The sequence below is a fragment of the Struthio camelus genome, chromosome 2 (assembly GCF_040807025.1).
Source record: "Struthio camelus isolate bStrCam1 chromosome 2, bStrCam1.hap1, whole genome shotgun sequence".
In the NCBI taxonomy this organism is placed as follows: Eukaryota; Metazoa; Chordata; class Aves; order Struthioniformes; family Struthionidae; genus Struthio; species Struthio camelus.
The window spans coordinates 29,758,455-29,902,633 of NC_090943.1; the positions used below are offsets into that span (position 1 = coordinate 29,758,455).

At 38.2% G+C, this 144,179-nt stretch overlaps 2 protein-coding genes and 2 long non-coding RNA genes across 13 annotated transcripts in view; 3 read left to right on the forward strand and 1 right to left on the reverse strand.

Annotated features, from left to right (window-relative positions):
• Window positions 1-7,954: 7,954 nt before the first annotated feature.
• On the reverse strand, window positions 7,955-90,960 carry COL28A1 (collagen type XXVIII alpha 1 chain). 3 transcript variants are annotated; one of them, XM_068934927.1, is made up of 36 exons: window positions 90,885-90,903; window positions 89,678-89,826; window positions 88,525-89,084; window positions 86,465-86,485; window positions 85,780-85,836; window positions 84,478-84,531; window positions 83,925-83,966; window positions 83,182-83,208; window positions 82,037-82,081; window positions 79,178-79,222; window positions 75,761-75,814; window positions 63,919-63,987; window positions 62,421-62,489; window positions 60,840-60,908; window positions 59,962-60,030; window positions 57,508-57,576; window positions 56,245-56,313; window positions 54,892-54,960; window positions 53,734-53,805; window positions 52,034-52,102; window positions 51,377-51,448; window positions 50,665-50,733; window positions 47,898-47,966; window positions 39,720-39,788; window positions 37,423-37,491; window positions 28,995-29,063; window positions 25,237-25,305; window positions 19,674-19,742; window positions 16,940-17,020; window positions 16,814-16,849; window positions 16,593-16,629; window positions 15,741-16,295; window positions 14,325-14,512; window positions 11,978-12,194; window positions 9,830-10,012; window positions 7,955-8,858 (listed from the first exon to the last, which is right to left on the reverse strand). In XM_068934927.1, the coding sequence occupies exons 2-35, from the start codon at window positions 89,796-89,798 to the stop codon at window positions 9,834-9,836; spliced, it is 3,498 nt and encodes a 1,165-aa protein (XP_068791028.1). In that variant the 5' UTR covers window positions 89,799-89,826; window positions 90,885-90,903; the 3' UTR covers window positions 7,955-8,858; window positions 9,830-9,833. The 3 variants fall into 3 exon arrangements, with proteins under 3 accessions (XP_068791028.1, XP_068791029.1, XP_068791027.1); XM_068934926.1 differs by having other exon boundaries at window positions 7,956-8,858; window positions 90,736-90,960; XM_068934928.1 differs by lacking the exon at window positions 89,678-89,826 and having other exon boundaries at window positions 90,736-90,960.
• Window positions 19,749-65,312, forward strand: LOC138066309 (uncharacterized). Its single transcript, XR_011139620.1, has 6 exons — window positions 19,749-20,727; window positions 29,373-29,468; window positions 30,212-30,347; window positions 34,931-35,102; window positions 58,619-58,692; window positions 65,179-65,312. It is a non-coding gene; the product is annotated as an uncharacterized lncRNA (long non-coding RNA).
• A 32,832-nt stretch (window positions 90,961-123,792) lies between the features above and the next one.
• Window positions 123,793-134,455, forward strand: LOC138066310 (uncharacterized). 4 transcript variants are annotated; one of them, XR_011139622.1, is made up of 4 exons: window positions 123,793-128,307; window positions 129,370-131,466; window positions 132,123-132,245; window positions 133,366-134,451. It is a non-coding gene; the product is annotated as an uncharacterized lncRNA (long non-coding RNA). The 4 variants fall into 4 exon arrangements; XR_011139623.1 differs by having other exon boundaries at window positions 132,123-132,172; XR_011139621.1 differs by having other exon boundaries at window positions 132,123-134,455.
• A 7,168-nt stretch (window positions 134,456-141,623) lies between these two features.
• Window positions 141,624-144,179, forward strand: part of MIOS (meiosis regulator for oocyte development) — a 14,811-nt gene continuing 12,255 nt past the window's right edge. The window contains exons 1-3 of one of the 5 annotated variants that reach the window (XM_068934932.1): window positions 141,747-141,873; window positions 142,248-142,351; window positions 142,884-144,179. The exon at window positions 142,884-144,179 is cut by the window's right edge and continues 60 nt beyond it. In XM_068934932.1, the coding sequence (XP_068791033.1) occupies window positions 142,943-144,179 (1,237 nt within the window). In that variant the 5' untranslated portion in view covers window positions 141,747-141,873; window positions 142,248-142,351; window positions 142,884-142,942. Of the gene's footprint in view, window positions 141,989-142,247; window positions 142,352-142,883 lie in introns of all 5 variants that reach the window. The other 4 variants (XM_068934931.1, XM_068934929.1, XM_068934930.1 and 1 more) reach the window with 4 other exon arrangements.

Below are 144,179 nucleotides of genomic sequence, written 5' to 3' on the forward strand. Positions count from 1 at the left end.
TAAACAAACCCAACACACTACTGAGTACATCAAAAAGGTCAAAAAAGCTTGGTAGCTGACTAATAAATTCTCAAAGAGTCTGCTTAAGTAGTTTTAATTGGTACAGTTTAACCTATCTATTTTGGAATATTCAGTAAGTACTGTGACTTTTCGTTGACTATAGTATATGTTATATATGTAACAAAAATATTTCAGTTTCCAAGTACAAAATTCCTTTCAATCTTAATTACAGAGTGCAGTTCTGCCACCAGCACTGTCATAGTCAGTTTTTTGGGGGAATCTGTGCCTCAAATAGTTTGTGATCTATACAGTTATACAGCACACAGTCTACTGAAATCTCAGTCATAGTTCTCTGAAGGTCATTGCATGAAAATGCTAATTTTCAAAACTAGGTTTTATTTGTGAATCTTATTATATGTGAATTAGTTAACTGGAAAATGCAGCCTTTGTGGTCAACAAACATATTTCACATATTAATTTACAGCGTAGTTAAAAACCAATAGGAACTATCCTTTGAGGAAACATGACACGCTAGGGAGTTGCCCTGAATGAAATAAGTAGCTGAAATTGCCAGTTTTCAAAAGAATTACTGCTATTAGCTCTCTATGGGAAATTGCCACTAAATGTCCCCAGTCTCCCTCGCGCACCCTGCTCTCCACCCCTGTCATTGTGTAGTCAGCGCCGGGCCAGCACGCGGCTAGCAGACTGCAAAATCCTTAAAGCGCTGCTCCGGATGACCGCTTTCCCATGCTGGCCCTCCTTCCTCTGCACACCCTTCTTCCCTATGGGCTGTTCTGGGACACATCCCGGGCCTAGGCTCTGAGCCTTGCTGGGTCTTTGGAATTATTGGTCTTCGTTATTTACTGTTCTGGCAGGTTTAAGCCTCCTGTAAGTTTTAACCTGTTCGCCTAGTCAGGCCTTCTGAGCTGGAGGAGCACCAACACAAATACTCCCAATAAGTCGTTCCCTGGCAGCACCTGTTTCTGAAATACATGGGATGTGTCCTGAAAGTGGCTAGTTCAGAAAGTCTCCTCCATAAGGCAGCAATATCTCAGATGTATATATTATTTATATAATACCGATTGTGAGCCCTAAAATACAAAGTTATTTCAAACTAATAAGTTATTGACTCCACATTTCCAGTATTCTTAAATATGTTATCACTTTTGTTTTAAAAAATTATTCTTGTCACTGTTAAAAGTCACAGGGAGCTGAAGCCCCTGAACGGAAATATCCTCTAGCCATAGACTCTGCATGAACAGTGGCATGTCTCCACTGCACATCCCAGATTTACAGAGGGTTGTGATGGGATCTCTCTGTTGGGGCCTAGAGCGCACCAGCAGGCTCTGCAACCTCTTCTCTCCACACCCAGGGTTTGGCTCCCTGTGCCCAAGGCCAGCGTGAGGTGCTGCAGCCCTGAGCACTTGGATCAGGGCCTGGGCAAAGAGCTGTGGGAGGAAGAGCTGGGAGAAGGTTCGCTCAGGCAAGGACCAAGGTCCTGAGATGATGCTGCAGGGATGCCCCTGCCTGCCCCAGTACTTCAATGACCCCCCAATCAGCCACCTTGACTTCCCACCTCAGACCTGCCTCATCATTACGGATTTGTCTGGTGATCACTGGGCTCTGGCAGACCCTGGTTACCATCCCAGACCTGCTCTGCTCTTTTTGTTCAGGCACTGTGGGACTGTGCCCCTCGTCAGTGAGATCTCTGCCCACGCCTGCGTGTCGTGTCATCACCCCCAGCTCCTGGCTCACCTCCCTCGCAGAGCAAGGCCTTGCTGCTCCCTGGTGCTCATTTACTTTGGCTTTTAGTACTTTGGGCAGAGGCTGCCAGGGGTACTAACTGGGTTAATGAGGTTACTATTAAGCCATGATAGCAGTGGTATGGTTTCCATAAGGAAGTGGGCTAGAATCTACCAAACTGCTGCATAAAAAGCAGCTCTTCAGGCAATCTGCGCCCCTGTGGTGCCTGCTTACCTGGATTTCAACCAGCAAAACAGAGGAGAGAAGGTTATATTGTTATTGATAGGATTACAGTCAGTTCCCCAAACCTTTTAGTTTTAGCACTGTATTGTCTGAAGTCAAAAATCAGCACCCTGTCCTACATCCAAATCCGCCTGCTACGGCTGAGATTGGCAGGAATTACAGCAACGAAGCGCTACTAGAAAGCTCGTGCCAGTTTATGGCCTGTCCAACAATTGTTTGCAGCCCTGCCCTACAAAGGCAGCCCACGAGGAGGGCTGGCGCTGACCTGGTTTACGAAACTACAGCCCCTGGAGCTCCAGCTCTCGGCACTGAGGCACCTATATGTAAGTGTTCTTCATTTCGTCTGCGAGCCTGATCCCAAGAGCAGTAAGATTAATGGAAGAGTGACTTTTCCTTCACTTCACTGAGCTTTGGTTGAGGGATTAGTTGCGTTTGCAGCAATTTTAAAGCTAACCTGAAACAATTTCTGGGAAGGGGGCATTACTTACTTACTCTTTCAGCTTTGTGGTTGCCAGATTTATTCTTATCAAAACTCTTTTCTTCAGTTATTTTTACAACAAGAAATGGCTATGTTTATGTCCCTGGGTCCAATATGCCAGATGTTGGAGAGAGCCTTTTTGCTATGCCAATAAAATGCAAAAATCTCCTTTCTCCTTCCCTGTCCACACATGACAAGGCTACAGCTGCTGAAAACAGAGGGATAGAGCCAGGAGCACCTGAGGACAGTCACAGTGTTCTTCCTTCCATTTTAGAAATTTTTCTTCATCAGGTCTTATGTGGAGCTGGAAAAGCAAAATAGAAAATCTTTGTGGATCACATTTTTTTTTCTGTTTTGCCTTATCCAGTTGGCTGAATTTCTGCATACTCCTAGCTAGAAAAATGAGCCAAACTAAAGTAGAATTTGGCTAGAAATCTGAGTTTCACATATCCTAGAAAGTTAGAGCTGATTCTGTTCCTACTAAAACAAGCGATAGTATTCCTGGAAGCACAGACACCTACGTTTAAGGCCGTCTCAGACAATAATCTACTAAGTACTACTAAGCAAGTATACTTTATATTTCTCCAGGGCTCTTTCTGATTAATCCCAGACTCACCTCTTTCGGGGCATCTTGCATTCCTCTGTTTGAACTTCATGAAAAAGATATTATAATTTATAAATCATAACAATGCATTCTAATTGTATATGTAGTTTTGGAATGATTATCCCACACTCTAGAACACAGAATGATTCTGAACAAATAAATACATTAAAATATCTTCCATTTAATATTGATTTATGCATCCCATAATCTCATTTTCTTTGACTTTATTAAAAAAGAAATCAAAGCTGCCTGCCCTTGCACATGAAATGCTCACCTGTTCTCTTGGTGCTTCTTTCTCCTTTGTCTGATTTGCATATAAAAAGCAGATCTGAACATTAATTGAACCAGATAATCTGGTGATTTTTCAGTGTCTTCTATGCTTTTTCAAGAATTTTGAGTGTTGTAGGTCCTTGTTTCCTGATGGAAACATTTAGCAAATATTCACCTCTAGTGACTGATCCTTGCGTAAGCCGCAAAGAACAGAGGTTTCCAATGCTTTGCTAATTACTCCGTTTATAATTTGCCATCAAAGTACCTCAAGCAAAGACAAATATGGATCTGATCATTTTACCGCTTGTCTTTATTTTTGGCCTCTTCTTCTGGAAATGGCTACACACAATGTCTGAAAAAGCATCCCGGGATGGCAAACGGCAGCATTTCCCCTGGATGTTTCTAGAGCGTGCTGAAATATGACCATTTGACTGTCTAGAAAGGGTCGACTTGACCAGAATGTCCTCACATATCTCTCCTTGTCCAAGCTGGTGAAAGAAGCAGAAACCGGGAAAGCCTGTAGGCTCATGTTTATTTGTGAAGCAGGGTTTGTAAGACCGCTTCCTAATCACCAAGAAGACAGAAAAGCCCTGTTATGTTAAGATGGACACAGTTCATCTGTAATGGGAAAGCACACCCACTGCTAGACAGTCCACAGGGCTAGCTGCTTTTTCCAGGAGAGGTTTCTGGAGAGTCAGATCCTCTTTTTTTTTTTTTTGTTAGCTGATGCTTTTGTGGAAAGAACCAAGTTCACATTTTCTATTTGTTTTTCTTTTTTAATTCAAGCACTGACCACAGTACAGTGTGCTAAACCTAGTGCTTTACAGAATACTGTGGAAAAGGTCAATGTCGGGGGGGCATAAGTGAAAAATTATAGTTCGGCTATAACTGTGATGTTTCTGCTGGTCTTTGAAAAGGCCAGTTACATTTCCTGTGCAAGCTGAGAAAAGTCAAAATGGTCTTAGCATATGTTCTGTAAATAGAGCTGGGTGTACATTAGCTACGTTTCTGTGTGAAGCTGTATTTTAATTTCAAATTGGACTTCAGTTTTTATGTAAGTAAAATGTCCTAGGAGAATTGTACTGATCTGCCTGCAGCTGTCAATTAACCTTTCAACACAATAGCCTAAAATGAATGCAATGGCAGCATTGTGTAGCTACCAGGTGTAATATCTGAGGTTTCTGCTTACATTGGACTCTGATTTCAAAACTGTGATCTGCTGAGTTTTTAAATTTTGATTCAGCTGTAGCAGCAGCTGAGGAAGCTCTGCAATTAGGAAAGTAAAAAGCAGGAGTAAGGAAACGGAAATGATGGTTATAAAAGAGGTTTGATAAAAAGCTGCAGGAAGAATAAGAGTAGATAATTGGGGTGTCAAAGATCTCAGTGCTGGCCCTACAGGATCTCACGTGTCAGGAGCTCTTCGAAAAGGTGCTGTACTTGCAGCCAGAAACAGCGGGGGGAAGCTGCATACCTACCGCATGAAGATTTTGGCTCTTCCACTGGGCGAGGGTTATTTGTTTTGTTAAAAAAAAAAAGATTTTTTTTTTTTTTAATTCAACAAGTTACCCATGAGGACTTGCTTTGAATTATGTGCTGGGAGCTGGATGCCTTCAGAAGTTTTGAGAAGAGTGTGTTTGCACAGGTGGCACCAACAGAGCCAGGAAGAAAGGACAAAAATGAGGAGGAAAGGTGCTGGAATCCTGTGGTAAACCTGTTTTGTTCCTTAAACCTTACTTTTAAAAAATGGATGCTGGTCACAGCCATGCTTATCAGTGAATCAGCGCTATCACATTTTTTTCTAAGGAACTTCTTTGAGAGTTATTTCCAACAGAGGAATATAATAATCAGTTGTTAGGAGGATGTTTGTAGTCCAGGAAATGTCACATATTTTTCCATACGTTTAGAGTAGCACAGAGGAAATTTGAAGATGTAGAAGAAACTAAGGAGTGCGGGCAGCAGGACAGTCAAGGAAAAGACAGCATCCTAAAACACTTGGAATTGGCCCTAGAGACAGGCAGTGACTGAGGCAAGAGAGAAACTCATTTTGTTAGGTGTTTGCAAGAGAATTAGCAACGTTTCTCAAAGTGAAAAGCTGCTGTTGTACTATTAGTAGCTACAGGTACTATTTTCCTGTGAATAAACTTTCTTTTCTGAGTGTAAATCTAGAGCTGTTAGAAGCAAAGATGTCTCAAATAGAATTGCCTTGTAATGATTGGTTTTACAGAAGGAAAAACTTCTGTTATTCGCACCTTCATTTCCAACTTTTATGATTTGTAGTGTTTGGTTTAGTTCTGCAGAAGATTTAAAGATTTCATTATTAAAATATTCTCACTATTAAAATTCACCTGCAACGTAAATAAAGGGTTTGTTTGTTTGCCAGTGGAAAAGGTAATGCTTTTAATTAGTAATGGTGTTTCAATATTTTATACAATTTAAAAGAACACAGCAGTAGGTATTTGGCACAAGGTGCCCCCTCCTGGTGTATTAGCTTAAGGCACTCTCGACGGGTGAAGAGTTGTAGGAAACAAGGCTGCAGTCAATGCTGATACAGCTTTAGAGGAGATTCGTCCTTTTGGAATGGGCTGACATGACTTTCCATGTTTGAATAAATAACAGAGCATGCATTCAGAGATTGTAGTCTGAGGCTTCACTGAAAAACCTGAACAGCAAAGGATGCTTATTTCACGATAATCTGACTTAAACAGCATGTAAATTAAAATGAAACAAAACAAAAAAACTTTAGAGGCTTAATTTCTGCTTTTTTGCTATAATATGTTCTAGTCAACTCTGCACTAAAGTAGAGAAGAAAGCAGTGTTTTTATGGATCACACTAGTTTAATTGCTCTAAGAAAACTCCTTCTATTCATGTTAGCAGAGAGCAACTCTGATTTTAACGTTGTTATATAACAAATGGTGTCACTATTTGTACTTACCAAAGCTGGACAAATTTACCAAAAGTTTGCACTTTCACTAGGTTTAAGTGATATTTAGAAGACATTTTTGCACCCCTCCAGCTTACATCGTCACATTTTCAAATTCAATCATATGCCACGTTTTTCTTAGACAAGACAATGGTTACTGGTTGGGTTTGTATTGTGGCTGGAGATATGCAGCTGACTATAACAGCTATTCCCACCCTGAAGAAGCTGACCTTCTTCTTGTTCTTTCTCCATTAAAAATTCATAGCTTCACAGGCTATGGGGCTGAAGGGATCTTGGGATTCCAGGCAGAAACATTGCCACAGTGGGTTTCCAGGAGCAGTTATACCTAAAATATTCCTAGCAGGTATGAAATGAAGGGTGGGGGACTGTGGAAACCACCACCATCCGAGAATTTATGGCTATCCATAAGTAATCTACAGTAGAGCTTAACTCTGCACATTTTTTTTCTCTTTTAACTGAATACCTCATTCCTCTTTTTTTTTTCTTTTCTGCAGCATTTCTATCTGACTTGAATAACTTGCTTGCTATCCCATATCAGTGCAATGAGTTATTCCCACTGAAGCATAGGATGTTACATGTACCCCCTTACTGAGTGCAGGCTACTTGGGAGGGGTTATCCTGGGGTGGAGGGGGTTTGGTGGATTTTTTTTTCTTCAGAAAATTTGTTTGCATGTGAGGGTCATATTTAATGCTAATCTTCTCCTAAAAAATGCTTGTTCTGCCTCTTATTTTAGTATTTTCTACATTGCCTCTCTCATCTAACTGAAATGAATTCTAAATACTGGATTTTAGACATATACCAGAAAAAAAGTCGCTCAATGCATCTTTTGAGTTTGATATGTTAATATTATATTTTAGTATGATTTAAGTTTTGAGTTTAATTTTTCCAGCCAATCTGAAAATATTGGTGTGGTCTATATGTCTTACTCTGTTTTTTCAAAGCCTGTGTTATTCTTCTCTTGCTGAAGTTATTTGTTTTGGACATCTGTTCACTATTAAATGTCTCCAATGCATAGAAATTCTTGTTATGATGGCATTAGCTTTATTATTGAGAAGTAATTTGATTCTTTCTGTGATCTTTTCATTCCACTAGTAGGTAGCTTGTTTGCCTGTAACCTTTTAGCTGACTTGCTGATTATGGCCAGTTTTGTATCTGGCTGATCTTACTTACCACAAGAGTCCATCTATATCATTGTGCCATGTTTTGAAGCCATTTGTCCTTCATATCCAAAAAACCACAGCAGACTGAGGGCCTTATTAAAAGTTTTGTCAAATTGCTTTTTTTTTTTCAAAATAAGAACAATAGCTGATTTCAACACCTTGACTTTTGTTCTGTACCACAGAGTCCGTTCACTTTCAGCATACCGCAGAATACCTAGCACAAGATATTGTCTTTGTGTTTCACTGTTCCATGTCAACCAGATATTAATTGTACTGCCAGTTTTTCCGGAGAGGTCACCATATTAATTCTGAGCATAATAAGAGCTGGGTGGTTGTTTTTTTTTCTAATTTGGAACTCAGTGGAAAGGCCAGGTTTTTGGAAGAAGTTGAGCCCTTCATTCCTTTAAAAACTGTACTTCAAGCACTTCTCCCCATGGCATTAGGTTTGCGTGGTATATGCTGGCTTTTGGTTACACAGGGAATAAAAACTGTGCAAGCAGTTGTTTTGAACTCCTTTAAATATATCAAAAATTGTCCAGTGTGTCTGTATAGATACTAGTTTGTTCTTTGCAAGGAAATAACAATGCAGGAGTCTTTATCGAGTGTTGTTTTCCATTTTAATCAGATGCTCATCATTTTCAGTTTTAACAATGCGATCATATGGGGTTATGGCTAAAAGTAAAAAGGATATAAGTAAACATCTTTCAGTGCTTTTCCCTTTTTTAATTTAATAGCATATATTAGAGTCAAATAACATTTTTATTCATTTAATACAGAGGCCCTGAGAAATCAAAATGTACTGACTAGCCTAAAGGACTTGAAGAATCCTATAGATTTTAATGTAATTCTGAACAGAAGTCCTGCCCTCATAACTGAAAAGGTGATATTGGTGCTAATCCAAATGTGCTTTCATGGGAAAAAAACCCTCTAATTACTTATAGCTGTGGCATTTACATTCCAAAGAGGCACTCTAATTAATGAAAATCTTAATGTATGTCTCAAAATGCTGTAATAAGAGTACTAATTTCAGAAACCACTTACTCTTGTTTAAAACTGGAGCATATTTTTTTCTTCCAAGAGAATAAGAGACCTCTGTCATTACATGCTGAGTGTCAACACTTTTGACATTTGAGTCCTAAAAATAGAGTCTGATCGTTGCCACATGTGGTACCAACTTATTATAAACATGGAGGGAAAAGGTATGTTCTCATGTGTGTGTATGTGTGATAGTTATTGCTATGTTGTTTAGATAACATGCTATACAGGAATCTAGTTAATGTGAATACCGTAGCGGGGAAGGTAGAGTGATGTGATGGTAGCATATCCATGTTAACATATCATTTTGGATTCTTCTCAATCATTCCTTCCTCAATACATGCAAACGTCCAGCTTTAAAAACTCCAAATAGCAGTCATTTCTAGAAGAAATAGTGAATTGATTAATTTTCTTGAAAAGTTAAGAAAAATACATGCTGCAGGTCAATGATTTTTTTATAGTGAAAGATCAAATATAATATTTTAATATATTTATTGGGGAGGAGCTCTATGGCTTTTGGAAAGGATGTTACAAATTACTGATAAGTAAGCTTTGAAGTCCATTCACTAAGCATGCAGACCTAAGATGGTTAATACAGACTGCCTGGGTTTCCAAAACATAAGGTCCCTCACCGAAGAATCTTAAAGAAAGTTACATTGGATTGAGAAGAACAGTCTTCTAATTTATAAATAAGTAGTGGAAAGAAGAAAACAAAGGAAAGGGAATAAAAGTGGAGAGAAGTCACTGTGTGCTATGGTCTGTGCTGCTCCATTTAATCATAATAATCTAGATAGGAGGGTAAAAAAGTGAGGTGACAAAGTTTGTGATAATACTCTGTCACTCTGAAATAGTAAAGAAAAGAGGTGACTGCTAGAAATTGCAGAAGGACCTTGTGATACTGACTGAATAAACAGTGAGTGGCAGAGGAAAAATGAGTTTTGATAAATGTGAAATACATGAGAAATATAGGGGAAAATGATCCTAAATTCACATATAAAATGATGAATTCTCAGCTTATCCCATACATGAAGTCTTGGAATTATGATCTACAAAAATATTACCTCCATCCTCATTAACGGTCAAAAAATCAAAAATAGTGTTAAAAACTAGGGAAGGGAATAGAGAACAAATCAGAGAACTTCATTATGTCACTGTATAAATCCATGACCCAAGAGTACCAGTACACTTCTGGTCCCACCATCTCAAAAAGTTTCAGAGAAAGGCATCAAAGTTGACCAAAGGGAGAGAGTATGGCATGATATGTATGTCTAGTATGTGATATGTTGAAATAGACTAAAAATTTTCAGTCTAGAAAAGAGGTGATTGAAGGTCGATCTGATGGAGATAACTTACTTGTTCATATATCAATGCAGGTTTCTCGACACTCTTCTTCCGTTTCAAATCTATTGTTGGTGCCATTACAACCTCCGTACCAGAACTGGGCACAAGAATTGCCATTCTTGTCATAATACCATTTCACCACATAGTCTCGGCAATCCCCTGGTTTCATAGGTTCCAAACACTTTGGATCTGAATCTGTATATGAATAAAAGTTAGCTTGGAATTTGGGGATAAGATACATTTTTCTATAAGTGCCTTCTTCAATAAGGACACCCACTTATTTTCTTGTAGGGCCTGGGAGGATATATGCAGCTTTCAATTTGTTGCCAAACCTCCATTTATAGTAATGCGTTCTGTGAACAGGTCTAACCAAACATAGGCTCAGTTTCAAATGAGACTGCCTAAATCCTGATGCTAGAACCAAACTGTTAATTAAATACCTAAACCCACAATTGGTACACAAGTGGTGTCATCTAAGTTTGAAACTCCGGCTCTCACCACATGCAGCCAGATGCAACCAGATGACAAAAGATGTGTTTCATATGTGTAACTATACTGCGGGAGGGAGCGGGGTTTGTTGTTTGGTTGGTTTCAGTGCAGACTTCCTGCTTTAGAAGCCAGTTCTTTCAATACTTGGTTTCTCTTCACTAGCTAGATTTTCTTTATCAGAGTTGTGACGGGAGTTTCTGTCCTCGCCAACTTTAAGAGATTGCCTGCTGGATTGAACAGGTCTGTTTTGCTTATGGGGAAAGTACAGGTTCTTTGAGAAACATTGCCCTGCTCCTGTCTTTACTTCTGCTGTGTCAGCAAAAGGAGCTTCAACTTGGCTGCTTTGACTCGACCATCTCTCCATTGCCCATACACCAGTTCTGAGCACTGCAATCTGCTCGTCTAGTCCAGATGTCTGCTCTCTGAGAGGGGCCTCTGTGACTTCCTATCGCTGCATGGGGTTTCTGAAGGAAAACACTGTCCCTCCAGTCCTTTTTAGAAAGCCAAAGAAATAATCTTCAGGGAGGAAGATGACCTGACGAAGAAAAAAAATACTGCAAAGCTAATGATGAAAGCAGGAGCCAGTTAGGAAAAAAACAAAAAACAAAAAAAAGGAAAAAGAAGGCTTTACAATTGAAAGTTCTGCCACAAAGAGAGGCTTGGAGTCCCCCAACCCCCCCCCAGGTATGCTGCCCAAGGCCTGTTCTTCACGAGGGGCCAGGCATAAAGCTGTCTTTTTCTGTCAGCTGCCAACTGAGAAAGAATTCTGAAGAGTACACGAAGTGGAGAGGTAGAAGACAGTAAATGTAATGAATGTGCAACGTCCTATACATGTTCTGACGCTCAGGTGTCAGGTAGCTTCTGGAAGTCATTTTATGAAGTGTTGTTTAGTATTGCTGCAAGGACCTATATAATATTTTTATAGAACTTGTAATAGGTAATTTCAGCTATTTGTATAGCTTTTTATGATTTTCCTCAACTAACTGATCATGTAGATCACTTTTTTTAGTCCCATTCCCCCCTCTCCCTGCCTTATCAGCCACAGATGTCACACACACAGTTCTTAATTAATCTACTGATCAAGAAAATATTTTGCCCTACAGTTTGAAACCAATAGCCTTTACTTGAGGTGAAGAGCAGATTTATGGAGGTGATGAGGACCTGCAGCTCCCATGAAAACCTTAACACTACTAATTTTATAATCTTGGGGTTTTATGCTATTTCTAGAGTACAATGATGTAGGATCTAAAATCTGAAAGCAGAAACAGGAGAGAGAAAGTTTACTGAGCGGATTATTTACTACCTTGGCTACGCCACTCATTTTTGACAAACCATATCTGCTGCATCTCCAAACCCCAGTCCTCCATGATAGACCCAATAGCAGATGTATAGCCAGATGCTAAATTATTTCTTTTCTATTCTAAAAGACTCAAACATGGGTCTGCAAGCATGAAAGATTATCTCATTAATCTCTTTGGCCTCTTTATTTCTCTGCCTAAAATATTTTAAGTATCTTTTTGTTCAAAGCACTGTGAAAAGCAATCAGCATTCAGGAAGTCTTTGAAAAGGAAAAGAGTGTGGACAAATCTATGTATTTCACCATCCCCAGAATAGGAGCATTACTGCCCACCCACCTACCCCAGTATTCTGAGGGCAGTATTTATTCCTTACCTTTTTGAGTTGTTACTACTCGTGCTTGCAACACTGTTAGCTGGTGATCTTCAGCTGCAGTTACGTTGAACAGAGGATTGACTACTGGACTCTGAGGTCTGATTTCAGCAGTGTTGTAAAGCGGAGGAATTCTTGACTCTCTATGAGCAGAGTTGGTCACGGTATGATCCTGAGCATATGACAATGGCTTGGTATATTGGGTCCTCGGTGGATTAAGCTAAAGAAAGGAGTCAAAATCATATAACTGAAAATGTATTTGGGCTCAGATCTTAAGAAAAAAAATTGCAGGATTCGATGTAGGAAACTAATGGTATTTTTCTCAGGCATTTAGCAATACTGGCAGGTGCATTCAAACCTCCTTCTAGCAAAGTATCAGCCTGTAGCCCTTCCTCCTCACTCTGTCTGGCCCTTTATCCTCTGTTCCCCAGCTCAGCTAAGCGAAGGAGCCTTAGTGGCGAGGGAATGGAGCAGAAGCAGCCCCTGCTTTCAGTTCTTGCTTCAGTCACTCAGTAGGTGACCATGATTTTACAACTGATTTTTTTCTGACACTGAGAGCTAACTGAGCAGGCAAAATAATGCCTTCCAGTTAGTTACTAAGCCAAATGAAATCCATTTAAGCAAAATTTCAGGTGCCACTTAGTCTGTAACATAAGTAAAACAAAACATGTAGGGAACTTTGGAGTGAGTGCTTACTAACATCTATTACACTCACTAGGAATGATCAGGCATTTTAAGTCTGCCAAGAAATGGAAAATGGCAGGCAGGAGGAACAGTTATGTTATTCATAGAAAAAACATACAGGCATTATGCTCCTCCAAAGATTGTTTTAGATGTGGAATCCCTTGAGTATGTCTCAAGAGCAAAAATTTCCAAAACTTGTGCTATAGGAACCATATCCTAAGACTGAGAACTTCTCATCCTTACCCGCATCAGGCCACATGACAAATCACCTTCTTTCCTTTTTATAGCTGTCTAATATCCAGTTGCTAATTACTAAAATTTTAAAGATTACCTTGATCAGAATATTAAGAAGCCAATATACCTCTTCAAATTAAATTATATAAATATTTATCTCTCTAGTGTTTTAGTATATTCAAGAAGATTTGCAAGAATTTAGTATAAATACAGTATAAACAAGTGCATTAATCCTTATTATCTATTGAAAGCAGGAAGGAATTTGATACTATGTTCTACATCTTCCCCTTTACAGGCCACTACTAGCACACCGAGTCAGCTTAGGAAAACTCCTAGTCATTGGGACTCTGAAACTGTTAAGTCTAGCTGAAATGTATATGTGCAGACTGTTCATTCAATCCTTTGCTCGTTACATTTCTTCTCTGGTCTACTAAATGGCTGTGCTTATTTCAAATAGTAATTCAACAGCTCTGAAGATTTAATTATTACCATAGCCAACTGTAAAAGTATGTTATTACTAAAGCCAAGTGTATGTGCACCTGATCACTTAGAATTCAAAACAACTCATAAAAAATACTATATTTGTGATCCTTTTCATAGGACTTGTAAATGTCAGGATCTATAAATCCAGGCTTATATTTATTTTTCATCGAATATTTCAGTAGTTTATTGAACGGGTTATGGGGACAAGCAATATCTCAATTTTTATCGTCAGCTGTTTTGAGGCAAAGCAGTAAAAACACCCTAGAAAGTTAGCTCTAATATACCGTTAGGGTGACAAATCTAATAAGGTGACGCTGTGATATTAAGGTAGTGACTGAAAAATACCAAAGACCTAAGAAGAGAGTTAATACACCTACAGAAAATATTTATCTGTTGCATTAAAACCCCACCTGCCCTGTCTGTTTGCACAGCAGCACCACGTTGCAGGGCAGAACTCCCCTGCAGGACAGGAAGAACAAAGAGCGACCGGAATGAGGACTCTAGAAGCACAGCCCAAGCTGAACACTGCTGAAGGCTTTAAGCACCTAGAGACTATATGAACACGACAAGAAACGTTGCACTAGCAATGAGCTTGCACACAAATAAATGCCTTCTCACTGTGTATCTGACTGCAAGGAGAAATATCTGCAAGGTTTCCCACTCACTGTCAAGATGAATATGAGTCAGAACCATGAAAAACGTGACGACTGCTGGCATTTATTGCAACTAAGACACAGTATTACCCTCTTTTTATTGTAGAATCCTGTTCCAAACAAGTAATTAAGTTCCACTCTTACTTTAAAAGCTTTGTTCAGATCTGTTTTGTTCTATCCAAAGAACACATTATTTACATATTAAATGACTGGCAAATAGTGCAAAAAAAACCTTACAAATTTAAATAGAGACCTATCTTTTAAAAATATTTGATAACTACTACTTCTTTACTTACTGAGTAAGTGATTCCTTCTGTAGGGGGCACATAAGTCTCTGAAATAGTAATTGTAGGTAATTGACCATCAGTAACTTCACCAGATATTTCAAATCCAGGACTTGGAGATGGAGATAAAACATCAACTTTTCTGGTGTGGAGTTCAGACTCATTCTCACAGATTTTTGTGATGAGTTTATTTTCAAGAGCTAAAAAGATTAACACAAATATGAAATTTGCTAAGGGTAATAAAGGTCACACCGATTCTCCACGTTTTGTACAGTATGAAACACAAATCTTCTTTTATAATGATTTTTGAAACCATATATTCTAAAGCTGTATCAAAATTGAAGTAAAAAGCAATAAAGCAATGTACTCTCAGAATTAAATTTACATTTAAGGTGCTCTTGTTCACTTAAGAAACAGATAAAATAATATTTTCAATACCAAGGCCTTTTTTAAGCGGAAGTCGTAGATCAGTGGGCTGGAAAAAAAAAGCCAGTGAATGAATGAAGGTGTGTATGTGTAAGAAAGAGAATGAGAAACTAGTCTACCCATTCTGTTTATTCTCACAAGAAATTCAGTGAATGGGAAGACTTTTATGTTAAATGCTGGAGCTGGAGTCCAAGCCCTAAATTTAATCCTAGCTTGGACCAGTCCCCTAGTCTGGATTCTGTTCACGCTGTCAGAAACTTAAATCCAGGCTTAGCTCCATCCACAGGCTCAGCATAGTGAAATGAGTTTATGCTCAGAATAGAAGTACTTTAGAGGGTTATTCTGTAATTAGTCTAGACCGATCAATTTTTCCTCTTGGGTCATTACAGGCTTTCCCTGGATTTTGTCTGATTCCAGCTGTGGCCACAGGATTTTTCAAGCCATAGTTTGAAATGCATAATTTATTAGCAGCCCCCATTCCCTTGTGCATCTTTCTCTGTCACCTTTTCCCCTAGAACCCAGATAAAAGCGTAGATTTCTGTATGGCTTTTGGAAGAAAACAAAAAACTGGTAGTATGAGATCATGAAGGAGTGCAAGACTGACAAATCGCAAAGAGAGCACAATAGGCATATGTAAGAAAGAGGGAGCGAGAGAGAGAGATGCTGCGCCAAGGGGGAAAGAAATCTACACCTCTCTCATATGAAACTGTGACCCAGCACAAAAGCACAGTGAAGGAAAGCTGATATAAACTCTCAGTAGAGGATGAGTGCCCCAAAGAAGGCCTTGGTTCTGAAAACTGCCGTTTATTGTGGTTCTTTGTTTCTGTGTGAGACAAAAAAACCCGGCAAAGGCCAAGAGAAACTGAAGAAAGAGCTGCATCCAAAAGAGAGACAAAAGTTGATATTCAGCAGGCCTCTACTGACTGCCTCGTCTTGCTATGGGAAAGGCCAAACTCTGTGTTATATACTTACTTGAAAGTTTTCTGTTGCAGTTTCTCTTACCTGAAAGAGTCATGAAGTCATCTATCTGGTAAACATGTTCTGCGTCAGGGTCAGTTGCAATGAGCTGCATTTCTTTCAGAAAATCATCATAGTGAAGATCAGCCCTCTGAACAATCCCAATTACAAATATCTCAATGTTGGAGGCATGGGCCTTCCTTACTACAGTATCCAGTTGTACTTTGTCCCGAGTGTCTGCTTGTCCATCTGTTATTACAACAGCCACTTTTCTTACTGCCGGACGTGCTGCCTCAAATAACTTAACGGCTTCTTCGATAGCAGAAGCTGTGAAGGTGCCTTCTCCTAGGTAAGGCATCTTATCAACCGCAGATTTTAGGTGTTCTTTGGTTGTGTATTGCTTCAGAGACGATACTAACTCAACTTTATGGCTGAAGTTGATGATGCCAATACGTGTTGTAGCGTGGTTGGCTGATACTTTGTCAATGATTGCTTTCATAAAAGTTTTTACGATATTGAAGTTATCTGGACCAACGCTTTCTGAACTGTCAATGACAAATAGTAGTTCCAGTGGTGTTACTATACATCTGACACCACAACCTAGAAGAATAACCATTTCAGATGTTTTATGAGAACCATCTTCCAATTAACTGAAATAACAGATTTACAGTCAGTTAGGCTCACTTAACGTATTAATATGATATATAATTACTGCTACTGATAAACGGAAAGGAAGCTGGATCAAACTGCTTCCAGTATAGCTCTGGCAAAACAGTGATCATTCTTCAGGTAAATGGTATCCTTTCACACTAACATGCAGAGGAAAAATTCATTCATGAAATATAAATTCAGTGTGTTTCATTAAAACTATTTTTTTTTTCATGCTGGAATGCTTACCACATATTTCATTGATGAGTCTGATAATTTCTTCTCTCTGAAACAGAATATTAATTAATTTGGTGCGTGTTCTAGTTTTAAGAATGCTGGAATTTATTTATTTATTTAGCTGCAAAAATGTAGGCAATGTCCCATAATCAACCTTGTGTAATGTGCCATAACATTTAAATATTTTTCCAAATTAAAAGTACGCTTTCAAATTAACTCATGTATATACTTACCGAAAGACCAGGTTCACCTTTTCTTCCCCAAATTCCCTGAAAGCGTGTAGAGTGAAACAATTAACATAATACTCATTTGTCTAGTTTCTATTGTGTAAAATTAAATAATATAAAAATGTATTTTACTTTTGGTCCTGGAGGTCCTGGGTCTCCAATCTCTCCTTTGGCACCTTTGTTCCCTGGATCACCTTTATCTCCATAATCTCCCTAATTTAAAATAGCGGTATTAAAATTAATCATCCAGTCTAGTTTTGTTGGAAATCAGAGCTGTAGTTTTGGTTCGGTTCATTTTTAAGAATAATGTTCTGATTTTTTTTTGTGGTTGGTTTATCTTGTAGGTACTATGAGTAGAACATCTGAAAGCAGGATCTGAGAGAAAGCAACACTCAGAATACAAATGTTTTAAATAAATTTCTGTGAAAAATGACCTTGATTCAAGTGTGTAGAGTATAGACATCTTTATGCAGATGTCCAAATCTATATAATGGTTTTCACTTCTTTGATTTTCTTGAATGCTGGAGCCATGTTTCTACTGGACCTATGTTAGTGCAAATCTATGAAGAGACTTAACTGCCTCAAATCAGTCAATGTAAAAAAACACCCTCCAGCTTTGAACAGAATCTACCATGAAAAACCGGGAGCTTGCAAACAAAAGAGGAAAAGGAATACTTGGTCTGTTATCTTAGTTTGAAAATGCCTATTCTCACATTTAAAAGCAAATTCTGCATTTTTTTCCTCAAGTAACTAGATCTTTTGATTTCAAAAGAGAAAGGATTCAACATTATTGCATTTCAAGAGGCAGTTTTCAGATGAGGCAGATGTGAAATATATTATCAAAACATTCAGGATCTAAATTCGATATTTCTTCAAGGAGATTGTGCAGAACAGGTTTTTTATTTCTCTCAGGAAATTACTCACCAGCTTACATTTCACCTGAAATTCTAGACCTTAGAAATTTAATTAAAGTACTATGAATTTTGCTTTTATCCCTTGTTACTACCCAGCCAATGGAACCACATAGGTATCTCCTTTGTTAAAACATTTGCTATAGTAATTGCTATCAATTTTAAGGAAATCTGGGTCTGATCTTACTCAAACTTGTATAAACCTCAAAATTGTGTATAGCTACTGCACAGTGTTACAGAAATCACTAAGTAAGCCCTTGGAAGGCACTTTCTGCTGTACTTTCACCAGATCACAATATCCAGTGAAGAATATTACTTTCTATTACCCTTCTGTGAACTGAATGCAACCTCATCAAAGTTAATGTCAGCATAACAAATTTGATCTGTTGTCTGTGGTGGTGTTGCTACTTTCTTACGCATAACTATGTTAAAAAATGATCTATCTGGTATTTGGCATTGCTTGAAATTCCCGCCGAAAGAAACCACTCCTTGTCCTGTGTGACAGGTCTGCTAAATCAACGACATACAGAAAAATTGTAAGTATTTGAAGAGACTGATACCAGGTCATAGGTCATGAAGACTAGCCAAGATACAAGATGAATATGAAGAGTAGCGAATATATCATACTATTGTTTGGGTATATAGCATTCTGCATCGGAGAGAAACTAGAATTAAGGGACAGAAATTCAAATCTGTATCAGAGAGTGGATTGTCACTGTTTCATAAAAGCTAAGCTGAAGCAGGCTAAATAATACAAAAACTGAGTCAATGTAGGCTGCAGTACTGTGAAAATCATTAGGACAGGCAGTAGCTGATGGGGGCTCTGAGTTTCCCTCTGGGGGGACTGCCTCTGCTGACTATGGGGGCCACTGACCTCCTGCTTACGCAAGTAAATGCTAAAGTTAGGGGGCCTGATTATCTCTGCTCTGCTGTGAGGATTGCCATGTTTTTTTTCTCAGGATTGCCAAGCAGAGCCTTCACAATAAGTTTACTGCTCCTGAACTGTTGCACTTATTGCAGAGGGACAGCCCAGCTGGCCCAGGCCATGAGCCAGAGCAGTTGTGCTGCATCCACCATTCGCCCTGGGGCTGGTGCCTCCTGGGCTCACCGTGCTCCCTGGTATCTGTGCCTGCCAGCTGTGGTGACACAGCTGGTCTGTGCATCCACACTGCCAGGGACTGGAGGGCACCATCAGCCTGTGGCAGCGTCTGATGCCCAGGGCTGGGGCTGCCCCAGCTGCCCCCAGCTGCCCTGCTGCCTTGCAGGGTGGCCAGGCCCAGCCACCACAGTGACCCCCCCCACCCCTATCAGCCCCGGGGAGCCCTCAACCTGTGTGGTGCCCTGATACCCACTGACCATTTGCCCTGGCTTCCTTTGGCTAGATTGCTCCCACCAGATGCTGCACACTTGAAAAATCACTGACAAATAACCAAAGTACTTAAATTCTATCTGCACAGGGTTTGTTAGATGGAAGTAGATATACGCAGGATATGTTGTAGGAAATTGTCACAATTTTCATATCAACCTGTTTAGTATGTAATAAGTCCAAGTTTGGGCTCCAATGATTGTAAAAAAACCTGAGTCTAATAAAACAAAGCCTGTATAAGATATTAATTGAAGAGCAAAATTTTATTTGTTAAAGCCTGACAAATAATGGAAGGACTTTTTGTGGTACCTGAAAAAGGCTCAAAATAATTGAATGCATGATTTATTTATATTATTTTCCTGCTAAGAGTTATGACTTCATTCTAGATCTCAGTTCAGAGCCTGATCCAGAGTAACAATTGGGATTTTTATTGACTGCGAAGCTGACAAAAAGTAGTAAAGACTTACCTTGCTATCTGTACAAGGCATGGTCTTTGCCTTCTGTTTATCTGCAAAGACCTGTCACACCAAATAAGCAATGAAGGAAGAAAAAAAATTATGTCTTTCCTTATTGCAAATCTAGGATTTACCTTTGGTCCAGGAAAGCCAATGCCTATTGAACCCTTTGGCCCAGGAAAACCTTGATTTCCTTTTTCTCCCTGAACAGAATATGAAAAGTAAGTTTAACTGAAAATCAAAATAAGATCTATGCTCTTTACCACTATGCTGCTCACATTATAACATTCTCCATGATAAAGACAGACAGATATTAGTATTATACAATGAAACATATAATTTTCAAAATGGAAATGGTCTGAAGCTGGGGAAATAAGTAACGGGGAATGATTCAGAACATACATGAAGCTTTTGTAAAGTATATCACAAAGAAATTATTCTAGATTAATGAAATGAAATGTCATTTCACTGACACAAATGAAAGTGAAAAATAACTTCACTGAGGTTCAAGCAGCTATCCACCCAGTCTACAAGTGGAAAAAAGAGGTTACAATCTAATATGTTGGTTTTCTAGAAATACACATCCAGAAATCCCTGCAAAGTTGACTTAGGTTTTTCTGATCTTAACTAAGTGAATAAGAAGAAATCTGTGTTCACAATGTGGAGAGTAGAACACCCTCCTGCTAACACCTTAAAGGACAGTATCAGTTCAGTTGCAAAGTACAAATCCGCTTGTAATCATTGCATTTATATAGATTTGAAAAAAACTATCATGCTAGCACGGTGAACATACAACATGGTATAAAATGCAGCTGTTATTTAGATTTAGAAAAATGCATATTTCAAGCTATAACTTTTCGTTGTCTGTAGTGTTCCAAAATGTACAAAAATCTGCCATAGCATACGGGTTCCAGAAATCTTCCTGTTTTTTTTTTTAATATGGTAACATAAATATTTTTTTCAGATCAAATGTTAAATATATTTTAAGCACATCTAGAGGGAATGATGTTCCCTGGTACATAAATGCTTACTAAAATTCACATTTTTTGCAGCATAACAGCACTGCTCTGCAGAAACACCGAAAACAGCTCTAGAGAAGGTGAACAAGAGATCGAGAGTAGCTATTGCCTGTACCGAATCTAGCCCATGACATGCTAGCTGAGGCATATCTGCACAACGCAGTACAAGGTAAACAAATATTTAATCTCTGTAATGCTGCCATGAAATAGTTCAGAAATACTGAACCATGGTTGGACTCTTCCACATTTTCATTCCCCGTCCTGCTTAAGTTCCTAAAAATATTTCTGTTTTGCCCTGAGATGAAAGGTCAAAAATCTTCAGGTTCTCCCAAAGTACTGAAATCGCTCTAGATTTCATTTCAGAAATATTGAGGAGCCTCCTGCCTAGGTCCATGTGCCTAAGAACCTACTAGGTCTTTTCTTTTTTTTTCCCATTAATAGAGGGCTAGTGTCTAATTTTTCTATAGCTACACAGGACAAAAGTAATAAGTTCTTATATTCAGAGATCACACTACTTGATTTGTCTTTTATTTTTCCACTACCTCTTCCTATCTGAATCAAAGTTAGTTATAGTATTCAGTCAAGAGCTTTCAAGCTGTCTCACTAAAGCATCTCCTACTAATTCTTGGGTAGCTACTTACAGCTAGACCTGAATAAATTACACTGCTCATAATGGGCAGAGAAATGTAAAACTATGTTTCCAAATTTATCAAGAATCCAGGCTTTACCAAAGGTGAACCGGTTTGGGTGGACTGATCACTGTTCACTCTCTGCTGTGCAAGGTAGGGGCTCATGGATTTCTGCAGGCAGAGGAAGACCTGCAATGTGCACAGCCAAGTTAGATACTTTTCCTTCCATATAATCAAGGCTCCCGATTTCCAGTGAGTTGGGAATTGAGCAGGAGTCAGATAGTGAGATGCAGCTTCTTTGAAGAGGCAGGATACTAGGAATCATGGTCAGTGGGTGGTTACCCATGTGCAGATTTCAGGTTACACTGAGATCCTGCTGAAATGGGAGCTCCTGGTTGCACAGGTTACGGCACTGCAGTCTTGCCCCGTGCTAGGCAGGGGTGCCCGCTATGCTCTGCAGGCCACATCTCCTCTGGAGCGCTGCCTTTCTGCCCTGCCCTGTGGGAGCCTGCCAGGTCCACCAGTCCCCAGGTCTGGGGGAGCCAAAATGCACTGCTTCTCACTAGGAAGAGATATGACTGACCAGCTAAGCAGCACCCTCTTGCTCTGCGAGCAGATCTCGCCCACCCCACGCCCAGTTTCTTACAGCTGCAAAAATTCTGCCACTATGTAGACTCTGGATACTGGAAAATAAATCATGCTGCAGTAAATTACATAGCTGGTTCACTAGAAAAATTAGGAATTTCCTAAAAATAGGAAATATCACTAATGCAACGGGATGTACAAGGGAATTTAGTTGACACTGTTGTAGGAACATAGCGTACTATTTTATCTAATCTACTTTAACTCATGTTTTAACAGGATTGTGCCTTCTGGTTCCTTCATGTAGGTTATTAATGCATACTACTATTAAACACAGTGTGACAGTCTGTTTCCATACCTGCTTTCCAGCACAGGAGCTGACTCTCCTTTCTGCCTAGAAATATCACACAACTTCCTGATTAATCCCCTAACAAAGCTGCAGACCACATATAGGTGAATCAGAATTAAGATATGCTTTGTTTTCCCGTGATCCTCCACTAATATTACATGTCACACCAAACAAAACTATCGATTTATTGCTGTCATTTGTTAATGCATGATTGACAGTGTTAAGATGGTGTTTAGGCAATGAAGACTGAATGAGACCTATTGTTCTAAAATAACAATCACACCTATACAGCTGTCATTTCTCAAAGGCACACATGTGAGTTTTATCCTTTAAAATGTCAACTATAGAACCAAATCCTCCTTCCTCTATTTGTGCAACCAGTCATCAGCACGGATAGGATTTATTATAGAAGTAATAATCTAATGTTTAGTAAAAATTGAGTGCTTTATTAATTTTGAAATATTTACTGCTTTGCCAGTTCAATCCACATACATAATTCATGTCAAATTTGATCATCAGCCTTATCTTAAAAAAACCAAAATGGTCTGTGTGTAAAAATGCATGCACTTGGATCCTTGACCCTAATATCTAGCAGGCTAGATTACTGATCAACATGCTGTCTTATGTAAAACTGTCTTTCTCTGAATCGAATGCAGATCTGAGAATGTCTAGACAGTGGTTTTGAGAGGAAACCAAAAATAAAACAGAAGAGCTGTGAATGTTTCTATCAACATAATGTTACTGGAAACCCATTTCACTTTCTACGTATCATTCTTACCATATGCAGACAGAGCATTATGTGTATAAAAAAAAAAAAGTGGATTGATATTGATAGTTCAAATCCAGGAGTATAGTGGCTTTAAGATGATGAAGAGTGGCCAAAAAGAAAGCAGCTTGGCATTATTGTGAAGAGAGAAAGACAAGAGAGACATGCTCAAGCAAGCATCAGTCTATAAAGGAAACAGGTACTAAAGAAGCAAGGCAGTTGCCAAAGACATTAAGGAAGAAATGGCTGTTAATAATTATATAATAGTTAAGAAAACCAATAAGCACTTGTTAAGGGACGAAAATTTTAAGGAAAAGACTGTACCGGCACAATTCATAGACCACTCCAGAAACAACACCAGCTCAGTTTGATCCACCACATCATTACAGTTACGGCTTCAAACCCAAAGACAGAGATATTTCATGTCCAAAGCACGTTATTTTCTTATACCCTTACACTCTACATTCTTCCATTAGAAACGTGTTCATTGACAGTGTGCTTCAGTGGATCATGCTCTTCAGCTGAAAATCTTCCATGACAAAACTTTCAGTTCCCTACACTTCTAAAACATGGTTTGAATATTGCTCATAGCAGCACCAAAGTAACATCTAAAACTGTGTGTACATGTATGTCTGTATATATGCACTGAGAATGTTTTAACTAACCTTTATCTTTCTTCAGGAACAGAAAAAATAATATACATATTTTTTTCCTGTATAAGATTCATTCAATTACCAAAACATTTCTGCTCAGAATGGCAGCTGACCTTTTACGACTAACCTAACTGTTTCATTAACTAAGATATATTCCAAATATTAGACTGTGGAAACAGTTACAGCAGAAATGCTTATTAAAGTGACACAGAAAATAGTTTTCTTATCCTCTGAAGCATATAGAGATGGCAGATTTTTTTGTATTTATGTTCTACTAGAATAGAGCAAAGAGCCCTCAAAGATTCTGCAAACAAGATAAGCAGAGAAAGGAGATTAAGAAGTTCCCTATGCCCTCACATCAGAATACCCAATAGCCATGTGGTTACTGATTACAGCATAGAATAAAGCTGCAAGCTGATCAAAATCAAAGGTCTAAACAGTCAGAAGACTGTGATCACATACAGGTTTATGAACAAAAAGCTAAGAAAGCCTTGAGATAAATCAGCATCCATTAAAGAGAGCTAAAAAAAACCTTAAAACAAACAGTATACAGTACAGTATATTTTTATGCTATAAAAGACCTCATGGCGAAGAAGGGAAGGGCTCTCTGCAGTACAAAAAGCGAAATGATTGAACATGAACATAAAAACAGGTAGACTGCTACAGGACTCGGAAGCTGGAATTAGAACAAGTATTGAACAAAAAGAAGTCAGGAGGAGTTAGTGATTCCCTAGTAAGGCTCATATTAAATAACTCCACCCTGAACCAGAGGAATGTTCTCCCATGGCACATTTTGCTGACAATGAACATTTTTGGTTTCAGCAAATCACTGTTTTCCAATAAAAATGCATTTTGTCAACGAATTCCCTGTTGGCTTTAGTGTCTACAGCTAACTGCAGTATAGACGTGTCTTTCCTAACTCGGTTAAATGAGTGCTTCTCTTACAGATTTGCTGGTGGTTTGATCTAGAATCAGAGGGCTGAGCACAATCCTCCTGATTCAGGGAAGTATTCAATTGTATGTTCAACTTTAAGCATTGATTTAAGAGAGAGAGGAGAAACGTGGGTTGTTCTCCACTTGATCCTCCAATTTTAATAATTTTCACGCACATATTCATGATAAGGCATTTTATTAACTTTGAATGCTCAGCATATGTTACTATGTTTGTGTTTCTCCTTATATAAGGGAGAAGTTATGGTTATGACTAGAACTAGTTGAGTGAAAACCTGACAAAAGTATGTGGGAGATTGGTAATTTATATTTCCATAGTTATGTGTAGTTTGACTTATTTTGGCAAAACATGATAGATCTCTGTTATTCTGTTTTTATGTGAGTGCCCAGAGCAAAACCTGGATGTTTTCTTAGGACAAAGTGCTTTAAATCTAAGTAAAACAGTATAATGTGGCAGAGAATATACTTTTTTCTGGTTAAATATATTCGTAAAAGCAAAAATAATTCTCATTGATTTAGGAGAGCAATCAGGTGCCACCAATCCTGAAAAGTCAACAGTTAAAGTAAATATTACATACTTTATCAATAAGAAGCTCAAATTTACACTAAGTGTTTGTAAGATTTAACTGACTTAGTTGCAAACAGAATTTACATGGAAATTATGCAGGCAGGAAAAGAGACAATGACTCTCTGTAAGAGCCAATTTTGAGAAGAAAGTGTGGAGAGGTATCACATTAAACCTGATTACCTTGCTTCCTTGTATGCTGTCCCCTGGGGGGCCAGGTGGACCTGGCAAGCCTTTCCGTCCCATAATACCCTATAGCAGTCAATGGGGCAAATACAGAAGAGTTAGCAGGTAAACTTTATCCCTGGTATTCTCAAATTCACTGCAAGCAAAAATTAGAGTAAGCCTTTTCAAAGACTGGTTCTGCTCCTTCTTTTGTTTATCGTTTCACACTGCGCACCATTGTAATTATTCACGGCAAACTCCCAGGAAAGTAAAGCAGCAATTAAGTAAAAAAATAATCACAGAATCGTTTAGGTTGGAAGGGACCTCTGGAGATCATCCAGTCCAACCTCCCTGCTCAAGCAGGGTCACCTAGAGCATATTGCCCAGGATCACATCCAGACGGGTTTTGAATATCTCCAGGGAAGGAGACTCTACCACCTCTCTGGGCAACCTGGTCCAATGCTCTGTCACCCTCACAGTGAAGAAGTTTTTTCTCAGGTTCAGATGGAACTTCCTGTGGCTCAGTTTCTGCCCGTTGCCTCTTGTCCTGTTGCTGGGCACCACGGAGAAGAGGCTGGCCTCATCCTCTTGACACTCCCCCTTCAGATACTTGTACACGTTGATGAGATCCCCTCTCAATCTTCTCTTCTCCAGGCTGAACAGGCCCAGCTCTTGCAGTCTTTCTTCATAGGAGAGATGCTCCAGCCCTCCAATCATCTTGGTAGCCCTCCGCTGGGCTCTCTCCAGGAGATCCATGTCTCTCTTGTCCTGGGGAGCCCAGAACTGGACACAGGACTCCAGGTGAGGCCTCAGCAGGGCTGAGGAGAGGGGCAGGATCACCTCCCTCGACCTGCTGGCAGCACTCTGCCTAATGCACCCCAGGATCCCATTGGCCTTCTTGGCCACAAGGGCACACTGCTGGCTCATGTTTAACTTGTTGTCCACCAGCACTCCCAGGTCCTTCTCTGCAGAGCTACTTTCCAGCAGGTCAACCCCCAGCCTGTACTGGTGCCTGGGATTCTTCCTGCCTAGGTGCAGGACCTCGCCTTTGTTGAACTTCACGAGGTTCCTCTCCGCCCAGCTCTCCAGCCTCTCCAGGTCCCTCTGAATGGCAGCACAGTCTTCTGGTGTGTTAGCCTCTCCCCCCAGTTTAGTATCATCAGCAAACTTGCTGAGGGTACAGTCTGTCCCTTCCTCCAGGTCATTGATGAATACATTGAACAAGACTGGACCCAGGACTGACCCCTGGGGGACACCGCTAGCCACAGGCCTCCAACTTGACTCTGTGCCATTCACCACAACCCTCTATATAATAATGAAAGAATAAATTATGCCCAAGAAACAGTGTGATATTTTGCACTGTTTTGCCTGGGTAGAATAAACAGAAGCTGTTTTTATACAACAGCTTTGTGCGGTCATTCCACGCAGGGGCAACCAACAGCAGAGGGGCAAAGGCCACAACAATAAAACCCAATGCCAGTAAAGCTGCCAGACATGTTAGCTCCGACGCACCACGTATATCTTCAAAGCCACTGTAGTGCAACAGTCTCTGGGAGCACTGGTCATTCAGGAAAGCAGAAGCGGGAGAGGGGGAGAGAACAGTCAAAGAAGCACCTGCTGCTATGTGGAGCTACAGTAAAAGCCAGGTAAAACCTACGTGCTTTGGAGAGAGACTAATCTCACCTTTCTCCCCTGGCAGAATGACAAAAGGGGGAAAGAAGGCTGGAGGGTCACAGAGACAGCTCATAGAGGAGAAAAGCCCTGGAGAGCTCTGATGTGCTTTGACCAGTGCCAGCCTGGGCACGTCCAGGCAGCACATGGGTGTCACGGGGCAGAGACTCTGCTATGAGCTCACATGTCTGTGCAGGTTGACATGGGCTGTATGAAATAATTCACTCAAGTCTAGGAAGCAGCCTTGCTGTTGCAGAGCCCTGTGTGCACAACAGCTCACCAGGGCTGATTAACCTGAGCACAGCATGAATGATACTGTTGAATTGCCCCAGGCCCAGGGATGGCTCACGCAGAGCACGTTTGGATGTCTCCACATCTTCATACTGTGTACATTAAACATCTAAGAATCTGCTGTGCTGAAATATGCATGAAAGCATGCAGCTTTCAACTAGCTAAAACAAAGTGTTGATTTAAGATCAACGATACCACTGGATTATCTTCAACTATCTTACTCTTTGCTCCTTTTCTCCTCTTGGAATCATATGGCTAATTTTATCGGCCAATTCCTCCCTCCTTTCCAATTACAAAGTTATTTCTGTTTAGCTTGAAGGATGCTGTTTGTTTTTTTTTTTTTAAATTTAAGAAATTAATTTTATCTTCATTAAATTTTTTTTCATCAGATATTAACAGTTCATTGGAAGTCTGATTTTATTATCAAGTGTCTTGAAACCTCTTTGATTGCACTTTTGCAATTTACTAAATGAGAATATTTCTAGTGGAGAAACTGAAACATTTTGCTTTGATAAATGCAAAATGATATATGTGTTTTCCAGATTTGACCCAACTTCATAAAAGTATCTGTAGATTTCAGATTGGATTTTGATTACTATCTGAAAATAAAAAATCACCTTACTTCAATACAGTAAATGGAATTCATTCAGTGGTATGCAAATTATCTACATTTTGCATATGCTGAGCATTTAGCCAGAAGTATACAAAAACTTAAGCATCATTAAATTGAAATATCTAGGTGTGGATGTTTAACTTAAAGATGCTAGTGATCTTTGAAAAGTATCACTTCCATGTGTGACAAAAGATTTGCCACAAACCTTGACAGACCCTCCTGTGGAAAAAGACTTAGTATAAATATTTTTAAGCAAGATTCATTCAAAACATAGTGTGTGTTGTACTAAATAGATTACCTAAGAACTAGATGCTGCAAGCAGGTCCCTACCTCTGAAAACCAAGTACTATTATTTCCCCCATTAAAAGTATTCTTTACATTCTGCAAGGCTTCAGAGAAATGGTGTATTTCGTCACTTTTATATATTTTTGTCACACTTTTTGGGTGTATCCATTCAGATACCAGTTTATTCAAAATGTCAGTGGAGACTTCTGTTAACCTCTGCTAAGGAAACTATAGAAAAAGTTACAAAGATATATAATTATTTTTAACTTAGCAACATAGAGATTTATACACAAAAGTCTAATGTTTCTCTCCGTTGCCTTTGTAAAAATAATTCCCAGATAAATAATTCCCAGATCTACAACAAAGAAATGCAAGTATGAATTGAATTATTTTTCTTGCCTTTTTTTTTCTTTTCAGTTATAAATCATTTTAGTGGAGGGAGGAAAAAATTGTCCACATGTCGCATGACTGCTTATAGAATTGAACTTTCATTTTGACTCTCCTTTTCTAATGGCTTTACTAATGCAATTAATTGGATTTGATGTCACTAAGCAAAAATAGCATTTATAAAATTCATATTTAACATGTCTTCCTTCACAAAATAATCTCTTGGAAACTGCATGAACAGAAGGAATGCATCATTTAACCAAGTTAGTAGCCATTGTCCCATTCAATTTCCAGCTGTAATCCCATAAAGATTAGCTGCAACTGAGATTTTCATCCAGTCAGTACTCCTTCCTAATCCAGTTGTTAGACGCGTAAGGTCACTGCCCATGGTTTTATACCTGTTTCCTCCTGCAATTGCACCAAGGTAAATCAAGTAGTTGAAGAAGATATTGTGGTATCAGAGAGATCCCGCAGTCCGGCAGCCAGCATCACAAAAGAGAAGAAAGTTTCAAAAGAGCATTGTACCAACCTTGGGACCAACCATTCCACTTCCCCTAGGCCCCGGGGGTCCTGGATAGCCTTTCACGCCACGATCTCCCTGGAAATAGTCACACTACTGTCAGTAATTTGATCACCTCTTAAGTGTTACATCTGCTTAACATATTACATTATACATTCCTGGAAAAATCCAGGATGAAGCAATCAATCAGTCAAACTATTGAGCTTAAAAAGCAAACAAATGTTACATGGATAAAAAATGTTCTACAGTTGCAGTAGAAATAAAAAAACCCAAATGTATACATCCACATTACTTAAGCTCTAGATAAGGAACACTGTATTCCTAATAAAAGGTCCATGTGATCAAAATCACCACTAAAGTTATTGTTATAATTTGCAACTTTATCAGCCACAGAAGAAAAAGGAAAGAAAAGCCATTTGGAAACCAGGCCATTCTTCTAACACGTTCTGCAGGGTCTTACCAGGATGGACTGGAAGCTTACTGGTAAGGCACAGCAGTAGCCAGGCCCTTGTATCCATAGCGTACTTGTTCTGAAACTACAGACATTTAATTTCCCAAACTGACGAACTACTGTGTTTATGAAGAGTTAATTTTAATAGCATGGATATGGGAGAAAAGAGGAGTCCTCCTTTTGTTTTCCTAAAAACCTTTAATGGTTGTAGAATTTATAAACATTTTTAGTTTGATTTCTTAAGAAAATGAGGGTTGATACCATGCCTGTGTTTCTGCAGGTCTGTGTTAGTCCTTCTGCCCATCCTCCCAGTATTTCAGCCAAATTCATCAGAAAGGTAGAGGCCTTGAGGATATTCATTTACCACAGTTGTGGTGACAATTTGAGGCTTGGTAAAGGAGAGAAATCCAATTTATGTTTTCAGAGAGAAGAAAGCAGAGAAGGCTCATCCCTTAACCACCAGGCAGTTACAAGTCAGCAGGCGGCTAGCCAGGGCGAAACGTGGGTAATGCTGAACCACGCGCTGCCCCTTGGGCTGCAAACAAGCCAAACACAAGCAGATAGAGGGAAGGCACAGGGACATCAGAAGCAGCTTTGTTTTCCAAAATGCAAAACTGTACAAATGAAGGAATAAGTGCACGTTCAGCACATTATCACTAGAAAACTCTCATCAGTTTGAAAAGAAAAACAGTGACTAGTAATGGGATCAGTTGTAGAAGCAGAAAATTCTGAATCATGTTTAGTAAGAAAGATTGTTGAATCTATGTCTATACAGGCACATACAAGCGAAAGAAAGAAATGTGCTGATAAAGTACTAATCATCCAGCATATTAACAACAGAGCCAAGAAGAGACTGTATTTCCTGACAAAACAAAAATTTTCATTGACAAAACCCAGTGAGCCGTTAAGATGTAAGTACACTTATTTCTACTTGCTTTTGTACTCAGGAAAGCTCAGAAAATGGATGTGCCTGCAGAGGGAGCATTCTAGCTGTAAGAGAGGTGCAAGTATGAACTACACAGGCCACAGACGACACTTGCCCATTTGTGGTGGGTTGAAAGAAAGAGCGTATCAAACTGATTGAGTAGGAAGCAAACAAAAGTGCAGAATCTTTTACTGACTTCCCTTACTTTCCAAGAGGAATTGTGCAATTTTCACATTATAATCTAGCTTATAATGTGTTTTTACGTAAAATGCCCAAGATCCAACCTTTACTGAGAGATCACTTTAGGCTAGATTTTCTGTATATGGCTATGATACTGTCTTTCTAAGCCAGTGATATCTGTGCTTTATGTATCTCTCTCTCTATATATATGTATATCTATATATATGCATATCATGGCCTAGACTATGCTCAAATTTGACCGATTTGGAGATATGGGAACTCTGAATTCAAATGCTGAGGCTTAGATTAAGCTTTATAATGCTCTTTCCTTCTTGATGCAAATTTTGGCTTCTGTTTCTATTTCTTATTCCCCTTTCTCCCAAAGCACTGGAGACTGGCCAGCTTGAATCAAGACACAGGAACGATACACGAATGCTCTTAGCTTTAAATTTGTGTGTCAAGGCCACAATCGGTGGGTTAAGCTAATTGTCAGATTCAGTCAGGAGGGAATTTCTCCTTCGGATTTGATCAGGAGGGGCTAGAAGCAGGGGGGAGTTTGTTTGTTTGGTTTGGTTTCCTTTTGTTTTGGAAAAGGGAACTAAGGAGAAGGCTAATTTTCTTCTCAAGTATCAGAAATCATCTTCTTCCTGTGATGGCTTGGGACTTTTATATCACACATTCCCTGCTAATGCAAATACCCACAATACTGGCAATGCCTTAAACTTTCTGCTGAAGAGCTAAACACTTAAAAATTACTGTTGATTGTAGCACTTAAGTCTGGTATACGGTGCTCAAAAGTGTCTGATGGCCCCTTTGCAGTGGAATCAAAGGTAGATATTCTTGTTCTTTCAAAAACTGCCTAGTTTCTCAGTTCATCCCTCAAAACATCTTCTTACCATTAGCTTGAGATTGTCACATTACTAGCAAATATCGAGAGCTCAAACAGCCATAGCCATCCTCCTATTTAGTACCATCTACTACCAAAGAAAAAATTACTGGCTCTCAATGTCCCTGAACACCATAATACAGCCTTATGCTCTTTGTAGGAAAACTCTTCCAGAGTAGATGTTGCACAGAGCAGGTAAAGATTTCCCTGCCCCAGACTCCCTCTGAAAGCTGCCAGAGGTGCCAGAGGCCCCTCTGAGGTGGATATAGAGATAAGGTTTTGTAGCACACACTTTTTTTAGGACATTCCTGGCAGGTGTGGATGATGAAGCAGCCTGTAAGCAGCTGTGATGAAAGCCGAATGGGAAATTATTGAACAGGTGAACAATTACTTATGGTCTAGTATCAAATATACCTGCAACCTGCACTTAGACCAGCCTTGAACAAAAAGAGCACAAGGGTGGCTTGAAGTTGTCTCTGTCTTTCTCCCGTGGACAACACATTCTTATGCTGGGTCATTCCAGGTGAAGCATTGAATTTTAAGCTCACATGCTTAGCTAATATCATACATCCCATTAAAAAGCTCTTTTGTAGAGCTCTGTTACAATTCTCAAAGTTTTCGTATTTCTTGGCTTGGAGGAAAAAGACTTCCCTTGTGCTTTGTGAGTTGCAAACTGGAATAGTTCTTCTTTCTAAAGTGTGACACTAAGCTATCCATCAGGGAATTTGTTTCAAGAAGGATTTAGTACTTTTCTTTGATAAGCTATAATTCATTTCCTGTATTGTGCTTGCAGATAACCTTGTCACCACCAGCAAAATAGTGAGCTAGAAAAACCATCACTGAAATGAAAACTGAAATAAGAAATAAAGAGCTGAGCCAAGACAGCGTAAAGCTTGGGACTCCAATGTCTATTCCTCACCATCTTAAGAAAATTAATCATTCCTTATCATATAAAAAAAATTCATTAAATGACCTAATGCTCCCCTAAAAATAAACCTCAGCTTCCAAACATATCTATCTCATTTACTCTCAAGCTTGTATATTTGATACTGAAACATACGGTAGACATAGCAGTACTCTCTTTAGTGAGAGCTAGTGGCTAGCAAAGGTATTTGTAAGAACAGGTAAGAAAAGAGACACTGCATCTCTACGTTCCTCAATTTAGTTCAAAGACACAGGATCCAAGCTGCAGAAGATATTTGTCCTGCAGCTGGATCCAGCTCAAACGTCCATGCTTGAGGAACAATGCTAGGGGGTTTAATACTCCCTGTTATCCAGTCGGTGAAAATGAAGCTTGCTTTATTTCTAGTGCTGTGCTCTTGAGGACGTGAATGTCTGCAATCCACCTCCTAGTTGGCAATTGTGCTTTTTTTTATTGTAGTCTAACATTCTGTTTCCATATTTTAATGCTACAGAAAACAGGATGCCACCAGGATTGAATGCATCCCACATGTTCCTATTTTGTTTTCATGTGAATTTGACCTCTGACACATAAAATTCCTGTCTTGTAGTGTGCACATATGTGAGCCATTTCTCAAAGTGGAGAGAACAGAGCTCTGATTCAGCTGAGTGGAACATTCTTATATAATGATACTCAAAGGAATTTAAAATTGACTAGTGTGTAAATTTATGAGTCTCTTTTATCAAACAAATGTTCTTTTTTAATATGCAAAATTGTTGCTGTTCTTTTTATACTCACTTTTTATGTGGAAGGGACAAGAGATAGCTAGTGGACTTATATTTTATTTAAAAAACAGGTGACTGTCCAATCTATGAACTAAGCTATGGGGGAAATCTTAAAATTCAGATGAATCTTTTCCCCCTGTGGTACCTTTCCTCCTAGGAAGCTATGTGGAGAGTGAGGATTCAAAACTTGGCATAAACAAACAGGACAAGAAAATTGCAGGGAGGAGGAAGAGCTGTTTGTGTTTTCAATTTTTTGTACTGTGTGCCCTCCACTATGTCTAGTCTGGATGCATGGAACTAAATCTCAGATGTGACTCTCTGTGCACTGCACACTTTGGTGCAACACTCCCAAATTGCAACAGCTACCACTGTTCACCTTTCATAGAATCAATATGCATTTTTCCCCCAAAATATTTAACTCTGGTTGGATTAACACACCAGTCTAGTTGCATCATGAAAAATAAACTTATTTTTTTCTAAAATAAAAATACATACTCATTTTATCAGCAGTTTTTAGTTCTGTTTTTTTTTTTTTTAATTTTCTGACAGATACTGTTAGGTAAGCAGTTCTCTGAGAGGCCAGATCTGATGTTCAATATTACACTGCAACACAATCAAACCTGTAGATCTGCACAAGTCTTTTCATACAAAATTTGACATAAGCATGATTTGGCCTAATTATATTATTTGTAAAGACAGCTACTTCTATAGTGTTCTCTGCACCAGAACTCTCTTTAGAGCAATATGCCACTTCTCCATATCCCATAGATATGGTGCGCTCTGAATCTGTTCCACAACTGGCATTAATGATTGGAAACCTCCACTTGATAAGCAGCCTCTAAGGCTATTAGCAAATAGTGCTACAGGTCCAACAGGAGTAAGTCTGCAGTTAGTGCAGATAGACCTAATGTTCACACTGTATGCAGTGTTAGATGTGTGGGAATGTACTTTGTCCCCGTTCTAATCTACTCCACCTCCACTTTGGTGGTAAAAGTGCATTAAGTGTACTCCCAGATTACACCTAGTTTAGCTTCATTTGAAGGAAATCCAGGTTGTGGGTTCTGAGACCTGTCAGACTTCTCCTCACTTCTGAAACCAAAGCACTGTAAATAGGGACAACTAGGAGAGTCCCGTAAACTGCACGTGCGATTCAGACTCAATTCAGACATGTGCAACTCATGCAGATCTCCCAAGCAGACTTTGGGTTTGCAACTGCATCTGTCTGAACCAGACTGCCTGCATATGCGGGACTATTGTTCATAAGGCTATGTAACACTTGGCTCCCAGCACCACAAGAAGCCTTCTTCTATTCACCTGAAAAGACAATTTCCTTTTCAGTCATATTTTTTCAACAATGTGATTTTTAGAATCAATCTAATCCTGACAATTTTTGTGACAATATAGCTGATTCTATGAAAATGTGGAAGATACTTTTAATTTACATGACAACACTAATCTGACCTGAAGTTCTCAGAAAATACATGATAATAATGATGCCAATTTATCAGCTCACCTTTGCCTAATCTTTTACTGGCTTCTTTAAAGGTAGGAGCTTTTGAGGATAAGAGTTTCTGTTATTAGATCTTCCATTGTACTATCTCCTATCATAAGTAAATCTGATAAAACAGTAAAAGTTTCCTGTCTTAGTTACAGTTAACTAGTTCATTTTTGTTCAGTCAAATCCTGGTTGAAGTGACATGCCTTATTGCCAAATTTATTATTAATCAGTAATGCTCAATTAACAGAATCACAGATCATAGTCTGTGTTTAACCACAAAGAAGATACTACCAATAAACCTCCTTTACTAATATCACAGACATGCTTCAGCCCACAGACCTGGAAGGATGGTAATGCTTCACATGCTCTTCATTGATGGAGAAGAGACTGACAAGTAAATGTCTCTGGGATATGATGTCTTTATAAAGCAATATACCAAAGTGGCTTCAACTGGCAATGATTTGCATCATGCAGAGGTGAAAGTGAAAATTGTAAGTATTGTAATAGCTAATAGATGATTTAATTAAATATATATGTCATTATGCCATGAGATAGAGTAGTTTAAGAATAACTGTGATAAGAAGACCAGATGGCTCCCCTTTTCTACTACCGAAATTAGTTAGATGAGGCTCCAAAGGAGTCAGAAGAAATGGCAGTTACAGAGAAGTAGAGAAATATTTTTAAAGTTCTTGGAAATGGATTCCTATTAGAAAACCACAAACTTTTATCTAAATTTTAATATTAGCTTAGAGGCAAAACTCCTGGAAAAAAGATAAAACTGATAAAGGAATTAGAAATACAACCTTGAAACACTTTCAAATTTTCTTAATAAAATAAAAAATAACTAAAGTTTTCTAAAGTTCTAATCAATATGTGACTTAAAAAGTCACACTGTAACTACTACAGTACATAAATCATTAAAAAACTTGGAGAAAAGAGACTTAAGACTAAAATCATATAAGAAATTGGTTTAAAATATCCCACAGACTGGTTTCATTTAATGATTTCCTCATTAGGTATGTGAAATAGGAAGCAGAGAGCCTGTTGCAAGAGAAAGCAAAATAAATATCACCCAAACACATTTTTTCCAAACAGAAAGAACTCTCAGCTCAGGTTCCTGGGACATGAGAATTCCCATTTAAAATAAACAAACAAAAAGAAGGTCTTAAAAATATATCCAAACAAAACAAAACAAAACTGAAAGCCATTCATCCCTAGAATAACCAATAGCTTGGCAATAGATATCTGAGAAACCTGGTTTTGTGCTCCTATTCTGAATTACAATTTATCAATACAAGACATTTCACACAAAGTAATGGAAGGACTGGCATGTGACTCAGTTATTGAAGAACTAAAAGTAATTTCATTGATGCCATTCAATACAGACTTACAGAGAATAGATATTGCTAAATTAATTAGATTTTTAATACAAGATTATATGTTTATGAAATAAAGGTATTAGCCTTCATTTAATACAGTCTTAGAAGGCATTTCTTTTGGTACTACAGAAGACTACTTCATTAAAACCCTAGAATACTGCACAAAATTATTGAGGCAGGTATTAAAAAAATAAAAATATAGCTAACTGGTCTCAAAATATAGTAATAAACAGCAAATAATCTGTAACTACATCTAATTTTAGTGGGATTTTGAAGGGAACTTTTTTTACCATGTATTATTTACCATTTTTCTCAATAGCCAGGAAAAAGCATGAAATTATCTCAGATGACATTTAAAGGACATTAAGAATGGTTCAATTGTTCATCTGGAAAGAAGTAAACGATCTGACTTTCAATACAGTAAATGTTATGACTACAAAATGTCTAGGGACATCTTGCTTTATGTCTGTATGTATAATTTAACATACACAGAGCAGTGTTTCCAAGAAAAGAAATATGAAGTCATGTCAGGTCATCAGATAAGATGATCTCTCACTCTGGTGCCACGGCTGAAAGAATACAGACCCCAGAAACTTAAATTAGAATGTCAATAGGCATATACAGGTTTTATTACTTTTGCATAAAGACTGATACTGGAATATCTCATCCCTTTCTACTGTTCAAGGAGGGAACTGATAAAATGACAGGGTTTTAGAGAAGATCCATGAAAATTATTGAGGGGAGGGGAAAAAAAATCTCTATAACAAGACAAATTGCTCAGTCTAAGTAGCTACTTGAATAAAAAATGGTGGAGCAAATTTTTAAGTCAGCAGATAGAAGATACAATAAGATCAAATATAAAGAAATTAGAGTTAAATAAATCCAAAATGAGAATAAAAGATTCTTTTTTAACTGAAAGGAAACCACTAGAATAGTTGCAGTGAAGTTTCTCATAACTGTCATTTTTTAAAACAAGGTTTATGGCTATGTTTCTGAAAAGTATCATATAAAAATCAATTTAAGGACATCCTAGTGCCTGGCTTATATAAGAGATCAAAAAGCAGATCTCAGGTCCCTTTTGCTCTTAACATCATGACTCCATGTAGTTGCTGGGACAGGCAACTTTTCAGGTGCATAATACTCTGCTGGCATTGGATTCTGACTTCTACATGAAAACTCCAGCACCTAGAAACATCTTAGGTCTTTTGGTCTATAGCAAATCTTTACATTTGCATGAAATCTGGGGATAAAGCAAGAACTGGTTTGCATCTAACATGGCAGAAAAGTTTATTGCAGGCTTTTGTTCTGACTGTCATGGAAAGCAGGAGATGAGATTGCAGCATTTTGTCATATATATGGCATCCTAATCTAATTCATTTGGTTTTGGAGATGCTTGTCTACCATGTCTACTGTACTGCCATTGTACTAGTACCTTTGGTCCAGGGTCTCCCACACCTCTTGGGCCTGCTGGTCCTGGAGGCCCTGTTGGTCCTGGAGGTCCCTGGTACATCAGATGAATAAAAAAGCACGTTAGTAGTTGGCCTAAAGCAGTAGTACCTCTGTTCTTCCACAAAAAAGAGAGTTACAGAACTAGTCAGGAATCCCTCCATTTCAAGTGTATTTTGTCAAAATTCTTGATATGACAGATGTGTACTGAGCAGTGTTCATCCTCAGTCACAGGTGGAAACCTGAAAGACTACCAAACTGTAGAAGAAAAATCCAGCTCTTGATTTAATAACATTAGAACTGTTCTTAACTCAGATAAAGCAGTCAGAAAGCAGGCATTGCTTCATGATTCATGCATTGCAGCCATTACACGTTGTCTCTGGTATCCCAGATGTCACCCGTCCAAATTTGGGGGTCACGTCAGAACCAACACATTTTGGTATATTTGTGTTCAACAGTTTGTTCTGTTGAACTCCCGAGTCAGTCCCTCAGGACCAACTCAACTGCCCTTCATACTGCTTAGAAGCATCCTTACCTTCATACAAACCAGCCTGCTTCAAAGCATGCTTTTTATTGGTCAGGTAATTCTTGAACTTACTGAAATAGAATTGTCGCCTATATCTTGTTTTTGTACATTCCTCCATCCAGTCCTCGCACTTTAGTTCAATTGACTCTGTAGTTCTGAGAAACCTTACCCAATTTCTCCAGCACCTTGCCCTAACCAGTTTCTCTAAAAGTTTAATTTTGTTAGATCATTCATTTTTCTTCTCAGAACCTAGTTCCTACTTACTATTCTTAAGAGGAACGGTCAGGTGCTTTCCCACTCCTAGAAGGGAACTGTTTGCACAGCTACTACCATAAAAGCCAGGGAAGCCAGTGTCAGGAAGTTCTAGCAACTCTCTTTACAAGACATGGGACAGAAGTAGGTGCTGCATTGTTGTAAAGGAAGTATTCTGTTTTTCCCTTAACCATTAGAGGCCAAGCAAGCATGTATGGAGTGGAATGGAGAATATCATGAGCAGCCCTGAGAAAATGAAAATTGGATAAGAAGCAGCTTTTTAAAGAATGAATATATTGATACAAACTCATCTACAAGTAATCAATGCTCAGTTATAGCAATGATCACATGTTCTGCCTGATATAGTCCTTCTGGGCTTCCCTCAGCACTTGGTCCTCCTCATGGTCAGGAACACACTGGTCAGTTATCACTGGCTGTGTTACCTGGGCAGCATCTGCTGTCCCCACCCTCTAGTCAGGTGTTTTTCCTGTCTGTCACGGACACTGTGGAGGACACAGCAGGAAATAAAAATCTTGAGAAAGAACCAGATGTCTGTGCTGGGCCTGAGTGGTACTCTCCACCTATCTTCAGCTGACCAGAATGTACCTCTGCAGTCATCCTATAGGAGATAACTGAATTCAGAGGCTGCAGATAAGATTTAGGCTAATGTTGCCTCTATTACCCTTACCATGAAGCCCCTGGAGCAGGTAGCTGAACAAAGGAGGTCTCACCATTTCATTTCCCTCTCAGTTGGGTTGTTATTCCACAATACATCGGAAGAGGAAGATGGCTGGTTATGTGACACATTCTAGAATACATGGTTGTACTAGCTGTCGTTCAGGATCAGAATATGAATTGATGCTAATATCTAAGTTGTCAGACATGTTTGAGTGGATGACTGAGATTTAGGCTGAGTGCTGATAAACCCTTTTAATGGAATTTGCCAGCTGGAGTGCTCAGGCTTTTATTAGCTCAGGAGCTAACCATTATAAAAAAAAAGAGGGACAAGTCTCCAAAAAAGAGGATGTGACCCCCAGGACAAAAAGCAGCTGAGAAACCAGGAAGTGAAGGCTCCAGATTTGGCGAAGCAGATTTATTAGAGATCTCGAAGAGAGAACGGCAAAAAAGAAGTAGGGGGAGGAAGATTCAAAGAAGCAGTGATTAGATTAAACACATGAGCAAGGAGACCATGAAGATGCTGATGGAAGTACAAGGTATCCCTTCTGTAATGCTGAAATGGAAGCAGTCCAATTTATGTCCAGTTTTCATTGCCTGTAGAGCTAACACTGTCATTAGGACAGAAAAGGGCTTCAAAATTTATATGAGATACTTAAGTTAGCTAAAGGAGGAAAGAGAAGCTTAAATGCACTTAGTTATCTCAAAGTAACAATGACCACTAAAAAAATAAATATTAAGTTATCACATAGCGATTCATTTGTTGTGGGACTCAAAGCAGAGGATCTAACTACCAGCAAGGAAAAGTATAGAATTAAAATTATACTTACAGCTTCACCTTTGTGGCCATCTCCTTTTGCTCCACGTGGTCCAGGTAGTCCAGGCAGCCCCTGATTACCCTAAATAGAAAATAATCAGTCAGGCATTGTGCCAATAACTGAATCATCTGCTATTACTATTATGTTGCCAGCTCTTACAATTTGTTTGCAAAGCTCAGAAATGTTTAAGATTTTGTAATGCAGTTTTAGTTGCTAAAATCAAGATTTCAGAAGAATATGAGGTCTTATGAAGCAATGACTAATTTCTAGATTTGTAGCTGCAGGGAGAAATTTTCAGAACATTGACAACTTTAGTCAATTAATAGTTCCTATTGAAGGATTTTTTAAAAGTTATTTTAGTTTAAAGTTATTTAGTTTAAAGTTTAATTTAGTTATTTAATTTCAATTTATTCTAGTTGAACTTTTTTTAAAGTTACTTTATGAATTTGAGGAACAACAGTTCTGATTTTTGAACAGTGAATTTAGCAATACTGACATGATATGCCAGCCTTAAGTTATCTTGAATTACGTTGCACATTTTGCATTTTAGAGAAATCACACTGGTTCTTTCATACAGCAAAGCAAAATAGCATTCTACACAGGAGAGAAAGAAAAGAAAGAATTATAAAATATTATAAGAAACACAAAATTTCTCTTAGTTTAGGCTAATATGCTTTGTATCAGGAAGTACCATTACTGCTTATGTTGACTCTTCCACTGACTCCTACTAAGAATTCTGCACATTTGAAAAAACTCAATGTTTCCTTTCTTTACAAAAAGGAAAGCAAATATCAATCTTCTCTTCCCTGACTTCATTCCCAATTTTCCTAACATTTAATGAGCAAATTAACAGAGTTTGCAATAAACTGTTCCTTGCAAAAACAAGCAAGTAAGTTCCCTCTGTGACAGTACTGCCAATCAGAAATCCTTATTGATACTTGTAGGTCACACATCCACCCCACTCCTAAGCACGATACGTGTACAGCCATACAGGGAGCAGTGCCTGCTCTTCTCTCAGTCCTAGAGTGCCAGGAAATGTAAATGGGCTCTAAAAGAAAGTGTTGGAGGGTCAGTTGTTAATGTACATACAGATAACACATCTTGAAAAATGCATGGAAATAGCACTCCTTTCTCCTACCTATTCCTGCAAAAATAAGTATCTAGAAAAAAGAAATTACAACTGATTGGACAATGGAGGACTACTGTTTCACAAGTACATTGTGCCTGGAAGCTTCATCAACAGCATAATGCTTCAAGAAACTATGAATGGAGCCCTAATAGCAGCTCCAGTCTCAGGGACTGATCTGTCTGAGTCCAGTGTCCATGACTGGAAAACAAACTAACAAATTCTATAATTAGATATCCAATAAAATCAGTGTCCAAAGACATCCAAATGTCTTTAAACCTCTCTAGCATAGACACATGCAAACAGCTCTTCCTAAACAATTTAGCCCTGTCAAATAAAAATAAAACAGTTGCTTTGACTTTCCTCAAGGTATACAAAGCAGGTTAACTCAGGAGGGACATGAATGAAGAGCAACAAAGGAAAGTCAATATTCTGGTTAAGATGAAACTCTGAAACCATTTTCAAAAGGAATTTGGGATAGGGATGCATGCTTTATACTTAAAGAAAACTACATGGTAGTTCAATCATAACAGTATGAATCTCTCCTATTCTCCCGTCCAGATTTAACCAGCAAGTACACTTCTAGTCCATAAATAGCTTTGCAATAGAAGGCCAATTTTACCTTTTCTTCATACTACATAGTTCTAAAATTTTGGATAAAGTGATAACTGTTTTTTAAAAAATATTTAGTAGCATTTTTTTTAACTATACAGGAAATCATGAATTCATCTCTATTTTTACCTCAAATTTTAGTGCAGTAAAGAACTGCCAAACAGATGTTTTCAGTCTTAGCAGATGACTGTAAACACCAAATACATGTTAACACATCCTCTTCTACAAGAATTGGCTGGTTTTGTCATTAGTAATGCAGTTATAAATCCACTCAAGATTATGTTCCAAATCTGCAATAAATCATAGTTCTCTAGCCCAGATTATTTAGTTTCAATTTGTTTACAGTTGCATCCAAAGCATAAAAGAGATGGTTTGGGAATGCTTCTATGATTACTGCCTCCCATGGTTTTGTGGGGTCTAGGTAACACAACCAGAATGACTCACTGCAAGTCAACAAGGTAAGTGCCATTGTTGTCACTGATGGTATGCTGAATTCACTCCTCTATACTGCCATCCTTTCCAGGGCAGATTTTTAAAAGTGATTTCCTGAAGCTGTAATAGGGGGGGGACAGTTTCTTCTCCACTCTTGAAAAAATAAAATAAAAGAACATATATATAAGTCTCATGTCCATGGTTTTCACTTGCTCTAGACATCCGCATGCGTAAATAAGCGGGAAAAGTTTCAAAACACTTGGACATGGGATTTTGCATATCCAGCAAGAAGAACTGGACACATTCACTGTTGAGAAAAAACTTAACATAACTGGCGTAATCAAAACCTGAATTGTTATGTATGTAACGGGACAACTAGGTCATGTTTATTGCTTCTTTTTATAGGACGTGAAGTAACATTCCAGATTATAGACAACATAAGTCATTATAGACTTGCTGAAAAATCTAAACCATAAGCTATTGAATGCATGTGGATCAACGTGCTATCCAGCACCATCACAAAAGCGTACTGGTAGAACTCTGTTAATTCAGGGATAAAACATAGTTGGTATTCCTAAGACATTATTACACAAAAGGTTTTCCGTCGAATAGCTTTATCTTGAGCTGTATTATGTTAGGTATGCACAAACTGGTTAGTCTCTGCATTTGGGTCCATGAGCTATATTCTCAAAGTGATACAGTGGAATTATAATGCCCACATTTGTATAAATTTGAAACATTTTATGTGCATATAAGGTACATGTAGAAAAAAGAGGTTTGTTGAGAAGTTCCATGGTCCCCACCTGGGAAGGTGATCATAAGAACATCATCTGTCCCCAAATACTCAAAGAAGCTTTTCTAAATTATTCCCTAGTCGCAAGTGGCAGAAGGCTTGTGGAAAGTTTCAGTCCAGATTATGACTCATAGAAGTACAATATGATATTATAAAATGCATTTCAGGGGAAAAGGTTAAAGCTTTGAATTAAAAGGAAATATATACATTTTTTACAGTGGAGGACATGGGCTCTGTTCTAGGGACTGGACTGTTCAGAGTGTTCAGAAATAATATAGAAAGGTAAATAGTGGGTGGTAACATTTTCTTTTTAATTAATTTGAATAACATGGCATCATTAGAAAAGCAGTTTCAAGCAGTTGAGAAAAAGCCTGAAGTACTGGGTAACTGGCAGACAAAATTCAATGCTGATAACTAATGCAGAATGCATGGAGCAAAAGCAGTCATAACTTTATGTACCTAATAGAGATCTTGAACTACTATTATTATTTCAGAATAGGAGAGGGTTAGAACAGTTCTATGATAAGGGCACCTCACTGTTCAGTAGTGATCAAAAAAGTAAACTGGGAATTGCTATAAAAGTATAGTAAACAAAACAGAAAATGTCACTACACCACTGTATAAATCCATAAGCATGTGCAGTGGATCATATGAGCAGAAAGCAACACGTTACACTTAACTGTGATAAATCCATTCTTAATTTTTCTTTGTAACAGGATTGATGTTAATCAAGTAGTTTTAATAGTCATAGCTAATGCACCTTAATGAATGCTACCTGTAAGATAGTGGGAACTGTTCGCCATAATATAATAGCCACTTATTAAGGCAATCATCCCATAGACTGTGTTTGAGACCAAACTAATGTTCTCTCATTTTACCTCATTAATCAGTCAATAACAACTTTGGGAGGGGAACTTTGCAGTATCATATCAAAACCTTTCATCCTTTAACTTGTAAACTAATATAGAATCAGAGAATGGTTGAGGTTGGAAGGGACCTCTGGAGATCATCCAGTCCAACCCCCTTGCTCCAGCAGAGTCCCCTAGAGCACATTGCCCAGGATCACATCCCGACGGGTTTTGAATATCTCCAGGGAAGGAGACTCCACTACCTCTCTGGGCAACCTGTTCCACTTCTCTGTCACTCTCAAAGTAAAGAAGTTTTTCCTCATATTCAGACGGAACTTCCTGTGTTTCAGTTTGTGCCTGTTGTCCTGTCACTGGGCACCACAGAGGAAGAGTCTGGCCCCATCCTCTGGACACCCTCCCTTCAGATACTTGTACACATTGATGAGATCCCCTCTCAGTCTTCTCTTCTCCAGGCTGAACAGGCCCCGCTCTCTCAGCCTTTCCTCATATGAGGGATGCTCCAGTCCCTTCATCATCTTTGTAGCCCTTTGCTGGACTCACTCCAGGAGATCCATGTCTCTCTTGTATACTGGAAAGCGCAGAACTGGACACAGGACTCCAGGTGAGGCCTCACCAGGGCTGAGGAGAGGGGCAGGATCACCTGCCTCGACCTGCTGGCAGCACTCTGCCTAATGCACCCCAGGATCCCATTGGCCTTCTTGGCCACAAGGGCACATGGCTGCCTCATGGTTAACTTGTTGTCCACCAGCACTCCCAGGTCCTTCTCGGCAGAGCTGCTTTCCAGCAGGTCAACCCCCAGCCTGTACTGGTGCCTGGGATTATTCCTGCCTAGGGGCAGGACCCTGCACCTGCCTTTGTTAAGCTTCATGAGGTTCCTCTCCGCCCAGCTCTCCAGCCTGCCCAGGTCCCTCTGAATGGCAGCACAGGCCTCTGGGGTATCAGCCACTCCTCCCAGCTTTGTATCATCAGCAGACTTGCTGAGGAGGCACTCTGTGCCTTCCTCCAGGTCATTGATGAATAAGTTGAACAAGACTGGACCAGTACTGACCCCTGGGGGACACCGCTAGCTACAGGCCTCCAACTAGACTCTGTGCCACTGACCACAACCCTCTGAGCTCGGCCATCCAGCCAGTTCTCAATCCACCTCACTGTCTCATCCAGCCCTCACTTCCTGGGCTTGCCTAGGAGGATGTGATGGGAGACAGTGTCAAAAGCCTTGCTGAATTTCAAGGTAGACAACATCCACTGCTCTGCCCTCATCTACCCAGCCAGTCATTCCATCACAGAAGGCTATCCGATTGGTCAAGCAGGATTTCCCTTTGGTGAATCCGTGCTGACTACTCCTGATCACCTTCTTGTCCTCCACATGCTTAGTGATGACCTCCAGGAGGAGCTGTTCCATCAGCTTTCCAGGGATTGGGGGTGAGGCTGACAGGCCTGTAGTTCCCTGGCTCCTCCTTCTTGCCCTTTTGGAAGACTGGGGTGACATTGGCTTTCTTCCAGTCCTCGGGCACCTCTCCTGTTCTCCATGTTCTTTCCAAGATGATGGAGAGTGGCCTAGCAATGACGTCCACCAGCTCCCTCAGCACTCGTGGGTGCATCCCGTCAGGGCCTATGGATTTGTGGGTGTCGGCTTTGCCTAAATGATCTCTAACCCGATCCTCCTCCACCAAGGGAAAGTCTTCCTTTCTGCAGACTTTCTCCCTGGTCTCCAGGATCTGGGTTTCCTGAGGGCCGGCCTTAGCAGTGAAGACTGAGGCAAAGAAAGCGTTCAGCAACTCTGCCTTCTCTGCGTCCTCTGTCACCAGAGCCCTGGCCCCATTCAGCAACGGGCCCACGTTTTCCCTAGTCTTCCTTTGGTTATTGATATGTTTGAAGAAGCCCTTCTGGCTGTCCTTGACATCCCTTGCCAGATTTAATTCCAAACGGGCCTTGGCCTTTGTCGTCGCATCCCTGTATACTCTGACAACATCCCTATATTCCTCCCAAGTGGTCTGTCCCCTTTTCCACATTCTGTACACTTCCTTCTTCTGCTGGAGTTTTACCAGGAGCTCCTTGCTCATCCAGGCAGGTCTCCTGCCTGCTTTGTTTGACTTCTTACTCATAGAGATGCACTGATCTTGAGCTTGGAAGAAGTGATGCTTGAATATTAACCAGCTCTCCTGGATCCCTCTTCATTCTAGGACCAGAACCCATGGGATTCTTCCAAGAAGGTCCCTGAAGAGGCCAAAGTTAGCTCTCCTCAAGTCCAGGGTTGCAATCCTACTCATTGCCCTGCTCCCTCCTTGCAGGATCCTGAACTCCACCATCTCATGGTCACTGCAGCCAAGGCTGCCCCCAACCTTCACATCTCCAACCAGACCTTCCTTAGCACAGCTCTCCTCACTGGCTCCTCCATCACCTGTGCCAAAAAGTTATCATCAATCAATGCTCTGCAGAAACCTCCTGGATTGCTTGTGCCTTGCTGTGTTGTTCCTCCAGCAGATATCAGGGTGGTTGGAGTCCCCCCTGAGAACCAGGGCCTGTGATCGTGAGGCTACTTCCAGCTGTCTGTAGAAGGCTTCATGTACTTCCTCTTCCTGATCAGGTGGCCTGTAGCAAACACCCACAACAGTGTCACCCATGTTAGCCTGCCCTTTAATCCTTACCCATAAGCTCTCACCTTGCTCTTCATCCACCCCTAGGCAGAACTCCATACAGTCCAGTTGCTCTCTCACATTAAGAGCAACTTCACCACCTTGCCTTCCTGGCCTGTCTTTCCTGAAAAGCACATAGCCATCCATGGCAGCATTCCAGTCATGCGAGCTATCCCACCATGTCTCTGTAACTGCAATGAGATCATAGCCCTGTGACTGCACCCAGATCTCTAATTCTTCCTGTTTATTCCCCATGCTGTGTGCATTGGTGTATAGGCATTTCAGAGAGGTAGTTGAGCATGCAGGTTTTCCAGGAGGGGTGCAAGAGGATCCTCCATGGTCATGTCCTGTGCGCACTTCCCTGGCTGCATGCTATTTCTGGAGGCATCCTGACTTGATCCGCATTTTGTTGACTACCCTCTCTCTGTAACTCTCCCCTTCCCTCATCTTTCCTAGTTTAAAGCCCTCCTTACCAGGCTGGCCAACGTGTTGGCAAAGACATGCATGCCCCACTGAGTGAGGTGGATCCCATCTCCCCCCATCAGTTGTCGATCTTCAGATAGGGTGCTATGGCTGTAGAAATCAAAACCCTGTTGCCAACACCAGGGTTACAGCCAGTTGTTAACTTGGAAAATCCGTCTACTTCTCCTCCCATCCTTCCCCCTCACTTGTAGAATTGAGGAGAAAATGACCTGGGCTCCCAGACCTTTTGCTACTACATATATATATATGGAATATATCTAGAATATAGATATAGAATATAGATCCAGATATAAAATAGAATACATTTATAACATAGATAGAGAATACATCTAGAATATAGATTGTTTTCCTCCAGCTGATCTTCTTTAAAACGGGACGGCCCTTGATCTCATGTTATTTTTCAAGCAGCCTTATGTCAACTCAGTGCACTACAGAGGAGAATGTCTTACTACTCTACCTCTAATCATGAGCACTTTTCTTGTGTTGCTCTTCTACTTCCTGTACATGAGCCAATTCTGTTGAAAAAATTGATAGCTTCCTCAAAACAGTTCTCCTTCCCCTTTGAACAGTCTGGTCACCTTTTCAAAGACTGCAGTCTCTTTACTGCCGAATCCTCAGTTTTATCTCTGGTCTTTCACTTGTGTGTGTTGATCTTGCAAGTTAACTACTAAATGGTTGCACAGTGAGCACAAAAATCTTGCTACAGGTTATTGTACTCCATCCTCAGTACTGAAGTTGAAGTTAGAAACTTAAAACTTATAACCAAGTAAATCCTATTCTGTAACCTAAATGCAAATAAGTACTTCCAAAGATATATCTTTTAAAGTCATTATTTTGTGTCTTACCTATTTTTTTGAATGGCCAGGATTGGTAAGACCAAAACACAACAGTCAAATTACTAATACCTTTCAGTTTATGCTCGCTAAAGAGGATATGTGTCAAATACCGTATGAAATAATGAAAAGTAGAGATGAATTTGAAGAGCTACCTTCCTAATGAAGAGAACTTCCTGAGGGAAGTTTCAGAAGAGCATTTCACTAGTTATTTAATCCATTTTATGTTTCTTATTTGAAAATATCAGAAGTATATTTTAAAAATTGGCTTAATGATGGAAAAGTTGAAGAACTAGTTGATTACTTGTCTGAAGAAGTCATCCAAGTGGTTTCTACAGTCTAGCAAGAGCTTTACATGTGTCTCGTTTTTCTCTATGTTTCATCTTTTGTCTCAAAGAATTCCTACCATTGGTCCCATTATTGAATTTCCAGGAAGTCCATCATCTCCTGGTGGCCCCTGGGGTCCTGGCTCCCCCTATCCAAAAAGAAATCAATCCAAAAACATTTTGGTTATTTTCATTTTTAACTACAGTTTTACAGAAACAGTAGCCAACTCTTTCTCACAATGACATGACAATTTCTGAGCTAGAGACTATGTCACTGATATTTGCAGAAGTTTTTGCTACCTTAATTCTAGCCTCTCTTATACTTTTGCTTCTCCTCAAGAGTGTAAAAAGAGTTTATCCTGCATTTAGGAATAACTTGACAGCTTTAGTTTTCAACTGGAGGTTGAGCATTACAATTCAGTTTCAGTGGCCAGATTCACCCATGGCTTCTGCCTGCTTTCTTGAGCATAACCGAGCACAAACTGGTACAAGGCTGGCATAACCTTGTTTCTGCCAGAGCACCTCGAGGTGCTCGAGGTGCACCGAGCAAAGATGATACAGTGACAAGTGCTGCCACAGACAGAGAAAGCCTACAAATGTAATAGCTCCACTCTTCGAAGTTGCAAACTCCATATACCTGCTTTTATGAAGACCCTGGAAGAAACTTCAGTTTTTTTCAAATATTATCTGTTACAACTGCTGGGGATCTTAGCAGCACCTTTCCTGGAAAACAATCAGGCTTAGATTTCATTTTAGCTCATGTTATCCTTTCACAGAGCAAAATTCGGCTCCTTCTGGTGTTTAAACTAAGGCAAGAGATATTTTGCTTTACATTAAGGATCCTACAAAGAAGCTTTCATGTTTTGGTGGAACCTGATAAGATGGAAAGTCCATATTTCAGGGAACATTCACTAGGGAATGAAAATCAAACATTCTGTCAAAAGCAGCTGTAACCACGAGAGAGCAATAGGAGAAAAAAAACAGCCATCTAAAGTTACTGTCTTTATATTATTAATAGCTTAATGGTTGTCAAGGGAAATAAAACTGTGGTCCCCAAGCGTGGGTGTAGTTTAAAATAAATTAGTTTCCAACGGATACGACCACAGATGGCCAAGAGTTTGACATCTAGCAATCGCCCACTGCTACATCAAATATTTAGAGATGCACTAGAAAGACCTCGGACGCTGACAATTCCCAGGTTTGAACAACATGCTGATTCCTTGCATTCGAAATTTATAACGTCTGGCTTCACTACTGCATATACCAGGATGTTCCAAGAACATAATCACTAGTGTTGTACTGCCCAGAGTCGAGAGAGAAAATGAACCTCTCTGTAGCCTCTTACATTATTGAGTGGTAGTTTAAAAATGTAGAGATTCTTGCTTGTTTTTGGAGACAAACAATTGTATATTTTCTAAAAATCAACCTGCATTTCATAATTACCCACATAACTTCTTCTGTTGCATCAGCCATTCATATAAAAGGCCTGATCTAAAATTTAGTAAAGAATCTGGAAAAACTCCTACAGGCTTCAGTAGGAACAGGCTTCAGTAGATTTTGTATCATGGCCAAGCTACTACGAAAGTGATATGAATTGTAATGAACTGAATAAAATCAAAGTGAAAAAGGCAATGAATTCAAAGCTCTTTTTTTTCCAGCAAGAATTTGCAGTGGACAATCTTGACTGACTTTCTTACCTATCCAAAAAGTCACAGCATCCAAAAAATTAGCATCATATCAAGAAGTGAGATCAGTGTTCTGAAGCCTGCCTTCATATCTGCCATGAAATCTGGTACATCATAATGGTTTTAAACCAATAAAAGAGATATGCCACAGAATGCCACACGCTTCTCTTTTCTTTCTTCTTTGTGATTGCATTTTTACTGCACGTGTGCCCCAAGCTTCCTCCCTTCTCTTCTTCATTTCTCCATACATAAACAAGTCCACACCACTTCCTAGCTCCCTGTGATGTCCTGTCATCAGGCTATGGAGCACACTGTATATACCATGCCTACACGTGCATATGTGTGGGTATGTGTGTTCTTCTTAAGGAAGAAGAAAAATGGGGATGAAATGACTTGAGAGTGATAGGATGTGAATTAGGGATTTCTAAACCCTGAAAACTTATCATCAAAACTTAACAGTGTCAATTAATGTTCAAGTTACCTGCTATATTGTAAAAGCAGTAACTATTTTCTTCTTAAAATAAAATGAGGTGGTGGTGAATTTTCAAAAGTTTCTAAAACTTTCAGAGTTAGTTTTACTGTTCCTGAATCTGCTTGTTTTACTCAGAATGACAAGTCCAACTCATTCCAGTTAGATTTTCTCCATAAATGTAACGAGGAGGATTTAGCAGTTATCTGGTATCTGACATTTCATTTATAGTAGTATCTACAGGACAGTTGGTCACCTGAAAGTGATACACAAACAGCTTTCGCCAAAAAAATCCTGTAGTTATCCTGTAGTTGAACAGTCAGGAAACTTCTAGTCTTCCCAAAAAAAGTAAAAAAAAAAAAAAAAAAAGTAAGTGAATTTGAAAATAGAAGACTTCAAAGTGATTAGTTTCAAAGGAGGAGTGAAAACATAATAAAAATACAATGTATAAGGATACTTTTTTCTCTAAATAAATGGTTTCAAGAGGTAATAACAGGCACTAAGGCCAGCACTATGTTCAACAGCTCTTTTTGGTACTTTCCAAACCTACTTACTTCTAAAAGTCAGCCACCTTTGTTTCAACCAAAAGAAAAAATTTTAACTCCTTTCATTTACATTCTTTTAACTTTGACAGAAATGTGCATTGCGAATTTTCCATCTCTGATCTCCAGGAAGCACATATCAGATAATCACCTTTGGTCCAGCAGGCCCCTGAACAGATGATCCAGTGACACCAGGTGGCCCTCTTTCTCCAGGTTCACCCTGTTACAAAATGGTATCATCTAGAATTAAGGATACAGTTACATTTCCAGCACAAATAGCATTAAGTATTCTCAAAACTTTAATAATATAAAATAGCTAAACTACTTCAGGGAAAAATGGACAGCGTTTTGGAAAACAAAATGTATATATTGCTGTGTGGAAGCTGTTCCAAGTTCCAAGCTGTAAATAACTATTAGTTGAACTACATTTTTGACTTTTCAACTTTAATTCTTTTGGTGTAGTGCTTACAAGCCAACTGAATAACCTGAACACTTGTATGATTTGAATTTCCATTCCATTAAGGGTGATACTTATTACACGCAAAATGCCACACAAACGAAAGGTAAAGTTTCAAAGCCAAAATTTGCAAAATGGCATGGTTAAAGTCACCTGGACAACATTAATTTAGTTTTTTAGTGCTCAAACGCAATGATAAAGTCTGTAATTATATTTTGTTTGCCTATCCTTTTTCTCCTCAAGTGCGTGTATCACTCAGGGCAAAGGACGGAAATATTTCTGCTTTTCCTTTTTTTCTGTATAAGTCTCCAAGCATCACACACTGGATGAATTTGTACGTTACAGAAATCCCATAGATCCGGTATCGAATACAAAGGGAAGAGCTACCCTGAAAGAACAAGCTTACTTTTGGTCCTGCTGGGCCTTGTGCTCCTGTATTACCAATCAGTCCTTGGGATCCTTTTTCTCCTGGGTCACCCTGATCAAAACAAAGCTTTTGTTTAAGTCACAACAAGTTCCATTCAGACCTGCGAGATACACAAATAAGCAAAAAAGCCAGCTACAGTGAAGCCCATAACTGGATAGGTATTCAGATATTTCACTCCAACTGAAATCTTGCTCAGTTTTAGAATTTGAACCTAATGTCATAAATTTTACCAGATGAGACAGAAAAGCATCTGTCTCTCTACTAGTATGTCCTTCCAGGCTTTTAATTTCATATCTAGGCATGTAAATAATGACTTAATTTCACTTTGTTCCTTCTTCTCTCCCTATCAGCATCCTGAGGTAATCTGATTCCTAACTTTATGAAAAATTTTATATTACATTTTTAGAAAATCTTAATTATCTAATTAACTTTTGTCTCAATGTTTGTAGTGTATTTTTGCTGTACTTGTTCAGGCTAAGGAATGCATTGTTCTATCTCAAGTCCTTTTAAATCATCAGTTAAAATACAATTGCTTCTTTGAGGTATAATGAATGAAAAGATAGGCCAAAAACTGACCTCATAAAACAGGCCCATCTAAGTTTGTAGTATTTCTCGAGTGCACATGTTAAGCCATACCTTTTGGCCTACATCTCCTTTGCCAGGGGGTCCTTCTGGGCCTCTTGGACCTTGATCTCCCTTTTCTCCCTAACAGAGATTAGATGGTTAATGAATTTTCATTTAATTATTTTTATTAAATCAGTTAATAAATTAACTTCTGAGCAGCAAAGCTTGCATCAATACTTCTCCCAAAAATATCATTAAACAATCTGTTCAGGATTTTTTTTCTGCAAAAACGAAAACACTGAGAATGAAAAAAGATATCACCATTTTCTATCTTCGTAACCTCTCGATCACCACTCTCCTCCTGCATTCATATTCCTTATTTCTACAAACATTTGTAGTAGTGCCAATTGCACTTGCATTAATCTTTTGTGGGAAGAACTCCATGCGTATGAGTTCCTCGTATAAGACCTCCACTCATATGAGGAAGAGAAATGGTTATAAAGTTATCACAACAGATCTTATGTCGATCAATTCTGAGACAAAGGATTTTTAAGATGCAGCAACTTTATGCAACTCAGCAGCCAAAAACCAATCCAGGCTGCAAATGTCTGCACAGATATAACTTCAAATAGTGCACACATTATATTATATTTAGGAAAATTATCTAACAAATATTTATGAATAAGATCAATGAGATTAGTACATCAAAATGCCTGTATATAATTCAGAAACTGAAAAACAGATCATAATTAATTTTAAAAGTTCCTTTCTGATTCAAGCTGATGATGAACATGATATTATACAGCCTGCTTTTGTTAGGCACCAATCTGAATCCCATTTCTGTGAGCCAGCTTCCCACCTGCAAATAACTATTACCATATCTCTGTGCCCACTATTCAATACAGGCATCAGGCAGTTCTTTGCACTGCCTTGAATACCCGAGATAGCTGCTCAGTACTAACATTTTCACTTTTAATGAATTATGCCAAAAAGGTGACAGCACCAAGTTGATCTTCAGAATGATGGTAACATGTGAGGGGAAAAACCACCATTCTCAAATACACAGTAGCAAATTTTGGAGGGCTCCTGCTTCTTAGCAGCTCTTCAAGAATCAGCCAAAGAACTAAGCCTCGCTTACTAAGCGGCTCATTCTTTGTGGAAAAACATAGATTTGAAAGCCTCCTCCTAATTCATTCTGCAATGACTATTTGGGGCACTTTGCTTTGCTCTCCTCTAAACTTCGTTCCACCATTTTGAAACTATGATTCTTTTTCCCCATGATGGAAGAGTTTCTCTTCAAATCTCTGAATTTCCTTTAGAAATGACCAGCACAGGTTTTAGCTACCTATAACAGTTTCTGTACCAGGCTGACAGACTTCAGCCCAAGCTCACAATCCAGCTAGTGTCCCTTAGATCATGCTAATTTGAGCATGACCTCTTAGCATCAGAGAAGATTTGAGCAGACTGTGAGGAGCAGACTAAGGACAAAAGCTGTCTGTTGTCCAAGATCATGAAATCCAGAGGCAGTCAATAGCCTGTAAAAGACAGGGGAGCTGGAACAGTTGCTGATTAAGACAGGAGCCTCTAAACTTAGTTAAATTTATTGGAAACTTCCTCTCGATTAGCATACCCCCTCTTCTTGACAAAACTATAAGCATGTGCCCTCCCCCAGGATAAACACCTTGGTATTTACACATCTGCAAAGTAATGCAAACCAAATTTGGTCTTCTTTCATCTACAACTTTTACATGCAGTTAATTATATTGCCTTACCTTTTTCCCTGCCTTCCCAGGGTCTCCCTGCACCCCTTTCTCTCCTGGGAGTCCTGATAGGCCTATATCTCCCTTAGAGAAGAATAGATAATTATATCTGCATACCTCAATAAGTTCTTCTGTTCTGTACAATGGCTTAGAATTTTAATTAATGTCTTTTTTTGCTCAAATAAAGGTTGTTATTCCCAGTGAGTTAAATATGCTATAAAGTTAGTAACTTTTCCTAATCAAACAATCTAAAACATATATTTTACATTTCTTTCTTGGTTTTGTATTAAATAAATTTACATTTATTTGGCAAGTAAAAACACATGATAAAATGCTGTTTGTTATTCTATATGCAAGAATAATATGACAAGAATATCGTTTACTTGCAAAGTCAAACATCTGGGTCTTAAGGAACTATCAACCTAAACTGCCTGTCCAACCTAATCAACTATCTTGTGCATTTACATCATAGTCATTGGTTTAGCTGACCATATATCTTCTATCTTATTTATTGCATGAATTAGATGACACTAGCAGAGTGGTTTTTAATAAAGGAAGTTGTTGACTGCAGGGCTACTATGTCACTTGCTGCATAAACTGGTCTGGGCATTACTTTTAAGATACACCTTGCCACAAAGAGATGAAATCGTCTATAGCAACTAATCTTGCTAAGTACTTCTTACGTGATCCTGGGAAAAAGCACTTAAAACAAAATGGCCATGTCATTTTATCTTGTTTTTTGGAAATCCTACTTGAAACGCCAAGGACCTAGTATACAGCCCTCAAAAGCGCAGCTAAAGTCAATTAAAACTGTAAGTGACCACCAGCTCTTCTAATACAGGGATAGTACGGCCACCACTGTCACATAGACTGCGTTTTTTCCAATCTGTGCAGAGGAACGGATGTAGCAGCAGCCTTTCTATCTTGTCTTTGAAATATGTCATTAGCTTAGAAAAGACAGGCGCAAACTCTGTTCCAGTTACAGCTGCTATAATGATTTCAGGAGAGAGGGCGAGAGCCCTAGCACAGCAGTTTGTGTTTAAAGGATTATCTTTCACTGAAATTGCTTATTTTGATCATAGTCAATTTATACCAAAAAAATCTTCTATTTAGTTTGTCAGCAACTTGGGAAAGAATTAGAAGCAGTAGCAGTTAAAAAAATAGGCTCACCTTAAATCCTCGTACTCCAATTCCTGGAAGTCCTGGTTCTCCTTTTTGTCCAGGCTCACCTGGTTGACCCTGGTAACAAAAAAATTCTTTTGTTTGGCAAAGGAACATAATCTAGCTTCATTCATTACTTGTACAATTTCACTAGTTGGTTTAGAGATGGTCAGATTTTTCAACTGAGTGGTTTTCCACTGGAAAAGTCTATTCTTTCAAAATCTCAGTAACTTGTAGGACTTCATCTACTTTATTTAACTTCGCAGTGGGGAAAAGGTCTATGTGAATCATTCAAATTTTCTCATTTTTATTCTAACTCTCTCACTTAAATACATTTTATATTTTTTATTCTATACCAATATATTTAAGACTCTTTTGTCACTGAAAGAAAAGTGAGTCCAAATAAAGAAAAATTTTAACTTCTTTTTAATAGGAAACTTTGCTATTGTAATTCTTCCTTCTAGTACTTCTAAAACAGTTAAGGAAATAGTAGTTCCATTTTTAAATTTTGCTTTTTAAAATACTGTTTCATGGTAGGGAAAACTTCCTCATATAGAATATTTTTCTCAACTTCTTATTTTTCCCTGCCTTAGTATTAAAGATTGTTTCTGCAGCTGCTCCTTACATGCCAAAGTCCAGAAGAAAATGATTGTATTTCTCCATGGTTTTATTAGAGTAACCACTGTGTTCTTTCTGTAAATCAAGATGATTACATAGCATGCTTCTGCTTTACACGTTACCTGTTCATGCCACTTGCTCTCCTGAACATATGGTCAATTCCCTTTTTTCCCCCTCATGCATTTCTCACCTGACCTTGTTCTGCGAGAGACTTAGGCTTTGACAGCAGTGATTGCTTGCCCTGTTTTCTTGTTCTATTCCTACTTTCCCTCCTACTATGCCGCAGTATTACCTACTGAATATACTTAAGTTCTTCCTTCTCTCCTACTCTTTCTAGCAGACTTTGATTCTCTTTCGTATTCACCATGGAAGACTGGACAACAGACAGGGGCAAGGAGTAAGACCAGCCTAATGGGGCTAGGCATAATTTTCCAAACTGTCACTGGTTTATGGCTGAGTTGCTTGGTAAAATGCTATACCTAAATACAACGTATATATGGCACTAAAATCATTTGATATGAACATGTCTGAAAGATATTTTGTTTGTAAATTTGTGTTTATTCAGAACCTAAAATTCACATTCACAGAGCTTATGGGCTTGAGGCTAAGCAGAAGCCATATGCTGCTTTTGAGGAACACCTTGATGGCATTGGAGTTTTCCCCTCAAAGATCAAAGCTGAATTGCTATCTCCAATGAACAGTCATTTTTTGCCATTTTTTTAAAAATCAGATCTGAACCATTACCTTTGGACCTGGCAGACCAAAACCTTTAGATCCTTTTGCCCCAGGGTTTCCTTGTGGACCCTGTATACCCTAAAAAATAAAATAAAGGAGTTAATGCAACATATGCCTCCACGCTTGAAGTTCATCATAAGTCCATCTTTCAGTTAATAATTATTTCATCCTGTCTTCAAAAGTAGACCATTTCCTTGCCTGTCCTCAGGTCCAATTCTAAGATCCATATTTTATTTTTCTTTTGTCACAGTCCTGTGGATTCTCTGACTTATCCAAGTGCAATGACTACAACTAATATGTGGGGGGAAAGTAAATGGGAGAGGTCTCAGTATCTGCATCTGAGCCCTGATTCACGAGGATAGTATGGTATAAGCATGAACTCTTATCTTCTATCCTAAAAAAAAAAAAAAACCTTTGGATGCTTCAGTTGTTCTATATCCAACAACTTCAGGCTGTGTTCAAGCTTCAAAAGGGTTTGAAATTCAATAGTGGTGGACACTTATGCTTTGTAATAGGTCATCACCCATTTGGTGCCTCTGATTGATTCCTGTGCAAATTATTGTGCAGATTAGACCAAATTTCTATTTTCTTGATTCTAATATCATTCAAATCAGTTGGGTTCATTTATATCAGCAAGTTTTGGCTAAAGGCTAGTTTGATACTTTTTAAAATGAAAACCGCTGTGAGACTTTTAATGTCTCCACATCAGAATTAGAGCTCTAATCAAATTAAAAAACAATAAATGCATGCAAATGTTCATTAGATCTCCAAAGGATAGGCCCTGATCCTTTTTCATTCGAAGTCAGTGGGAAAATTATTTTTCTTTAGGAGAGCAGTAGGCCCAGGCACCGATCCTTCTCATCCATTAGGGCTGCAGAAATAGATGAACAGGATTAGAATTAAGACTGGTCCTCATAAATAGGAGATGCAGTCTGCAGTCTATCTGATGAAATTCGTCATATGTTGCTGCTATTTCCAGTAAAAAAAGAAAACATTTAATTCTGAGATGTAATAACTGGAATTAACTTATATAAGACAAATTATCCTCATCTATCTGAAGACAGGGAGACATCAGGGTCAGTACTGTGTCCAGTCTTGGTGGGGTGCTTTATGAAAGAGGTAGATAAAACACAGCGCAGATTTTACACTACAGCTTGGCAGTTTATAGGCTTCCTATAACTTAAGGATGGAACAGATAAATGTCTGACTCAGCTCATACCAGCCAACTTTGTCATATCTGCAGCCGAATGTCTGTCCCTGACTCAAACTTACCTGGCTTCCTGGATTGCCTATTCCAGGTGGTCCTGCTGGGCCCTGTGGTCCCACTTGGCCTTGTTCACCCTATATTAAACATTTTGTAAGTAAGTACTCAAGAGAGCTAAACTGCAATAATCCATATTAGCTGATTAACACATTTAATTTAAACGAAGCACAGAACGATAGTCCCCAAGCTGTATTATCTTGAAGTCTGCTGCTTCAATTTGATTTAAATGAGTTTTGAATAACTAAAAGTCTACCTACAGCAGTTGATATAATAAGAAAATAACACACCTTTCTATAAACTATATCTCATTTATAACTTTAGACTATCACAACTATAACATTATTAATAAAAGGATTTGCAGATTGTCTTTACAGACTGACATTTAATGTAAAGATTTTCTTGTACTGAAGTATACACAATATCTTGCACAACACTCAGAAGAAAAACTTACAAGCATAAGTTGTAAGCTGGATAATATTTTTGAAAAAAATCTTTGCCAGCCCTCACAAATGCTGATTTAGTTACAGTTTATTGTAAATAACATTCATCAAGACAATATAAAAGATCTATATGAAAATTTGCTGGAAAGATGAGTTTAAATTATTCTGAGACATGAAATATGCATTTATTATATATATTTATGTCTTTATGCATGCATGTATGTAAATATTTATATCTAGAGATATACAGATACATATATATATATACACACCCTCACTTTAACTAGAAGAATCTATTCAACAAAACTATCTATTAGAATAAAAATAGCAGCAATATACAGCATTATAAAATCCAAGCCTAAGGAAGTATTATGGATAAGTAATGTGAAATATGTCTCTCAGAAAGAACACCAAGCAACTATGATACCAATCTCTACTCAGGCTGTCTGAACAAGCAAATTAGCTCTTAACCTCTGTCTACTATGTGCTACTTCTGAAATTAAGGAAGGGAATTAAGATCCTAAAGCAGGACTCGGACAAAATTTCAGCCACCCATATCCAAGACTGTGATACCAAAAACTTCTGCTTGGCTATGCTCCAAGCATGGCATCAATTTTTAGCCTACTTTTCAAGGAAATAAAGCTTATAACATTGTACTTTCTGTTCATCTGTCTTTTAGTCACTCCTAAAAACTTCTGAAATTATCTGCCACTGTCAAGGAGAAGAGCTGGAAAGAAGAAGACTTCGAAGATGGTAGGTTCCTACAAGTGTCATGAAAATGGTCAACTGCATATAGAAGGGAAGCCAAGCATACTGAAGAGTGAGGAAGACTAGGTATCTTATGTGTGTTTGTACAGGGAAAGGAAATCAGAGGTACCGTAGAGCACTTGGGGAGGGAATGGAGGTATTATGGTGGGGAGATCATAAGGGTATTGAAAGGGTCAGAGATCCACGAAGGTGTCAGGGATGTATGACACCAGTCCCGAGGTAACAAAACTCTATTGGTTCCACTTATCCCAGAAATGCTTATTTTCTGTAAAGTTCCCAAACACTTACTGTCCTGATTCTGACTGATTTTTTTCTACACACACCTGGGAATAAGATAGCTCATTCCTGTGCAGATAAAACATCTTCCTGTATCTAGGGTCTTGAGCAAGATTGTCTGATAGGTGCTCACTGACCATGCTTCTCACAGATAGACCAAACCACAGCACCTAGCTTGCTCTGAAGAGACTTATCTTAGAGACTATTTAGTTGGAGAGTAAGATGAATAAGTTCAAATCAAACTTGCCCCAACTAGGATGAATGCCCTGCTGACCAAGCTGTTGGCTACTTTGACTAGGAGTGCTGTCCTATCCTCCTGCTGAAGCTGTGAGCCATGCAGTGAGGAATAGGATTTGTGAGACAGGAGGACAGGAAAACAGTGGGGAGTAGGACAAGGGCTACATCACTAAACCGTGAGAAGAAAGATCTGGACCACTGCCTCTGCCTTTCTGCCTTATGGGACATTTCAGCATTTTTCACCAGCTACTCTTTGGGGATGTATAAGATATAGGTTGGAATCTCAAGCAACAGGAATCAAAATTGTTATGGATTACACTTTTGGGGATTGGATGCCAAAAATCTAAGAAATTTCAGAAGCTAGATTGTTCACTTGCCAGCCCCAGATCCATTAGGCTAGATGAGACAAATGGGGTTACAAGATTTCAATTTTTTTTTTCTATTTAATTAAAATATGATACATTTAGAAATAATATTTATGGAATAAATTTAGAGGGGAAAAAAAGTCCATTTATTCCCTCATTCTCCCAGCTTCATACAATACAATCCTTGGTGCTCTCAGTTAATACTAGAAGGCTCAGATATTTGGATAGATGAGTGCAGACTGTGAAGCTACCTGGAATGGTGTAGAGTAGTTCCTCACAATTCCAGATAGACTATATTAGCATATTGTGATATTCTGTGAATAATTCATCATTAATTTTACTATAAATACGTTCAGAAAAACGCTCTGTGCCTCACCTTATCACCTTTGATTGGTTGCCCTGGCAGCCCAGGTGGACCAGCAACACCTTCAGAGCCTTTTTCACCCTAGAAACATGTGGCAGTTGTATAACTGTATTTAGGAGTTTATAAAGGAAAACATTCCAGACAAAATGGTCACCACGATGATGAGGAAAAGATATTCCTTCACAAACAAACAAAATAATCAATGGAATTATTATTATTAGAGAATAATACAATTCATAAGATACTACATCTGCATTTATTGTGTTATTGAACTAATTTATTTCAGAGGACTTTGAAGAAGAGAAAGGAGAAAATGAAATAGTAAGAAGTAGGAAGGTACACTTTGAAAATGCGATAATGTGTTCATTATGAAAGCAGACGGAGCAGCTCAGAACCTTCTGGTGCAAGGGCATGGCTAACATCTTTTCTACAAAAGGAAGAAAAATATTCTTTGATTAGTAGTTCAAGGCTCTAGAAAATATTGAAACCACTAGAAAATATTGAAACCACTAAATAAGAGGGTTAGGTTTTGAAAGGAAGCCCAGTTGTGATTTAACCACAAATCTTTGCTTATCTGTGTTTATTACAAAAAGAATCATATATTAACCTAGTAATTGCCCTTGAGCATGGAGCAGTCCATAGAGACTCATACAACCCATGCTTTAGCTTCACAAAATGGCATTGTGAAGATAGAATGAAAACAGTTATTGCATGCTTTCTTCCAGTACAGAATATAAATAGCTAAATAGTTTTCCAGAAGTGAACTTATCTCATTATTGAATCCATGAGTTGACATCTTCTACTGGTGAAATGATCAGTCCTCTTAAATAACTTAGATACAATTGCAAATTTGTCCCACCAAAAAAAAAAAGTAATTATTGTAAAACTACCTTCTGGCCTTGAATGCCCTCTCCTGGTAGCCCTTTCTCACCTGGCGGACCATCAGGGCCAGGTGGTCCCTATAAGAAAATAAAAACATCTTCAGACTACATCAGCAATTACATTTCTTACTGACATCTTGCCTAAATTGCTAGCATAGCTCCTTGCATCCCTCACACTACTGATAACTGCAGTAAACAACACTTCTACAACAGCTGGCTAAGTCTAGGCAATTAAAACAAAATGCACCAACGCTTAATTGGAGGATTCAGATTAGAATAAGCTAATGCTGAAATAGTGAGAATAATATAATTAATGCCTAAAGATTGTATCCTTAAAAACCAAATAAGACTTTGAATTAATTTAAATACATACATTTACTATTCTGAATTTTATTGCCTATAATTTCATATACCTAAAATTATTAAAATAATTAATTTGGACATACTTTCTCATTAAAAAGGGAGTTGTAAAATAACATGTAACATTTCAGTATGGGAGAAACAGTGAAATATTTTTAAACGGCTAAACGTGCAAAATTAGAGAATGCCAATTTGGCTTTAATAAATACTGAAATAATTATTTCTATTTGCAAAGCCTTCTGTTCTTCCAGAGAATTCAACCGTCTTTCATTATACAAAGTTCTAGAAGAGCTTTTAAGGATGATCTTGATTAAATGTAAAGTTTCTACATTTTTTTGTGAGAAAAAACACTCTTTTGGAATCAGAAGGTGATTTAAAAATCTTTTTTAGAATGAAATGTGGATCCTGTAATTGTTTTACACCAATCCACATGTGTGGATCCTTAATTAATAATCTCTTTGTGATTTTTAATGAAATACACAAGAAAAATATGTATTTTAAACTATGTCTAGCAGGAAGAAAAAGCAGCCAGTGAGGACAAACTCAATGATGAAAAGAGACAGCCCTTTGCTATAAATTAAAAACGCTGCTTCCAAGAAAGCTATCAGAAGGAGAGAACTGTTTCTGAAAGCTACAAAAATGCTTGTTAAAGGTAACTTATTGTAATTCAAAATTTAAAGATACAATTAAGAGCATAAAGCATGTTGGCGAATTTTGATTTTTGCTTCTGAGGCGATTAAATTTACTTGCAGGTGTTGAGGAATAGCCCACCCCTTAGATTTTCATCTTCTTAAAATTTGATTTTAGACAATTTTTAAGAGGCTGTCCTTAAATCAAAAAAGGACCTATTAACAAACAACTTCATATCTTCCAGTCTTTCAAACTGGATACTGTAGTCTTGCTCACATGGACCAAGGAATCTCCCTCTCCCTGTCCCCCCACCCCCCAAAACCAAAACCAAACTAAAACAACAACAAAAACCAAAACCAAATTAAAACAACAACAACAAAGGCCACTTGTTTAGAAATGGCTCTGTTCCCCTACTCTGGTAAGCGACATGCAACTAGTACTGCTATCCTGGGCTGGCACATCCAAACACATTGCTGCTGCTCCAGACTAGGTACGGAGCTGTTTATGGAATCAGTAGCCAATATAGCTGCTGCCAAAAAATTAAGGTCACTAAGACCTATTTTATTATTTCCGCTTCCAATACATATACAACTGACTTACTGGTAATCCTGGCTCACCAATTCCCGGGGGTCCTGGGAATCCAATTTTTCCTTCTTGGCCTTGAGCCCCCTTGTGAAAAAGAATATTAGAAATCTCAGTCCTAATTCAACTTGATGCTTTTGAAAAATATAACATTTATATGTAGATGAGTTAATCATGTTGCCAGATAACTCTGAAATCAAACATGTAGCACCTCTTGAGATGTAAAGTAAACAGAAATGATAACTTGCTTCCAAAGTAACTTGCAATTAACGCTTGCAGCAGTAGACTGCATTGCAACCTTCATGTAAAAGGGTGTTATCTCTTTGCTTTGGGGCAGCTGCTTAGAGCACAGGCCCTGGGAGCTGACAAGGAGGAGGGAAGTCAAGCTAAATTTGGTTGCAGTACAAATGAACCAGTACAATGAAGCGTGGATGCTCAGTTATGATGGATCCTTCCCTTAGCTTCAATCTAGGTACTCAAGTTGTATCAAGCCTGCTTCAGTAGAACTTTTAATTGCAGAGCAACCCCAGGCACTACATGGTTTCTGTATCTCCTACTTACAAGGTGTTACAACCTTCAGCATTACTCCAGTGTATGAAGGACTATGTGCTTTAAGGGTAAGACTATTAAGTGGTTTCATCTCTCCTCAGAGTAGTACAGAAACAGTACTGAGGAGTGAAATTCCTCCTCCATAAACTATTTTCCCTCCTAGGATGATCCAATGGAGCCCCTTTTACTGTTTCTGAGCTATATAATCCCTGGCTACATTCCAGGGTCTGCCTCTACTGCACAGAAAACCTGCACGAATCCAGTGAACGTAGATATTAGGGTAGTAAAAGTAAAAAAGTGAAATTATTTCAGACACTGGCACTGGACTAAAAAAAAAAAAAAAAGGAAGATATGTGGCATAAAGGAACTCTAAAAACTTAGTAGCCAGGCTGATTTGGGTGAGATCTGCTTCTGCTTAATTTAGAGGTCTTGTTTGAGTCTAAGCTGAGTATAACAAAGCTCTCCTACACTGAGTAGTCATGTTTCCTATATAGATGCCTTTGAAGGCCCCCAAAGGAAGATTTGGCTGGCCAACATAGGCAGCTATGATTTCTCTGAGTTAGTAAGACTGCGTTCCACCTTGCAGTCTGTTTCCCAGTGAAGAAATATAAAGCAAATCTGTCACTTGATTGTATACCATAGTGACTGATATATATTGCTATGCCTTTAAGTATGTTTACACACTAGTGCCAGCATTTGCTAGTGCTTGAAACTCATGTCACACATTTTACCCTCATTTAAATGGCATTATTTCTGACTTCTACTGTTTCAGTGGCTTCATAATCAAAACTTGGAGTTGCTAGAAAGGCAGCTCTGTTTTCTCCGTCCTAGGCAAATATATAAACCTGTCAATATTATTCATTTTACATTTAGATTATAAGAGTTTGATGAAACAACCAGCAAGAATTTTCACCAAAAAAAGACTGCACAGAGTTAGCATTTTAACCAATATATTACTGAGAGTTACCTTGGGACCTGGATGTCCAATGCCAGGGAGTCCTGGAGGACCATAGGGACCTATAGGACCCTGCTCTCCCTAAAGTAAAAAACCATGGTAAGAAACAATTAAGCGCAAATGGAACATTAATCAAAATCCCCCAGGGCATCTGTCCACGGCCTCATTTAGGACTATAGAAACATGCATTTACAGTCAAAATAAAAGTTCTGACTTAAGGTTAAATGTTTAGATTAGTAGCTGGGTCAATACCTTTACCACACAAGCGGCTGGGACAAGTAATAATGTTATAAAGCTATTACAGGCATCAGGAAAGATCAAAATGTGTTTGTTCCTTGCCAATCCTTTATTCTGACTTTATCTGATAATTTGATATGTGCTTCTCTGTCTCTCTCTCTCACTCTCTTTCCAGAAATGAGGGCCCTTTGGAAATTTAGTAGTATTTATGGTTTAGACATTGACCTAAAGATTTTTCCGATAGCGACAACTGCATATCACGACTATCTTTGACTTCAGCTCCTAATTCTCTTGTGCCTTTAGCATTTTTCTAACAAAGCCACTGTAGGTTCTAGAGACAATGAGCACCAAATCCTCCAAAGCAATTGACATTTAGAAGCATAAGCAGGAGTCAGGCAAATAAAACCCTCTAAAGATGTGAATTTTATTGCCTGGAGAACCTGTCATAGATCCCTACTATGAATATACGTTTGGATATGTTGGATGACTCATTCCAAAATCACAGACTCAGAATATCATGAAGGTCTAATTTAACCTAAGTAATTTTCACATTAAAACTTTGTGTAGCTAATATGGTAGTGATTTCCAGTCAGTTACAACTTTAAGGTCTTACGAACTCTGCAGATCAGAATAGATTCAATGAGCCATATAGCAATAATCACAAGTACGTACTCTGCAGCCATGCACTTCACACAGCACATGACCACTGGAGTGAAGGATTTTGCTCTGTTTATAAAGTCCAGTATGACTACCGTGGTATCCTCCACTTGCATTTGCTCTAGAACCCTGATACAGAAAAGTGTTTTAAGTATAGTACCATTGGGCCTACTTGTGTGCTTAAATACATACTAAGTGTGTACAGGAATATAAGTAGTCACGTGTACTAACAGTTTCTTCAAAGCTTTAGAGTCAGCTGGAAACTGGATGCTTTAAGTACTATAATGAGCGAAGAAAATATGCAATATCTGAAAAAGCTCAATCATCTCCTCACCTTAACAATAACATTCTTCAAACGTATTTTCACATTATTTCTAGAAAGTTCTGACAACAAAGATCTGCAAATCAGAGACTACTTTGAATTCCTTACAAAAAGCACTGTTCGGGAAATTCATTTTTCAAATAAATCAGAAATTAGCGGAAAAAGATCTTCATAAACAGCTTTTCTACAAGGAATAAGTAAGTGCACTAGCATTAAGTCATAAATGACATATTAGATAACATCTTTGGGAGCTTAGCTAACCCTTAGCTAAAAGGTTAGTGTAAATAACACATTCTCCTTGAGAATCTCTGGGCAAAAAATAAATAATGAAACAAATGTGGTTTAACTTGTGCTTCCAAGATGCAATTCGGGGCCTACTGGTGTCATGATTAAAGATAAGTTTCAACAATGGGAGCAGTTTACTACCAATGTAAGAGAGAAAATCTGTATTTAATGTTTACTGAAGCTGTAAAATGAGAGGATGGGGAAAGAGTAAAGGCAGCTTATTATGTCAGCAGGCAATACCTGCCTTATTAAAGGCAGGTATTATGTCAGCACATAATAAAAGAGCTGAATTCACCATTAAAAGCAGTTTGGTATGTCTCATCATAGACTAACTCTTGAGCTGAGGCAGTCAGAGGCTGCAGCAAAGGTCTCTATATTGCTATTCATTACGTTCAGAATGGCCGTGGAGAAAAAAAGAACCCACAAAATGTGATCATTAAAAAGTTTTTTTTAATCCAAATGTATTTATTTTCTGGCATTTGTATTGGGGGGAGTGGCATGAAATTTGACTTTTGTTTCAGAAAATTCAGGTGAGAAGTGAGTCATACTACCACTTTGAAGAGTGTATACAGGTAGGTCAGAAGGAGAGCGTGCGTGTGTACATGCACGTGTGTGTGTGTGGACCAAAAGCGGGTGCATACTTTTTAAACCTACATCTGTAATATCTGGCTTACGAGACAGTTCATATTCTATGAAAATGATCTAGGTAAGCAGCAAAAGAAGTTGAATATAAGAATGATTACAATGATTGCAGAATAGTTGATGAGGTCTTTAAAATACATGTTTAGAAGAGATCAGTCAAGGTTTAAAAAGGCTCATTCATGGTCAAGTAAGTATTTTTCTTTTCCCTTAACTGAGAACTAGTATCATCTGTACTGATGATGTTAAAATTTAACCTAAATGAAATACTTCAAAGTTGTGAGCCAGAGATTAATGTAATTTTTAGCTAAATATTTTAACTTCTGAATAATCATAAATTCAAATCAATACAGACTGTTATCCATTCCTACTAAATATAGTAATAGCTATAGAAAAAACAACATCGAATAGCCTTTATTTATTAAAAAAGTTAAAGCATTCCATTCTAACTGAAATGACATTTCAAATTGTTAGCTTGGTCAGTGCTAGTCCTAGTTCTCCAGTTTACATACTGATTTCAGAAACCCTTCAATGAGATTTTTGTATTGACAGGTCAACGGAAGTTTTATAAATGACTTCAAAGCCAGATATTTCTCCATAAAATTTACCTGCTTGTAATCTATCAAAGAATGAAGCTAAAATGCAGGAAGGGGAATATATAATGAAAGTAAATAAATAGATTATTCTTGTGGCTCAATTTCTGGTAACTATACATTTGGAGTGCTATTATTCGCAGCTTTAAAGCCTAGAATAGAATGGAAATTGTTACTTAGCCTTAAATTCATTTTGTTAGAGAACAATATGTTAAAAATGCTATGAAAAGTAATGCTTTTTCAAAATTCAAGATTTTTGTAGCACACCTTCAGAAGTACCTGTAATTGATATAACATGTAAGAGAAAATTCTTAAAAGGCAGACAAAAGTCAGGGAAAGCTGGTATTTATATAACGGTATACATATAAATCTGAGGTAAGTACCTCAGAATCTCACACTGATAGAGTATTACCAACATTGACATTGCCTGAATGTAGATCCAGGGCATGTAGCAGTAGCTGTTGACAAAATACAGGATGTAGCAATGAAGTTTACTATATTCCTAGACAATATTGTTTGGCTTTCATAATAATATTTATTTTCATGAAGGCTTTGAACTAGAGTCCCAATTCAAGTTGGTATATGTCCAGATTATCTTAAATGGATGCATTTTTTTACTGATATAAAGCAGATTGGAAACTGACTTTTTTTTTCATAGATGTTGTTTTCCTCTTATGTTTGTTATGAAACTGATGAAACGAAAAAAAAAAGATTGCTCAAATGGCAGATCTTCCAGACTTTCAGTTCCTCAGTGGGATTAACTTGGCTCTGAACAAGTTGTCCTTTCAAAATCTACTTATCAAAAACAAACTTTAAGTGTTTCCCATCAGCAGGAGATTTAGGGAAGGCCAAGTATAATATGACCAGAGCTAGTATTTGTCTCCTTTTTACCTCTGCTGACAAACTCTCCGTTGTAGGTACTATTGCCCTTTAGGCCAACAGTTAGTTCAATTTCAGGACCCACTGTAGTTTATTGCAATCATGCAACTTTCTGAGCCTGAGCAAAAGCCTACTGAAGTCAGTTTATTTCAATACAACAGGCTTTGAGTAAGGCACCAGTATGAACCTTGGATGAGCTGGCTCCTGGGTAAAAATGAGGAAGTCCAAAAGGTGACACAGCAGTTGCCTTGACTCTCTCCTCCTTTATCCTTTGCCACTAAAATTTCTCCAACTATTCCTTTTAACACGTTGCAAGATTTCCTTAAAACATACTCGCATGATTATCCTTCCTCTCACTACGCTCACATGCCGGCAGGATGATCTGGCTTTGACAACTGCAGGAGTTGGATCCCTGTTCTGGACTGCAGCCTGGGAAGCGGTGGGCTCTGCCAGGAAGCACACGCACAAGTCGGGCCTTCTCCCCTGCTACTGCTAGAAATGACACACATGCAGAAGGGACACCCAGCCACAGCATAGCTGCTGCTGGACAGTCAGCTTCTGCTCCCATGAGCACAGCAGCGGATTCATGCTTTGCCGTAATACTTCCCTCCTGTACCCTCTCCCCACTCATTCACTCACACAGATACATGGCAGCAGCGGTGGTGAGGCTGTGCACTAGATGCTAGCTATTCAAATTCCCATTCCTCATCTCTTTTATGGAAAAGGCAGCACGTGCTGTCTGCTGGATTGTGATGTATTAGCATTCCCCACAGAATGAATGAAAAGACCGGCAGACTTGAAGAATGTAAAAAAAACTATCAGATTTAAAAATTTTTCAGTAACACCCAGCAGTAACATCTATAAGTAGGCTACTCTGGATACAGCAAAAGCCACTTAGCACATTGGCTGCATTTGTCAAAACTAAATCTATGAAATAGCGTTGGAACTTATTCCATTCTAAAAACTAGTGTTTGAATGATACAAGCTCATCTCTCAGCTGAAACAATAAACCAAACTTCTTTGTTGTGTTTGGAAAGTGCCTTCCAAATTGTGTATCCTATCTTCCAAGTGGACGTTCTGTTTTGTATCTATTTCCAACAGCTTCTAACAGAACTTTCCAAAGACAATAATTCTGCAGAATGCTTCCTATTCCAAAGCCTTTGTTCTTTCTCAAGTTCGCCCACATGCTAGAGGTATGCTAATATATGTGCTGTCTTAAATGCAGATGGGAGTCCAACTAAATTTAATTCTTTTCCAAAAGCTCTTCTTTAACGATGATAAAAACACTATTGAGTTTTTTTCTTCAATGACTAGTATACTTTAAGCAGCTTCACAGGAGCTGTTACCAATATGTACTGATATAGGCATTATTATTCCTTATAAAAAAAAAGATTGTAGAGTAGTAGGAAAATTCTATTCTGTCGAATGTCTACATCCCTGTTGAAGAGAGGATGTTTGTAGACTAATAGAGGAAAAAAAAACGCTACCAGACAACACACAAAATTTGGAAACTTAAATTATTTGAGCTGTCTTAAAGACTGTGCTTTTCAGACTTCATGTATCTGTTAGTAAGCATGGCTTTTATCTTTAACAATCATGGTGCGACAGATAATCTGAACTTTATTAAAACCACAAAATCCTGGCAATAATATAATTATCTCTACAATTAGAAGGAAAATTTGGATTTTCAAAGTAGCTTCTTTCTCACACTGCACGCAAATTCTTTTTTCTCTCCCTACGTCTCCCTAAAACTAGGTTTTCCTTTAAGTTAAGTGTAATATCAATTAAAGTAGTAGGAAGAAAAATTGCATTTAATCTGCACTTAATATTTTTACATACTAAAACTGTACCATTTTAAGCTTGGAATATACATAACAGCCTTCCTCCTGCCCCCTAAAAAATAGTTTATGTTATGATAAGTACCAGTTCATGCCAATATAAATAACGACTTTTAAGAAAGCTCACACATAATGTAAGGAACAGAAAGGCTAGGTATTTCACCAGAAGCTATAATAATTACTAATGTCACAAATATAATATTTTTCTTTTTAAAGTAAACATTAGCAGCAACAATTGATACAGATATTTTGATAGATATTATTGATATTTTGTATTTTTAAGCTAGATGTAGTGCACAGGAACTATACTTCTTTATAGGGAAATTGGATTTTTCAGTCTCCTGAGAAAGACATAATTTGCCAGATAAGTAAGGAAAGAATTCATAAGTCATAAGAGAAGTAGTGGCATCATCAGCAGTTCATTTTAGGACACATTTTTCAGGACATATGCAAGACGAATTTTTCATTGGAGAATCATCACCAGATGGTTTTATGAGAATAACTGGTTTGAATACTCACATTCAAACTTAACTATTTCCTTAACAGTTTGAACATATAGCCATTCATACAACAAAATCTTACTATGCATATTAAATTTTCCAGGGAGAACCTAGCTAAAGCAGTGGCTTTTAAGAATGTGGTGTTTTCAGTCACATTTCTAGAAATATGTTCTTTATTTTGAGTAGCTGGTCTAACAGTTGGAACAAACAAACCTAATGTCATTTCTGAAACGGTAGTTATAAGTACTCCCTATTCATGACTTCCTTTATGACTGGTTACCTCAGTTACACAGATCATGTCTAGTTCCTGATTTTATGCCTCAAGCATATAATCTAGGTCCACATTTTTCTGTCTGTATATTATCCACTGATCTGTATGAACATTCAGTGTCTCATTAATAGATTTTAAAATTACATTGAATATTAACATTTTTACCGAACCTTAGTTGTGCTGTTATATAGAATAAGCTTTTTAAAAAATTAAATAGTAATCAAGCAAGCATTTGCAAGTAAGTGAATATAAGTTTTGATAATAGACTTATGCATGTTTCAAATTCATTTTTATCCAGAAATACTAGGGGAAATTGCATGTGCGTGTTTTACATTATTGACCCTAATAAGGTACTTTAGGTACTTTAGCTTTATAAAAATATGAGCAGAAAAAATTAGGACTAAAATACAAAAAAATAAAAGGCATTGCATATATGTACATTCTTATAGCCCCTCTGTTTTCCAGAAAAATCAGAGTATTCCTATTTCCTTTTTAGAGAGGAAATCAAAATGTATGAAGTTCTTTTATGTTAGAATGTTTACTTTTTTTCCCAGAGCTGTTTTTATTACTATTGCATAGCAAAGTCATCTCTAATAAGAATGTAACCACATACCATATGTGGTAATGTAAATCTAACAAAAGTAAATTCAGTAGCCAGTTAGAATGCTATTTTACTCCATCTACTTACGAAAGCCTGTGGCTTCCTGTAACATGCCGTCTGTGAGAAGCAACCCTAGTAAAAGGAGCCTCTACTAATTTAGTCGCCATACCACCTATTATCAAGCTGTCTAGCCAGTTCATGGCAATCTAACCAGGAATATAAGATTTTGCTGAAACAGAAGCAAGCATGGCACGGTTTTTCTCCTTGCTGACTTTTCTGAATCTAATCCTTTTACTTTTTATCTAGGTGAGATCTTGTCATTTGTTTTTTGGGAGACTGGTTTATATCAGTGAGCACAGTCATGTAGTAGGCCGTCCATGTTTTCTTAATGAGAGAAGAAACATAAAATCTGAGTCCCTTTCTCCTACAAGCTGCAGTTTGACAAGAGTCAACTGTCTCTCCTTTAGAACCAGGGTTTTGAATTAATGTTCTGCAAATTCAATTAATTAATTGTGTGTGATAACTTCAAAAGAACTATACAAGCTTTTCCCATTGAGTTTTTGTAATTTTCCTTTAATGTTTTATAGCTGAATGAGGTATGTATTATGCTTTGATTTAAGGTTTTGTTTCATGTTACAATGCAGATAACGCTGTGGTTGATGAAGCTGAAGAATGCTTTAAAGTGATCGGGCCTCAGTAAACTTCTAAGGAAATACAAAGCACAGCTGTGAATGACATTTTTTTTCTCAGCATTTAAAGCTAGTGAGAGATAGAAGACAATGTAGATTTTGGCTTTTAAGAATAAATTTTTATTTATTTTTGTAAATTTAACATCTTTCTAGTAAGATTTTTGCCCTAAATGGGGTTTCATGTATGAGGTTTCATATATACATTTTCATGTATGGGGTTTCATGTGAGGTTTGACAGTTAAAGGGGAAAGTTTTCTCAGTATGGGTAGCATCTTATATTTGAGAAAGCCTATGGAGAGAATGCATAGCAGCAATACAGTAAGTACGTTTTGTAGCTTTTCTTTTAAAAATGACGGATGGCCATAGCTAGGTCATCAGTGAAAGATGACTTTTGGAGGAATGAGGCTTGTTTCAGGTTAGCCTGGTTTCATTTAAAGGGATTTGTCAGCACAGTCCGTTCTAATTGGAAAATAAGAAGAATAGCCAGGTGTTTCAGGGATGTTTGAAACTATGGTAAGCCAGGCAAGCAGTATGTTCCATCAGCCTCAGTTTTAGGCATCATGAGCAGAATTGATTGTACTATTAAGGTAACACTGCGGTAATTGGTGCCTACAGGTACCAAGACACTCAGCAAAGAGGAACAACTGAATAGAGTTATCTGTAACTACAAAATGTAAGTAACACTTAAAGTAGTTCCTAAAATAGATGAGCCAAACAACAGAATGCTTGGAAACATACAAATTTTATCAGGTCATCTTTAAATGCTATTTTAAATATGAATTTTATCTCATTGTTCTTTCTTTTAATTCTCCATTCAATTTAAACTTCTGAAACTTCTGAATTTATTATTTAATCGAACCTATAAGAGCAAAAAAAAAAAAAAATCCTCCTGAAGGTAGAATCTAAAAAAAAAAAAAAAAAAAGGGAAATGCAGTGCTTTTTCTACTCTATGCCATGAAGAAATTTCTTCTTGTTAAGACAACAGATTTCTTTTTTGCAAAGACCTCCTGGAGTGTCTCAATGTGCTGCAATTAAAGAGATGAACTTTGCCAATAGGCAATAGAAGACAGAAATCAAACAGAATAATCTTGAAAGAGAGCGAATAGCAAGGTGACCAAGTTTGCTGGTATATTAAAGAGGTTACCAAAGGTAAGGGCTGACTGCAAAGAGCATCAGAAAAACTTAAAGAGATCAAGGATATGATTCAGCTCCATACCAACACTCTTAAACTTAGGTGCCTGCATGGAAACTGGTTGCTCATGATCCTATTGTAGTCAGTGGAAAGCTGGTCAATGCAGGCAATGGGACCTTGAGAAGCAATGAACTGGTCACTGACAATATGATTAGGCAAAGTGGTAAAAAGGGATTTAAGTAGAGTACTGTACCATAAGGAGGAATTATACTCTAATAGATCAGGCAATGGTTTAAGAGTGAATAAGAAAATGCACATGAATAACAGCTAAAGTAAGGGCATGGAAAGTTCTTTGAAGTAGTTTCTTGGATGATATTACCCTGCTTCAGATAAGGCAAATCAAAGTAATCAAGTAAAAGTTACTTTGCTTTTTAACAATAAAGGATTTTAGCTCCACATCTTGTTTTACTAATGTAAACCTTTGATTTGCTGTAACAATATTAGGGATAACTAATATTTTTAGAAGTATGTTCCCGCTTCTAATCATTATTTAATAACAATGTAGCCTAATATTTAACAAAATGAAATAATATTTAAACATTTTTCAGAAATGCTTTACAAGAAAGGGAAAATAGAAGTATTTAAAGTTAGTACTTAACTATCTAGCTACAGGACTTCTCAAACAACGTCTTGGATGCCTGAGACAGATAAAACAGATCATACGATGACAGATGTATTGGGAGTTTTCAGTCCGTGATGGGGGACTGGTTACCAGCTACGCTGCAGCTGCTGCTAAGCATATTTTGGAAGGCAAGGCTCCGCTTTGTAGTGCACCCTCTTGATGCCATGCAATGCCACAACTGCTCTCCTGCTTGGTGGCCACCAGAATCAGATGCAGCTGGACAGCACATAAAAGAGATTGCTACCCAGCTGTGTCTGCCACCTGACATTGCAAAGTAGGAGAGAGCATATGGCACTGTGTTACAGAGGTGTGAGACTAACTGAACTGATGAGATATATGACTGAACTGTAGACTTGACGTGAGACCAAACAGGTCTGTCGCAATCTGGAAGTCTAGAGTTTATATTTTGAGGAAGTGAATATCGTCTTTCAAATCTCAACATGGCCCACTAATAAATGAATAAAAATGTTTAGTGGTGGTGTTCTGCGTTATGTCATATTCATAGTAATGCCATGAAACTGCCTTTAGCTCTGCTAAACCAGGGTGCAGTCACTAGTTCAGCTCAATAAGCAGTATTAGCATGGAAAGGCCACAGTGTATGGAACTGCACTAAGAATAGACTTAGTTCTTTTATCCAAGACACTTATAAATAACTGCTACTTTTCAGATGCATTGTATGACATGTCATGAAAAATAATTTTAAAAGAGCAGTTGAATAATCCTTCTGTAAGGACAAAAGATACCGGAAAGATTGCTATGTGTTTGAACCAAAAAAGGCCTTGACCTTTACTAGCTGAATGGGTGCTTATTAAACTGTAAACAACTACTAATTATCTCTGCTGATCATTAAAAAATTTTTCATTCATCTCAAATATGCTCAGCCTTGTGGAAATGCAAAGCTTAGCTTTGGCACTAGCTATAGACAAGAAGTAACCTCTAAACATATGTCTTCTATACTCTTTAGCTCTAAGTATAATTACAAGTGTATTAATTACACTTGTCTGGAAATATTTTTATTATGATAAATGCCTGAGCCTGGAAAAATCTTGACTGCCTTTTAGGCTGCAACTGGCAGAGTTGGAAGCTGGGACAGAAAAAACACATTTTTTTTTCTTGCATACTGAAAATCTGATCCTGAGGTACAAAAGAGGCAATAAATATTGCACCCAGGTAAATGAAGTAAGCATATGGAGACATGCACGTCTTTTACAAACATGACAGGGTGTGAAGAGACTGACAGGAGGACATAAAACATTCAACTAATATGATCTAGTATATAATAAAGTATCTGGTAGTACTGTCTTGGATTTGTCAGTGTAAAATGATAGACTTAAAAAGAAATTACTGCCATTTGGTGCACTGAAATTAGAAAGAGGCATAACTTTTCTACCACATGCATGAATAGCTTCTTTCAGAGCCATCAACCTCTTTTTTACCCCCACTTCTGAAATAATCTGTGGTAGCTTTCCTAATCAAGCATTTTCTTGAAAAGATGAACAAACAAGAAATATGAAAAAGCTCTTGTCAGGAAGAGGAAAATCATGATGGATGCCAGCATTCCAAAATTTTTACTATAAATATTTCCTACATCTAAAGTTATTTCTGTGAATCTTCAGATGAACTTGTTGCCTAAGAAACAAAACATGAATGTTTACATATTGCATCTTTGGCAAATCGTTTTATGTGATTTTAGTTGCCTTGTATAACTTAGATATGGCACTGTATTAACCAGGCTATCAAAAAACTGTGGTAAACTTACTTTATCATTAGACCCTACATTTTCAAACTGATACATGAAAGATCTTTCTGTACAAAGCAATGATGTTAACAGGCGTCTCACAGGCAAGACAGCTGCATTCAAACACAGCTATTTGCCCAAGGCTGGCAAATTAATAGACTGCCTGCATTAATCAGATACTTTATCCAATTGATTTGGCTTGACAAGCCGTAGTCATTATATTTAAAATAGATCATTTAGAGATAACTGAAGCATTAATCTTCACCTCAGTTTTTGCAGCATACAGGAAATTCAAAAATGATTTTAAAAACTCATTCTCAAGCTTCTTCACCAACCATCTAAATTAATTTGCAGTGTTTAAACCCAAGGTCTTTTAGTCAAAAAATATTTTAGCATGCTTCCCAAATGACAACAGAAGCAACAAGGCATATTCAGATCACTTAAATTCCAAACTAAGTTGCTGTGGTTCTAGGCAGATCCCAGCTAGGACTTTACCGTGGCCCCATAAAATGCTCTCTAGCACTCTGATGGCCAGGCTGAGAGACTCAGCTGAAACATAGACTGTGTGCTGCCAACAATACAAAGTCTTCATAACATCATGACTCTCTTGTGCACCAAGCATTTGAAGTATGCTATTGCCATGCATAGGAAACTGCAAACAAAAAACTACTATGAAAAAGGATAGTACACTGTCTAGATCCTCAAAGACTACACCCAGCTTTTCTGCATGATCTCTACCTATATAACTTCTACACATATATGGCACCTATACATATATAACCACATATTACCTTGCTTCCTTGAATACCTTTTGGGCCTGGGTCACCTGGAGGTCCACTGATTCCCTACACAAAATTCAAAGCATAGAATCAGTTTCCTTTGAAGATGCATGGAAAGTTTCTTTTCAATGAGGCCTGAACAGGATACAATAAAATGTAACACAATGCTAAGCTCTTAAGGACAAGAATTTTCTGTATCATATCCTGAAAAAGCACCAAGTGCATTAGCTCTATATTGTTCATACCTCATAACCCATGCTGGCACAAAGGGCATCTTATTACTCCACGTAAATTGCAACAGTTTTCTCTGAAGCCTTCTGTTCCCTTTTTCTCCTATTCCTGACTCTGCCATACTTTCATGTTATCCCTTCTGCATAGATTTCCCCACCCAACTAAGTCATCATGTCCTGACTATTCAGCTCCCTTTACAAGAAACCACTTCTCTTCTATCTTATTCTCTGCTCATGAGCTGAGATTAATTTTAGTTCCCTGACAAATTCTTCATTACTCATAATTCTTAGAACAGTTGTTACTATAACCGCTGCGTCCCCTCGCACAAGGAAACGGGTAATGGCTCTTTGGGAGGGACAGAGTAGGTAAGATACTCTGGAGTGGTGGCATATGAGGGCACCCTGTCATCAATATGGTAGCTGATACAACAGCAAGAAAGAAGTAGGTCTGATAATTAAAAAGACAAATGAGATCACAGGAAAAACAGATTACATAAACATCCAGGGTTCTTTACCTCTCATGGAAGCCTTCAAGCAGACCACTAACTTGGGAATTAGTGAATAGCCTACTATCATCTGATGGGTTGCCCAGCTGGGTTATATTGTTGAATATTATTGAAACTAGCACTAACTGATAATAAAAAAAAAGAGGAAGCCTCATGAAGTTTTTTTAAGATTACTGTCAGGTGACTTAGGAAAAAGGTCACCAGCAGCAAAAAGAATTATACCATGAAATTACATTTTATTGTAGTAAAAAAAATGGAGCAGATAGCGACAAATTTATGCTTATAAAAAGACAAATAAACTGGCATAAATCTAAATTTATCAGTTTCACTACTGACATAAAATGTGCTCTTAATGTATTCTTCACCTCCTTTGCTAAACCTGCAATATGATAAACTACACGAAAACCTATAACAAATAACTGTCCAAAGAGAAGCAAAAATGATCCCTTTCAGCTACAACCAGTAATAACTGTGGTAAGTCCTCCAGAATACTACACTTAGGCCTAAAAACAAACGTAAAAATTTTGGCATATCTGTGATTTTGTATCTTCCATGATGTGCAAGTCAGAAAAAAACTGTTTATTACTCTTGCCTTTCCTAAACAACAATTCCAGTTTTTGCACAAAACATGCAAAAATGCAACCATATATCTAAGTAACAGTTATATAGATCACAAATCAAATATCAAGGGGAAAACAGTGAACAAAAATAAAATAGTGTTCTGAAATATACTTATGTTCAAGTAATAACTTTATAAACTAGGGAATAGCTAATTATGCCATAAGAGTGTGGTGGTGCCCCAAGTGGTGTAGTGTACAAAAATACTTGTATGGCCTTATTCTTTGTTTTATGGGTTTACATTGCCTACTATTTACTACAAGGAATCTTGAATTTTTGTTTGTTGCAATAGGAGCAAATTCTATTCTATTCTGTTAATATCTCAGAGTCATATAAAGAAACAAATTAATCTTTAATTAAAATTTCTTAGTATTTGAAAAGCATTCACAAAAGAGGCTTTGAAAAATTACATTCTTCTTTAAGCTATTCTTTCTGACGAAAAAAAGATGATCATGATGTGAGACGGTCAAATACCCCAACAGTCGAAAGGAAATGTGCTTCAGGCAGGATGGTACAGAATGTGCTAATATAAATATGTAAATGAAGATAAATCACTCTGAAGTTCATTGCATGGTATGTTCCTTTTAGTCACTGAGGGTGTTGTAGTTCCCATGGCAATTATTTAGTTCTCATAGTTCAGACTTACAGTAAATCCTTGTAATCTTTGGATTAGTCCTCTGTTAGGGTGGAACATTAATCTGTTTCTGTTCCCCAGCAGCTAGGATATTTTGCGTAACGAGCCTTTCAGACCTAAGCTGAATGTAGACCATTGTACTATATAACAATATGTAACATTAAGCTTGAAACTGGGATACTGTAGAAGTAACTGTAATGATGCTGTATACGAAAAGGGAAAGGTTATTTGCTTAAATTTCATTTTACCTTAACATGATCAGGTTATATCATTGTACGAGAATTTAGAGAAGGCTTGATTTGCAACAGCAGCTGGTGTTTTACAAAGCGTGCAAAACTGAACATATATTGCATGGTGAGTTGAATTGATGTGTGGAAGTGCTTGTGATCTGATTTGTCTCATTAATTCCTTTGAAGATTGGTCAAAAATCTCTTAGGCTCTAGGTTTTCCATTTCCTAATAAATAGGAATAACTAAGTGACATCTTTTTGGGCGGGGACCACATCTTTACTAGTTACTTACCGGACAGAAACAGAATTACTGGGGCACAAAATAATTAATCGCTATGTAGCGTTATTGCATCTCCTCTGCTAAGCAAAAATAAAGCTGAAGAACATCACTGTAAGGTATTGAAAATGGCATTTAGGATTAAGTGTTCACATCTTAGCACAATGGAATAAATTCTCATTAATTTATTATGCCCCCCCCATTATGTTTTCATTCATCTAATCCAGAAATAGACTCAGTAGAGACATGATTGGGCAAGTGTTGCCTGTCTTCATTCCACATGACCTATGGATCTACTAAGAGACTGCTATAAGTTCTTGAGATGTCTGCTACATAAAGCAGCTCTTTTTAGGTGTCTATCACCAATTTTTTTAGGGAAATTATGGAAGTTACAAGAAACACAAAGACAGCAGTAATGCTTTTCAACAAGTGCAAACAGAGAAGAGCAAGATATGGATTTCTATGTAGTTTATAGAAAATGAATGATAAATTATCCGAGACAGGTAACAATTGTGCTTCTAATAGGACTGGAACTTTAACTCATTTCCAAGACTTTCAAATAATCATGTCAGGTTTTAGTTTGTGCAACAAATTTCAGTCTCTCTAGCTGCCTTATATTTCAGGAGTTGTGTGCCCAGCTTTAGAGATACAGGGGAAACTGCTACGTAATATATGAAGGATTTAGGAAGCAGGGGTATGTTTCCGTATGCTTTTCCTGCAAGGGTAACTTGAGAGCTCTATAACTGGAGAGCCTGAGTGGACCACACATATCTGAGCAGCCTTAAGCAGCAGCAGCCCAGTAGAGCCAAAGACTGCCAGACTCTGCTGCTGTTACGAAACACGTGCTGCTCTGCGCAGAGTTCACAGGTTGTATGTAGGACAAACTTACAGAAAACAGTGTCTTCTCTTTATTTGATAGCTTTCAGTTCCCTTACCTGAGGTCCCCGAGGTCCCCTGGGCCCAAAAGGACCTTCCAAACCCTGAGAAAAAATAGATGCAATAATCAGATTAATATGAAATTGCAAATATGTGCATGTAAAATATGGAAAACCAAAAAACATATAATGACTCATATCTCTGTTCAATCATTTTCTAGGGAGTCTAGCCTGTCTCCACAGTACTGCTTTGCAAAAAATCATTACAAATTGTATTTGCAAAGGTAAAATGCTATATTTCATTACTCCATTAGCTGTCAATTCGTCATTTAAAGAGTTCTTACTAGTTACTGCTACTATAGATTGTTCACAAATACTTTTGCTGCATTATTACTTCTAAGTCACCTGAATGCACAGTCTATGGGATTTCACTTCCAGTTGACTCAGGACTGTTATAATTTGTTTCTAAAGTAAAAATAATTTTCAGCAAATAGAGTGGCTTCCCTGGCTTTTCTTTCTCATTCTTTTCTCTCAATTAATGATATCTCCAGGTATACAGGCATTAGCAGAACACTGCATTTTTCAAAGCATAGATCACATTTTGAACCTCTAATAGCCTTGAGGAACTTAACAGTGACACCTACACCATGACACTCCACTGTCTTCCCATCCAGATTCAGACTCAAAAGTGTAACAGTTCTCTACACTCGTGCAGAGAGCTAACTGCCAGACAAAGTATATAATCCCACTGAGTTGTAGCCCATTTACAAAGTTACACAAGTAATGAATGACACAAATAATATTTTGGTGTGATGATAGTTACTTTTGGTAGAATACATATATAATTGGTATCAGTTTTGATTTCAAAGCTGAACACAAACTTTCTGAATTTCAAACTTGAGTAGCTTTTAATCCCAGATTCACAGCATCAAAAACTCTACTAATGTCATTGTGATCAGTGAAACTAGAAAGTAGAAAAAAAAAGGATATTTTTCAAGTTAAACAACAATATTGCCAATTATGCCTCGATGTCTAACACGCAGTTTAAAGATCTACCTCGAAATATTGAAGCTCTTTGTCAATTTGGCCATGTCTGTGCTGTTTCTGATATTCTTCCACTGGCTCAGTTTTCTTTCATAAAAAGAAATGAGTCATTTTGTTCTATCTTCTTTTGCATTTGTAAATGGGAAGCTGGGAATTCTGACTGTGACTGTACTTCTCATTTGTTTATTGAGTTCTTGAAGTTCATAATCCATTATAATTTCTGGACCTCTACAGATGGCAATTTTTTTCATCATTATCCTCAACAGAAATGAAACAGGCACATTTCCAGCAGCCTTGGCATATGTTTTCTACATTCAGACTTCTTGGCTGCTTTGATTATGTACTTTGCCAGCTTCTGAACAGCTTCCTTTTATCTTAATAGATATTTCACATAACCTTGTGTTATTTCTTACTTATTGCTTGGATAAAGAAGTTATGATCTTTTTTATTCCTATGAGAGATGCAACTCTTTCTCATTTTTCAAGAATATTTCAGTCTCTCTGCAAATCGTTTGCTCTCACTTTGAAGCCCAACATCTCACAAGGTATAAATGGTCTTCAGATTTTTATTACAGTATAATGTTCTTTTTTCCTTGTGATAAATATTGCCGATTTAAATATTTCTAAATTCCTACCTGAAATTCATCATCAAATGACAGTGTTTCAGGAACTACAAACTTTTCAGGTTTATCTTTGATGAAGTTAAGCATAATACGGATGATAACACTGAAGAAATATGCTTTGATATAACGATTGATTGCAATTGAGGTGGTAGTACTTAACAACGAGAACTCTGAGAACTCTGACCATAAATCAGAGGTTTGTAGTATTTGCACAAGTCTGCTTACATTAACTCAAGATATATGAATACAAGGAATACATTGTCCTTCCCAGGGTCATGTTTCAGAGTATAAAATCCAGCTGTAGATTCATCTTCAACTAACCTTTTGACACCTAAACTGTAGATATGATATCTGAACTAATCAGATGTGACTCCCTTTATACTGAAAAAAAAAGAAAAAAGCATCTCCACAGTGAGATTCCCTTATGTATGTGTATGGGTGTGGGTGAGTATATGCATGTGTGTATGTGTGCATGTGTGTGTATATTTCCCACCAGCAGAACCTCACCCTGATCAGCCAGAGAGGAGAACCTGAAGAGAGTACTGGTGCTTGTGAGAGTGCTGTGTTTTCCTTCTGTGTTGATCTGTGTGGCCGGGTATATGTATCTCTACATATGTACTGTGTGCATATGTGCCTATTGGCAGTACCTGCTCAGCCTCGCTGGACCTGGGGATATGAAGCTGCGGCAGCCTCGCCTCTATTGGTCTGCTGGATTCAGCTGCTCCTAACAATTACCGTGCAGCTGGGACCAGATTGCATGTTCACTTAGATCACTTTTGCATTTCTGCTTAGAAGAGGAGGAGGAATAAACAGAAGCATGAATACATATCAGTATAGATGAGCTCGTGGACTTCTTCTTAAAGTAGTTCAGGTAGTATAAGAACCTGTTTCCGATGTCATATAATTTTATACACCTAATTTTAAAATTTATATTTCAAGGAAAAAAGTCTGATGAACTGTTCTGTGTAACACTCTGACAGAACTTTGTAAATAGGACTTGGCCTTTGCCAGGATAGCCTTTGTTTTAGGTATATGACTACATCTCTTTTGCAAAACTCAAAACAAGAATGTAGTGAAGTGTGGTTTCAGTTTCTATGAACAGCATTTTTACAACACATATATCCCTGCTACCAGAGAATTACAAGACGTTCTAATTTTACAATAATCCTTATAAGCTATCTTTATGAATATGTCATGTAATTTTTAATAACTTCATTGACATGTGCAACACTTTACATAAAAATTGTACTTACTCTTTCCCCCTTTATTCCTGGGGATCCACATTCTCCTCTTTCACCCTTTATAAGAAATCAAAAAAGTTAATAGCTAAACAAGATATTTTGACTGCATTAGAGGCATTAAAGACCGTGCAAACAGTTCAGTAGTGCAAGAGCTTTAGCAGCTTCTGAGGACCTGAGAGTAGCACCATTAGATATGCTCTGCAGAATTTCAGTTCTGCTCAAGACATGTACCTTTTCTCCCTGAGAATGCCTACAAAATTTCCATAGTAAGAGGATAACATCTTAATATCTAATAAATCTTGTATTTTTCCAGCTTGCTGCACTGCCCCTACAGATCATCTCTCTCTCTCGATTCCACTTTCATTAATGTAACATCTGAGATTTTCCTGATTAAGCGCTGTGAGATTGTACACTTCCAATGAAGAAAGTAAATTAATACGTTCTACTGATGATTAAACAAAAATGTATGAATCTAGTTTTCCTCTTTCCAGGAAATGTTTCCATAAAATTGATTGCAGCATTTTTCTTGTGAACATAAAGATTCAGAGAAGCACTGATTTTGTTAACAATCCTTATGGAAAGATAGGTGTCCAAAGCACGCAAAGTCAAAATGAGATTATCTCTGTTTCTGTTTTGGTTATGAGGTTTTGAATGCTAATTTGGGCTCCAGAATGTTGCAAGTCTTTGAAGTGTACTGTTTTTTAGCTTCTTGGAGAACCTATCTAAAACACCTAGAGGTTTTTTTTGGTCAAGTGATAGCCCTTGCAAGCAACTGTTAGTTTAAAAGCAAATGTCCTTGTGGTAAGTTTTTAAATCTAATGATTGCCCCATCTATTTGTATTTGTAGTAATCAATTTCACATTCTTTCTGCTTACCCTTTTATTCAACCCTCAGCTTTCTTGTCCTTTTAGCAGCTTTATTTCTGGTCTTTTACATTTGACTTTTTATATTTTCTGATCTATTACTTTTTCTTTTAATTCCAGAAAGCCAGTCAGCAAACAACTCCATAAATTATGAATTTTACTGTCACGAATAATTCCACTGGGGTTCATCTCACGACAAGAAGAAAAGACAGACTGCTCTTTCCATTCTTTCATGTACATTGTCACCAACTGACAACCTATTTTCAGACTATTTCTATTCTTTAATAATCTTACCTTTTCTCCCCTATAACCAGGAGCTCCCTGTTGGAAAAAAACAAATACAAGAAAAGAAAAATAATAAAAGAGAATGTAAAGGCGTAATGCTAATGCACCCTTAATTTAAATCAGAAGAAAAACACAGTAAAGAATTACCTTTAATAAGTTTAAGCCTTCAAGAAAATAAAATACCCCTCTGGAATCATTTAGCTTACAATTCTCTGCAAACTTAGAAATGTGTATTCATGACATTTAGCTGTAAATATGCCAGTCTGCCAACCACTTAGCACATATAGCCTACCATTTACACTGGATTTTTAAACTGAATTGATCTCGTGCATGGACTAGAGAGAATCTTGCTACTGTGAAGCAAGAAGAACTCAAGCTGAGAAATACTAGATGACACAGGTCATTGGAGAACTACCTAGATGGTTGTTCATGATGACGTCTTCAATTCTGTCTTCAGGATAAGTATAATGCAAGCCAATACAAAATCATACAGCTTCAAAATTTCCTTTTGTCAATAGCATCCCAACACTTACAGTATGGTTAAACTGAAGCAATTTTTAATGTGCTTCTCTTAGTACAGAAGCTTTGGTAAACCAGAACTTAGTGTAGGTACTGTAAGTAATTAAATAAAGTGTAAATGTGAAAACTGGAAAACATATTTTCAGTTCAGTGGAACTAAAACATGACATCCTCAGGAATGTGGAAGATAATCTGAAAACCAAATATGAATTAGCACAGTAATAGTCACGTACCTCTTCACCTTTTTCTCCCTGATCTCCTTTTTGACTATCACCCTATTAGAAGCAAAGGAATACAATTAAAATATGTATTGTTCTTTTATTCATTGTTATTACTCTAAAACATAGAACACTCTTTAAGGATTAGAATTTGCTTTTCCTACGTAGGAAAATTCTTTCCACAGTCAATAACATACAGTGCCAAATATTAACCCAGAAATCTCAAGAACTGTTATTAGAGGACTGAAATCTTAGTCATCAGCCCTGCCAGCTGCTCTGTATGAGAGATTCCTGCACTATCAAAAAGCACCATTGCTTATAATGAGCCTTCCGTTAGATTCAGAGACCTCTGTTGACAGAGAAAAGCTTGAATGATGGGCAGGTTAACTTGACAGCATTTTAGTTTCAAATTTTTCTCTCTGGCTTCTAAAGTAGCTAACTATAAATCTCTCATAGCAAAGGTCAGTCTTTTAAATCATATTTTACTATAGCTTTTCTTTGCTGTCTTTGCCTCTATGGTTTCAATAAGACTAGACAGAAATTTACTTTTTTGTTTTTTAAACTTTACCTTGTTTCCTTTCGGTCCTGGTTCACCTTTCTCCCCTCTGCTACCAGTACTGCCCTGAAACAAAGCAGGAAAATATTCTTACCATTGTGAGGATAAATTTCTCCAGTTTCTTTAAGACTGTAGCTTAGGGGCAGGCCAAAAACATGCTGGAATAAGCTTAGGTGGAAATCCACACTGAGGCAGGCAAGGCAGGTGTGACACTACTACCACTTAGCTGCACACTTTTTTTGGTATTATAAGGTATCTGTGATTTTTTTTTCATCAGTGTTCAATGGTAAACACATTGCTGACCTTCAACTTCAGAAGAATAGAGCATTAGAAAATCTAACCCGCAAAGTGTCACAGAAAATACAATGCAATGCCTCCTCCCTGTTTTTCAGAGGTACCCACCACTATCTTTTCTCATCTGCTTGAAAGCAGCTACATGCAGAACAGCTTACTATCAGTGTTCAGCAGCTCCAAAGTCAATAATCACTATACTGTTATTCCTGTTTGGAAGATCATGAGGGTGGGGAATAGAAAGGTTGGTACACTTTTCTTATTATTCTTTAGTGGGTTACATCTAATCATTATGGAAAAAATAGCTTAAAAATCATGGTTCCTAAAATTTTAGATTGAAGAGAGGGGTTTCAGTTCCAGATGCACATTATCCAGAGTTAAGGGTGATAGCAGGTCTTGCTGTCATAACCTGTTACACATATGGTTGACCAGCTGCTTAGTGTCTAGGCAGAAAGCCAAAAATCTCTATATACCTTGACTGTCTCTGGGGCAGCTATTAAGGATACCAAAGGGATCAGCGAAGTCACGTACTCTCTGAAGTCCCACTTCTCTCTTCCTTACCAAGAAACTGTTATGTGCTGAAGTGTCGCAAGAGATAGGAGAGTCCTACAGATAGAGTTCTAGCCCTTTCTTCACGTGTGCTGTCACCCTCAATCTTTTGAACCTTTACCCCTTAAAAAAATGAGAGCCACCAGTGAAAGTAAATCTTTGCCTAATGGGCCTATCCTCTCTAGCTCTCAAAAATAACTTTTTGATTTGGGCTTCAAAGAAAATAATATGAATGTATTCTTTCCAAGGTCAGTACACTATTACAAATTGTGGGTGTGAGCTCTTAAAAGAATAGTTGCTTTTCTTTCTGGAGATTTCACAATGATATATTATAATATGATCCTTCTGTTTGCAGTAGAGGCATGGCTGATATGTTTTTTTACAGAAAGAATAACCAATTAAAATACTGTGCAACATTGATCTCAATGTCTAATCTTCAATTTTTGGAGGTTTTTCAAGAGAATGCATACTTACAGAATCACCCTTGTCTCCTTTTACTCCCTTTTCACACTCACAGTTCTTCTGCATACACTAAAACAGAAACATTGAGGAGAACATTTGCAAACGTATCTTTTAAAATTTTTAAAGCATAAAGTCTGCTTTTGCCTAGTCATATACTAGCGAGCATAACAGGGAAACAGCAAGGAAATAAAAGATCTAATAAAATATCTTTCTTATACAATCAACATTATACCTCTGTAAGGCCCAACCTAAAAGAGTTGTTTGAATACCAGACTTTATTGGTAAGAAAAAAATTAGTTATATCATATACATATTTAAGGTAGCATATACATAGTATATAGTACCATGAAATAATACATAATTTTTGTACAACATTGACATTGTCTTCTAATGAGACAATGAATGAACTTGCATGTGCTCTGCTAGCCCTATTCCACTTTGGTAAGAAGAGCTCTTTATGCCTTGCTGTTGTTATTACCCACTAATGACGTTAGTTGTACATTTATCAGGAAAAGGGATGGAAGAAATGGAAGAAAGCTAAAATAAAAGCAACCATAGTAGGGACCTCTACTCAGGGAAGGAAAATTGATCAATCTTGCAGTATTATTGCATTATAGGAGAAGCAGACCTCAGGAGAAAAAGAAAGGATCTCGTACTCCAAAAGGTGATCAAAACATGTAACACTCAAAAAACCTACCTGCTTCTGAAGTAAGGCTTCCTGAAAAGAAAAGAAAAATATTAAATCCGTATGTGTTTCTTTTGCCAGTGTATTAATTTAACCCTTTTCCTCTCTAGTTTATAGAATTTCCAGTGCGAACGGTAAAGAAAGTGAATGCCTTTCTTACACTGGTAAGAACTAGCCCATGGAACTAGTCATACGAGAAAGAATTCTCCAGTTTGAGTAGGGGGCTGCTCAGTATAACACATAATGAACAGAAGGCAAACTAGAGATAATAGGACAACTACATACACAATGTTAAGGACCAAGGCTAAGAAGGGGAATATGAAAAGACCCAGAGGCCTTATTAGCACAACTTATAGGGGAAGAACTTTATCAGCCTTATTCATGGGAAAAACAGTTACTTTTAAAGTATTACCCTATACTCAGAGATATAGTCAGTGAGCTAGGAAATAACCTGTCCCTTCAAGTGATAAGTTCAGCTGAGCAAGATCTCTCTGTTTGAAGTTTACTTAAATTTCTTTCCTGTACTCCATAGGAAATTACTTACCTGAACAAGAAGAGACTAAGATCTGTATCCTGGGCAGATCTTTCAGCAGCATTTCGTAGCAAAATGTATTAATAAAATATGCATAATGTGAAGCCAAAAAGAAAGATACATTGGGCTACAATGGTTAGTTTGTAACGTTCAGCATCCTTCTCTAGAGGAGATATCCCAGAGGTATCAAAATGGAGGTATGTTGAGTAAAGACATTCTTGTGTCCAGATACAAGATGTCTGGATCTTCTTAGCCCAAAATACTTGATTTCATGTCTATAGCTCTGTATTGATACTGATATCAATATAAAGCTAGTTGTCTATTTATACATCTAATGACTTAATGAAAATTCATGCATTAATAAAGAGCACAATACCATGAGATCTCAGGGAAGAATCTGTGTTTTGTAAATAGATGCATCTTCCTAGGTACAAAGCACAAACTTGTAATAACATAAAATATTTTACAATTGCCTTTCACTGCAAATATCTGTGAGATCTATAGCCATGTGCTTAGTTGCGCAATCTAACCATTTATTTTTATGCATACCAGCCTGCAAGTCTCCATTTTGGATTTTAAATTTTCCAAACTAATTTTTTACCACCTTTAAGAGAATGCTACAAAAACATTATATACACTCTGTATTAACTATTACCTAATTAAAGCTATTGCATTTTCTAAGAATTATTTTCCTCCAAATTATTTTATTACTTGCGAAGTCTTATTGTATTTAAAAATACTTTCAAGCATTTTAAAAAGCAAACACTTACTAGGCCACCCCAGGGCTTTGCACATTAGAGCTCAAAAGCCAGAAACATCCAGTCCAGCCCAATTCTATCTCACAGTAGCACTTTTGTTTACTCTAAGCTAAGAAATTAAGTAAAGAGCATTCCCTACCTTTTCTTATGTGTGCCCTATGCTGTGTTAGCAGGGCAGAGAACTAAGTACCCTTAATAAATAACTACAGTGGAAGCCTGATCTCACTCAAATTAATAAAAACATTGACTTCTATTAACTTCAGCAGACATTCTTGAGCAGCAACGGCTAAAGTGCAAGCTTTTGAGTAATTCCAGTGATTTTAGAACAGTACATGCAATCTGTAAAAAGAAGTCTGCTCGTTGGTCTTTTCAGGATCAGGACCTCCCTGCTTTTGTTTGTGATCTCTTAAATCTACAGTGTAATTCGAAAGTTGACCAGTCTGGGAGCAGAATAAGTGGTTCTTATTGTTAGTCTGAGTAGCAGAGGAAGAAGCCTCGCCTATGATTAAACTAAGCTGTTTAACCTTAAAGGCCTCAAGCCTTAACCTAAAACAGTTCTCAAACCCATAATTACTGACCTTCTCTGCAACCAACCCTGGGACCCAGCTCTTGTGGGTGTCACACCCAATCCTTAAAAACTTCCTGAACTTCCAAGGCCAAGGTCAGCGCAAGCCCTTAGCTCACCTGCACACCTCTGCACTGCGTTCAGGACTAACCAATCAAAATTAAAGGAAATCTGCCATGGATAGAAGGGTGATAAGAGTCCCGTTGCCATTACTCACCAGTTCCAAAGCTACTTCAACTATCAGGTTCTGATCATCCAGGCATAAGATATATTTAGAAGATGAATCACCAGATATCAAACGCAACTTTTCTTCTTGGACATTTTTCTTAGAAAGGCCAATGGTAAAAAAGTGTATTCCAAGACTCCTGGCTGCTGTGGCTATGCCCTGGATATTAGGACTGTTTGGATGATCCACACCATCAGTCATCAAAAAGGCCACTTTCACACTTCTCCTACGACTTTCAGTTTTGAAGAGTTGAGTGGCATTGGAAATTGCATAATAGGAGTAGGTGCCCTGGCCAATGAAGACCAAAGCCCTGATTTTCTCTTTAAAATTCGGCACATTCTTCCAGGCTGTAAAGGGATGATCAATGCTGACTATGCTGCTGAATTGCATACCTGCGAGCTTGACATTATATTTCTGAGATTTAACTAGCTTCATCTGGAAAATGTTGTCAGTTAAGTTTTGAACAAATTCTTTCTGTAAACCAAACAATTGATTTTTGGCACTTTCTGAACTGTCCAAAATAAAGACTATATCAATGAGACACATATCACCTGCAATGGAAGAAGAAAGTTAAATCTATGAGTGATTAGCATACCTACACTTTTTAATCTTTTTAATTTTAGATTATTGTCTGCAACATTCCCAATCTTCAAACCATTCCCCCAACTCCTCTTCCCAGTAAAAAATTCTGAGGAGCGATTCCACTCTAATACATCACTGCAAATGCCAAGAAATTCTACTAAAGTCAAATAATTTAATTTAGTTTAGTTTAATACATACCAGTACTATTAAGGACAGTCTATAGCGAAAAACATTCAAATTAAGATCTTGATGGGACTGTTTTAGCATTTTAATTGATTTTGTATACAAACTACTCATTTTCCACATGTAAATTCAAACAAAAAATAGGCTTCTTATCACTTATCTTAAAAGAATTCTGCATGTGCCAACAAAAATGATAGGCCAAATTGAAGCGTATGGCTAAGTAAATGTGAAATATACCAAAGTATTCTCCAGGCCCAATGATCAAAATAAATTGCATTGTAAAAAAATATGCACAAGCGGTCAGTTACTAGGTAATTATCCTGAAAAATAAGGAGATATAATACATGGGCAACCAGAAATTCTAAGAAAATGCTTTTACCTTCATCTTTTTGCACAAGAGAATAAGCATTCTTTCCTTTCTTTCTATTTTGCCCATATACCATCTGGTTCATGAACACAGCCAGAAGTAAAAAGCAAAAGAAAGAATGTTTTTTCCACATAGTGACTCTGAAATTAGACTTTTCCTTCCTGTTAAGAAAAAAAATCTGTAAATACTTTATTAATAGATACTAATAAACAAATACATATACTTTATATTCAAAATACACATTCATGGTAAGCACTGCTGGAAATCTGGAGACAACATGTAAAAAAAATTATAAAGTTCCCTGGGAAGGTGAGCCAAGCATAGCAGCCAGTGCAATCTCAACTGCAGCTCCCATGTACTTGTATATTAGAATCTATTTTATTAGAAAAGAAATATAGATAGAACAAATGCAGCGCTTCCTTTTCTGTATTAAAAAAATAATCAGTGCTATCTTTAACTTTCATCTGAACAGCTAACAAAGAAGGGTAAAACAAATTGTTATTAACGCATATTGCTATTGACATATATGGTTATTAAACTAATTATGTAAAAATAGTAGAAATATTACAGAAAACATAGGATATAATTTGTTTCTATAAGCCCCTGATTGTTAGAAACAAACAGAGATCTGGGTATTTTTGGATACAGTTACATTACCTAGGTCTGAATCATCAGTATGAACAATAAAGAAGCGGTTGAGTAATGAAGTTCTAAACATGAATGTATTGTTAATGTGACATAGCTATAATAAAAGGCATGTAGTATTTTCTACAGAGACAATATTGGATTATAACGACAATATATACTAATAAAATGAACATTAAGCTATTTTCCAGTGATTCAACTTATTTCTGGAAAAACCAGAACTCCACTAAAGCTAATTTTCCCCAAAAATGCCTGTAATTTACAACAATTCATTTTAAATATTATTAATATAAAACATTACATGTATGAGCTAGTGTTTTAAATATCCCTATATATTATATCCAGCTCTATTCAAGTTACATATACAGAACTCATCAGTGCAGTCCTCTCAAAATACAAATGAAATAACTTTATAAACCTCTTACCTTCAAAGGCATTCAGGCAGCACACTGTGGATTGAATAAGCTGTCAGTACAGAAAATACATCCAGTAGGTCATACTGGAAAATATATTTTGTTTAAGAAAATTAGGCACTCTGTAAAGAAATAATCTAACCACTTGTAAATGGATCTACCTTGCATCTAGATCCCTTATGGTCCATTATTCCCAGTCAGCTGGCCAAAACTTAAATAAAATAGTCAGGCATTTAGCCAGAGCTGAGTGGGAGACCAAGCCATTTTATTAAAGGGACAGTGTCAGTCTAGGAGCATGATTGTTTCCTCGTGTTACATAACCGAACTTTTACATTAAAAACTTACTTCTCAACAGTTTGCATCTTTACCTGTAACTTTGTCAGTCACGTCTCTTCAGCTTCTCCATGTTAATGCTGCAGCAGCTGCCTAGATCACAGATGTGAGGTTAGCACCTCATGATTTTACAGCCTAGCAATCGAGTTTTGACCCAGCGCTTTGTGCGCTTGCTCGGATCATGAACATCTGCTAATGGTGGTAATAAGGCATTAGCAATTATAATAATAAAAGGCATAATTTAAAACAAAATAAAATCCAATATTTTTTCTTCCTTGGTTGTTTGACTCAGAAATTCTTTCTGCTATTTAGGGTCAGGAAAAGACAAGTGATCCAAAAGGGCATTGTCATTCAGGTATCGCCACGTGTGCTACATGAAATCATACTTGCTGGATCCAATGGTAGGCTGCAGTGAAAAATTGTATCGTTACGGTGTTAAACCAAAAATCAGGATGAGAGAAAGTATAAGTCCATGGTAAGTATCAAGGAACCGTTACACACTTTATGGGAGTTTTGTTCAGGTGCCTAGCAGAAGCTCAGCACCAAGTTTCTGGACAGACATTACCTACAATGCAATACTTCCCTCACTGCCTTGCTGTCAGGACAGAAAGGAGAGGTCCTTCGTGTGGTGCAGCAGAAGGGCCATGGGCTTCATCATTGGGACACAACAGGTCCCTGCTGCATGATTAAGCATTGATATGTTTAAGTTGCTGTCTGAAAATTTAAGTGAAATACTAACAGTTCAAACGTTTCAAAAACACATGATGGAAAGATACTTTTTACACAAGTACAATTTTTTGGCAGAAGTACATTTTTTCATCAAAAACTTATGGTAGAAAATTTATAAACAGTTACATTTATTGATCATCTAAGTGTACTGAATAGCTTTAAAAAAACATTTATCCTAAATACCATATCAATTACACTCCTTAACTTTTTTCATGGTGTACTTTCTAGACTTGTGATCACCTTGGCAGCTTATCTCTGGGTCATTATTGTGAAATGTAAACACCAAAAATGGACTTGATATAGATCTCATTAATTCCATAGCTCATTGTCTACTCGTTGCTGTTTTGGGTTTATAGATCCAAAGACTGTCTTTGCCCTTTTTGTTCCAGTATCTGATGGAAGCTTCATGGTGAAAAGAATACATCTCATTACCCAGAAGACATTTGCGCTGTGGCAAGTAATGGGCAAAGCTTGGGAATTGCTATCTTACCACAAAAATACAAAAAGGTGAGGCTTTGCACTCTCTGTAAGTAGTTTCTGCTTTTCCCGTTTTGTGGGAAGAGTGCATCTGAAAGGTGAAGAGGAAAAGGCAAAGAATATTAAAGTTCTAAACTTTTTGGTTTTGATACTGCAAATTTAATCAGGTTATTTAGTAGAAACAGAGTAAACACTGTGCTTGTCTGAAGAACAGTTATTCAAGTCCTAACACAGAAGAGGTACGTGTCAACTGTCATTGAAATGTCTTCCTTGCAGAACTTCAAGGAAGTCAACTTTCCAAAAGATGCTAAAGCGCTTCTGTTTATTTTGCTTCAATTATGACCCTCTTTACAGCATGATCTAATGAAGCTGTCAGAGCACAACGTGGTAGAGTTACTCTCAGAAACTTCAGTCTCCTGACCATAAAATTCCATTAACAAGGCTGGTGACTTGCTGTGATCCAGATTTTATTATGGGGTACATGGAGAAACAGAAAGCAAAAAAAACTGTAAGCCAAAAGGTTAAATTTAATATTGTTTCACATGCTAGACTAAAAATGCAAAATTAAAAATATTAAAGCAATTCTGTGATTATTAATCAGCAGAACTAAGCCTACAGCAGTCTATCTACCGGACATATATAAAACCAAATCTGTCAAAATGAATGGGGGAGATTTTCCCTATGACAGATTAAACAAGGTGGGGACAACTTTTTTTTTTTTTTAACTGTAGATCCCTGAAAGCCTCCTTTCTAACCTAAGTGAATTTCTTGCAGTTAAACTTTGAGCACATTGGCTACTTTCCATTAGATTTAAAACACAGTAAGTTTGTGCACCTTTAATAAAAAGCAGGAGGTGACAGTGAAATCAGCCCTTGGTGTTACCTCCCCCACTTGCCACCCGTAACAGAACAGCAGAAAAGGCAAACAGTCTCCTTCACCTGGCTGGCTGCTCAGCCTGGATGAACTCATGAGCTTGGCAAGCAGTGAGCCCATGGCTCTGAACCAGCCACGTCATTTGCTAACTCTTACCATATCAGGGAGACAGATGTGGGTGGATAGTAGCCGGTATGAGGACAGGGGAGGGGGACAAAGTTACATAATATGAGAAACGAGAAGAAATACTGCTAAAGAGGACTCCAGGTACTGGAAGAGTACCTGGATGCATTGCAATAAAGAGAAATAGTGGGAGATCTAAAGTTACTATGATATGGCTGGCGGTGTAAGAGATGTAAGACCCAAAGGGAACTGGGGTTAGTTTCACTGTCCATCATACAACATGCTGTACTACATGGCATGGTTGTGACAGATAATTTCATACATTTGGAGGCAGATGCTATAATTCTACTTGAAGGAAATCAAAAATGGTCGTGAGCAGGAAGGGGAAAGAAGCATTCCATTCTTTGGAGTAACATTTTAAAGTTCAGATTACTTTAAAATTCTGCAATATGAAGAACTATATAAGGAAAATGTATGAGTTACTAGGACTTCACTAATCAAATACTCATTTTTGATTTTTGGAAGTTATGGAGCCTAGTAATGATGTAGTTGAATAACTTATAGGCCGGGGTTTCTCCTATATCTTCGACAGTTATTGCAATGTTTGATGCCCCTGGCCACAAAGCAGATGATGCTTGAAAAACCGCTGGCTTTATGTAGATAATCATACTTTACTGCCTCTTCAATTTCCCTGCAGAAAACTGTGCAGAAACCACATTTGTTTTGCTTTTTGTTGGTTGTTTAAATAACAGCAATGCAATATGCTAACGAGGAGCTTTTAAACAACTAGAGTACATTTCATGGTTATCTCACTACACCTTAGGTGAAGGGTCTCTTGAGAAAAGAATGGGGAAAAAGAAGACATGCTCTAATGTCATTCTTTCACAGAGATTGGCTGACACAGCACTGCACATGTTGCATCACTGGCTCATCAGACAGCCAACAGAAAAATAATAATTCACAATTGTCTTTGAATGACTGCACCTAGAATGTTGCATTCAACTCTAGGTGAGTCTTTACCTTTGGAAGAAATTTAGAGAGAACTAAAACAATTGGATTATCTCAGGAGACAAAGGGGTTTGTGCAAGAGAATGGAATAATATTAATGGGTATTTGGAGTGGATATCAAACGAAACTTTGTGTGACAATGCAGTCTGTTAATATATGAAATAGATTCTTGCAAGATTTAAAATTATGGCTTACATACATAATCTAGTTATGTATGCTATAAGCCACAAATATGACAGCATACATACCTTTAGCCCATTTGAAGGGAGAGATAAAACATGTTAGCTCTTAGTCAAGGACGGAAATAACCCTAATCTGGTTGCATGGGAGAGCCGTTTATCTGCCATGCGATTGTACACAATACTTACTACACCTGCACAGAATTGTCAGTCTGGGCATGCTCTATCAACACTGTCTCTGCTGGAACAGGCTGCTGCTACCAGAAGAAAAATCATACATCCCACTCCTGCCCAAACACTCTTCCTGGTGTGACAAAGGAAGGATTAGTGGTCCTGGCAGCTGCAGCCTGTTCCTGAAAGGCCTCTTTTCCTAGAAGCCTGTATGTCATCTCCTGTCAGGTGACAAATGTGCATGTGCCACTTGAGGGGGGCATGGGATGCTGGAAACGCTGGGACAGGCCAGCAGATGGATGACATTTCTTGACCAACAGAGATGTTTCAATGAATATAGACTGAACATATGTTACTCTAACAAGTGTCTTCATGTTGTTTACAATAACTTGTACAACTTCAGTTTGTGTTTCAAAATTCTGTTTTCCTTTTGTTTTTTGAGAAGTATTTGTCTCATAAATAAGTGTAGGTTTATCTATTGAGGTTGTCTTAATTAAATAAATATTGTTATACACACTGAGCCTAAAGAGTTTCAAAAGAAGTCTTTTACACTAGGTATCTCTTAACGCTATTCATAAATAATAGTAACTAGCAGCATCCAGCATTTATTGGGTCAGTGACAATGGCGATGATTAAGATGCGTTTCATTAGTAACTAATTAGTTACACTGATTACTTATACTGTTTACATACTTATTCTTACCCTCACATATGCTTCAATCAAGACTTGTAAAATAGCCTATCCATCTAGACACAGACCATCAGCTATTGAAGAATGCTTTTTCCAGAAGCAGTCAAGGTTTATCTGTACTATGTGCCAAAATAGAATTGACTGAATGAGTTTTCAACTGTGTTCAAAGATTTCTCACTCATTTTGGACCTGCAAACATGACATCTGGCAGAGATCAGAAAATGTTAATATTTATGATTTTTAGACATAACAATCCTTGACTGGTCAAATATACATATAACCTGATAGTTCCCACAGACATCCCGTAAGTTGACAGTAAAAGGGTCGGGTTGGGTTGTATTTCTCTGGCCAAAAAGTCTGTGGATCTATTATGTGTTTTGCGTGATTGATTGGAAATGGCCTCAGCTCTTCTTCACCGTTTACTGTGATTTGTAAGTAAAATAAGAACTTCGATAGTTTTGTTAAAGGATTGTAGATACACAGTGCAGAGCTTTATTTTTTTCCCCAATTTGCCAGTAAATAGTTCTATAACTTTATATTCACTTAGAGGTCAAATGTGATGAACATAATGTCTCCAGATTTATAGCTCTGTTTTTAACATTATTAACTCTTTTTTCCTGAGCTGTTTAGTAGAGCAGTGTTTCAATGACTGCTCTGAACCGCAGGCAACTTCAGCTCAGCCCATCTAGCTTCGAGCAGTATTCTAGTAATCTCACTTAGTGCATTCATTACATGATCACACTAAAGCTCTCATCTGCGATACATTTTATCGGTAAGCCCATTTTATGTTGCTATTGAATTTTGAGTTCTGCAAGAAAAGCCTTTTGTTTCTGCATTCATGTTAAATCATCTCTTCTACTGGAAAAAATCATGCATCAGCTTTCTTCCCTGGTACTATACCTACTTTCCTTAAATAGCGCTTGCTATTCTAGTTACTGCAACTCAGAAATGATAAAGAAGAAATAAAAAAGAACAGAGAAAGATGACCAAGCATGGGACAGCTTCCGCATGAAGACAGACGAGGTAGGTTAGGATTCTGTAGCTTGGAAAGCCTAACTGAATGTGAATATGATGCAGATCTCTAAAATCACAGAAGAAAGTGACTGTATTTCACAGTACAACAACAATGAACATCCATTAGTTTAAAACAAAATAAAGTATTTTTTCATGCAGTACATAATTATATTGTGAAACCTGCAGCTACTGAACAGTATGAACAAGAATATAGTAAGGTTAAAAAAGATATGACAAATTCAAAGAACAGGCCAAACAGTAGCTATTCAAAGAACCTGTTTACTTGAATGGCAACATGAACAAGTTGAAAGTACACCATACACAGCTTAAAGTCATTTCCCACATGACCTTTTCAAAGGGAAGCGAAATGCCTATCTACTTATCAGAGAAAAAAACAGAAAATTAAGAAAAAAACCAAAGAAACTCAAAACTGGGCAGTAAAATCAAATACATAGATGTTCAAGTCTCCATAAGCAACCTACATATTGTCCATTCTATGTATGTGAGAATTAAATAGCTGCAAACACAGAACAGTATGCTCTGCAAACATACACAGCGATTGGGTGCTGTTCTTAGACACAAATTAGAGATGTTATGATATTGGCTGGAGACGATTAACTAAGTTGGTCATAGAGCAAATGGAGAGGATGGTAAAGATACTTCTTTTGCTCTAGTCCGACACCTCTAAACCTACTCGCTACAACCTGTTCCAGTATGAAAAAGCTGAAAGCCTCAGTGCTGGTGAACTCAAGCTACTTTCTCTGGTCTTTGTACCCCCATGAACAATATATCTTGCAAATAATGAAGTTGTCGTAACATTTATCTTTTTGTGTCTGCTAAGCTCTTCGACATCATAACAACATCTGTCTCATATATCAAGGACTCTGGTTGAAAAGATGCTTAATGCTCAAGTGAGGGGAAGCTGAAAGACAAAGTTTGATAAAACAGGAAAAGAAGTGAGTAGATAATCTGAGATGCCCATGATTTCTGAGTATGGGACACAAAACTAACAGCAGAGGAAACATATGCAGGGACTAAAAGCTGAATCAGGAGGTTCAGTGAAGCACTGGGCAGTTTTGCAAACTGCAACAGAGTGGCTTAAAAAGACCCAAAGGCCTACATTGCAGCAGCAATCGTACTGACAAAATAGCTAATTTTCTCTTCAGGCTTAACTCACACACCCACACATACATAGCATGCCAGCACTGTCTGGAATCAAATATCCCTTCTGTTCAACCTCTGTAGAAGGTGAAAAGAACTGCTGAGTACCCTGTGCTTCATCGCAGAGGGACCAGAACCCTGAATCTTGTCTTCAGTGGTTCTTAAACTTTTTTCTAACTTATTACTATTCAAATATTTTAGTTTGTAGGAACCATGATTTAAGTGTTTTATTTAAACATATACACATACACCCATACACAAAAAGCAAACAACCCTTCTAAGTCTTCCCCTGAAGAAACAGCTCCTCTTCTCCAGATCAATAACATAAGTCTTGATAGACTTATATCTTGATAGAAAGACAGATAAGAGAGTTTATAAATCATATATAAGCAATGAGAACACCAGCACACTGTCCAAGCAAGATTCTTCTGTCCAGTAGTGTTCCCACAATCTGTCTCACCTGTATCATCCCTGGATGGGCTTTGGCCGCTGCTTTTGTGCCTTGTGCTTTTGTGTTTGTACGAGTTAGCTTCCTTAGCTACCAAATTCCATTTTCGCCCAAACTAGAAAGCCTGATTATGTCACATAATTAATGTTGAATAGCAGAAATGTGTTTTGCTGATGAGTAAATCCTCCTGCTGTAAGAATACCTTTCATTCTGTCTTCTCTCCAAAGAGACTGGGGCTCCATCTTGTGGGCTTACATTGCATATTATTAAATTGAAAGTGCAAGCCCAGCTTTTTATGTCATTTGCTCTTTTTTTTTTTTTTTGTTTTAGGCATAATTCACTAAACTACATTTATTTGCTTACACAGTTTTTGGTTTAACTGAAAAGAAGGTTAACTGAATTTGGTCACAGAGCAAATGCAGAGGGTGGTAAAGATGCTAAGTAGCCTGAAAATCAATGCAAAACTGCGGTATATTGTAACACACAGAATTCAGGTGTGCAAAATGTACATTTACACTCAAATTCCTAAAACCTAGTTACTTGCACCAGTAATAAACACAGAATTCACCAAGAAGCTAACTCTGACAAAACTCTCAACTGCACCACCTCTGCCTCTACCTCATCTGAAATAAGCCTAAAATCTGTAAGTGTCTACTTTCAATATCGAAGTTCCTTAGATGGACTGATCAAAACCCTAGTTCTCCAGACTATGCTGTATCTGGGGTACTTATAGCATTATTTTTATATTTCATTTTTCTCCTGTCCATAGACTTCATAGCTTGTTCATTTTATTGACTGCAGTAACACATAAGCCAGGAAGTTATTGAACTGATGCTTTCTGGAATGGGATGAACATTCATCCTCCCTTGCAGTAAGAAAGACAGATACTCCAGGATCTAAGACTTTCCAATAGAAACACCAATTTCACAACTTACTTATAATATCCAGCAATAAAACCACACAAATCCTCTCAGGCTGAAGAATGCACCAGCTGGAGAAACAGGGTGTTGTTCTAAGCAAGTCATAACAAGAGCAGAAGTCCCATGGGAGATTTTTTATTATTTTAAAATTGATATACAGAAATTGCAACACCATAACAATTCTTAGATGTTACAGAACGCTATCAAAAACATTCTGTGGGGCAAAGCAGCTACCCTGCCATCAAGCTACTATAACAACGAATACTCTAAAGAGACAGAAAGAAACAGTATTTACAAGTAAACCACAGAACACTAATCCTAATAAACTGTTTATTACTTAGTTCAATAACCTTCACATCTCTACACAGCAGGTACACTCCCCTACAAACATCAAGATGGCAAATATGAACATTCACAATGAAAAATATTAGTCAAAGGGGGGAAAAAAGACGTGCTTCTACCCATTTCTCACTTTGCTAGAATGTAAGTGCCTTTTTCTGTAATTTTATTTTCAATCTAAAAGTATTTCTACAGTTAGGTCTAAATTGCAAATTCAATAGAAAATGGAACTCTTTAGACACAAGAATAGCTGTGTCTCAGCTGCCATTTTGAAGACCTTGTTCATATTGTTGCTACAAACTCCAGATACTTTGCTTTACTGTTAGATTCTGATTGCTGGGAAAGCAGTTCTTGGACAACAGCGTGGTCCGTCCTTTGCCATCCCATAAAAGAGCTCCAGAATTATTTGGGTAACAGGTTTATTAGGATGAGAAATTTGATAACAGGCACTCTATGAACAGGTTTGGTTTCAGTGGTAGTTCAGTGGTGTTCTGAAATATTCTAATCCATGCTTTTGAGAGAAAGACTGAATGAAGGGTAAGTCAGCGGCTGTACTGGCTGAGTTAACATTGCCCTGCTGCATACAGAAGCAGAATCAGCACTGAATATCCAGTGTGTGCAACATCACTACAGAGCTGGCCGGACAAGAATTTCTCCCAGGAGCCTTAAATTGTGGAAATTCTCCAGTATAGTAACGATAAAAGCAATCATCACTTGACAAAATTTGCCTTCAAAGCTCACAAAAAGAACCCAGAAGCATGACAGAATTTAAATGGTGGCTTATATTCTACAGTCAAGCAAGAAAGGCACATACTGTCTCTAAAATCAGATCATTTTTCTTCATAAGTATCTATTTCTTCAGGTTTATTTTGAGGGCAGTTCATCGGCTTTGAAAGGTTAGTTATTGTCGTTATTACTGAAATCTATAAGAATGAATCTATAAGAATGAATCTACAGCTATTCAAAAAGTGGGTCAAGACAAAGCCCATTTCTTTTGATAAGTAGAAAAATATGACTTCTTCAATAAAGTTCTGCCTTACAGTCTAATGGAATGTAGATACAAGATTGTATACTGGACATAAATGAATAGAGCGTCGTAGATACATTAAGATGGGAAGGATGGTGTTTGGAAATTGAAGAAATATTTTGAATGGTATTAAGTGCAAGCGTACACAAGCATACAAGCATAACTTAACACATCTCTAGGCACCAGGACGTTAGGGGAGAAATCATGTGACATGACCTGCATCTAAACTGCTCAGAGCAGGAACTTAGTTTAAGTCTCTCCTGTATCTTTTACTGCCTTCATTATCAAGGTCTTAGATATTCTGAGAGCATGAGAGAAAAAATCGTTTTCATTTTGACCAGAATTTATGCTATAAAGCAGAAAAATGCTTCTCTATGGAAAAATTAATGAAACTTAATACATTGTTGTGAAAAGTTTACACTGTGATGAATCATTGCTTGCCAATGAAAACCCATTTTATCAAAAGTTTCCAGCTGACTCTGTATTGATTAAGTCAGCAAACTTCCCAACATGTGCAATTCTCTCCTTGATAACTATGTAGTTATCAAGAATGCCTAGAGCAATGGATGAACAACCTCTGATGAAACAGAAGTATATGCAATGAAAAGTGAATACTTACTGTAAATAATCCATAAACAACTTACCAGTATAGAGATTGAATTCACAACTAATAGCAGTGAACTAATTTTTAACAGGCTGCCATTCACACTGAATTCATCGAAGAACAGAAACAAATCTTTGCAAAAAGCAGTCCAAACAAGAATCTTATTGGCTATACATCACATTAAATTCTCCTGCCTTTCTTCCTTGCTCATGGTCTCCTGGAAGGCCAGGTGGACCTGGCAAAAGTTTCCATCCCATGACTCCCTGTTATGAATTAGGAAGCAATGACAGAAGAACTGGCATGACACTTCCTAGTTACACTCTTAAATTAAGCAAAGGTAAGAGCAGAAGCATCTTCAAACTATGAAAGTCTGACCTGCATTGTGCCCTGGTTTACAGTATCAATACAGACTTCACTAATTACAACTGCTATGCTCAAAGGTAAGTAAAGAGATAATTAAACTAATTAAAGAATTAAGCATGTCAGTAAAATCAAACCAAACTTTCCTCCTGTTTTATTCTTTCTGTGGCAAATGAGACTGAAAGGATAGAAAAATTTTATTGCGGTAGGAACCATCAGTCTTCAATGGATAAAACAGTGGGGAAATCAGAGACAGCATTAGTAGAACCGGAGGTTATCAGGCACGTCAGGTGGCGTCCACCAAACTGCCACATATATTCAGTGTTACAGTGGTGCCACATTTTGAGAGAGAGCGGAATTAAGTGCTTGTTACACTTGCTGGAACACTGTAGCTCAGCACTGTCCTTCCTCAGGGGTGCTACAGGGTCTCATTCGCAGCTACCATGTGCCATGCTGTCTCCGTAGCAGGCCTGTCTACACAGTGCAACACAGCGCTGTGCCAGAGATCTCCAAGTCAGTTATAAGCAAGTTAGAAGACCTGTGCTACATGGTCCTACTCTGCATTCAGGACCTGGAAGCAATACTGCCACGTTTCTTCAATGCTGTTATGGAAGAGCTGCTCAATTTGGACAATCAGCCTGTCACACCGCTACAGATGCACTGTTTCCCGGTCCAGATCTACCCAAATCAGACTGTGCATCTGCACGTAGCGCTCCACCACATAGAGCAGACGTTCCCTAAATTTGTTAAGAATTTGACAAGCTAAAGTGTAATTTCTCCTTAGCTCTAGACTAAACGCACTTAAGAGATGATAAAGAGAAGATAGCTCTTGTTCTATTGTTTGAATTTGCTCTGCATGAGCAAATTTGTTTTGAATTTGCTCCATATTAATTTAGCACCTCCCTCTGTTTATCTCAGAACAATGTATTTTATTCCCTTAAGAGTAAAAATAGTAACATTTTAAGAAAAGAATTGACGAAAAGATCACCATTCCCACACATCAAAAACATTTTGCTTAAACTGAACACGTTTGGTTTTCAGGCTCATTAAAAAACCTGAAGATTTTGTTTAAATAATGTAAAAAAAAAAAATTAAATGAAAAATACTTTAGAATAAAAAACATAAATACTTTTTCAAATTTATTAAAAAATATATTTCAGATAAAAAACCTGGAATATTTTGTTTATAAAATATAACAAAAAAAAGGTTCTAACTCTCATTTAACAAAAAAAAATCAAATTTGACATACCATATTAGTCCTGAAATTCCACTTTAGGTTAATAAAAGTCAAATAACTTTTGTACCTTTGGTGGAAATATTTGTACTCTGTCCATACAGTGATATTTTTAATGACGCTAAGCTTGTGGGACTCATGGATACACTGAAATTAACAATTAAATTCCAGAAATTAAATCAAGGTTATACATATTTTCTCTGAGAAAATATTCCTATTTCCTTATTCGTTATATTTCTACAATTTTAGAAATGCCCTATGTTAAACAAAGGAACTATTCAAAATGTCAGTTGAGAGTTCTCTTACCATCTAGTGACAACAATATTTATGTTCATTATAAAATGAAAAATACAAAACAAAGGCAATAATGCTTCCCTAGAAACTCAAAAAGCAAAACTAATAGTGAATGGAATAATCCTCCATGATAGATTTGTGTTTTTTATAGATATATGTATAAATATTATGCCGTATATAAATATCATATATATAAACTCAGTCTCTTACAGAAAACAATAAACCAACCAAGCACAGTCACAGCCCAGTCTGAGTTGTATAAACCAGCTTACTGTTCAGATGTTGTCTGCTGGCTATTTATAAAATTTATTATTTTTCTTTGTTTTTATTGACCTGGTAATTTGGAGTTAGATTTAATTTTACAAAACTATAAACTTTCTCCAAAGTAAACACATAAAAACGAATAGCACAGAGTTAAAGAGAAAAAATGTACATATTTTTTATACTTTATATTATTACAGTACTTCAGGACTTGTCCTTCCAATTGTAAAACTCAGTCTTGCACATATGACAGGTATACATAAATTCAGTACATTTTTTTCACAAATAGGTTCAGAATCAGGAATTTTTTTTAGTTCTTATTCCTGTTATATATGGCAAATAAAACAGCTAAAGGAGTTACATTATTAAAAAAGCGCAGACTTCATGGAATTAGGATGGATAAAACTTGGCTGGAGTTGAACGTGGCAAGGGATCTGAAGACCAAAAAGAAAAGCCTTCAACAGGTAGGTGCGCTGGAAGTAAGAGAAAACCTGAGGAAAGGTTGGTCCATTGCTGAATGGGGTGGGTGGTCTAGTAATGAAAGACACGGAAAAGACTGAGGTACATAAGGCCTTCTTTGTTTCACTCTTTACTGGTCAGGTCTTCTCTCAAGCCTCTCAGGTCTCTATGCCTAGTAGCAGAATTTAGGAAAGAGATATCATCCACAGTAAAGAAGAATCAAGTTAGTGACTATTTAAATAAACAGATCACATCCACAGGATGGGACATTCGGCTGAGGGAGCTGGCTGATGTCATTGTAAGGTTTCTCGTCTTTGAAATGTCGTGGTGATCAGAGGAATTTCCTGATGACTGGAAAAAGGCAAATGTCATAGCCCTCTTCAAAAAGAGACTGGAGGAGAGAGGACTTAAGGAGAAATCTAATTGCTGTCTTCAACTACTTTAAACAAAGGTTACAGAGAAGATCAATTCAGACCCTTCTGAAAGATGCAAAATAACAGTACAAGAGGAAACGGACACAATTTGCCAGGGAAATTCCATTTACACGGTAGGAAAAAGTTCTGCATGTGACGGTGACCAAATGTCAGAGAGGTTGCTCAGAAAGACTGTGGAATCTCCATCCTTGGAGATTTTGAAAACTTGATTGGATAAGGCCACGAGCAAACTGAACTCATTTTGAACTTATCCCTGCTTTGAGCAGGAGGTCAGACCAAACGACTTCCAGGCGTTCCTTCTAGCTTACATTATTATTCTATGAGTCTATGAAATAATTTTATTTATCAAAGATTTTCATTCAGCTAGATTTTTCAACCATAAATTGCTAAATGCAGCAAAGCTGGTAAGATAAAGTGAATCAAATAAAGAATATCTTTTTACAAGGCACCTTATTTATAATGAATTATGTATACACTTTTATTGAAATGCTTCTTATCTCAAAGATGGATTTCTTGATAAGGAACACCAGTACTATATACTGATATAAGGGTACTGTACTATATACTAAATGCTAATACTATATTGTTCACATTAGCTTTGCGGAAGAGAAAGAGAAGAAAGTTTGCAATTTTGCTGTTGCAAGTTTGAAATTTGTTTGGATTTTTCAGATGTGGTTCTAATTTTTATAGTGATATCATTTTAACATAAGTTATAGCAAGAATAAGTGCAAAATCACTGATCACTATTAGAAAGACTGTCATAGCCTAGGAAAAAAGAATCTTATTGTGCGTGTGTGTGGAGTGAAATGCTTCAAATTCATTTTAAAAATTCCTTTCTTAACGTATAACCTGAATGATCCACATGTTTCTGAGTGAGAATGCAACAGAAGGAAAGGTAATGGTTTACTAGGGATTAATCAGTCAACTATTAGCATTACAGTAGGCTCAATTCAGATATCCACACAGAAACATCTACAGCTGTGTGGGATATCTTATCACATTCTACCCAGCTAGCCTTCAGCTGCTTCTCCAGAAGCACATGTATTTTCTGTAGGTCCTGTGTGTGTGTCAGGCTTATGTGGGTGTCTCAGATGCTCTACACAGATACTATTCAGGCAACTAAATGAAGCTGTGTGCATCTTGGAGAGCCAACAGTAAGTGGATAGTTGGACAGTAAATAGTTTTTCTATGGAAATAAGAAAAACTCAGTTTAATGTGATAAAATCACTCTCAGTATATATTTGTACTGAAAAGGCTGATGTGCCCTTTAGAAGGAGCAACAGCATTACTCTCATTAGAGTTTAATGCTGATATAAAGTTTACATATGCATGCCTGATGCCCATCTATTTGTGGGACAGCCAACAAAATATAACACCAACCTGAAAAAACTTACAGAAGAAATTCACTGATTTTCATTCTCTATCATTACTTACTCTTCTTGAGTAACTACATAAATTTCATGTTGTTTCTTTTTTAAATGTTTTGGGCTTCACCCACAGCTAAGAATTTCTTCCACCTGGTACTCCATCCCTTTTTTTTTTTTTTTTAATAGCAAACCATTTACTCCAAGAACCTGAGTGAGGATGTGTGCATATCTGCATCTGAAATGGGTCCAGATCTAAAGAACTCTGTTGTGGTAACAGGAATATGGTAGCAGGAAACAACTACCCTCGCATCACAGCATCTTACTCCTGACCTAAATTAAGTATTTTCTGCACTGTAATATATAAAACCTTCTACCAATATCCAGCTAAATCCTTAAGCAAGTAAGTGAAGCTTTGAAACAGTGCACATAAAACCATGACTTTTCAATGCAAAATGTGGGGTGTTCTTCCTCACAATCACCCCAGTCAAGAAAATTCATTCACAGACCTGTGCACACGTTACTGAAACTTAGGTATTAACTTATGTTGCCTTGCAGATTCTACTGCAAAATGAGCATATTTTGTACACTAATTCAAAAATGTATGTGGTCCAGTACGCTTAAAGTCTGTTACTAATCATGCAGTTGACTTTGGATGCTACTTTAAAGAAAACTAAAATTGCTCAGTAGATTTTTTTTTTTTGAGGCACATGCACAGAGTGCAACAAATCTGTTCTCCCCTAAATTTTAAGCTGTTTGTTAACTGTTTATCGTAAGGGCAGCTCTTCAGAGAATATAGAATAGAGAAACAACAGCAGAGATCACACAGCAGTTGGCTCACAGTGTTGACCAGTATCTGCTAGGTTCCCACCATTTCAAATAAAAATAGTAGTATACGGTATAATTCTAAACTGGAGGGAGTAAGTGAAATGTTTATTACTAGCCTTGTTTCCATCTGAAGCAAGTGAATGTGACCTGGCAATCCTTGTTTATAAATATATGATCACGCTTTTCACTGAATGATACTTAAGTGTGGCTATTCTTAATTAGTATTTTTTCAAACAATATGCTTGAAATGATATTTAAGTGCAATCTGGCATTAAGTAAATTCAGTAGACCTCATAAGTAAATTGACCAATCCACTGCATTTATGGATCTTTAAAACACAATATTTGGTGAACCAGCCACAAGACTGTGACTAGCAAAGATCACAGCTTTCTTTCCTAGAGACAGTAAAACTTCTTTTCAAAGAATTACAGCCCTTGGGAGGAATGGAGGAAGTCTACAGTATCTACATAGATGAGTTTCTATCATTACAAAATAGAATATCATTAAAATTTTAAAATGGGGCAGATAGAACTGTGACCATGGAAGAATGATTGTCCTTTTTAGGCAAACAAAAGTAGGCAGGTGAAAACCACTTGCAGAAATCCTAGCTAACTTCAAAGCAAAGAAAGTATACATCAAAGATCATCTCCTTCTAGAGTATATTTAACAGGTATTGCTCTATAGCAGTTCATTGGATTGGGAAATAAAATTAAACATGAATCAAAATAGCTTTAAGAATTCTGACAAAGAATCGGTTCAGAAATTCTTCTCTGGAAGGAAATTAGATGGTGGACAGTTTCAGAACTGGTGGTGAGCAATGCATTACAGATAATATATTAAGCTGCCTGAGATAATGAGCAGTAAACCTAAGCAGTAACGTGTTAAACGCAGAAAAAAGTTACGTAAGATGAGGGAGTGCAGATTAAAAAGAGTTTCTGCACAAATAGCAGCAGCTGTTAGTTTCCACCACAACTAGTAGCAAATAGATATGGAAAAGAAAATCAAGCTTGACAGAAAGAGCCAAAACTGGCCATATGAATCTGCTCAAGACCTTCCCATGGAACTAGTGGTAAATAGTAAAGCTATTTAAGACAAGCAAGGAACACAAACAGCTGTAGTACTTCCCTTGTCACCAAAAATAAGCCTTTTCCTCCAAAAAGGCTCAAGGGATAAGCACCTGGCTGCTAGAAGGTGGGGGGGAAAAAAAATCCCCGCAGAAATAGGGCAGTTAACTAGTAGATACAACAAGAGATGAAAGGGGCTCTACACAGTCAAATACATCTGCTCTAATCTGCACATCCAGAGGGAGGATGTTGCTTGAACATGCAAGCTAGCCAGTAAGAAATTACAAAGAAAGAAAGTAATGATGCACTGAAGCTTCTTATGCAACTTTTATAAGCTAACAGCTACATACGTCTGTGAAACCGAGGTTCAGAGCCTCACTCAGTTGGGTGATGAGCTGGCTCCCCTAAAACGTAAATCCCACACCTTTCTGGCTCTAAGTACTAGGCTACTAGGAACCAGTATTATTGGTGGCAATAACCACAGAAATATACTTATGAAATGTTTAATGTAAATGCTTAATGCTTTGACAATCTCCTAGGGCTCGGTTTGTTCATGAAAAATCAGTCATACTTAAGACAGCAAACTCTACAATAGAGTATGGCTATCTGGGAACTAATTTTATAGAACTTGAAATAACTATGACACACCTGAAAAAAGAGTATTTGATTGAGTTCTCTAATGGGCAAGCTAATCTCAAAGTAGTTGTGCTGTTGAAACTCTATTAAGGTGTGTAAAATGTGACTTTCTTTTCTCCTCCTTTAAATGTCAACAGTCGTTCAAGCAAAGTTCAAGCATTTTGTGTCTTGTATATAAAATGAAGAGGAGAGGAGAGATTGTATTGAATTCACTATGGACATTTCAAGTTTGTTTCTGTTTATAAAATTTTTGTTTTGCAGTGTACAAGAAAGTCATTTTTGGAAGTACAGCCCCAATTCAGCTGTATGGAACATTATTACACAACAGTATGAGGAATTTCAAACAGCTAGCAGCGCATATGACTGTGAGTCAGTTTTGCTAAATAAATGTGCTTTTATAATATGCAGAAATTAGAATGCTGTTGTCTATAATTACTTTTTGGCAAGGATTACAAATGTCCAATGCAGTTACATTTTATTTTGAACATGATGAAATGTTTCTACTGTTGGAAATGACTATTTTATGGAGTCACTGGGGTTGGACAGATAGGGAATAAAGCTGTACCTTTTTCTTTTTCCTATAATACTTCTCTCTATTGTAGCTACCTACACATAGGTTAAGAGTTTAAAATCTGCATCTACAGAGGGAATCAGATAATCTGGATTATTCACTTGCTTTTTTTTATTATCAGGTTTATTATGCATAATGCACAATCAGGGTATAAACCACTGTCATGGAAAGGTCCCATGCTGTTACACTTTCAGTCATTTTCTCTTTCAAATTTTAGAAGTTAGAACCCAGGAATTTAGAAATTCTAATTTTTTATTCCAGGTTGTGGGATAAACAATGCTCTTATATCCCAGTTTCACATATAATATCATGGTGAGAGCTAAGTGCTGTTCTTGTAGAGCTGGATGGAATTCTCTTACTGACTTTGCTATGACTATAATTTGACCCTAACATGCACATGATTTGCAAAAATAATTACTTCTATAAGGTCCTTTGCAACACAGCTCTGCCTGGAAAACTCTACAGTTTATATTTTGTACCCTAGATTCATTGAATTCCACTAAGTTTTAGACCTAACCTTCAGTAAGAGAGTGAACTTTTATGTGCTATTATCGTTTCAGCTGATGTCAGCGGCACTCTGTGTGTGTCTATATGAACTGATCTGACACAGAGTTAGGCTCTTGTTTATTAACGTCTAGAAATCACACTGTTTTTTTTTTTTCCAGAGAATAAGTTGTGTACTGCATAGGGTCTAGTTTTTGACAATATGACAAGATTGTCTTTAATTCATGTCATTTTCTTCATTATGGTTTTCAGAAAGAAGCTGCATAATACAATAATTCATTTGAAAACTGCCTTAGTTTTATAGAAATACATGGAGAGTGTTTTAAATGCATATAATTATTCCAATCTGTGTTTATGTCCAGTTAATGATGTGTCCAGAATGCTGCTTATGAATCTCACATAAAAATTAGTCACAATCTACAGGGTTTCCAGTGCAGTAACACTTGATTAGTTAAAATGTTTATCTTATATTACTACTCAGTTTGGATGGGTTTAAAGCCTTGAATTTAATTATACTGCAGAAGACTTTCGATTTACCAGTTAGTATGGATAAAATGTCAGATGCAATTGATGAAAGCAAAACTGACCTACCTTCAGTGAACCTACTACTAAGACTCAGTCCCAGAAGACTTATAGCACTTATGTACGTACTCATTTTTCCTGTGTGCCTACTGCCATTGTTTCACACGGATTACTCACATGAGGGAAGCGTAAAAACACCTGCAGGAGTTAATGATGTAATGCATTAAAAATAAAAATGATTAGTAGATCTTTGAGTTGCTATAGATACTTTCCTAAAAGTTTCTGCTTAGTGTTCAGTCTAAGTAAAAAGGACAGCAGAGTTTAGAGAATATTGGGCAATGAAGAGGTAACATGACAGAAGATGTTATGCCATATTAAAAATCATCAGTCATGCTCACACCTTGTATAGTATGTACAGTAGAGTTCTGAAAAGTACAGATAGAGGTGGCAAGGATGATCTGAAATACAGAATGGCTTTGGCCGTTCTACACGTTGAGATCAAATAGATTAGGATGACATTTCTAAATCAAGAAGAATACACAGAGAATTAATAATGAATGGTTAGACACTTTTTTTATAGCATACACAGGAGAAAAAAAGAAGAAATCATCATGATGACAGCAGTAAAAATTCCCCCCCTCCCCCCAAAAAAATCTCTCTCCTCTGTGGAGAGTGCAAATTTGAAAGACAAAAAATAATACAAATGGACTCTCCAAGCTAAGAAAGAGATAACATTCAATGGCAGAAAGCAGGAGCTAGACGAATTCAAATCAGCAACTTTTTGACAAGGAGTGTAATTAAGTCTAAAATACAAACTGAGGGACGGTGTAGGCGTTCTGTGATACAGGAGGAGAGACTGGTCACAGTGGTCACCTCAGTTCTCAAAATACTTAAATGTACAAAATAATTAAGACCCAAATCTGTATGAACCCCCTCACATTACACAGCCATTAGACAGCTTTATGTCTGCATAGCACTCTGATTCTAAATGCAAATTCCACATTACAGATATCCTGTAGATTTGTGATAAATCTCTAGTAGCTTATAAAACTGATGCAGAATTTTCCTCCAGTGTTTACCAGATGCAAGAGATGTGGTAGAACACAGACCATAATGCTCATATTCATTTTGCGCATAACGCTCACATTTTCCTTGTTTGTTTTGGAGATGTTTGTCTACCATGTCTACTACTATGATCCTTAGTAGGTGTCACCACCATATCCATACCTTTTGTCCAGGACTTCCCAAACCTTTTGGGCTCACTCGTCTGGGCCTTGTAATCCTGGAGTTCCCTAACACAATGCAAGAGAAGTAGTAAAAATAAATAATGATATTAAACAATGAGGTATAGAACAGTAACTATTTATTTCTTTATTTTCGCTTTTGGATATTTCTGTCAAATACTTACTTATGTGTGATGAACAGCAGTTACCCTCACGCACCAAAGAGGATCCTGAAGGAATTATCAAACTGGTAGCGCTTCAGAAATTTAAATTCTTGAAAGGCTACAAAAATGCAAGACTGCAGGAAGAAAGTAAAACAAAAGTGCCATAAACATTTAAGAAACTAAGCAGTGTTAGCATGGGATAGCGGCCCAGGGTACAGCCTTTCCTGTGTTGGCCAAGGAAAGGCTGTACCAACACCAGTGAGATCAATTCAGGTGGTGACTAGGCATTCAAAGTAGAATAGAGGGAGAAGGAAGGAGACAAACTTAAAGCAACAACTGTAGACAACAGCCATAAGGTTAAAAGTGAAAAGAAAGATACTTAGTGGAAATGCAGAGAGAGGGTTGCTGTTGATAGAAACCCACAGCATGTTTGAATCAGAAAGGAAATAATTCTGGACACAAGCAGTTAAAACAAAAAGAAGGGCATGAGAAACAGGAAGTTTTAGCAGGAAAGCATAAGGATTTATCCATTTTATGACCCTAATCCTCTTACACAATACCCAGTAATTGTTTTTTTGAGGACTAAGCCAGTATTTAGACTGCTTTTTTGTTTGTTTGTTTTTAAGAAAACTGAGAAATTAGTGGGCTTCAAAATATAAACAAAAGCTAACTTCCTTAGAGGGAGAAAAAACAGGTTAACTAGACTTCATCATGTAAAACAGCAAGACATCGTAACTATTATCCATGAATTATTGTTAAGAATGCATTCTTAACACTCATTCTGCTTGGGATATAGTGCACAAATCTAACACTACCGAGAAACTGCACAAAACCACACTTGTGTCGCACCTGGATAACCTTCTCCTTTTTGCCCAGGTAGTATATGCGGTCCCGGTAATCCTTGTTTACCCAGAACACAAATCATACATCAAACATTGCATCATACATATAGATACTACAGCCTCTGTGCACAATGTATTTACAATGATATAATAGCTGAGAAATGGGTGTCTGAGATAACCGTGAGCTGGGTTGCCCAGGCAACAGAAAAATCTGTATATTTTGATGCATGGATGCATGCGGGCTGTGCTCAGAAATGCTTCAGTATACCTGCAGAAAAACAGATGTGTTCAGAACTCCCTTTTAGTGTGAGCAAAGCCATATTGGGCTGTTCATCCCTCCATTTGTTAGTGATGTAAGTCCCAGGAGAGTTTATTAGGTAAGGCACAGTGTTGCTTGCATGTTTAGATTCAAAGCGTGTGTGGTGTTCATCCTCAGCTAATCAGTCTACACCTCCCCACCCTTTGATCCAGAACGCAATGTCAAGACACCCTGGTCAGTTCAGATCCAGTGCAGACTAGTCCCAGCTCAATACTACCCACACCGATCCCTGATGGGTCCTGCAATCTCCAGGGATGTCTCTGCATTCCACTTCCTAATGTCAGAGAGCTTATTTAGCTAAGCAGAGTTTGTCTTGGTATGTATCCAGATATTTGCACAGCATTCATGCTCGCAAGCTGTCATGGAGCCTCAGGCGTGAATGCAGAGGCACTGAATCTGTTAGAAGTTAGTTCAGTCACAGCACAGATGGAATTAATAAGCCCAGTGGCACGGAGGAAGACTGCAGAAACGGCACTGGCCCTCCTGCTCCAGAGTGCAGTGCAGAGGCACCTGAGAAAGCGTTGCATGAAACCAACTTGCTTCTGAAAGAGGAATTCCAGCTCTTCATAAAAGCAGCTGTATTATCTCTGGAGCTGAACTCACCATGGTTCTGGATACAGCCTCAGCTAACAGTCTCCACTGCATCAAAACTGTCTCTTTGTTAAAAGCAGAGATAATTTGCAGTTCTGACTCTATGACCACAGAAAACTGGAAAGCTGAACTAAGATTTTTTAATCTTTGGCATTACTAATTGGATAAACAATCTAATTCCAATTCCTTTTTAATAAAATGCAATTACTGCTATTTCCATTCTTCACCACTGCCAGGCACCATGCAATGAAAATTTCCCCAGAGTAAAGTTTAAATTTGTTCTTGCTTTAGTCCTTAAGTGATTCAGGTACTGAAGGCCAAATATTATACCAATAGTCACCAATACATTTCTAAATAAATTAGCACATAGTAGTTGCTAATATGCTACAACCTGATTACCTCTTTAGGGCCTACCCTTGCAAACACTTGCATATACATTCTTAACTTTTACTATGTATGTAATTCCAGTCAAATTTATGTGTAAGGATTTGCAGGATATGGTCTATTATTTCTAAGTTTTTGTATTGGAGGCTTCTCTGGGTGTTTTATAAGTCTCAGCATACAGAGCCCCAGTTTGATTCCAGCTTCTGGCTGCTCCTGTAACCGCAGGTAGGTCTGGGTCACTACTGCCCATTAAGACGAGCTGACATCGCCTCCTAAGAGAGGGTATCACAACCTGAAAGCAAACTGAAGTATGAGGCTCCCCCTCCGTATATCCTCGAACAAAGGATGATGAAGTAAGTGCAAATTTCCAAGATTTCTAAACAAATGTCATAATCTAATATCTAATTGAAAGTTTGTTTTTAGTGATGCTTAATATAAGGCTTACCTGGACTCCCTAACTGCCTTGCCCTGGTAGTCCCTCTGGCCCTGGTGATCCTTCTAACACCCTCTCACCCCACATGAAAAATTGTGTAGCTTGTCAGTTTTTTATTATTTATAGTGACTTTGAAATGATTTCTACATCTTCTGAAATATAGATTAATGTGCAAAAGAAAATTTTGTGAGGCTAGAGAACCTGGATGTCACTTTGGCTTCTGGGAAGTATAAAAGACAACTAATTTTGCTGTAGTTGCTTTCCAAGCAGATTCTATGTCTAAATGTCCCAGATAGACAGACTTTATTGCCAAAAGAGATCACTGCCTATTGGGAGAGTGTAGGCACTCATTTTGGAAAATCTTAGTCTTTACCATTATATGGCATTTGTGTGTTGTTGTGTTTCTAATAACACAGGACAGTCAGTACAAGTAGTATTAACTACTTGGTAGTTAAAAACAAAGCAAAAGCGGGAGTCTTCACTCTACTGATCAATACTATTGCTCACAGAAGTGCTCCTTTTGTATTATGAAAATTGATAAATTGCAACATAGTTTGAACTGGAATCATAGACATAAGGAAGGATAGATTAAAATGACTTTTGAGCCTTTCTTTCTCCTCACACTCAACTGCACATAACAAAGCTTGATAATATGCTAAAACTTAAGCCCCGCAGGTAAACATAAGTATGCAGTAGCAGAGAAATAGGCAAAACATGAACTCAAAAAAAGTGCAATGCAGCCTACACTCAGCCTAACGATGCTGAGTTTGTTTTACAAGCAGGTCCTATATTTATGTTCAATTAAAAGACATTTTTATACAACTGTTCTCAATAAGACATTCATTATTAACTTAATTTGAGTTTATATGATATGAGTGAAAATGTCTTATCTACTATACCTTAACACCTTTGATTGACAGATCTGGTGGGCCAGTTGGACCTGTTAGACCCTTAGAATCTTTTTCACTCTGAAAATATATGGCATTTGAATACATTAATTGGCATTAGGATTTTATTATGAAATTATACATTTTGGAGTGACAACCACAGCATATAAAATGAATGAAAGTATGACCTTGTGCAAACAAGCCAGATAAATTCTTAGCAGCACTGTTAAAACCTTGGGAAAGTAGCTTTGCAATTTCTACCTAAAACATCTGCATTTATACTACTGAAGCCATATAACTTGACATATTTTAAAAACAACTTTTATTTTACATAGACTGAGAAGTGTGTTGGGGGAGAAATGAAACAATATAGGGCACAGTGCTACAGGAACTAAGGAATTCTATTGCAGAATATGTTGAACAAAGCAATTTAGAGCATGCAGATGGAAGATAAGGTTGCTAGACATCCTTCCCCTAATTCTCTTTCTTTTTTTAGCCCTTGAAGGGTTAAAGTACTTTAGAATCATTAGAACACCTCAGCCTGATATTTCTGCGATATTTTAGAACGAAAAGGGAGCATATACAGAGCTGGCATGTGAAATTCCAGCTGACTCAACACTAATCTTTGCTGATACATTTTATTAAAAAAATTAACAGCAAATATTTTAAAAGATGGAAGATATGCCTAATTTAAGTAACCTTTCACAAAGAAATATTTCAACATATGGGTTTATAGGGGCTTATATATCAATATATGGGTTTATATATCAATATTTCAATGTATGGGCTTATTATATGGGGTTTATATATGGGTTTAATTTATGAGTTTAATAATCAACACAGGTTTCAATTATTACAATCAAGCTATGTACTGTACTAAGCAACGGCTGTATTGCTACAAGAACAGGAAGTCTTATGAATTCAGTATTCTGTACCAGAAAAGTATCAAAGTCATTACTTTCTTCTGGAAAGAGTACAGCATTTTCACTGAACGTTTAAACTTAAGGGGAAAGTCAAAAGCAGCTAAATGATCCAAGATATCAAACCTACTGAGCGTTTTTAAGCATCAGTGAAACAAGCCTTGTGCTCCTAATATGTAGGTCAGGACTTTCTAAACTGTTTTTTGCTGAGTATCACCACAGGCTACAGGGTTGGAGCGAGTATCATGTGCATTAGAAACAGCGACAGCAAGTTTCACCAACAGCAGTGATAACTCCAGGCTCTGAATTGGAAGTGTCATTCTGAAGTGTCTTGCAAATTATTAGTGTCATTTTTGCCACAGCTGTTGAATCACTACATTAAACCTTTTCAGAGTATTGAACAAACTGTTCTTTGAACAGCCGAGTTGAAAAAAACCTCATGATTTGTGCCTCTGTGTAATTGCCTGCCATTACCAGCATTTACGATGATCTATCTCCTTTTCCCTCTCACATGGATAAGCAATGACATCTATAATATCATCCCCACTGAGCAAAAGGCAACATATTTTCTTACTAAGTAAGAGTCAGACACGTGCTAGCTGGATGGTCAATATTCATGAACAAAGTGGCCATGTGGTAACTACCAAAGAGCATAAATAAAAGCAATATTTTCCCTGTTTGCCTTTCCTTTACTAAAGGTATTAATTTGATATCTCTGTTTTCCACTCACTAGTTTTCACAAAATTTGTATAAACATAAGTATCTTTGAGATGTCTCCTCTTTCAAATTTCACTGAAATTAACCCTGAATCTAAGAATTACAGTGTGAGACAAACAGTTAGGCAGGCAATCACATGACTCCCTTCCTTCCTTAGAAATACAAGCAAAAAATTAACTGCAGTGCAATTACCTTTGCACCTGGAACCCCTTCTCCTGATGACCCCTTTTCACCTTCACCAAAACGTCCAGGAGGTCCCTAATGATTAGAAAACAAACAAGACCCCAGCTTCAAACTCCATATGCAATTAATGCTTTTTCTTACATGAAATCAGACAATCCAGTACTATCTGGTATGCATTACAGCATTTAGGACTGTAACAGCACATCTGCTAGGCTCCATAAAGCAACAACTTCAGTAAGTTTATATAATGCAATAATGAATAATCCAATACTAAGACAGTGTGAATGACTCAATGTGATACATTTTTTCTCTTTCTGTAAAGGGAAGAACAGCGTAGACTTACATAATTTGTTTAGAAGTTTCCATGTCTTTAAAACGTCATTGATTGCAATAAGCAAAACTCCAGTACTGTCTTCAGGTGTTCTGTTCTAGTATTCCTGAAAGGATTTGGCTAGTTTGGGTCCACCTTGGCCACGCGAATATAATAAAACGAATAAAACTCAGAGATGGACACAAACTAAAAGAAAAACAGGCTTTGCAGGAATCAAATACAGAAAAGTATGGCAAAGTCACAGGCAAAAGTATGTTTCCATTTAATATATCAAAAATGAATATGTACTATCCGTGGTATACCCTGATCCCTTATGAATTTTAAAACGTTTTTAAAGAAGAAAAGAAGTTTTAAATGGAGCTTCCACCGTACTTAAATTCACTATTTGGTTAGAAATTCTTAGAGAGAAGAACTCACAGACTGGTACACAGAGCAAACTTGGCATATTTTTCAATCAAAATTACTAAAAAAAATCAAAATTTATACCTCAGCTATGAGGAGAAATTGCTGAAAATGGTTCCAGACAGAACTGGATGAAAGAATATCTCACACACATATCAGAATTTAAAAGATCTTACAATGGATATAAAAAGGACTGATCAGCAAAGTAAGCAATGTCTGAGAGGCCAGAAAATACACGATTAAACTGAGACTTGCCAAAAGTTAAGCTGAGCTAATGGAAAAAAAATTACATCTAAGTTTATTTAGCCATATAAAATAAAAGGAACAGGGAAAGAAAAAAGCAGTTATTGTGCAATGGAGATGAAGAAATTGAGTATCGTCTAAGTATAACCTGAAAACTAAACATTATTTATAAGTAAAGATGCTGTTACTGCAAATAGGGACAAATGTAGAGATAGCTACAGTAAAACTAGAAGTGGAAATCACAGCAAGAGTCAAGAGTTCCAAAAGCGCAGAAGCTTTTGAGAAATACACAGTATTACCAACTAAATATTGTTCCAGTATTTTATGATCACCACAGAAAATATCATTGCTGAGTATGGCAGAAGAATCAGTTACAAAATGTGTGTGTCCCAACAGTTCCTATATTCTAGTAATTAAGACAGAGTGGTCTCTCATAAGGTGAAATTCTTTTTCATTCTTAAACGTAGAATAGCACTTGTGTTTCCATTAAACCTGCTTTGTATCTGTCATTAGACCCAGGCCACTTAGGAGCAATATAGGGATGTTGTCAGAGTATACAGGGATGCGACGACAAAGGCCAAGGCCCGTTTGGAATTAAATCTGGCAAGGGATGTCAAGGACAGCCAGAAGGGCGGCTTCAAACTTATCAATAACCAAAGGAAGACTAGGGAAAACGTGGGCCCGTTGCTGAATGGGGCCAGGGCTCTGGTGACAGAGGACGCAGAGAAGGCAGAGTTGCTGAACGCTTTCTTTGCCTCAGTCTTCACTGCTAAGGCCGGCCCTCAGGAAACCCAGATCCTGGAGACCAGGGAGAAAGTCTGCAGAAAGGAAGACTTTCCCTTGGTGGAGGAGGATCGGGTTAGAGATCATTTAGGCAAAGCCGACACCCACAAATCCATAGGCCCTGACGGGATGCACCCACGAGTGCTGAGGGAGCTGGTGGACGTCATTGCTAGGCCACTCTCCATCATCTTGGAAAGAACATGGAGAACAGGAGAGGTGCCCGAGGACTGGAAGAAAGCCAATGTCACCCCAGTCTTCCAAAAGGGCAAGAAGGAGGAGCCAGGGAACTACAGGCCTGTCAGCCTCACCTCCAATCCCTGGAAAGCTGATGGAACAGCTCCTCCTGGAGGTCATCACTAAGCATGTGGAGGACAAGAAGGTGATCAGGAGTAGTCAGCACGGATTCACCAAAGGGAAATCCTGCTTGACCAATCGGATAGCCTTCTGTGATGGAATGACTGGCTGGGTAGATGAGGGCAGAGCAGTGGATGTTGTCTACCTTGAAATTCAGCAAGGCTTTTGACACTGTCTCCCATCACATCCTCCTAGGCAAGCCCAGGAAGTGAGGGCTGGATGAGACAGTGAGGTGGATTGAGAACTGGCTGGATGGCCGAGCTCAGAGGGTTGTGGTCAGTGGCACAGAGTCTAGTTGGAGGCCTGTAGCTAGCGGTGTCCCCCAGGGGTCAGTACTGGTCCAGTCTTGTTCAACTTATTCATCAATGACCTGGAGGAAGGCACAGAGTGCCTCCTCAGCAAGTCTGCTGATGATACAAAGCTGGGAGGAGTGGCTGATACCCCAGAGGCCTGTGCTGCCATTCAGAGGGACCTGGGCAGGCTGGAGAGCTGGGCGGAGAGGAACCTCATGAAGCTTAACAAAGGCAGGTGCAGGGTCCTGCCCCTAGGCAGGAATAATCCCAGGCACCAGTACAGGCTGGGGGTTGACCTGCTGGAAAGCAGCTCTGCCGAGAAGGACCTGGGAGTGCTGGTGGACAACAAGTTAACCATGAGGCAGCCATGTGCCCTTGTGGCCAAGAAGGCCAATGGGATCCTGGGGTGCATTAGGCAGAGTGCTGCCAGCAGGTCAGGGAGGTGATCCTGCCCCTCTCCTCAGCCCTGCTGAGGCCTCACCTGGAGTACTGTGTCCAGTTCTGCGCTTTCCAGTATACAAGAGAGACATGGATCTCCTGGAGTGAGTCCAGCAAAGGGCTACAAAGATGATGAAGGGACTGGAGCATCCCTCATATGAGGAAAGGCTGAGAGAGCGGGGCCTGTTCAGCCTGGAGAAGAGAAGACTGAGAGGGGATCTCATCAATGTGTACAAGTATCTGAAGGGAGGGTGTCCAGAGGATGGGGCCAGACTCTTCCTCTGTGGTGCCCAGTGACAGGACAACAGGCACAAACTGAAACACAGGAAGTTCCGTCTGAATATGAGGAAAAACTTCTTTACTTTGAGAGTGACAGAGAAGTGGAACAGGTTGCCCAGAGAGGTAGTGGAGTCTCCTTCCCTGGAGATATTCAAAACCCGTCGGGATGTGATCCTGGGCAATGTGCTCTAGGGGACTCTGCTGGAGCAAGGGGGTTGGACTAGATGATCTCCAGAGGTCCCTTCCAACCTCAACCATTCTGTTATTCTATGATTAGAGCTAATATCGTTTACTGGTTCAAAATAAAGGTTTTCTTTGGATTTTTCAGATTTTTCTGAGTCTCTCTTGTGCCAGAGACACAGGAAACACCTTTTCCGTAGTCTGTGTATATGTTAGTGTGTTTGCACTCTCATTAGGACTCAAGAAATGAGTAAGATGTCAGATATTTATCCTTCTGACTCCCTCATACCTAAAAGAATTTCCTGTTAAAATTCAAGAAAGATAATGCGATTATTGCAAGTATTAACTAAATTCATGGCCGGTCTGTTCCTATGCAAAAATGTTAGGAATACACAAATTGAAGCTCATCTTTCTTATACAAAGAAATAGTAGGTGATTATTGGAAAAAAACGTAAAAAAGTGGAGGAAGTGGAATGATGAAAAATGAAATAGGTAAGCATGAAAATATAGACTGCCAATTTTGCCTTTGATATGTGATATATTACTCTGTTTGAATTACTCTTAATTTTTCCATAAATTTCTGCCTACTTTATTTATCAAAATGAATGCTGAGCTCCTACGGATAATCTTCATTAAGGAAAAATGTGCTGTGTTTTTTATGAGGAAAAACACCTAAACATGGAATATCAGAATGAAATCCAAGCCAAATAATTGTACCGCTTCTTGGATAATATACCTTCTCCAATATGTTTAGCAACAAGAAAAAAAAAGAGCCAACAAGCATTAACAAAAATGATGGAAAAAAACAGTCCATCCACAAATCTGCAAACTAAAGGCACTGAATACAGGGAGATTATTGGAAGGATGGAAGAATAATTGTTTGTCATATGTTTTATTTTAAAAGTTTTGCAAAGCTATTAAAAGATTGGAAAGACCACTAAAAATGATTTACTGTAATGCAGAAGAGAAAGTAGGAAAATATTTAACAAGGAAGGCAAAGACTGTATGTTTCCTTTGTTCTCTTAGAAAAGGAAGAAGTATAAGAGGCAGCTAAAATAAGGAGCTAAGATCCTCCTCTAACAGTGCTAAAAGAACAGTTAAAAATACGTGACATTTAAATATTTCCAGATAAACTATCTGTATTTGAAATAATAAGATATGCACAAAGAATTTGAAATGGCCTAATTACTACTCAGGTTTTAATTTCTATTTCAGATAATTCTAAAGAGAGTTAATAGCAAGAATAGGAGAATGGATAAAAGTGCACAGCTCCCTGTCTTGCAGAAAAGCAAGAAATTTGGATCACTTAGGACCAGGGAAATCTCTTTTTTTCAGATTGCTTGGAAATAGCAGAGTCTTCTCTTTCAGCCATGCTACATATGGTTGTCAGTACCACAGTAACTGCCACGTACAGGTGCATTTTCACTGGCCTCGCACTTGCTGCAGAGAGAGGGCCAGTCAATGTAACCGAAACATTCTGCATTATTTTCACTTCTTTATGTGTGTTCAGATATTTGTGATAAACTTACAGGCATTCCTGGCGCACCAATTCCAACAGGTCCTGGGGTCCTAATTCTTCCTTCTTCCTTCCTTCACCCTTAACAAAATGAGCACTGAAGAGGTGTTATTGCTTGAAATGGGTATTCTTTCTGTAGCAGAGGTGGAGACTGTAATTTTTTTAAAGTAATTGAAAATTTTGATTTCCAAGTGACTTTGAAAAGTGAAACCTGTCCCTTTTGAATCTGGAACTCATTAGAAGTCAATAGCTGGCATCACAGTTAAGCTCTGGATGCCATCCTGTGCAAATTCAAAAACACAGGAATTGTATCATTTTGAACGTCGAATGTTAAGAACTTGAATTTGATGCCGTAGACAACGAGAAGGGCAACATCATGGTGGGTGTCTACTATAGACTACCTGATCAGGAGGAAGTAGGTGAGGCCTTCTTTAGATAGCTAGAAGCAGCCCCACGTTTGCAGGCCCTGCTCCTCATGGGGGATTTGAACCACTCCAGTATCTGCTGGAAGGGCAACACAGCAGAGACAAGCAATCCGGGAGGCTTAGTATTGATACAGCTTAGTACAGCTGATGACAGCTTACTAACACAGGTGATCAAGGTGAGATGCTCTGCTGGATCTTGTACTTACAAACAAAGAAGAACTGATCAGGGATATGAAGATGGGGGGCAGCCTTGGCTGCAGTGACCATGGGATGGTGGAGTTCAGGATCCTGAGAGGAGAGGAAAAAAGCAAAAAGCAGGATCACAGCCCCGGAGTTCAGGAGAATAGACTTTGGCCTCTTCAGGGACCTGCTTGGAAGAATTCCATGGAATACAGTCTTGCAGAAAAGAGGGGTTTAGGAGCATTGGTTGATTTTCAAGGATCATATCCATGCTCAACAATGGTCCATACCAATGAAGAGAAAATCAAGCAAAGGCGGCAGGAATCCTGAATAAATGAACAAAGAGCTCCTCAAAAAACTGAAACATAAAAAGGAAGCATAAATAGAGGCAGGGACAGGTGACCTGGGAGGAATATAGATACACTGTCCAAGCATGCCGGAGGAAGTGGTTAGAAAAGCCAAAGCCCGTCTGGAGTTGAATCTGGCAAGGGATATGACAACAATAAGGGCTTCTACAAGTTAAGCAGCAAAAGAAAGGCTAGGGAAGATGTGGGCCCTCTCCTGGGTGTGGCAGGGGACCTGGTGACAAAGGACATGGAGGAGGCCAAGGTACTCAATGCCTTTTTCACCTCAGTCTTTACTGAGAAGACCAGCCTTCAGGAATCCCAGGACTCCAAAACCAGTGGGGAAGGAAGCAAGAAAAACTCACCCTTGGTGGAGGAGGACTTGGTTAGGGAACTTTTTAACAAACTGGACATATGCAAGCCTGTGTGCCCTAATGGGATGCACACACGAATGCTGAGGGAGCTGGTCAGTGTTACTGCAGAGCCACTCTCAATGACCTTTGAAAGGTCATAGTGATCATAGGGAGTTCCTGATGACAGGAAGGAAAGGCAAGAAGGGCAAGACGGAGGATCTGGGGAATTACAGGCTCCTCAGCCTCAGCTTGATCCCTGGGAAGGTGATGGAGCAAATCCTCCTGGAAGTCATTTTGAAACATATTAAGGTCAAGAAAGTGATTGGGAGCAGTCAGCATGGAATTACAAAGGGGAAACCATGCCTGACCAACCTGATCACCTTCTATGATGAAATGACTGGCTTGGTAGATGAGGGGAAAGCTGTGGATGTTATTTTGACTTTAGTAAGGCTTTTGACACTGTCTCTCATAACATCCTCATAGACAAACTGAGGAAGTATGGGCTAGATAAATGGCCAATGAGGTGGACTGAAAACTGGCTGAACTGTCAGAGGATTTAGAGGATGGTGATCAGCAGCACAAATTCCAGCTGGACACCGGTCACTAGTGGTATCCCCCAGGGTTGCCACTGGGCTGCGACTGTTTAACATCTTTATTAATGACCTAGATGATGGGATCCAATGAACCCTCATCAATTTTCAGGCAATGCAAAATGATGTGGCTGATGAGTGGCTGATACACCAGAGAGTTCTGCTGCCATTCAGAGGGACCTTGACAGGCTGGAGAAATGGGACAACAAGAACCTCATGAAGTTCAACAAAGGGAAATGCAAAGTCCTGCAACTGGGAGGAATAATGCCATGCACCACTACACACTGGGGACCAATGGGCTGCAAAGCAGCTTTGCGCAGAAAAGGCCCTGGGGGTCCTTGGTGGACAACAAGTGGAACATAAGCCACCAATGTGTTCTTGCAGCAAAGAAAGCCAACAGCATCCTGGGCTACGTTAGAGGGAGTGTTGCCAGCAGTAGAGGGAGGTGATTCTTCCCCTCTATGCATCACTGATAAGATGACATCTGGAGTGCTGTGTCCAGTTCTGAACTCAAGATAAGAGAGACGGACTTACTGGAGAGAGTCCAGAGAAAGGCCATGAAGACGATTAAGGGACTGGAGCATCTCTCATACAAATGTATGAGAGGCTGAGAGAGCTGAGATTGTTTAGTCTGGAAAAGAGAAAACTCTGGGGGCATCCCTAAATACCTGATGGGAGAGACTGAAAAAGATGGAGCCAAACTCTTCTCAATGGTGCTCAGTGAAAGGAGAAGAGGCAGAGGACATAAACCAAAAATGCAGGAAATTCCATTTAAGCATAAGAAAAAAATTCTTTATTGTGAAGGTGATCAAACGCTGGAGCAGGTTGCCCAGGCAGGTTGTGGAGTCTCCACCTTTGGAACAACCTGCTCTAGCTGATCCTGTTTTATGCAGGGGGTTGGATCTCCAGAGGTCCCTTCCAACCTCAGCCATTCTGTTACTCAGTGAAACCAGCCCCTATTTCACTGGGAAATCAACCTGTTTTTCAGAAATTTCACTGAGAGTACAGAAATGTTCTTACAGGTGTACCTTGCTCCCATTGCTACTCCTCAGCAATTGTGTGGGCTGGGTCCCAGACTTACTAACGTGTACCTATGTCACCTCAGTTTTCAATCTCAATTGAAAACATAATTTCTGATCCTTCTGATGAATGACACGTGAAAAAACTTATCAGCCCTTCCCCTGTTAAACAAACAGAAGTGACTTCTGTATAAATCACACAAAAAAACCCAGTACATTAAAAGCATTAGAAGTCCTAAATCTAATAATGGAAAAGATGATCACAGTTCCAAAAGGAAATTGATTACCTATTTATATCAATTTTGAAAGAACTGACGAAGAAACCAGAAATAGAATACTCAAATTTATATGTCTCCCTGTTTTAAAGGTTAAAATCAGCTGATCTGCTTAAAAGGAAAGACAGACAAATGTGCAAACGTCAGGGTATGCATGCTTATCCTCCGTTTAATATATGCTTTTCCTGCATTTTAGTTTTGAGCTGACCATTGAATAAGAATGATTTTAGCTATTTTAACATTGCTTCTTCTTTTTTTAAAATAATAAATTCTACCCTGTTAAGTTAATACCTATGGAGAATGTAAAAAATCATCAACTTATTATGTAAAAGTCTGTTAGAAGTCAAAAACAAAAAAAGAATCTTTCAGAAATACCAGTCTTTTATGAGGCATTTATTTTTCTTTATGAGATTACGGAACTTATTACTATGTAATTGTCTAAAAATACATTAATAGAAATTGCTATATCCTTTATTGCATGCTATATTCACTTATATACTCATTGGTACTTAATTCATTCCCAGTGTTTGCCATGACAGTAAACAATTGGATCTATCCTTTGTTTTAGTGGAAAATCCATCTGTTTTTACTTTTCAGTAGTTGTTTTATTTGGCATAAGATGTTTGTCAAATATAAACAGAATGCAGGTTGTAGTATGATGCAGTGCTATATAACAACAGGCTTGAAATAAAGAGATTATAAAATCAATAATTAAAATAACTAGTACATATTTAAAAGAAAAAAGTAACCCAATCTAGTTTGCTCTCACCTTAAAGTAATTACTTTGTACTACTTTCTTGCTACTGATAGAAGTCAGTTGTGATTTGACCTGGAATATCAGCTGATATTTTACAGTACTCAGAATGGATCATACTGCATTAACAGTTTAATTTCTGCAAGGAAATGCTGTCTATTTTATTTCTCCTGTTACTCTCTTTCATGGTAGATTTTGAATCTCTCAAATCCTTAATGTTCTTCTTTCGTAATGAGAAAGAATAACAAATATTTGTTCTTAGACAACAAAAAATTTTTTCTGCTAAACACATAGCAACTTCTGGGTGCAGAAAATAATAAACTAATTTTGCATTGTATCATAGAAATGCCATCGCTCACCATAGAGAAAATTGAGCAATATTGCTTTAAAATATCCAGAATCGAGTTTGGGACTAAAGCTTCATATTCTGATCCGGGTAAGTTCTCCTTAACGTCCTACTCAGCTCTTCACTGTCTGTGTCGTTTCCTCTTTTTCAGAGGTGCTGGGGTCCGGGCAGTTGCACAGAAGTGGGGTAAAATTCCATCCTCACTTCATCAGACATACAGAGCTAGCAATACATCACAGTGTTTAGGAGATCCCTGTCACAGTAAGCAACTCTGCAGATTCCTGTCTCCTCTCCAAGGAGAGGAGATAAAATATCCATGTGCAGCTGTAACCCCTTTCAGCAATTGCAGAGACCGAAAGAATCAGGGATCTGCCTTCTACAATAGCTAATAAAAAAAGTGTGTTGGGGAATTACTACCAAAGGGACATTTCATCTTGACCGGTAGGGATTTTTCTCTGATTCTACACAGAATTATTTAACAGTCATAGCAAATTTCAGACTGCTTGACCAGAATTATTTTCTTCAGCTGTTAAGGGATGACTTTGTCACTCATTTTGGGATACTGTCAAAGTTGCTACTTTGTCTACTTGAGGAGTTTGCCAGAAATCCCAGCAGTTTGAGAAATGAATTGGCAGGTACTCACTGAAAGGAAAAACATGTCACAGAAGACATAGAGGGCCCTTATGGACAGCTAACTGTGCCAGCACAGCTCCATACCCTGTGCCAGATGTGCAGCAAATTCTTGGAATTACCAGAATGTACTCTTTTTGCCCCCAAATGCATACCATTTAGCAACAAAATAGATTCTCTATGAAATGAACTCTCAGAAAACTATGCAGGAGTATTTCTATGGTTTGACGGCTTTCTTTTCACTCACCTGAGGTCCCTGTGGTCCTTTAGGGCCAAATGGACCTTCCAATCTGTATTTATTAAAAAAGGAAAGATCGATATAAATAATTTAATTAATATTAATATTTTGGTTAAATACAATTAAAAATAAAATTGAAATAAAATTAATTCAGTATTAATTCTAGTTTAATAAAAAATAATATTTGAAACAATATGCCAATATTCTGCATTGAAATACCCTGAAACATCATTCTTGTGTAACATATCAAGTCTTTTGTAGCCCTTTATAGACCTGCTTAGTTCACTATAGTTTCTGACACTTTATAGATGGCAAATGCTTGTTTCATCATTACCTTTTACAGGTTAACTAACAAAGTTTTTATAATCCCCACATAGATTCCATGTTAAGTTTTCTTAGCTGCTTTTTTTTACGTTCAGAAGGCCTTTAAAATATGCCTTGAATAATTTTCTTTTATCTGACAAGACATTTCACTTAGCCTACTAACAGCTTCTTGTAAGTCTATTTAAGATTTATTTCTCTGTTGAATGATGTTTCAAATAATTTCTACAACTCTTTTGTCCCTTAAGAGGTGTTGCAAGCCCCAGAGGATGCACAAAGTTTCCTATGCTTTCAGAATTTTACCATATCACAGAAAACTTTCCCTTTCCTTTGACAGAACTTTGAGCTCTTTATTGAAGTAATTTATTTAATGACTGCTCTCTAGGTATTTACAAATATGTGCATGTTGTCTTCAATACTATATATATAATATAAGGAATAATATTCAGAAATACTATAGACAGAATTTCATTATGAATCACATGACAAACCTGAGCAATGACAAGAACATCCATTTTTCAGTATTTTGTATATTACTTAAAGAAGTATAATCCTGACCGTTTTGAGTTTATCCTACATGTTTAGATAATAAGGGCTCAACTGTCCTTCCCCTGAGCACGGTTCTGAAGTCTACGAAGCCAAACGAATACTCCTGCTTGGCATCTAGGGGGCTTGGAATAAATTCCATATCCACTTCACAGGTCACATTCAAAAACAGAGATAAAGCAAAGGATGCATTTAGAGAGCATGTACAGAACGTATCTGTATAATTACTGACAGGCTGGATACCACTCCCTTTTATTAAGGTTGCCCAGTACATCATTTTTAAGGCTCTGGTTTTGCTTGCTTATAGCTTTATGAAGCTTGAAAGACGTAAACTGAAACTATTCATGCCAGACGTCTTTCTGTTTAGCCAGAATAATTCAATCATTTCCAAGAATGAGGCTAACGAAGAGCATATGTTTTTCTTTAGTTAAAAGCATTATTTTTAAAAATCTGTTTCCTTACTGTTTGGGAGCAGTAGCATATACTTTGGAAAGTATAGGGTTTAAGGGAGGAGGAAGAGGGGAACTTGCTGTAGTTCTGATACTGAACTTTGGCCAAATTGTAAGCCTTTGAAAAATGTAATTTGCACGCTGTCATAAAACACTTAAGATTTTAGTAGCTAAATTTCCAGAAGGTTCCATTTGTGCTGGGCATCCTCCAGCCCTGGGGCTGAGAAGAATTTTCCACATGAGTTTCAACACAAGAAACGAAAGCAGAGAATATCTCCCACGCTCAGAGGCCTGGGTTCATCCCATCTAACATGAAGCACCTGGGAAGCCTAAGCTAAGAGCCCGCTCTCTCGAAGTTCCATACAGAACCCAAGCTACGCGCTTCAAACATAATTCATGGAGGATTTCTTCATTGCATCCTGGAAAGTATAGAGCATCTAGGCTCTTTAGTTACTGAGGTAAAGAAATTTATTTGGAGCAATAGGACAGATGGATGACTGAAAGCGTGGTACACAGGAGAAAGTTCTGATTCAAAATCAGAGTACAAGAGAGGTAATAGCTTGCAACAAGGGACATATTTTGGACAGACCCTGGTGGTAGGTTGGAAAAAGAAACTGGAATTGAGAGCTATTGTTTAGGTTAGTGGGAAAAGGAGATAAGGAAAGAAAAGGAAAACAGAAATAGAAGTCTGCCATTGGTAGAACATAGAAGCATTAGCCAGAATTAAAAAAAAAAAAAAAAAAAGAGTATCTCAGGGGAATAGAACTGGGAAAAAAGTGCAGGAATGGGAAGAGAACTCGGAAAGATAGAATCTGGAGGGACTAAATGCAAAAAGGGTTGAACAATGAAGGCAACAGCCAGTCTGCCTTCTGAGGCCCATATTCCTCTGCAGAGCTTGAAAGCAGATTCAGGATTCCAGTGTTTCTCGTCCCTCCCTAGTACTAACTAGTCAAGATAAATGATGACAACCTACTCTCGCTATCTTTTACTACATCAGCTCAGAAGGTAATGTCTGGGTGAAAGATTTCAAATTTTACCTAGGAATAAAATCTGATCTTAATGAAGTCAGCGTTTTCAATTGTGGGTATCTCTCTCTTATTACAACTTCCTCATGAAATATGAGCTTTGTTTTTCTGAAGTATCCCTTCGAAGATTTTTGAAGTACTGCATACTCGGTATCTTGCAAAACATTTTAATTAAAAAGTGCGGCTTATTCTCTCCCCTTTTTGCCCTGGTGTTCCACATTCTCCTCTTTCACCCTATAAAAATTGTTAAAACATCGTACGCTTGAAGGATTTTTTTTATAATTTTTGCGTTTGAACATAATTTTAATATAATTTTTAAGGTAAATTTTAAGGATTTTTACTTTTCCTAATAATTTTAAATCTTTTGTGTAAATTTCTATTTTTACAAATGTTTTAACATGTTCTTGCAATTCAAAAATTTTGGTATTCAGGGAAGACTTAGTTCAGCACTGAATGCACTTCACTGCACTTAAGATGTAACTTTTTTTTCCTGGAGAAGCACAAAATAATAACACCTACAAAGTTAAAGAATAACATATGTTGTAACATAAACACAAAATATGCAGTCTCTTTTTTAGGCCAAGCTCCCTTTGGACGATCCCTCTCTCTAGGTTTATATAACAAGCTAATTACCGCGGCATTTGTGGTCTTTGTTTGAATGAAGATCGTGAGCCTGTTTCCACTGCACGAACCCAAATAATTTATTCAACAAAATATTTAAGAAAAAAAGAGTTTACCTGGAAATTAAATTCCACAAAATTGGTTACAACAAGGGACTAAGGAAGAGCTTGTGTCTGCAAATGAAAATCCATTTTACTATAAGGACTCAAACAATTACGTTTGTTGCTATGACTTTCCTTAGTATTTTTATGAATATACCTTTTCTCCTTTATAGATAGGAAGTATCTGTTTAAAACAGAAAGAAAGAAAGAAAGAATCCAAAGAATCATTATTACAAGTGATAGAGAAAGCCTACTTAAACATACTGATTAATTTTAATGAAATAAATTCATCTCAAAGAAAGTTATTTTATCTTTTGCAGGTTTGGTGGTATGCTTTTTAATGATAATAGCAGCTGCTGTGCAAATGTGTCTTTCACCAGCAAATGTTATCACTGCTTTTCTGAGAGATGTAATCTACTTTTGTCCAATTATTAAATCAGATTATATGCGTGTTTAGACCACTGTCAATCTCTTTGACTATAGCTCTTCAGGAGTTCAAATTGGGGGAATGTTAGCATTACGGGATGGAAATACATGGAAAACTTACTTAGATAAGACTGATGTAATCCTTAATTCTGTAAGGGCTCTGAGAGCATCCCCCCTCCTGGAGGTCTGGCTGCCTGGTTGGTCCAAGGTCGGCTTAGAGACCGTGCAGCTGAGGCCAGCCCCCCTTGCCTCTGGTGACTCTGGGGAGAGGCACCTGGGCGGTGCTGCGGGGAGACTCACCAGCCCACAGGAGCTGCTTTAGCTGAGGCTCTAGAGTTTGGCCCTGCCTGAACTATAGCTCTCACTGTGTCACAGCCCTGCCCATGCCTGGCAGGAACCCACTGACCTGGACCTACACCCTGACTGTGGATTGATTTCACAGCTTGACCTCGGACTTGCCTCGTCACTACGGACTTGCCTGACAACCACTGGGCTGTGGCTGATCCCGGTTACCATCACCAGACCTGATCCTGACCTTGACTAGCCTTCCTGCTTCACCTCAGACCTGCCTCATCACTATGGACTTGGCTGCTGATGGGACTCTTGGCTGACCTCAGCTGCCACTGAGGCCTGCCCTGCTATGCTCACTGAGCGACTGTGGGACAGGCCCTGGCTGGTGAGGCCCTTGACTTGCTGGATGGATCATCACCCTCAGCTCCCAACAACTTGTCCTATAGGAAGCAGTCGCCCCTCATTCCTCCCTGAAAAATTCTGCTTGTGTTTCTGTCACAAGTAAACAGCCTACACTGTTACTTCAAACTTTCCTGTTGTCAGTACTGTTCCAAGTCAAGAGAGTATTTAAGGACATCATCAGCCACAAGGCATATTAAGAACAGCTATTCTGAACATAGATTTTTTCTCCAACAAAGATTTAGTTTAGTATAACTGAGGGTATGAAACATCTGTGCCAAACTGAAAAAAAAATGTTATTCTTAAAGAAGGAAACATGCATACCTCTTGACCTTTTTTTTCCACGTTCTCTTTCCTCACCCTGCAAAGTATCAAGGAACACTGTAAAAATATGTACTACTGTCTCATAAACTTGCATCTGACTTTGGATATACTACTTGAGAAATTAGCACCGTTTTTTCTTCTTTAAAGTGATTACCATTTTCTGTCATTATCAAGAATATATAGTTACATACACATATATATATATACACACAATAAAAATAGATATGATACAGATGGCTGGCATCAGAAATCCCAGTCCTGCAAGCTGCTCTATATTAGCCGTTCCCTGTATTTGCATGAAGATTTTTTGAGTATAATAACGTTCAAATAACGTAAAGGTTTCTCCTTCTATAACTGGAGAAGAGGGAGAGAGAGAAAAGAGTAGATGTTTTAGAGTGAACCAAAAACTGCCAAATAATTTAGCTCCCCAGTTCGGTCACGGTCCCTTCATTGCCCGCTGCATGTTTATTAGTTCATTCTTAAAGGTCTGTTTCAGAGTGAGCCGATTACTACTCTCCAGGAAGAAATGCGTGAGTTCTAGGAACAGTTTGCATCAGGGATCATTACCTACAGCCAGCTGTCTGAGACAAGGCCAAATATAGTCCTTCCACCTATGCAACCCCTGAACTCTGTCCTAGGATGCCTCATGCCCTCATCTACCCGAAACAACCTCTGGGTATGCCTCAGAACATGCAATACAAATCTTCTGTATCATGCTACGACATCATAACTCTATTGAGACGTAACAGCTCAGTTTTTTTTAAGTGACCAGAGAGATCAAGGTGCTTATCCATTCCAGGTCCCAAAATTCTGAGGCCTCCCACTCCCTCCCAACTGTAAGCCGTGGCAATACTTCAAATTCTGTTGTCGTGATAGCTACAGAAACATTACCTGAGAAAGAATTCTGAAAACACAGAAAGAAAGTGGAACATCAGGTTGCAATATTTTGATGGCGGAGCTATTCCTTTAAACAAACGGTAACTATTTATAAACGTTTCCCCAAATCCTCTTAATATCAAATCCTCTTAATATCCTCTTAATATTGACGTCTATGACAAAATCAACTATCTAAGGTTTCCAAATAAAGATATACTCACAGGAGGGCCTGGTAGTCCAGGACTTCCCTTCTCACACACGCAGGGCTTCAGTTCACACTGAAGAGTTAACAGAAACGTTTGGAGCATTCTGAAGCATCTTTAAAAATACTTTTTCTAGTACATAGATTAAATGAAGCACCTTACTAACGCAGTCAACAAATGATCTTACAAAATTAATCTTCTGTGTACTAAACACAATTCTATACAGCAAAATCTCCATTAAAACAAGCCCAAATTCTGTAACTAGCGTCAAACTCTGTCACACTCTATGAATAAAACAAGCATTTTGAACAGTCAAAGATTATCTACCTCTTCCTTTTGAACTAAATAAAATGCTGAATTCTAATAAGGCAAAAAAGGATATAGTTAGAATACTAGTTCTATTCCACTTTGGAAAGAAAAGGCTTTTACTGTGCAGCCAAATGTATTCATTCTTACTAGTTAAAACAAACAATGATCCTACAGAAATGCTTGGGACAGATTTGGGCAGGTTTCAGTCACCCTTTCCTGCCCGTGAGTAGCATTTTATTTCTCAGGTGGTCCAAATGACATGAATGAACACACTGAAGCAGGAGGAACTACCCAGGTAGGAAGATGTGGATTAGCAACAGTATCAAAAGGTATCTGCATGTTGACAGCAATGTAAAAAATTCTTTCAGGTAAGAGAAAGCAAAAGGTAGGCTTCTGATACAGCTGAATGACCCTGATAGGGTAATTTGTCATGCCGATATCTGATAGCAGTCACAATTTATAAAAGTCACCTGTGTAGTAAGTCTTCCTGAAAAGGAAAAGGAAGAAAATATATGGGCTTGATATTAGAAGTGATAAATCTTTTTTTTAACCAGATTGCTTTCACAGGTTACAGTATTTTCAAGGTAAAGGGCAAATAAAGTGAAAAGCACTGATCTTTACATCGTTTTTACAATAATTAATAGTTACTCAGTAATGTTGCACATATAAGACTCACTAAGATGAGAAAGCATGGCACACTATATCCTTTTATGAACACACTGTAAACTGAAAATAAAACATTGAAGTATCACACTGAACAATATACACAAATTAACACAGGGAAAGATTTAGGAAAGGGAATGAGAGAGATACTGTTAAGACTTGTAGAGAGAAAGCATCAAGAGTTCCTTTTGTTTCTAAAAATGCTCACTGCTATCCTTTCTGCATGAGCAGCATACACCATCTTCATAAATATCTAATCTGCAGCTTTTAGAGATGCTCTGATTGTCTCATTAAGAAATTCTAAATGAAGCTAAGCTACTGCTGTACAGCTGCACAGCTCTTTGTAGCCCCTTGCATTACTGCAATGCACAAAGGAACCATATTTCAGGGAACTTTTTTCCATTGGAGCAGGAGATAGCTGGGTAAAAGACCTGGTAAGTCAGTCCACAACCAGACCTAACAGAGCAAACTAGAAATGTTTGTAACAACACATTTTACTATTTCAGTGGAGTTACTCCAAATTTATACTTTTATAACTGTAAACTGAATTATCTTACAATATATGCAAGAAATATCAGATTTCTAGTTTTTCAGTCTTTCATATTTCTCCCTATCAGTAGCTGAAAAGGTCCATATGTTCCTATATCAATGCCCTACATATACCATTTCCTAAAAGGTTAATAATAGTCTCAGATATCTATTTTAAGATTTCTTAAATTATGAAGATCCTCTGATCCATGCCTTCTTAGTAGGGAGTTAATTGTCTAGAACAGTGAGAGAACAGATTTTGACATACCTTATACCTTTACTTTATTCCTTTAAAAGATTCTGAAAATCAGCAAACAAGACTGAAGAGTTAAAATGGAAGTAGTTAAGCCTGACCTAGCAGTGACAGGATGACAATGAAAGGTGCTTGTTACATGTGCCATACGGCATGTATGTAAAAAGGAAGACTAAACGAGCACAATTATCATCAGTATCTTTGTGAGTCTTCCCTGAGAGTGGTAATCCTGTAAGAAGAATGCATAAGTCAAGCATCGTCAGTGCATCAAAGACTGCAGTGACATGTGCAGTCACGTAACATATGCTAGGCTCAAGATAATTTGTGGATTGACACAGTACCTAACAACACTAGTCAAGAGTGAAGACAAAAAAATGTTCACAGACTGGAAAAATCAAAATGACCTTAAACCTAGCCACCTGATCATTGCCAACACGGCTGTTGACAGAAGTATGACTGATGGCCTGCCTCCTGTGAGATGCTAGCAAACACGAGGTTAGTAAACTCATGGCATGACTGAAGATGGCAAAGTTTGTAGCTCTTACTCCAAATGAAATCTGAAAATGGGTTGCGAGATCCTGATTGCATCATTTTTGCTATATTTGTGAAACGCAGATCATCTAGCAACTTAGAAAATGTGACTAAAATTAATATCTCTATGAACAAGGGAGAGGACTTTGTTTCTCAGATGGACTTCGCTTCCCACAGTGAGAGGAAGCACAGGATACGCCTTAGTGCCATAAAACAGAAACAAAAAAGCCACATAGACAGTTTCTGCAGGCTGCAACATTTAATACAGAAGAAAGAAAAAAAGACAGCATCAGTGGGCTTGTTGAAGTCATTCTCAAAACTTAACTTAAAAAAGTAAACTGATGTTTTGGAAAAACTTAAAGCTGTGTGTGATGCTGGTGTAAGAGTGACAAGAGAACCAGAAAAAAAATGGGATTCCCATTCGGTGCCTTTTTGGAAAGCCCCATCAAAAGCATCAAATTTCCAGACTATTTGAAATTAATAACTTCTGATTGTATATTGGAAAATTAAGAAGGAGAGAAGAAAATATTGCCTCATAAAAGTTGGGTCGAAGGTCTCCAAGATAGGGCATATAAATAAATAAGTAACAATAAAGTATACTGCTGTTTAATATATGCAAAATGTTTTATGCTTTATTTTTGTTGTAATGTGTATTTCCTATCTTTGCCATAAAATGCTCATATTTTATCTTAGGACTCATAAAGCTTTTACTTCCCTTTGGTATAATGCCCATCAAACACTGAGGGAAATAACAACTCATCATATGGTTTCATATGGCATATTCATATGGTTTCCACAGAAGTAGAGGGCCACTGTGAAGCAACATATTCCCACAGATCTGCCCAGGGAGCTCACTGGAGGAACTGGCTGGGAATACTCCTCGTCAGCAGAGTCTTGGTGGGAGCTTGCTTTGCTAGCTGCAGTTTCTTCTCGGGGGCACAGACAAGCACTCCTGTGATGTCGGGCAGCAGGGACTCATCTCACAGCCTGGAGAATCTCTTTACAGTCACACAACTCACGGAATAACTGTGGTCATAATCAGGATACAGACAGCTATGCCCATATATTTGTACCAGGGAATGACGGAGAACAGTGCTTTGCTCCAGATGTTGGTTGCCCGAGCACAGACATTAAATCTTTTTTTTTCTTTTTTTCCCCAGCTGAACCATTCCATCTAACCCTGTAATACTGTCAATATGAAGAAGTAAGTAAGAATCGTGTTAGGAAACTAAATATATATTAGGCACCCAGGGTCCCTACAGACTAAAAGGTAACATTAGGTCACATCCATACTGGTAAATTATACGTGCCCACAGCCATTATCAAGCCCTGCTGTGGCCATCTGTCAAGAAAGAGCCCGTGATCATACCGTTAAGCTTTCTTAGCCTTCATAAGAGTGGCTGCATGAAAACAGAAACTGGTCATTGTGTTGTGCTGACTTTTGAACAATGCCTAGGAGTTGTTTGTAAAATTACAAGTTGGTTTGGGCCAAAACCATGACAAGGATCATTCTAGCAATTTAACTGCATAAATAACTGAGTTTTTCATGCCTGGGACTTCCCTGTCACTGTTTAGATTACGAACATAATACAGCCTTAAGAATAGGACTGCTAAAAGACTACACAGTGAGCAAGAAATCACTTAGCCGACTAAAATAAGTTGAGGGGAAACGTAGCTTAAGACTTACATTACAAAAAGAGTTAGTTGAATGCCTCCACGTAGAATCATTAATCATGATGTCTTTTTTAGACGGGTAAGTCTCATCAGTCCTTCCTCACAAATTAAAAAAAAAAAAAAAAAGAGTGTCTCCTCTTCTTCCTGTTAAAATAGCTTAGTGCTTAGAAGAAAATCCTTCTTTTTACTGAACTCAGGTTTCCCAGATCTGAGATGAATATGCTTAAGAATTAGATATACCAGGGTGAGGATTCCTGAGCAGCTCCTATGATGCTGTTCTATCCTGTGTAAATAATAAAGTACCAGTTGACCCAAGAAAGCTCTATAGCCCAGTACCTACAGCATTCACTTGGGAATCAGGAAAAGTAAGAGTAGAAACCCACATTACTGTTATCTTAATAAATATGCCAGGCAAAGAATGTTTGATCTACAGCGCAGTGACCACCAGAACAATTCATTCAGTCTGTGGCCAACTTCACAGTGCCGTCTTTTCCAAATTCCCTCATAGCTGAGGAAGGCTGCAGGACAGACGAACTGTTCTGGTGGCAACAACCTGTTTATATTTGCTGTGTTTCTATTATGAGCTCTACTACTCTATTCTTCCCATGTTTCCAATCCTTGTACCTGAACTTTTTACCTTAAGTTCTAATATAGCCTTTGTTTTCTTTTAATGCAATTGCTGCCAAGTGGACTATGAGTCATTTATCATGGGCCAGGGGCTGGATCACAGATTCCTTGGGAAAGATGGTAGTAAGAAGTGGGCTGCCAATGCTTCAGCTCAGCAAAACATCACTAAAGCCCACAATCACTCCTTGAGAGCGCCTTCACAAAACGTGGCAAGCAGGGCACATGCAACCAGGTTGCAAAAGTTGTTGCAGAGCTGATAACTGTTTCTCATCATGTTGTTTTGGATGGTCTGTGAGAAATAGGAATGTAATGCATACACAATCAATATTGTACTTGTGAGACATGTCAAGACACATGGCACTTCTTCAGATCAACCGTACTGCACACAGCAGGAGTTCCAGTCACCAGATACGGAAGGAGCCATGGCATAACACCCCTCTAAAGCCCCTTTCAGAAGCAAAGTAGCTCACCAACATATGAAATCTGGACACCAGTGCACTTTCCACTAGACTCTTGGGCACAATAGTAGTACCCACTGCTAGCTGTGCTTTCACAGAGCTAGGTATGTTCAGAATAGGGACAAACTAACTGTGGGTATCTTCAGTCTGTTAAACGGGGATCCGTTGCAAGATCTGTCTGTATCAAGTCTTTTGACGCTAAGCACTTGGAGAATTTTGCATATGCTGAGAGGCAGCAGTGATGAGTGGTCGCAGCACACAGTAATGTTTCCTTTGCCTAGGAAAGTTCACAGACTTCCAGAATTACGCAGAAATTTAAAACATCTGAAGTTTGGCCTTGCGCACCTACAGAAAAATAATTCACTTTCAACACACCCTGCAAATCTAGTTCTTTAAAAATGCAAACAGCTATCTTACCGCTGTATGTTTCTGTTAGCAATACAAACTACCACGGACTGAAGGAATAAGAAATGTAGAACTGACCCAGTGTGAGAATTACTGTGTATCAAGTGTAGCTTGCTTGTCCTGACCCTTGAACTGGAAACATCTCCTCTCCCACTCATTTACGAGCCTGCAAACTCCTGCTTTGTTACCTACCAAAGTACATTTTAATTGTCACTGTTAGAAAAGGAGAAAGTGTAGCCTTGCTAGTTACTTACTAACTTTGTTGTCATCTCATCCGTCAGATGAAGATCATCCAGGCACAGAACAGGTAAAAGAAAATTAGAAGATATCAAATGTAGTTTTTCTGCATTGTCCCTTTTCTTAGAAAACCCCATGGTAAAAAAAAAGTGTTCTAAAACTTCTAGCTGCTGCAACCATACCCTGGACATTTGGACTGTCTAGGGGATCCACACCATCAGTCATTAAAAAAGCCACTTTCACACTTTGGTTACAACCTTCAGTTTTAAAGAGCTGAGCAGCATTAGAAATTGCCTAATAGGAATAGATGCCATGGCCAATAAAACTCATACTCTTGATTTTGTCTTTAAAATTCTACACATTTTTCCAAGCTGTAAAGGGATGATCAAGGCTGACTGTGCTGCTCAACAGCATACTTGCCAGTTTGACATTATACTTCTGAGATTTAACTTGTTTCATCAAAAAAATATTGTCATGTAAGTTGTAAACAATTCTCTTCTGTGCTTCAGACAATCCATTATTTACACTTTCTGAACTGTCCAAGATATATACTGTATCCAAGAGATACATATCACCTGTAATAGAATAAAAAGTTGCAGAGACACATCAATGAACATTGCAGAAACTTGTGCCTTAGAATTTAGATAACTCACTGGACCATTTCTAGCTTTGTCCCTTCCTCCTTTGTCCCATTAAATTACCTCATTCTGCAAAAAGTAATAATGATGAAATTCTGCTCCAAATTACATCATTACAAATTTATCACAACAAGTCATCCATGCTTGATTAAAACCACTCATACCAAGGACCTAAATTCTCTTAGCCTTAAATTTACATAATAGGTTGCCCAGCAAATTAATTTACTAAAAATGATGAGCATTGTCATAATTTCCCAATGTGAAAAATAATGATTAAGTTTCATCTATGTTCATCTGAAACTACATAAATGCAGGAATAAACAGTGGAACACACTGCAATATGCACATTATATTCTACTGAAAAAAACAAATAAAATTGTTTTAATCTGGACAATTATCATTCTGTATCAGACCATTAGGCTTTTGTAGTCTCTTTCTGGTTTGTCCATAAACCATTTGGTACGTGAAGACAGCCAAAAGCATAAAACAACAGGCTGAATGTTTTAACTACATAGTGATTCTGATCCAGAATCAGATGACTTACTCTTCCTTTTAAAAGAAAGCAAGTATCTATCACACTTTGATAATAACAAGCAAATATATAGATGCACATACTGTATATGCAGAACTGGGCATTCCATTGAGCACATTTTGGATCTAGAAGCAGATTCAAAAGAATAACATAAACAAAATGGTGACAACTTATTAAATACATGCAAGAAATCACAACAACAAGTAAAATCTCAGCTGTAGCTCATTTATTGAGCTCTTTGAGAGAAAATACAGGCTGAATACACATGGTTTTTCTCATTATATTTTCTGAAGACTATCTAACTTTCAGTTCTAAGATAGGCAGATGATACCTCCATTATTACTGTAGTATTACTAGCAGAAACAGAAAATATTTTTTTAAAAACTGTTACTAACAAATAACTGAATTTACAATCCATATTTCTAAACTGAACTTTATATGTGGATTTACTTTCAGGTTTACAATGCTGAGTGTACATTCTCTTTTTCTTTAGAGGCACTGGTTCACATGTGAAATTCTAAGTCTTCACACCTTATGAGCTTTTAGTAACCGGGTATATAGAATTGTTTGGAAAATAAAAAATACTAGTCAATGTGGTAACTAATTTCTTCAATACAGATTCTCAAATATACTAATTTCAAAAACTGCCAACAGCCTAAGAGTAGTTAATTTCAAATATCATCATTAGAATTACACAATAAATTATCAGTATAATAAACATATTTATTAAACATGTTCTGAGTATTTTTTCAGCAGCTGAAAATCTATTAATATTTTTCTGAGAAGATAAAAAGGAAAAATACACCAAACAAAACAGTAATATAACAACTAGAATTAATAAGAGCAACACATACATTTATATATTCTGCTGTTTTTGTTCAGTACTCGGATAATTTCATTTGTGAAAAATGCTCTAAACTATTTATTTTCTTACCTTTCAATGCATTTAAGCAGCAAAATGTAGACCAAACTTCAAGTGACAAGGTGACCTGAGAATATGTTTTTATAGGACCAATATGAAAATGAATAGCTTCTCTTCTTATAATGAAGATTACCTTGCCTATGAATCCTTTTGGTACTGTATTCACGTTTTGTTAATCAAAATTGAATCTAGTGGTTAGGCATTTAGCCGAACTTACATATATGGGTGAAATAAAAAGTCATTTATTAAAGGGACAGAATCTATGAAGTATTGTCAGTGCTTTCTTAAATTCAATTACCAGATTTATACATGCAAACTCTGCTTATCAATAACCACTGTCGGCACTTACGTCTTTTTTGGCCATAAGATGCTTCTTTTTCCTGCTGATGCACTGAAAAATACTTGACAAGGGATGGCCGGCTCAAAGTACCATCATCAACAGTAGATAAAGAATATACTTTCTATTCTGGAGCACCCTACACACTACCTGTGCCCAGTACGCTAAGGAGTATAATTATATTGTTTAAGTTTGAAAAAAAGAAACAGAGAAGAGAAGCAGATTGCATCATTGAAAGGGCAAAAGGGCCTCCTGTATTACATGACAAAATTTCAGCAACTGATTCCAGCACTATATCCATAAAATATGTAAATACAATAAAACATTTCTTTTAGTTGATTTAAAGAGTTCCAGTGGTAGAGAATAATACCACATATTTGATATCTGTTCCAGGAACTGTTTCTTCTTCAAAATGTGTATCTAATATTCTGCCAGAAGACATCAAGAGTTATTGGCTCTTAAAATGCCTTTATCTGCAAGCCCTCTAGTATCAGCCCTGTATTCATAAGTATAAACTGACAGTACTGGCAGGAGAATATTTTTCCACATAGAAAATGTCCAAACTTTTTGGGCTTGTTTTGGTTTTCTGAAGAACTCCAACTTCAAAGATACATCACTGTGGGTACTTCAGAGGGATTTTAGGTCACTTGCCATCTTCCATCTTCTGACCACACAAGTAGATTCTCTAGCTGGCCTGGACATCTCATATTCAGCACCTCCTCTACCATATTGGCGACAGAAAAGAAGTTTTGAGTTGTGGTGCATCTGCTTTACAGACAAGGACTAATATAAAACACAACTCAACTGTGTCACCCTTTGGAGCAGAAATATTTAATTTTCAGTTGCATTAATATGTCACAGAATTACTTGCACGGAAAGCAAAATTATAGCATAGCAAAATAAAATTTTACTTAGAAAACCCCCCAACCTTCCCACGTGGAAAAGTTTTGACAGAATTTTTTATAAGCTCTATTTATCAACCATGGAGAACTTTCTTTTCATGTCTGCAGAAGTACTGGATTTACTGCATGTGCACGTGAGTAAGTCTGTATGTGCTACGTTGCCATTACTGAGAAGCACCTGGAAAAGGCAGAAGCTGGGAGAACGCCTGTTGCCAGAAGCCTATGTCACATCCCCATTCTGTGCTCGAAGGACTCTGCAGAACCATTTGCAAGGCAAACAGGCAACAGCAGGATACAAACTGAATAAAATTTCCTGGTTGGTTTTATATATGACATCTCAGTTCACATCCGTTGCATTTTTCAGTAAATAAGACCGTGTAGTTGTTTCACACTTGCTAACTGATTCTACTGACTTGTAAAATCTAGGTATCCTTGCCACTGTTGCCCTTTTCCCACCTCTGCCACTGGCCTACTTTTCAACGCACACCTTCCAGTTATGATAAAGACATTGAACAACGTTACCCTGAGCAATAAGAGTATTTCAACGAATTAAAGAAAGAAGTGGGTGTCAAATGGTCTCCTTCCCAGCTATGCTGCCTTCATGGGGCAACCCCCACTCAGCCGTAAGAATTTTTGTGTCTTCACTGGTGCCCTCACTGGAAAAAAACAACCCCTCCCCCCCGCCCCAAGCTTTTCAGTTTTAACCAAGTCAGTTGCGGGCGCTGCACAGGCCGGTCTCTGGGCATTTTGAGGGTGTCTGTTCAGGGGCAGGGAACTCAGAGCCTCCGCTTCGTTCAGCAACGCCACTGTCACCCACCGCTGTACCGGGGTACCGCGAACTGCCCCAAACCTGCCGTTTCCGCGCCATTTCAGGGCCGCACGCGCAACCCCCGGACCCGCTACCACCTCACACAACTCATCAACCGCCGCTTCCGCAGGCGCCCCGCCCCCCGCAGACACCGCCCGCGACGCCTCCGCGCACGGCCCCGCCTCCTCCCGCCTCGGCACCGCCCACCGCGCCGCCGCCGCCGCCCGCCTCGCGGCACGCGAGGGGCGGCGCTTCCGCTGGACCAATGGAAGGAGACAGCAGCGCCGCAGCCCGAAACTGGAGGTTCCCTTCGCCCGCCCGCCCCGGAAGTGGCACGAGCTTTTCTTCCCCGTTGCCCCCCGCAACCGGAAGTCGTTGTGCGCCTCCCACTCGTGCCGCTGGGCCAGTGGGGCCGGACTGGGCCGCGGTCCCAGCCCCGCCGGTGGCGCGGCGGCGGCGGCGCTCTCGGAGGCCCCGCGCGGTGGGTGAGCAGCTGCCGCGCCCGAGGCGGGACGGGGCGAGGCGGAGGGTGGCGCTCCGCTCCGTTGCCGCCACCGCTGTGTCCCGGCGGGCCTCGCCGGCGGCGTCCTCGCTCGGTGGGCCGCTGCGCCGGGGAGGCGGGGCCGGGCCGGGCTCCGGGCTCCGGGAGGGGGGTGCCTGCGCTGCCCTGGAGCCCTCGGGAGTCCGGCTGGGGAGCCGCGGGAGAGCGAGGGCGGGGAGAGTAACCCGCAGACCCCGAAAGGAGGCTGGGGAAAGGAAGTAGTGCTTTGTTTCTTATACTTTCCCCGTCTGCTAAATATTTCTCCCAAGTTTAAAAGGTTATGGGATTGATGAGATCCTTTTTTTTGTGTGTAGGCACATGTAATTAGTCTGGACGTTCACCTGCTGAAAATGTAAATGCAAGTTAGCATAAGCGTGAGTTTATGAACGCCTCTCCACGACATATCAACAAAATCAAGGTAGTGTTGGTGCAGAAAGTAGTATTAGGAACAGTAGAATAAGATGAGGAGTGGAAAGTTGTATTCCTCTACAAATGTTCAAAGAGAGTAAGCCTTTTTAGGCTTCAGAGAAAACAGGCAGACTCTAATTTCTGTCAGTGCACTTAAATTAGGCAGAAAAATTTTCTTATACATGTTCTAGGGTGTGGCTCTTTACCAGCAGCACACTCATGGATCATGCCACATCACGTTTCAGTTGATCCTTTCTTCCTGGTATAATAATGATGTAATACTGGCATGGATTTTGTAGACACACTGAACCCTGTTGTCAGTTTTGTAGATGGCTATGTTGGTTTCTCAGGAGGTATAGTCCAGCAAAAACAAAGCATGCTGTAGGGAAAGTGATGTAACGTGTAGAGCGCTTAAGGTTTGTTTAGCCCTTAGACTAAAAGTAATTCAGAGCCTTACTCTTCTTTGTTTAAGAATGATCTCTGATTATGAAGGGGTTTGAGGGTTTTTTTGATAACATTGCTAAAAATTACTTTCTCAACAGTTTCTATGTGAATGGATATCACCTGAATCCTCCTACAAGAGTTTAAACTTACCCTAAATATGAGTGGCTCCAAACCTGATATTCTTTGGGCCCCACACCATGTTGACCGTTTTGTTGTATGTGATTCAGAATTAAGTCTTTACCACATTGAATCTGCTGTAAGTTCAGAACTGAAGGCAGGGTCCCTGCGGTTATCAGAAGAAACTACAGCTACGTTATTGTCCATAAATTCAGATACACCGTATATGAAATGTGTGGCTTGGTATCCAAAGTACGATCCTGAATGTCTTCTTGCTGTTGGACAGGCCAATGGTCGAGTGGTACTTACTAGCCTTGGTCAAGATCACAACTCAAAATCTAAAGATTTGATCGGCAAAGAGTTTGTTCCCAAACATGCACGACAATGTAATACTCTAGCGTGGAATCCACTAGACAGTAATTGGCTTGCTGCTGGATTAGATAAACACCGGGCTGACTTTTCAGTATTGATCTGGGATATTAGTAGCAAATTTGCCCCAGAGACGGCAGTTGCTACAGAGAAGGTGAGACTTTCAGCAGGAGATCCAGAAGCAGGACTGGTAGTAACAAAGCCGCTTTATGAATTAGGACAGAACGATGCTTGTCTCTCTCTTTGTTGGCTTCCACGGGATCAGAAGCTTCTTTTAGCTGGCATGCACCGAAATCTTGCTATCTTTGATCTAAGGAACACAAGCCAAAAAATATTTGTAAATACCAAGGCTGTTCAGGGAGTGACTGTCGATCCATATTTCCATGATCGTGTAGCTTCTTTCTATGAAGGTCAGGTTGCCATATGGGATTTGAGGAAGTTTGAAAAGCCTGTTTTGACCTTGACAGAGCAACCAAAACCTCTAACAAAAGTAGCATGGTGTCCAACAAGAACTGGACTGTTAGCTACTTTAACAAGGGATAGTAATATCATTAGATTGTATGACATGCAGCATACACCTACACCTATTGGAGATGAAACTGAGCCGACAATCATTGAAAGAAGTGTCCAACCCTGTGAAAACTACATTGCTTCATTTGCTTGGCATCCCACAAGTCAAAATCGAATGGTGGTAGTGACTCCCAATAGAACTATGTCCGACTTCACAGTTTTTGAAAGGATTTCTCTTGCGTGGAGTCCAGTAACATCTTTAATGTGGGCTTGTGGGCGACATTTATATGAATGTACAGAAGAAGGAAAGGCTAGTTCCTTGGAAAAAGACATAGCTACCAAAATGCGGCTGAGAGCTCTATCAAGATATGGTCTTGACACTGAACAAGTGTGGAGAA

What these genes read in the sequence shown, in the direction of transcription:
- COL28A1 (XM_068934927.1), bottom strand. Translation starts at nt 89,798, where the DNA reads ATGTGGAAAAAACATTCTTTCTTTTGCTTTTTACTTCTGGCTGTGTTC. An exon ending in AAGGAGACAAGGGTGATTCT is followed by an intron (nt 84,532 to 85,779) that starts GTAAGTATGCAT and finishes GCTTTGTTTCAG; the next exon opens with GGCAGTACTGGTAGCAGAGG. An exon ending in CAGGAATAAAGGGGGAAAGA is followed by an intron (nt 79,223 to 82,036) that starts GTAAGTACAATT and finishes ATTTTTTCTCAG; the next exon opens with GGTTTGGAAGGTCCTTTTGG.